Genomic DNA, 113,354 nt, shown 5'->3' with positions numbered 1-113,354 from the left:
TTGCTACTCACCGTGATTGGTTAGCGTCACTTATATTACTAATCACATATCACTTATTACTGTTTGTTATTTCCCTTTATGGGAGTCCCCATTATTATTATCTCCCCTGTACTCATTTTACTCTAAGGAGAATTGCGCCGCTTGAAGGGACATTCAAGCACGCTCCATTGTTCTCGACCCACGGTCATATGTAAACAATCATCTGGGTCGCTGACCACCGCCCAATTCAACCCCCCCCCCCCTTTTCTTTCTCTATCCACCCGTGTTGTTTATTTGAGATTATTACTTCCCCTTCTATGTACATTCTTATATTATTATTTCCCCTTTTATGTACATTTCTATATTGCTACTATCTGCCATCTATTTTCCAAATCCCATTTGTCATCATCTCCCCTTTATGCTCTAAAGCAATTTTACCAATCTGACGAATGCACCTCAATCGAGGGCATCGATAAGATGTATGAGAGACATGTCCTAACTTGTCTTTATTTATCCGCAGCCTCCCTCAGGTGTCTGCCTATTTATCCGATTACTATTGCCTAGTTATTGGATCAACGATCTATTTACCTGCAGTTGTGCTTAGTGCTATTCAGCGCTGCACTTGCCTATTTATTCATTGGATCAACGATCTATTTACCTGCATCTGTGCTGAGCGCTACTCAGCACTGCACTTGTCTACTGAGATCTACTCAACTCTACTACTTGGCGCTATCGGCATTGCCCGCCTATTCGACAGCCCACCTGTCAAGCTATTAGGTGCGACGTCCCCATAGACCAGATCTGTGTGAGACGTCATAGCTACGCCAACCCTCTGCAACTCACTGGACATATCCTGTCAACTACGCTGCCCACGGCAGATCAGCTCTGCCCGCAGTAACCTTGTGCCCACGGTATCCGGCCACCCGCCATACTGTGCCCACTACAGATACTAGAACTTGGGACTGAGACTCCACAAGAACTATATCGCCGGCGTCCCTCTATCCGCTAGAGCGCCACCTCCAGCTGCAGAACCTCAAGCCAGGACACAGCCAGCTGCGACATCAACAGGACAACCAGCTAAGTCAGAGGACAAAGTGACATACTCTCTTATTATGTGCAAGAGTGATGATTAAACATAGAATATACTAGAGATAGATGCAAACCCTCCCCCTTTTTATTATTATATGTATATTCATGTAAATAAATTTCCTTTATTTTAACTTTTGTATCTATCTTTCATTGCTTTGTCTCGTTGCGTGTCTGCTCCCGATTCATATGCTGATAAGTGGGGGTGTGATAGCATTAAAAATAATCATCCCCTAGACATAAAACGTGCCAAACACACATCACATTTCCCCACCTGTCACATTTTGGCGAGCCCGTCCGTGGATTTAACCCATAGTAAAGCAGGCACGAACAGGCAGCAATAACTAAAGTCCATATCAATTTTTTTCTAAGAATATTTATAAGTATCATCACTTCGCATTTTCAAGAGTGTCACTTCTGTCATATTTTATATTTTATTATTATTGCATTTCATGTGTAATATTTTCTTGCAGGAACTTTGTGATTAACATAGGCAGACACCACATTCCTTTTGCACTCTTCCCTATAATTTCCAAGTAATTGCTTTCAGCAGCTCCTTCCTCGTCTCCACCTCTTACTCTACTTCTGCTTTATCCCCCTCATTACTCACCCCTCATCATTATGGCCAGCGGCACACGCTCGAAAGCGGACTCTGACATGAAGCAGAAAATGGCTGAATTGAAGGAGTTTGCGGCCACCTTATTTGACGATGAGGCAGAACGGAAAGAATTTGTGAGAGCACGATTTGAGGCGTTTGAAAGAGAAGAAGAAAAAAGAAAGGAAGACGAAAAGGAAGAAAGAAGATTAGCAAGGGAGCATGAACTAGCGATGAAGGATAAGGATAATGATATAGCTATTGCTAAAGAAAGAGAAAGAAAGGAAGCTGAAATAGCTATAGCTAAGGAAAGAGAAGTCACGGAGCGAGAAAGAGAGCAACAAATTACAGCGAGGGAAAAGATAGCCGCGGACAAAGAGAACGAGGCCGCCCGCCAGGCTTCTTCCGAGTCCCGCCCGGCTAGCCCAGCATCCTTTCAAAGTTCCTTGAACGGTCTACCCCACATGCCAATGGAGCACTTCGACGACAAGACGGAGAACATCGAAGTTTATCTTGTCCGTTTTGAGGAAGTAGCACGCTTTTACAGTCTGCCAGAGGAAAAATGGTGCTTCCGGCTATCCCAATGCCTCCGAGGCAAAGCCTACGAAGTTTACTCCAAACTTCCCTCCGGCCGGCGAGAGGACTACCCAGCCCTCAAACAGGCGCTACTCGTCCAGTTCGAGTTGACCGCCGAGGCCTACCACAAAAAGTTCAGAGGGTCCCGCCTCGAACGCAGAGAGACCTACGGTAACCTCTGCGAAAGGCTGGACAAGTACCTTATCAGGTGGCACGCTCTCAGCCAATTGCCAGAGACTTTTGATGGCCTAGCATGCCTCGTACTCTCTGAGCAGCTGTTGGAATGCATGTCCCCAGAGGTCAGAGTTTATGTCAAGGAGCAACAAGCAACAGCTCCCGCTGACATAGCTTCCGCCGCTGACCGGTACTTGAACGCTCGTAAGGACTTAAAAGGTAAAGCAACCGCGACTGACCAGCAAACAGACCAACCAACTTCTCCTGCTCCGTCAAACCTTCCTCCTAAAACTCCCCAGCACAACCAGGCACCAGGCCGGCAATCGGCCCCTCATAGCCACAATAACCGCCCCAACCACCAGTCTCGCTATAACCAGGCCAACTACTCTCAGCGTGACTCACGTCATGGCGCGCGTGACAGTAGACCCACTCCACACCGGCAGCAGCAGGCCCCACGGACCCTATCAATGGTGGCGCCAGTCCCTCAACCCTCTGTGATTGACCCATTTGACCAACCAGAGGAGGACACATACGTCGTCTCCACGATGGCCGTGGTTCCTCAACCCACGGCCATTGATCTCGGCCAACCAGAACTCCCACCAGTGCTACCTCACCCCATCTCTTCTCCTCCGGGAGTAGAGAACATTCTGGCCAACGGTGTCGAGGTGTTGGGCCTATACGACTCAGGCTGTTCGTTCGGCGCGGTTATCAATAAGACGCTGATTGACCCATCGGATCTCACTGGTGGAACAGTGACAATCCAGTCCATAGACCGCGGCACTCCCCCGCAGGTTCTACCTGTCGCGAGGGTACACGTAGAGTGTAGGTACGTACATGGCACCATTGACGCCGCCGTCATGGACGCGCCAGTGTACGACTTCATTCTAGGCTCCAAATATGTCCCTCTTGGAGTAGTCAACAAGCCGTACTTCTCTCTGCCCGTCGGTAGATCGACGAAGCAGAGAGGTGGCCGCAACCAGCAGGTTGGAAGCCCTGGTCGCCACACTGACACGCCTAGTCCCGACTCATCAGCGAAGCTCAAACCACACTGCCCTGGCATTGACACTGCTAGGAAGTCACGGGTTAAGTCGTACACCCGCGCTCGTGAGGGTCCACTTGACCCAGGCTACTCAGCCAAAATTAAGCAACATTCCTCTGACATTGACAGTGTCAGAATGCCCCGAGGTAAGATGAACCCTTGCTCTCGTGGACTCACTCCTCTTTGTGGCTTCTCAGCCACCAGTCCGAATCAACCTCCCCCTGGCATTGATAGTGTCAGGAAGTCACGAGGTAAGCCGAACCCTCGCGCTCGTGAAAACACTCCTCTTCATGGCTCCTCAGCCACCATTTTAACTCAACCTCCCCCTGGCATTGATAGTGTCAGGAAGTCACGAGGTAAGCCGAACCATCGCGCTCGTGAAGACTCTTCTTACCCTGGCTCCTCAGCCACCATTCAATATCAACCTTCCCCTGGCATTAACCGTGTCAGGAAGCCACGATGTAAGCAAGAGTATCGCACTCGTGGGGACGTTCTCAGGCAGAACTCCACATTCTTTATCAGGCCACTCTTCCCTGACATTGATCGTGTCAGACGAAACCGAGGTAAGCTGACTACCTACTCTCGTGAAGAAGCGCCTCACAGCGGCTTCGGAGGTAAGCCCCAACGAGCACACGTGCCTTGGGCACCCCGCCTAAGCCCCAATCACGCTCCCCAATCCGCCCCAGGAAGGAATTATCACTCATCCAGTCGCCCAATCTACTCTCCCAAGCAACCCCATTTGTTTCACCCAGGTGACTCCGTACTCAGGGACAGGAAGTAGACCACGGACAGACTTGGACAGACTCTCCTCCTGGCATGGCTACCCCTTTATTTTTCCAGATTTTTTTTTTCTAATGCTGTGATAACAACTGATCTTAAAGTTAGAGTGACATCAGTCTGCTCGCACTTTATGGATCTTTCTGCGATAGATCCATCTTGGCGGCGGCGTATGTGACAAGTCAAAAACTCGCTGTCAGAGTCACTCTAAATTATCACAGCATTAATTATTATTTTCCTTATTTATTTATTTTATTTTAATTATTTCTCCATCCTACCCCTAAATTATTCACCCGCCACACCTTTTCCTCTCTACCAGGCTAGACTTAGTCCACCACCTTGGAGATAGCTAAGGCGCGTCCTTTCATTTATCTGCCCTTGATCGGGGAAAGGTAGACACACAATCTCTTTTGTTTTCCCGCCGGATGTCTGAAGGACGATCGCGGTTGACCCCACCTTGGTTTGAATGCAAGCTAATCCTTCTCCCCCCCCTTCTCTCACGTCTCTCTTTGATCTAAGAGATGACCCTGGTCAACACACCGCGTGATACTCCAAGGTGCGGCTCAAGTCTACTTCACCCACGTGTAAGATAATGCTAAGCCTAGGACATTTCCGGTGTCCGCCCACACTTTTCAGGCATATATATATAGTAAACCAACTCAAATCACACTCTTTCATTCTCATACGAGCTGAGCTATCGAGTCTGGACTACTATATCACTTATTCTTTCTCCTAGAGGAATACCTGGTGGTAAGCCGAACTTAATCACAAGTTCCATCTTAATTACTCTGTGTATATTTCCTTTGGATTTTATCATGTGTATTTTGCTTAGTTCATTTATATTTAATTAGTGCATTGTGTATTTCTCACTGGCGTAAGTGAGAAAACATAAACATGTCCTATGTATTTAATTATGGACTGCATTAATCTATTAATGCTACGTTGCTCAATTGATCGTTGATGCAACCATGTATACATTTGTACATCTTATTTTATTTCCTGTATCTCGGTTAAACGCCTTGATAATTTTACTAGCGCACTGATACTGCGTCTAGTGAAGAAATATGAATTATCCCCCCCCCCTTTCTTTGTGCATATATTTGTGCACTCTTATCATGGATAATGTAAGTAGATTACTGTATACTTATATTTTATATCATGACTTTTGTGGCTAAATGTTCAAACCATCTGGACTAGAATTTATTAACAATTCTTACCAGATGTATTTAGCTCTTTAACTATTATTAATCTAACTCTGATATATTAGCGCTCAGCACGAGCCTTTATTATATTATCATTGATTAACTCCTTGGCAGGGAGTTATCAAAGCATTTCTGTAAACATGTCTTATTACTGAGTATGTATTTACTTATGCTCTATGTTTACTTATGTGAGAGCACGGGCGAGTATCACACGTTGATCTCCCCTTCTCCTTTCATCTCATTTATCTTAGTGATGTATGTACTTGCTACTCACCGTGATTGGTTAGCGTCACTTATATTACTAATCACATATCACTTATTACTGTTTGTTATTTCCCTTTATGGGAGTCCCCATTATTATTATCTCCCCTGTACTCATTTTACTCTAAGGAGAATTGCGCCGCTTGAAGGGACATTCAAGCACGCTCCATTGTTCTCGACCCACGGTCATATGTAAACAATCATCTGGGTCGCTGACCACCGCCCAATTCAACCCCCCCCTTTTCTTTCTCTATCCACCCGTGTTGTTTATTTGAGATTATTACTTCCCCTTCTATGTACATTCTTATATTATTATTTCCCCTTTTATGTACATTTCTATATTGCTACTATCTGCCATCTATTTTCCAAATCCCATTTGTCATCATCTCCCCTTTATGCTCTAAAGCAATTTTACCAATCTGACGAATGCACCTCAATCGAGGGCATCGATAAGATGTATGAGAGACATGTCCTAACTTGTCTTTATTTATCCGCAGCCTCCCTCAGGTGTCTGCCTATTTATCCGATTACTATTGCCTAGTTATTGGATCAACGATCTATTTACCTGCAGTTGTGCTTAGTGCTATTCAGCGCTGCACTTGCCTATTTATTCATTGGATCAACGATCTATTTACCTGCATCTGTGCTGAGCGCTACTCAGCACTGCACTTGTCTACTGAGATCTACTCAACTCTACTACTTGGCGCTATCGGCATTGCCCGCCTATTCGACAGCCCACCTGTCAAGCTATTAGGTGCGACGTCCCCATAGACCAGATCTGTGTGAGACGTCATAGCTACGCCAACCCTCTGCAACTCACTGGACATATCCTGTCAACTACGCTGCCCACGGCAGATCAGCTCTGCCCGCAGTAACCTTGTGCCCACGGTATCCGGCCACCCGCCATACTGTGCCCACTACAGATACTAGAACTTGGGACTGAGACTCCACAAGAACTATATCGCCGGCGTCCCTCTATCCGCTAGAGCGCCACCTCCAGCTGCAGAACCTCAAGCCAGGACACAGCCAGCTGCGACATCAACAGGACAACCAGCTAAGTCAGAGGACAAAGTGACATACTCTCTTATTATGTGCAAGAGTGATGATTAAACATAGAATATACTAGAGATAGATGCAAACCCTCCCCCTTTTTATTATTATATGTATATTCATGTAAATAAATTTCCTTTATTTTAACTTTTGTATCTATCTTTCATTGCTTTGTCTCGTTGCGTGTCTGCTCCCGATTCATATGCTGATAAGTGGGGGTGTGATAGCATTAAAAATAATCATCCCCTAGACATAAAAACGTGCCAAACACACGTCACATTTCCCCACCTGTCACAGCTACATTGCAGAATTCTCCCATAATTGTTTGCCATCTAGTGTATCTTGATAGATTCTCTACTCTAATAATGTTATCATTAGTTAAGAGGTTTGTAGTAGGACTTGTATCTTGTGCAGCAGATAGTTCACAAATTTCACCCTTTTTTGCTGCCCATTCTATAATTTCTTCTTTACTTAAATCATTTACACCATTAACATTACCAATTATTAAATCTTGTGCTGGTGTGTCTAAAATAATAACATCTACTTCTCCAGTTATCCATGGGGTATCTAGGTGTATTCTGGCTGTATCACAAATATCAAATTTCTTTTGATTGGCATATGTAAGTTTGATCTTTTCTGGCAGTTTTTGATCTGGTTTTACTAGTTTTGAATTTATTAATATGGCACTGCTTCCTGTATCTCTCAGGGCTTCTACTTTAATTCCATTTACGTATGAGGGGTATAGGTTCAATTTTGGCTTATTGTAATGCATGTAGGCTGTTAATTCTTCTCTATTGTCATGACTATTATTATTTCTGTGTAGATGGTTATTAGACTGATTGTTGTATGTGTCCCTTCTAGATTGCCTGTTGTTTCTGTTATAGCTATTGTGTTGGTAACTGTTTGCAAAATTTCTTCTTTCATTGGGACTTGCACTCTGGTGTAGTCTATATGGTCTATTATTGTAATTATTGTTGTTTTGTTTGTAGCTGTTTGGGTTGTAGAAATTGGTGTAACTTCTGTATCTGTAATTGTTATTGTAGTTTATAGGAGCTTTGCATTGGTTTTTCACGTGACCTTTTCTCCCACAATTGAAACAAGTCTTGGTGTTGGACCATTGAAATTTGTCATTGTTGTTGTTGTTGAATGTTGTTGCTGTGGCTACTAGTTGGTGTAGGTCTCTTTTGTCAATCGTGTGTCCAGGGTGACTGTCTTTAAATAAATTTAGGTTTGTTATCAGTTCAGTCTCTGTCTTAATCTTCTTTTCTTTAAGGAAAGTAAATACTAAGTCTGTCACGTTGTTGAGGACATTGTCAATAAGTAGCATGTCTAGGATTTGTGTCGGGTCTTTGATGTCACATTTTGCTAGCTCTAACCATTTTATCATGTTAGTCCTCATGTCGAATATTATTCTGTTGAAGTCCCCATCTTTTTTTAATTTAGTGTCCCTGAATAGCTTACGATAGAAATCTGAGTTTTTTCCAAAGTGTTCTAATAATCTAGTCTTTACTGCTGCATAGTCTTTCTTTTGGTCTACAGTTAGAGTGGAAATGATGTTGAGGGGTTCTCCGGACAAATTTGCTAGTAGGTGTTTGGCCATGTCCTCATTGTTAAGATTATAGGTTGAGGCTATATGCTCAAATTGGACTAAATAGTTTTCAAGTGTTTCATCTTTTGAATTATATTTGTGGAATTTGGAGATGAATGGCTTTGTTGTAGACTGTTGGGTATTAATGCTGGGATTTGTTTTGGCAGCTTCTAGTTCTAGTTCTTTTTGTCTAGTTTCTAGTTCTTTTAATGTTTTCTGATGAGCTCTTTCAGCAGCTCTTTCTTCCCTGTCTTTTTCCTCCCTTTCTTTCTTTTCTATTTTGGCTAGCTCTTTTTCTATGAATTCCCTCTTTTTATCCCCCTCTAGTTCCATGACTTTCACTAGCTCTAGAATTTTGTCATAGGAAGACATGTTTAATGCTTTGTGTAGTTAATTAAGTGAGAAAAGAAAAAAAATGTACTGTGTTATACTTGTCAATACAATGTGTGTCAATTATCTTACATGTGTATATTGTACAACAATAAAAAATTCAATCTATGGTTACAATATAATGAAAGAATGTAGTGATAATTGTGAAACAAATGTATAGATCTAGATCAAAATTTACTCAGTTACTCAATTATAGACTATTCAAATTCAATAGTCATAAATTTCAACATATATTATACATGTGTGCTGTTGTGCCAAAGTAAAATAGTAGAAAAATGTAAATTAATAAAAGAAAGAAAAATATATGTACAGTATAAGTAAAGAGACAAACACAGAAACAATATAGAGAACAACACAGTCTGCTTTTAAAGAAATTAATAAAAAGTAGAAATGTGACAAGAGAAATACAGATATATGGATACAGCACTTTTAAACAAACAACAATATAGATACAGATTAAGTACACTGACAGAAATACAAACAAGACTCAACAGCTAAATAAATAATTTCCCACTATATTCTATGACCTCCGTACCAACAAGGAGAGCCTCAAACGCATTGGGCCTTATAGAGGTTAAAGAACAAATAGGATAGACCCTAATAGATCCTATTGTTATGATAGTTCATAAGATAGTCCCTCTCCAGCCACCCTTAAAAAAAAAACTTTTAGAAAAATGAAAATGGTTACTCACTAGTGACTATCTTCAATAGTCAACAATACTTAATTGGATACTTTAAATTCAACAATACTTAGTTGGATGCTTTAAATTATATCAATGTATAACAAATATATTCAATAATTGATCAAAACTTACAGGGGCTTTCTAGTGTAGTCTGATGTAGATAAGCTCGATACTCTTAGTGTAGATCCATAGTCCAGTTATAATCGAATCATAGAATAAATCAGTGAAATAAGGTAATATATCCAATAGTCCAGTCACAAATATATAATATATATCCAATAACGAGCTCAATAATCCAAACAGAATTAATTATACTGGTAGCTAGTGATCCAATAACGGTTTAGTACAAATAGTATGGGCAACGATGACTAAGATGACAAATAGTATATGTATATATAATCCAAAGTACTTGATCTTTTAGAAGATAATCCAAATAGTATATGTATATATAATCCAAAGTACTTGCTCTTTTAGAGGATAATCCAATAGTCTATGACTGACTTAATTAGCAATATAAGACAGGAGAAGTTTTTCACAGAAGATGTTATGGAGAGGATTCTCTTCAGAAGATGTTGTGGAGAAGATTCTCTTCAGTTAGGACGATATGGTGGTATCACGTGCCCCAGTGTACCACAATTTGTTACTGGAACAGTGAACAAATGATTAGGTGAGTCTCAAACGACGTACACCACGATGAATCGTCGACTTGAATGACGTCGGAATTGATTGGTACAGACAGGTAGCTGTACTCCGGCTTCGGCTTTTCTTCAGTACTTGTTTTCACCCATATTGCGGCTCATCAGGCATGACTGTATTCAGTTTCATACATACTAATTAAATCGACTCTTATGTGTATGATGATGTTAAGGTAGTGGATCTCTGAGAGTTGAGATGAATGGGCCTTGACCTGTTTTGTTGACTGTTGTTTATCATCAATCTGCATCAGATCTTGGTTTCTGGTTGTTTCAACTTCCCGATCTAAGATAGCATATTAAGATCTAGGAATCGCTCTGAGATCATGTTGTAGCAAGGCCACCTGAGTTGATTTCTTATTGAAGAAAAGTTTATTAGCCCTCTAAGTTCGTTAAATTGTTTTCGCCGCCATGGTGAAAGAAAAAATAGTCCTTGTACTTCTACGCCAGATGGAATGTAGACAATCGACGATTTACTTGTTAAAGAGTGTAGGTTCGTTCTGTCTTTAAGACATACTGGCCACCAAATGTCAAATGTCACCTATGTTGTAGGTCCATACTGCATACTGGCCACCAAATGTCGCTACTTGGTTTTGGCTGTAGGCGTAGCGGCGTGGGTGCGTCCGTGTGTTGTAGGTACCTCTTCTGGTACGGCTATAGTACTCCTCTTAACGATGTACTTTATTAGGCGCACTAGATTTGCAAGTGCGCAACATTACTAGTATACTAAGGTCTCCAACGACAACATTTAGAATTACTGATGAACACACTGGTAGCAGACGTAACGTTTATTATGTATAGGATAAATCACAGAAAATACTGGCGACTTCAGCCGTCACAAAATATACACCAATAAATACTGGCTACTCGTGCCATGTGGAATAAGTAATCACATCAATGGAATGTTCAAAATATAAGTCCGAAGAAAACTCTCAAGTTAACATTAAATCAAATTCATTAAGGTACATATTACAGACAGAGAAAATCGTACATCCACTCTCTGCTGGAGTTCTTCACTAACTAACTTTTGACCCTTATTTTAGAGTCCTTTAACTTATTCACTTAACCTCGTGCTTGCCCGCACGGAATATTACAATAGGTGACTGAGTATCACTTCATGTCACAGAGGTTCTAAAACTGGACTGTGACAAATGGCACTAGGGAAGAAGGAGCACTTGTACACATTTTTTCTAGCGTATGGAAACATTTTGCGCACCATTGAGTAGGTGTGAACCTAAAAGCACTGTTTCAGACTTCACCATGTTTGTCAAAAGAGAAAACATGATCACAGAGCTCACTGATCTGCTGTAAAAAAATGGCCTTTGACTCTTTGTTGATGGACTGGTAAGTCTTTGAGGAAGGCTCACCAGACGTCGGTCTTGTCCGTAAGGAATGGGTCTAAAATGTAAAAATGTTCAGCTTTCAATCTGATGTTCTAATCTTCTTATCTTTTCGTATCTAATTTTAGAACTAGATCTAGGCCTACGTCCTACGCGCATCCATGTGTTAATTTAGTCATGCATGTTTATTAGAGACTTTAACTCTGCCAAGTCATCGGTTTTCTTGTCTAATTCAGGCAACCCGTACTGTCTGGGAATTTGTCCTAGCATATGAAATAAGATAGATCTATGTGCCCCCATCTTTAAGTATTTTATTTGGTTGTTCTTTTGAATTTCAAAAAGGAGGACACGTTGTTTTTTTTTTGTTATTGACAACATTCTTCATTGCTGTTGAAAAGAAACGTATAACTCAGAGCTCCTCCTAGACTATAGATTATATTTTCGCATTTCAGGGCATAAGACTAATACCGAAAATTGTTTTCGCCGATTAACACGTTTGGTGGACAAGAGCGACTTTTTATTGACTCAGGAGCATTCTTCTTACAAAGTAGACCTACAAATCGAATAGAATGTCGCACATATTTGTGCGAATGTTGAACTACTACTAAAGGTGACCTTATCTAAGACTTACAGGGGAGACTATCCGAGCGTTGATTTGTTCCCATTGCTTTTTGGTTTCCTCTCCTTTTTTTTATTACAATACCTCTATTTAAGTCCCTCCTTCATGGAGGAACATGGGTGGGAGGGCGGATGCTGATCTCAAATAAGGCTCTAAAGATTTTCCTAGAAATTTAATAGTTGATGTATATACCTGAGAAAAGAATTACTAGCTCGTTGGTCACACTGGAAAACTCTAGTTTGACCTTTATAATTTAAAAAATAAGTAAATGTAAATTTGGCTTTACTAGACTTAGAACAGAGTACATTTAAGGTTGCTTCAATTTTATTGAAAGACTATCCAAGCTTTACAAATATTTTTTAACGTAAATCTAATATAGATTACATCTAGATTCTAAAACCAGAAGTAGATCTAGATTTAGACTAGATCTTAAGAGTTCAAAATCAGAAGACTAAGTCTAGTAGGCCTACCTATTAGATCTACAAGTCCATATTATGATGGCTGCCTGGTCGTGCGGTTTGCACCCTGGACTGTCGTTCAGATTCATCGATGGTCCCGGGTTCAAACCCTGCCCGCTCCCATCCCCCGTCGTCCAGCGGGAGGTTTGGACTAGGAAGTAATTATCTTTAACTCTGAAGGAACATCCGAAACATATAAAACATTTTACAAACAAACATTAATAAACTAGTGGACCCGTGGGGTAGCATACGCCGGAAGTATTTATGTAGGCAGCGTATTGTCCAGCAGAGTGTATGACTGTGCTTCTATGAGTAAGAACAATGGACAGGGCGTCGCCATAGTTATCCCAATGTTCGCAAACAAAGCTTACAGCTGTCTTGCGAAGTTTGAGAGCAACAGTCTCGTCGATGACGTTTTCCCAGAAATATGTGACTGAAAGAAATAAACAGTTACCTGATGCAGGCATTTTGATTACATTGAAAGACCTGTTGACTCCATGAAATATATGTGAAGCAGTGGCCATGGTTAGGAAACGAAGGGCAATACGAAGGGGCAAAATCGAAACAAAGCTACAGAAAAAACATGCAACTATTTAAATGACACCAGATAGTGACGTGTGTAAAAAATACACACATAAATGTAGTCAAATATAGAAATATAGAAAAAGAAAGATTACTTGTTCTCCTCCCCCTTTTTTTTTATTTTCTGAGCCGTGATCTCTGTCGCCGCGAAGGTTACGTGGGATAACTATAGTTCGACTTGCAGAAATAAAAGAGTTATCTTTCCATGAATTTTTCATCGAGGATTAGAGAGTCGGCGTGCGTGCGTGGTGTCCCGCATGGTTGGGCGAGAAGAGAATATATATATATATAGATATTCGCCAAAGTACATGTAATAATTTCTGCCGGTTGAATCGGTAAATACATACGTTCATGCATCTGGCGGTGTCAAAATCACGGGTTCGACACCCGATTTGAACAAATATTTTTAAAAACTTTTAATTTAAATATTTTATTAAATTTTAAGTTGTATAAAAAAAAGTATTGTCTTATAAAATGTTTTTCTTGTTGCACTCCACATTGTATTCTAGTGTTGTTATAGTTCAACTTCATCCTTTGAATACATTATAGCCTGTGAATTCTGGTATCTGTTACATTGTTTTGGAACGGCTCTTTCTATCTCTTTTTTACACCTTGCGCTAATCTGCTCTTTTTCTCTCTTTTTTCTCTTTCTCTAACCCCCTCTCTCTCTCTTTCTCTCTCTCCTCTCTCTCCTCTCTCTCCCTTTGCTCCTCTTCTCATTCTCTCTCCTCTCCTCCCCCCTTTCTTTTTTTTCCTTCTAAAAATAGGTTTCCGACATAGACTTGTATGTTCTCCCAGCACTTTATATGGCTATTCATTCCTATTGAAAAAATGAATATAAATAGATAATCCATTTGCAACAAAACTTATGAATTAAACGAAATTTCAATATTTTTATCTTCTTTTCTTTTTCCTCCAGAGATTTCAAACAATACAAATTGTGTTGAGGTAAAAATAGTAGCAGGCATTAAGGTCAGAATGGAAAGTTCTGCAGACAATCAAGGGCCGACCTTAACTCTGCTACACAATGACTTGACTCGCTTGGAGTTCATCTCGCAGAAAAATCGGCACAGAAAAGGCGCCAACACGAAAAGGTTTTCAGCCAGGCCATCATCGGTCCCAAAAGTATTTCCAGAGCACGACTTGTCGAGTGTAACTCGAAGTCAGTTTGTCACCTCATCAGCAAAGAGCATGACTCAGTGTACTTTGAATAACAACAAAAAGGAGCCCCGATGGCTGCTGAGACATCCAAGTCCCACGCGAAGATTACGAGGTGCACCGAAACGACCAACGGACATACCATGCACAGTAAAATCATGCAATAACAGCGCTTCTGAAGCTTTTATAGATACTAAAATGGCTTGCCGGTTAATTCGATCAAAACACGTGTTGCCCGGAAAGGAGTTAACAGACAGAGTAAATCCAGAAGCCGAGGGAAAAAACGGAGTTCTAAGCTTAAAGATTGATCACTCGTGGAAGTCTGTCGATAAGAAATCGAGCGTAGATGAGCCAATCGGAAATGCTAAATGCGAATTATTTCACCAACTTTTGTCAGAGAGTGTCTCTAGTAATTCTATTCCGACACTGCCAAAGCTTTCGGGAGACTTACCAGAGTCAACTATGCAGGCAATCCATAAAGATCTCAACCAAAGCTCTAAAAAGAATCTAGCCAGCGGCAGGTGGCACAACTGGATGAAAACAAAATATGAACCTAGTTTCGACTTGGCAAAGGACAGAAAAGCAGCACCGCTGTTAGGACCAAGCGGCCTCAATGGGAGTAGCTGCTCTTCTGAAAGTGACAGTAGTAGGCCTAGTTCTAGTTTAAGAGCAGGCGAACTGTACAGCTCGTGTTTTCCCTTGTTGGTCAAAAATTATTCCCAATCAAAAGTCCATCGACGTTTCCCAATGCAAAAAGCGATCTATAAAAACGTACCTACCACTAAAGGCATTACATCGCAGAGGGACGACACATCTGGGAAATCGCCCGAATGTTCTGAAAAGGACGACGCCTCGTACTGCTCCGGCAGGTGTTGCTGTGATACGTTCAACTGTTCCAACTCCTGCGAGGCGGTGCACAAGTCCAGTCTAAATCTTGACAGCAGAAGCTTGAAAACGGATGCTTTACAGCAATGTGGCGTCACCGAGTCTGAAGACATGCCGTTTTCCTCTCGGAAACTGCATCGAGGTCCAAAAGCGTCAAAAGATTCACGAAAGCTTCAGAAACGTCACATGGCTAGCAAAGTCACAAGCAAACTCACAACTAGTAGGACTGTTTGTTTGGAGCAGCAGGTAATTTTTTTTAATTTTTTTTTGGATTCGGCATATTTTAAGACACAGAAGATAAGTTGAATCTTTTAATATTTTGAGTTGCTTCTTAGGAAACGCTGTGACTGGTTTTATGTCCGTCTGATATATTTGCATTCCAAAAGCTAAATGTTTGGTTGAAAATCTGATCTCATCATAGTCTGTATCCTGTTCAAATAGCAAGTTCCAATAGTTCTGATCTGAACTTTTCTATTGCTGTTCATTAAATAGGGAAAAAGCTTTTACCCCTACACCCCCACACCCCCCCTCTCTCTCTGTTGTAGGCCTATATATAGGCTACGATTGTCTTCCCACCAATCTATGGATCTATTTATCTAGCTAAATATAGTAGCATATGCGGATGAACATTATTTCTATCCTGTGTGATCAATGAAATGTCATGCATGGCCGTAGTGACAAGTTTTACTTTATCTCAATTATTTACTCTTCTAACCCACATCTCTGGCAACTGCGTTTCATAGGTATCCTGCCCATCTCAAGACCTCTGGGAGCAGATGACGTAAAGCGTGGTGCTGAGTGGCCTCCCAGACGAGGGGTCTTGAGTGCACATTTCGGTGAAATGGGGTTTTGAACTTAGGGATCTTAGGACGCCCCTGAGTCTACCCAACTCAACTAAGTGCCTAAGTGCCTAGCATATCTAACATGGCGGTTGGTCGTCATGACACTCTCGTTCAGCGTCGGCTATAGAAACAAATGAGCCTTTTAAAAAAACTCAACTCCAGTTGACGAACAAAGGTCTCAAAGTGGAGCATGACAAAAGTAAAAGCGAGAGAGAGAGAGAGAGAGAGAGAGAGAGGACAATATCGTTATTTTGATATTAATCTTAAAAATTATTGTATTCTTAATGTGAGGAATTATTTCAATTTCTTATAGATCTAGTTTTAGCGCTGGCTGCCTTGTCGTGGGGTTTGCGCACTGGACCGTCGTTTGGATTTATCGATGGTCCCAGGTTCAAAACCTGCCCCTCCCATTCCCCGTCGTCCTGCGTGAGGTTTGGATAAGGAAGATAAAATTCCACTCTGAAGGAACATCCGAAACGTGTCAAAGATTTTGATTGGACTGTAGTTATTATATATTTGTTACAAAGCTTATATCAACTCACTCTGTCTGTCTGTCTGGTAAAAAGTTTGTACACATTATTCCCCCGACACCTAATCTCAGATCACGCTAAAATTTTGCACAATCAAGAATCAATAAAAAAAAAAAAAAAAAAGTTAATTGACTATTATTAATTATTTTGTTTTGTATCTCGAACAAGGGAAAGAAATTGTACTTGACTGAGGTGGTATAAGCGGAATTAGTCTTCTTCATAGGTCGCCGCTTTAAAATAAGTTTGAAGGAAACAATAGATAACTTAAGAATCTTCTAGTTTCATACATACCTCAGTAGCAGAGTGGTTAGAATGTCGGCTTGAGGAGGCTTGAGTCATACGTTCAAATTCATGTCATTCCCTTTTTAAATGAATGGTTTAAAAAAACAATTACGATCACATCCACCTAGATATCCCTTTCTTCCCTCCCCATCCCCCATTTCCCCAACTGGACCAAATAAGTGATAGGATCATAGAGTATTGAGAAAGCTAAAAGCATGAAATAACGCTAAACAAAAATTATTGGTAACAATATTTCTAATTGCACAAATTTATTGTGATTGGTCTTGATCTATTACAAACTTAATTATATGACTGATACAAACTAAACGATACCACTACACTTCGTATAAGCTTTGTATTTTTTAAAAAAGTATTTAGCTAAGGGAAAGGGGGGTATCTGCTTAAACGTTGCAGTGATCGTGATCGCTTTTTAAATGAAATAATTAATTATCAATAGTTCATTTTTGTATTGATCCTTGTTTTGTCAGATACAAAAAAGAAATGTGCAAAATTTTAACTTGATCCGAGATTGGGTGTGGGAGAAATGATTTTTACATGCTTTTTACCAGACATACAGACTGAGTTGATTTAAACTTTGTACTACTAATTTACCTTTGAATCAGTTCATTTAACGTGTTTTATTCTTTTTTAGGATATCGTCAACTGCAGCAACGTATGGAAAAGTATTATAAAGAGTAGAGATTGGAAGAAATCTGAGGTCAAGAGTCAATGCATGGTGGGAGCGGAAAGGAACGAGAACTCAAGCACCATGACTTTCGAATCCGAAAAGAAAAGACAGTCTGAAGACATTGAGATAGAACCACCAACAGAAGCTGATGTTCAAAGCAAAGAAGACTCACAGCCCGATGAAAGGGAACGAAAAATGGGCGGAAAATCGACCTCAGCTCTGTCCACATTAGGTTTCGAGTCGAACGTTAATCAGTTCAAAGACTTGGGTAGCAAGACTCTAAAACGAAACAGAAGAACTTTTAGATCTGTGAGGAATTACATGCAAAGGTATCCACCGGAAAGGGACGAGATATTCTTTCCTTTTTACCGCATGCTCCCGCAATGTACAGAGACCCCTGCGGCTGGAGGATCTTGGCAAACCTCGCTAGACAGCTCTAGTGACCTCCATAAAGAAGGAATTGAGAAAGAAGACGTTCCATCGTGTAACGGTATGGTTGAGGCAGCAGACGACGGCAATCTTAAAAAAAAAAGAGTTCGCGAGATAGGTGACCAATAAAACACTTTAAATGAACTAAATGTTCACTTAGTACCTCGGTAGTCTTCTATGTTATGGGTGTGCAGAGTACATTAGTACTATTGCATAATTAGACCAAAGATTGCCGAACTCTGCTAACTAGTAATTTAAGATTGTTCATCAAGTTGAAAAAGGAGCATTAAATGACTTCTCTTTTTTAACAAGTCTTGCCATCTAGAGATTAAAAGCTCTCTCTCTCTCTCTCTCTCTCCGTTTTTCTTTTTGGGTGTAATATTCAATTGCTTTGAACAAATTGCCACAACCTACGAGTGTCTCCCGCCTTTAAAAAAAAAACACACGCGTTTTTTAAATCTCCATTTTCAAAAACAAATATGTGTTCAATGCTTTCTAACAAACGGACTACAGGAACTGTGGAGTGGAGTTTATAAATGCCCTTGCAAAAACGTGTGGACGACGCAATGGTTAGCCGAATCAAAAATATGTCACTAATCTACCCGAGTCCATTAATTAACGCTGTCTTAGATCAGCTGATTTCTATGTTTCTATGTCGTCTCTATTACTAAAAATGGCCAATGCTTATATTTTGTCTTGGTACTAAAAATTTCAATGCTTATATTTTGTCTTGCTACTGAAAATCTCTATGCTTATATTTTGTCTCTGTTACTAAAAAGTTTCAAGGTTTCTATTTCCTGTTTCTTTCGACTGCATAGCTCTTTCCTTTTTATTTCTTGACAATTAGAGGACAAGAAAGAACAGGCTGAGGACACACATCAAAGAAGACACACCAATGATACAACAGACAACAACGCAGACACTTCCATGAACATCGCGGAACATGGCAGAACCACGTGTGGCAAGAACTCTTGCGACGAAAGCCAGTCTGAATTCTTCCCAACTCGAAGGTCTTCAGACGATGAGGACGTGGACTCCAACAGTAGGGAGATGACAGAACAACACAGTACGTCCTCCCGAGTTCAGAGGACTAACCATGACCTTGCACAAGAAGAGGTTCCAGATTCAGTGAGGTGGACTTGCAGAGTTAAAGGATATGAAATCATTCGCCATCTTGTGCGTGGATCCCCGAATAGTTTCAGCAAACTGTTTCTTGCTAGCAATACATACAATCCGTCGTATTCTCTGGTAAGTATCTAAGAAATTTACCTCAATTTCTTATTGCATTTTGTTACACAAGTACAAATTAATTCATTCCACTGACATCAAATATTCCAATTATATTTTACAAATTGAGACCACTCGTCTTTTTATTTAATGACGACAACCTATATTTTAATTTCTATAAACATATATATATCCGATCATTCTTTGAGATATGTTTATACTACTTTATACATCACAGTTTCGAAGGATCGAGTATTTATAACATATCTTTCCGATCATTCCTTTGGTGAATTCGTTACAGGTGGAGATCATATCATACAAACAACCTTTTACTAATATCTTGACAAGTTTTTATTGCAACGACGCCACAACACTTCAAAGACATAGAATGAGAGAAAGATCATTGGCAATAACACTACACAAAAATCTAGTAAGTTTTGAAATGTATCATAAGGCTACGTTAGGAGAGCCACGTTTGTTGGCCCTTATAGTATGCGAACACTCATCTTTGTAGACATTAGCTTAGAAATTCAATTACAAAGCTCATTGAATAAATAGACATATTTCATAGAGTCCTCCACTTAAAATTCGCTGTCGGAAGAGAGATATTGAAGGACTATATAGATTTACTTTACCAGTCAACACAATTTAGTATAATAATGAGATTGTCTTTAACTATGTACTATGCGAATAGATATGTTTATTAGGATACTTTTTTTTGTCCTGGCAATGTCTGAAGTTTCTTCCCACCTTGTGTCCACTGTTCTGAGGTACTCCATGAAAGTGTGCAACAATGTATACGGGATGTTCCTGTTTGCGCTTTCCTCGTATTGACCTCCGTGTCATCGCAACACTTGGTATGCGTAGTTCATTTTGTCAGAAAACATGCCCCGCAAACCTCACGCGACCCTCTGTCACAACATCACAAAGTGGTCGACTCCCAGTTTGGCATAGGATTTCCTTATTTGAGACCAAATCTCTCTAAGTGACTCCTAAAATCCGTTTATAGTCTAAGGCATTTTTGTTGAACCATTTAGTCTTTTCTCACTTTTGGCAGATGACTTCCATGTCTCACATGCATATGTTGCTGTTGAGATGTCGATTGTGTCAAGTATTGAACCAAAAAAATTATTTGACTGTCCTCTTTGTCCAGGTGACGTTACTACACAGGTTCTGCACAGAGCACATGGTGTATCAGGTCACCGAGCACATCCCCTGGCCGACATTGACACACCTGATTAGCACATCGTTCACCGGCTGGGTTGGCGCTCTAAGAAAAGGTCTTTCGGAGAACACGCGCAGGAGTATCTTTAAACAGATCTGCCACGGCATTGAACACCTCCATCTTCTAGGTATCGTTCATGGGTAAGTAGTTCAACTGCGCTCGTGTGGGGGGGGGGCACAACATTCCTGGCATTATGTTCAGCATAATACAGATAAAACACCGTAATATTAGACATGATGAAACATCACAGACTTTGGACATGATGAAACATCATGGACTTTAAACTTGATGAACCATCATAGGCATTAGACATAATGAAACATCATATATATTAGATATATATTAGATATGATGAAACATCATAGACATTAGATATGATGAGACATCATAGACATCAGACATGATGAAACATCATAGGCATTAGACATGATGAAACATCATAGGCATTAGACATGATGAAACATCATAGGCATTAGACATGATGAAACATCATAAACATTAAACATGGAACATCATAGACATAGATAGATAGATAGATAGATAGATAGATAGATAGATAGATAGATAGATAGATAGATAGATAGATAGATAGATAGATAGATAGATAGATAGATAGATAGATAGATAGATAGACAGACAGACAGACAGACAGACGGATGGACGGACGGACGGACGGACAGACAGACAGACAGACAGACAGATAGATATATAGATAGATAGATAGATAGATAGATAGATAGATAGATAGATAGATAGATAGATAGATAGATAGATAGATATGTAACAGTGGTTAGAAATTATTTACTTTAAAAAACATGACAAAACAATTAGTAAAGAATGAAATCAAGCAAAGCAATTAGGTGGCTGGCTGCCTGGTCGTGTAGTGTATGCCGCTATTTCACGTCGTCATGCTGGAGGTTCATTTCTTCAAACCTAAAGGAACATCTGTGACGTGTAAAACAAAAACAAAAGAAGACATTTGATGGAATCTGTTAATGTCTATTTTTGATACAGAAAAAAAAAGATGGCGTATCGGGTCAGTACGCAAATAGTGTCACGTCATAAACTCATACGCCTTCTTCTATCCAGCTTTTTTGCTGCTGAGCTGTGAACGTACTGTGCCAAGGAAAAATAGTGTGTTGTTCTTTTCAGTTGTTCAGCACTGCCGTACAGGATGTGACTCAGAAAATCCGTGACCTTTTTCTAAGCCATCAAAGGTCATCGTGTCAACAAGCTTACAATTTGAGATCCAAATAGGCTTGAAACGTAGCACGGAATTCAAAACGTAACCCCGACACTGTTAGTACTTCAAAGTGACAACTAAATAGCAGGAACACATTGTTCAAATAATCACTTTAACATTTACCATAAACCTTCTTTTACAAACAATTGATTTACAGACAGTATAGTTAACAATCAAAAAAAAAAAAAAACATAGGGCGCCCAAAAGACAATTTTACTTTGATATATGTTCAATTGATCTAGAGTCTATATCTAGAGAAATACGTTGTCAGTTTTTGGGCTCTATCCAACAGGGGTTTGAATTGTAACAACGTTCTTGTGTCAGACAAACTGGAAGTCAAATTGACAGGTAATAAGTTTCTGTTTTTTAGCTTTTAGTTTATTTACAGAAAATCCCATTAATTTATTATACTAATAAAAGAGTGATTCAGTAGAGCGCTACACTTGCAAGGTGAGTGTAAGCCAAATTACGAGTTTTAAGAGCTTCTTCAGTTCATCCTGTTACGTTCGTTTGTGAGTATAATTTCACAAGATAGCTTGACAAACAATGAACCTTACAGAGCGATAGTTGTAGTTATTTGCGGGTGATCTTATTCAGTCATTGACAGGAAAAGATTTCTAACATTTATTTCATTGTCAGCTCATGCCTGACAGTCAGAATGTAGATTGCAGTTAATGTCTGACCGTCCTGCTGTCAAAATGTATTTAATCATTTATATCCGACTGTCCTGATGTCAAGATGAATTTAACAATTTGTATCTCGGCGTATGTATTTTATAATTTATTTCTGACTGACCAGATGTTAGGGTGTATTTTATTATTAGTAGCTAGGAAGATGTTTTTTATAATTCATATCTGACTAGTCTGATGTCACAATGTACTTTATAGTTAATGTCTTGTTGGCCTGATGATAATGTACTTCATCGCTAAAATCTGCCAGGTCGTGATGATAATGTACTTTACAGCTAAAATCTGCCAGGTCGTGATGATAATGTACTTTACAGCTAAAATCTGCCAGGTCGTGATGATAATGTACTTTACAGCTAAAATCTGCCAGGTCGTGATGATAATGTATTATGCTGGCTTGATTGATTTCTGGGTATACATTGTTATTTTAACTTGATCGTTTTGAATACATTTTAAAGTACAAGATCACTCCAGATATTATGAATCTATTAGATATTTTAAAATTTAAAGTAGGGTGTGCGTCTGTTTTTCCATGAGCGGCTGTCAGGGACCAAGATTACAATCAAGACTAGTTAGCTTTCTATCTCGACTTTGAGCATCTACACTCTAGAATGCACGTGAACATTTTGTTTGGTAAAATACTTTTCAGACTATGGCCCTGCCTGCCAACGTTTAGCATTAACCTATGACCCCTTGAGAAACCGCATGCTGTCAAGAGGCAACCCGTATGACAGCTATACTCCCCCGGAGATGATGTCGGTGACCGGTTCCTGGACAAGGAGCTGCGACGTCTGGTGCATGTGAGTGTGTCGCTATGAAAAGATTTAGGTCAAACCTTGTTGAATTCTAATTAGTATTCTTATTACTGTTATTTATTTGTTGGTCCGTTAGTTTTAAAGACTGTGTAACGTAATGTAAATGTTCACACGAAACGTTCACCACAGTACTCTACTCTTTGTTTACGTATTGATTTTTAAGATCTGGTATACATTCTTAGAGCAGTGAAATTCAGTTAGAGAGAAAAACAAAAGCAAGAGAAAGCAGTATGAAGAAATGTAGTGACAATGTAATGGAACTAAAGAAAAAATGTAAGAAAAAGAAAAGAGGAAGATTGGGAGATAATTTTGTTCAAAGCTCTTGTCATACTTCACTGGGGGCTTACTAAATAACAAAAGAAATTTGTGTTACAAGGAAAAGAGCTTAAAGAAATGTGATTCTACGGTGCTGAAAAATGAAAACAAATTCTACAGAGGATCTATTACTAGATTTAAATTTATCGCCTAATATATTAAATTAACAAACTCATAAGAAAAACCTAATGAAACTCTGGGTGCTCTTCTAGAGCGAGGCCTGTGGCGGTCGCCGCATTGACCACCACCAAACGGCGCTTCTGCTTATCTGACGCTACCATTTACATAAAAGAAAAATTAATTGTAAAAACTTCAAAATACTAAATCAAAATGATAAATATTGTGAATTCTTAAAAATAAAGCTACATTTATCTGCTTGTGTGTGTGTGTGTGACCAATAATTTAACCCATTGTGTACGGTATTATCAGAGGCATCGCACTTCTAGAAATGACGTTAGGTGAGATACCTCCTTCCCTCATCAGAACAATCCGGCTGAAAGGAAACGCCAAGAAAATAGACAAAGTGAATCTGGAGAACTGTGGTTATCGTAAGTTAGTTTACAAATCTAGTCTTTTGAGTTTTGAAAGTGAATCTGGAGAACTGTGGTTATCGTAAGTTAGTTTACAAATCTAGTCTTTTGAGTTTTGAAAGTGAATCTGGAGAACTGTGGTTATCGTAAGTTAGTTTACAAATCTAGTCTTTTGAGTTTTGAAAGTGAATCTGGAGAACTGTGGTTATCGTAAGTTAGTTTACAAATCTAGTCTTTTGAGTTTTGAAAGTGAATCTGGAGAACTGTGGTTATCGTAAGTTAGTTTACAAATGTTTAATGTTTAATGTTTTACATGTTTCGGATGTTCCTTCAGAGTTGAAGATAATTACTTCCTAGTCCAAACCTCCCGCAGGACGACGGGGGATGGGAGCGGGCAGGGTTTGAACCCTGGACCATCGATAAATCCGAACGACAGTCCAGCGCGCAAACTGCACGACCAGGCTTTTGAGTTTTGAAAGTGAATCTGGAAAATTATGGCTATCTATCGTGAGTTAGTCTGGAAATCTAGTATTTTTTTATTTACATTTATGCAAAATATTTTTGTTACTGACGGTCGTTGACTTGTAGCATCAAACTGCTGGTTAACAACTAAATCACTGTAGACGTATTAGATCTTAACTAATAAAACTTGAAATAACTTGAATAACTTCTTTTGTGAACAAAACTCAATAGAACTCTGATTAGAATATAGACAAAATCAAGTTGATATGAGATCAAATAAATGTACACACACACACTCACTCCATAACAGTTACGATATACACACAGGACACACAGTTAATGAGGAGAACTAGGACGGTACTTATAAGCAGCAAATGAACAATCGTGCTTTGAAAACACTTTCGCTTTAAAAGTTGATCAAAGTCAGTTTTTTTAGCTCCCATTTAGGTTCTTAAATGACTAAAATACAGTGAGACATAGAAAAAACCATATGAAGAAATGTGATAGCTATATAGTGGAACCGAAAGCAAAACGTAAGAGATGAAAAGAGAAAGAGCGCGAGAGACTTTGAAACAAACAACCTAATAATGTCAAGAACGTCAGACCGAGCGGTCACTGTTGACAACTATACAGTGAAAACGAGAAGAACATAAAGATAATAGTTTAAAAAAAAACTTGTACGAAATGTAATTGTATTAATTAATTAGGATGAGTCATGTAATTAAATTTGTAATGTAATAGACCTAGACCAGTGGTCTTCAACCTTTTTTGGCCTACCGCCCCCTTTTCGTATTTTTTCGTTTGAAAAATTCGCCAGCGCCCCCCCCCCCTTCTAAGAAAAACACTTATAAAGAAGCTTGAGAAGGCAAATTTGAACAAAACGTCATTTATTTATTAATTTGTATGCTGTCAATAACACTTATCCCGCATGGGAGACGACCGCATGCCAAAGGCAGACTTCTGTGGCGAGCTTAGAGGAGGACGGGGTAACAAAGGTGCCTCCCGTAAGCGCTATAAAGATTCACTAAGGCGCCATTTCGTCCTCACTGGCTTAGAGGAAATTACCTTGCTGCATTCTCTGGCAGCAGATGGCCTCTGAGAGAGACAGTTGGAGAGCTCTCACAAAAGCTGCTGTACAACATTTGCAAATCAAAGAAAAGCCATTTTTAAAGACAGGCGCAAAATACGGAAAGAAAACTGAAATAGGCCGCCAGCGGACAATGGCTTTGTCTGAACAAATTTCGGGAAAATATGCATGTCGCAACTAGGTTTGTGTAGTTATGTGAAACACTGCACTCAGTCTTAATCTTCGGAATCGAAGACATTGCCATTATTATCATTATACTAAAAATTATGTAAAATAATTTGCTGTGATAACACAAAAAATATATCTCATTGTCATGAATTTCTTTCAAATCCCAAGAATAGTGCCCTTTTAAAGTATTGAATATTAGGGCCTAATGTTTTTAGGTTTAATTGTTAATTTAATTTTATTTTTAATATAAACTTTATTATTGCTGAATTCACTACAAAATGAAATTAAGCTAATGGGAACCTTGTGCCTCCTGCAGTCTGATAATATTAGAAATTTCAAGCTTTAAATTAATCAAAGCAAGGCGAAGGTCTTCTCTAGTGGTTACATCCAGTCTATTTCTTTGCTTATTCATTTAGTTTGTTACGCACTAAATCTATATTAACCATGTATGTTATGGAAAAGCTAAAAATAATTCCATTTTCAACCAGTTTTGGAATTTTACTGAAACATTTAAGTGCAGCCACATCTCTGTTGTGCCTCCTGTGTTAACATTCTTTTTACTGAAGACATAATTTTGTAAATCTATTTTTTTTTTTACCTGCAAACTGAATTTGAACATCAGTAACAGATGTTTAATGATTGTCATTTATATTTAATTTATTTATTTACATCCTAGAAGCGAAGCGTAGTTTCTTCATAGCGCATTGTTATGTGAATTGCATAGATATCGGTGTCCTTGGGCAGTAATGCGTTAGATGCCTAGCATGGAAAACTTTTTTTTTAGCCTGCTTTAAGTCATCGCCAACTGTTGAATCTTCCTGTTTTATCAAAAAAAAATTAAAAAATTCAAAAAGTGTATTTAAGAACTTAACAAAACGAGCATTCCTTTAAAAATACAGCGAACTTCAGTTTACAAGTTTAACATCTTTCTCATCATTTGTTTCACAAAACCGTTGAAAGATGCGCTTATTTTCGGTACGGGTTTGTATTTTATTTAGATTCCAATAGAAAACAAATTGTGGGCTTAACTTTTCTAAAGATGTTACCTGTGTATCATAACTCACAAGGTGAATAGTGAATAGATCTGTTCTCCAACGTTGTTTCTGTTCTTAAATTAGAAGCAAGCTAACTCTAATTTGACTATATTTATAGCGCCCCCGTTGAAAACCACTGATCTAGACCAACAATAATTAATCTGTGCGATTAGAAATATTTTTACCAATTATTTTTGTTGAGCCCTATTTCATGCTTTTAGCTTTCTTAACACCTTATGATCCTATCACTTGGTCTGGACCAGTTGGGAAAATGGAGGAAAGGGGGGGGGGAAGAAAGGGACATTTGGGAGAATTTGATCCTAATAGCTTTTAAAAGCATTTATATAAAAAAAATGGGGGGGGGGGGCGGGAAACGACCTGAATTCGAACACATAGCTCAAGCCGACATAATAACCACTCAGCTAGTGAAGTGCTTATGAAAATAGAAGATTGTATAGTTATCTGTTTTGTTTTTTTTTTGTTTTCAAACTTACTTAAAGGCGGCGACCTATAAAGGGGACTAATTCAGCTTATACCACCAATTCAGTCAAATACTATTTCTTTCCCATGTTCGTGATATGAAAAAAAAATTAATTAATAATAGCTAATGAGCTGATTGTTTTTTTTTTTTCATTATTCTTGTTTTGTCAGGGAAAACAAATAATTGTGAAAAAGTTCAGCTTAATCCGATATTTGGTGTCAGAGAAATAACGTGTACAAAATGTTTAGTAGACAGACAGACAGGCAGTGTGAGTTGATAGAAGCTTTTTAAAACAAAATACTTTTCGCTACAAGTGAGGAACATAAAAATTTGACTCTACTTTCTTTGCATATCTATACTTCCGTATTTTGTACAAAAAGCCTGTTATTTATGAATTCGAGTCTATGTTTGAAAATGTCCAATATAAATGTTTTGGCTCTTATTCTTTCCCTTTAGAACTAAGTTTGTTGATCGACAAAATCCTACAGTCCAGACCCTCTCAACGGCCTCACGTCTCAGCACTGACCAATCATGCCTGGCTATCTGATGGCACAGAGTTAGCTCTAGTGGTTAATCTTGACGCTAAGAAAGTGACTAAGCGTACGGATGGCTCAACATTCCCCTTGGTGAGTGATCTTAGTTTTTACAAAGCTTATATCAACTCTGTCCTGATCCTAGTTTTTACAAAGCTTATTTCAACTCTGTCCTGATCCTAGTTTTTACAAAGCTTATATCAACTCTGTCCTGATCCTAGTTTTTACAAAGCTTATATCAACTTTGTTTTGATCCTAGTTTTTACAAAGCTTATATCAACTCTGTCCTGATCCTAGTTTTTTACAAAGCTTATATCAACTCTGTTTTGATCCTAGTTTTTACAAAGCTTATATCAACTCTGTCCTGATCCTAGTTTTTACAAAGCTTATATCAACTCTGTCCTGATCCTAGTTTTTACAAAGCTTATATCAACTTTGTTTTGATCCTAGTTTTTACAAAGCTTATATCAACTCTGTTTTGATCCTAGTTTTTACAAAGCTTATATCAACTCTGTCCTGATCCTAGTTTTTACAAAGCTTATATCAACTTTGTCCTGATCCTAGTTTTTACAAAGCTTATATCAACTCTGTCCTGATCCTAGTTTTTACAAAGCTTATATCAACTCTGTCCTGATCCTAGTTTTTACAAAGCTTATATCAACTTTGTTTTGATCCTAGTTTTTACAAAGCTTATATCAACTCTGTTTTGATCCTAGTTTTTACAAAGCTTATATCAACTCTGTCCTGATCCTAGTTTTTACAAAGCTTATATCAACTCTGTCCTGATCCTAGTTTTTACAAAGCTTATATCAACTTTGTTTTGATCCTAGTTTTTACAAAGCTTATATCAACTCTGTTTTGATCCTAGTTTTTACAAAGCTTATATCAACTCTGTCCTGATCCTAGTTTTTACAAAGCTTATATCAACTTTGTCCTGATCCTAGTTTTTACAAAGCTTATATCAACTCTGTTTTGATCCTAGTTTTTACAAAGCTTATATCAACTTTGTCCTGATCCTAGTTTCTACAAAGCTTATATCAACTTTGTCCTGATCCTAGTTTTTACAAAGCTTATATCAACTCTGTCCTGATCCTAGTTTTTACAAAGCTTATATCAACTTTGTCCTGATCCTAGTTTTTACAAAGCTTATATCAACTCTGTTTTGATCCTAGTTTTTACAAAGCTTATATCAACTCTGTCCTGATCCTAGTTTTTACAAAGCTTATATCAACTTTGTCCTGATCCTAGTTTTTACAAAGCTTATATCAACTTTGTCCTGATCCTAGTTTTTACAAAGCTTATATCAACTTTGTCCTGATCCTAGTTTCTACAAAGCTTATATCAACATTGTCCTGATCCTAGTTTTTACAAAGCTTATATCAACTTTGTCCTGATCCTAGTTTTTACAAAGCTTATATCAACTTTGTCCTGATCCTAGTTTCTACAAAGCTTATATCAACTTTGTCCTGATCCTAGTTTTTACAAAGCTTATATCAACTTTGTCCTGATCCTAGTTTCTACAAAGCTTATATCAACTTTGTCCTGATCCTAGTTTTTACAAAGATTATATCAACTTTGTCCTGATCCTAGTTTTTACAAAGATTATATCAACTTTGTCCTGATCCTAGTTTCTACAAAGCTTATATCAACTTTGTCCTGATCCTAGTTTTTACAAAGATTATATCAACTCTGTCATGCACTTGGAGATGTGGACGTCAATAAAGAAGGTTCAAGAAACTGAACCGTGGCTCAGCTGAGAAGGATCATACAGAGATCATAACACCAATATAGAAATCCTTTCCTGCACGGGCACACGCCTCTAAGTGAAATGGTGGTCGAATGTCCTCTGATATTAGACGAAACGAAATAGATTTGCCAAAGTCAGTTGAAACCTGAGGTCGAAAAGAGGGAAGCGAAAACAGGGTCGTCCACGTTTAACATGGCACCAGCAGAGAAAGTTGTGGAAGTCGCCAATGACATGACCGATCTTTGTGGAGAAGCTTTACGTTTAATGCACTGAACGGCGCAAAAGGAACTAAGTCTAAGCTAAATTAAAATTTTCCCCGACTTATAATTATGTAAATAGAGACAGATGCCAGGAAAAGAAGACAAAAGTCGACACTCTGGCTAGCCAAAAGGAGGGACTCCTACTGTAAAGAAACGAAAGCTGAGCTGGTTTGGTCATATTGTAAGACATGGCTCACCTTCAAAGGTCATCCTTCAAGATAAAGGGAAGTAGCACGAAGAAAGTGTCGTCCAAAGAAAAGCTGGCTAGAAAACCTAAAATTATGGGCCGGCTTCTCTATTGATATCCTACTAAGGACAATTGCTGACAGAGAAAAATGGAGGGATGTGGTTACGCGAACTTTCACAACACCCCCAAGACCAAAGTCAAAGGACAGACGATGATGATGACGGTGAAATAGAGACATTACTTTGTTACAAAAAGAAAATAATGTAAATCTTCATTACGCATTTTGTTTTATTCTTCACAACATCATTGAATAATAAAGTTTACATATAAAATATGTTAGATGTTTAACTACAAGTATTTATTCTTTTACAGCCGAAGCGATTGCAGAATCGATCAATACCGACATCAGAGGCTTTTTATGACAGCTCAGACTCGGAGAGCAAAACCCCAGTCCTTGAAAATCCAGTCAACTGTGAAGATTATTATGATGTCTTGAGCTTAACATGTGCTGAGAAAAGCTGTGTGTGCAACGAATGTGGCTGGACAATGGATGTAAACCCCTGCGGCTCCGCGCACAGCGGTTCGTGCATTCATTCGGAATCCAACACAAGTTTTGAGCATGGAGATAAAACAAGCTCTGAATCTTTGGGATCAGGTGAGGACCCGAATTATCGGGTTGCCTCTGAAGGAAAGGCTGTCACAGGGTTTTTATCAACCTTGGTGGCTAGTTTAGACAGTTCGTCGAGTAGCAACATTGAAAGTAGAAGTCTTACTAAAGTTCTGAAACCCAGCGATAAACCTTGGTTAAGAAGAGGTCTGGTTACTGGAATTCCTCCGCAACCAAGTCACTCGAAAAAAGTCCAGCTGTCCTCTTGTTCTCCTTTTCCGACCCATCGCCAGAAATCTCCGAGGACAAATTCTTCGAAGTCCGAACGCTTCTGCAATGATTCCAACTGGACAAAAATATTTCAAAGCTATTTAGACTCCGGGGACCACAAATCCAATTCTTTCAATTACCCCAATGATGACACGCCTATGACAGCATCCACCGACTGCAACGACGGGTTTGTTTTGGAAGGAGACGACGAGGCTTTGGAAGAGATTGAGAATCTGATTCAACAGGAAGAAAGAATGTTTTGGGGTAGAGAGTTTGGAAAGATATCCCAAGAGGCTGCTTAACGCCACTAGTAACATAACAAGCTTAGGATTCTAATAAGCTATTTACATGAGACTAACAATAAGAATAGACGCAGTGATTTTAGAGGATATATTCCATAAAGATAAAGAAGTTAATCATTTCCAAAGGCAACATAACATATGACAAATGACTATATAAGAGAAAGTATGATAGAGTGATAACGTTTAATAAAACAAACTACAATGATGAGACACAAAACAAAGTGTAAATTTATCTTTCAGTCAGTCTCTCTCTCTCTCTCTCTCTCTCTATCTATCTATCTATCTATCTATCAATCAATCTATCTATCTATCTATCTATCTATCCATCTATCTATCTATCCATCTATCCATCTATCTATCTATCCATCTATCTATCTATCTATCCATCTATCTATCTATCTATCTATCTATCTATCTATCTATCTATCTATCTATCTATCTATCTATCTATCTATCTATCTATCTATCTATCTATCTATCTATCCATCTATCTATCCATCTATCTATCTATCTATCTATCTATCTATCTATCTATCTATCTATCTATCTATCCATCTATCTATCTATCTATCTATCTATCTATCTATCTATCTATCTATCTATCTATCTATCTATCGTCTTTTGTTTGACCTTCCGTCTCTCTGTCTATTGATTGATCAATCCAATTTTTCTGCCAAAATGTGTCGCTATATTCTTTTCAGTTAATATTGGGTCTTCTCGTAAGAACGTAGTATCTATGAATTTAAAATAAGCAAAAGAAAAAAAAGATGACTTTAAAAAAATATTCGAAGGGAAAGAGCCTCTGATTACTTGCCATTTATATGAAAATGGCAGAGTTTAGCTCCCTTTCTGTCATATAAAACAAAATTAATTAATTAGTAATAATTGATAGATTAATTGGTTAATTTTTGGATTGATTCCCGTATTATCATCGACTAGGAATAAATTAGACAACATTTCAAGTTGATCCGAGACAGACAAAATGAGTTGATATAAGCTTTGTAATAAGATCAAATGTACTCAGATGACAAGAGTTTAACCACAACATACACTAGGACAACACTACAATCCAATCCTAGAATTTAATCAGACAATTTGAAACGCACAAGTAGAAGTGCTTGTTTCTACACGACTTCAGGCCATTTGAGTATTTATCATTTAGTAGTACATTTACAAGTTCTCAGCTACCTAATGATGTATTCTTCATTGGTTTTCTTTTGTTGTTGTTTTTTTGGGATGGTCTCCTAAGAGGAAAAGCCGCTATTAGTTTTGTGTAGTTTCTCTGTCGGTATGTTCGTTTCTCCGCCTCGTTTAGATTGCAAAAACGAGAAATGACAAAAAATCCGATATTATATTTTAGACCTTGCAAAGTTCTGATGCCTGTGTTTTTTTTTCCTCCCTGAAAGAGAAGTTTTTAATTTTTAAAAACTAAATACGCAAGCATTTTTTAAAAATTGAAACTACACAATTTTTTTTACAAACTATTCACTATTAATAGTTGAAACAGAAGAAGCAAGAGAGAAGCAATAGAGGCTATATTGCTCTGTACATTTTTACAACATTACTTCTATAATTTATATCTGTTGTAAAATATAAAAAATATTTTGTATTAATATTACTAAATTTTCTGCTATACAAGCTACTGATAATTTAAATATATTGTTTATTTTTATTTTACAAGAAAAAGAATGCATTTAGTAGGTATAATAATAATAATAAGGCTTGGCTTCGAGTACGAAGATTAATAAAGAATACAGTATTTCCCATGGCTACGCAGGCCTGACTGCGACCTACATACTTCGCCACACCCAGTACAGACATGATCATTGGTGGTTAATTTAGATTTTCTTTTCGCCGTCTACCTCTGTCCTCGGCAGTGGATTTGATAAGGTTTAATATGGTATATTACTAGTATTACAGACATAATCATTGGTGGTTAATTTAGATTTTCTTTTCGCCGTCTACCTCTGTCCTCGGCAGTGGATTTGATAAGGTTTAATATGGTATATTACTAGTAGATACCACCTGTGTATATTGATAGATCCATTAGACACTTAATCATTAGATGTAGTGCGGAATCTTGGAGTTTTCTTCGACTCAACACTATCTTTCCACCCACACATAAGTCAGCTCTGCAAAGGTCTTAATCTGCAGCTGCGCAGATTAGGCCAGATCCGACCATATTTAACAACGGAGTCAACAAAAACGCTAGCTGTGGCATTTATACTCTCCCGCCTTGACTACTGCAACGCCGTGCTAGCAGGTATACCTGATGACAAAATAGCCAAGCTGCAACGTATACAGAACAACGCCGCTCGAATAGTCCTTAAAAAAACTAGACAAGATTCTAATACTATGTTCTTGCGCACGCTCCATTGGCTTCCCGTGAAAGCGAGAATCGATTACAAGGTCGCCACACTTTGCCATCAGTGTATATATAACGAGATGCCCTTGTACCTTGGCGAACTGATTACTCCATATGTCCCCCAGAGAGCCCTGCGCTCAATGGACTCAACGCTTTTAGTAGTGCCACGTTTCTCCCTCAAAAGCTACGGTCTGCAGGCTTTTTCAGTTCACGGACCAAAGGTTTGGAACTCACTCTCCATTGATCTCAGACAGACAACATGCTACACCACTTTTAAGAAGAACATTAAGACCTATCTGTTTAAAACTTTTTTAGATTAACTGTCATTTTAGCTGTCGTGTTTGTGTTTGTAATGTTATTACAGCGCCTTGAGCCTACATTTTGTTTGTTAACAGCGCTTTATAAATAAAATTATTATTAAATTATTATTAATAGATAGGCTTTTCACAAAACAATCAGTATACTTATCATTTAATATCATCTATTAGTCTAGGCTCACAATGAACCATATCTTAATAACAATCAACTGATTCAATAGATATGAGTATTACCAATGAAATAAGAATAATAACACTAATATGTCTCCGAACCCTGTGATATCATGTCGTCATTCAGCCTAACATTATCATTTACAATAATACCGGCAACACTCTCGACATGCACACGTGTCTTCTGTTAGTATTTTGGTGGAGATGGGGCTGTGGTTGTTGATTGTCTGTAGCTTATAGCCTTTGTTATTTGCCCGAGTGAACCACTTCTGGGGCCCATTCTGAGTTTGTGTGTCCACATAAACTATCTTTGTAACCTTTTTTTTTATATATAATCTAATTAAGATATTTATGTTTGAAACGTCTCATACCGAGATCAGATAATAAAAAACGTATTATAAATTTGACATGTCGGAGCAGCTACGTATGGATACAAGTAGATATACATAACTTGTCCATTGTTTCTTGAACAGGTTAATGCAACGAGAACATCAGACGATTTAAAATGTGCATAATGCGTACACAAAACCTCTCGTGGCTCTCTATATATAAGTCCATTCATCAATCTTTCTGTCTTAGTCTATTTGTGAGCAATCATGTGAGTCTATTTGCAAAAAAGAACAACACACACACTAAACCTCTCTTGGTTCTTTTTATTTAAGTCCATTCATCAATCTGTCTTAGTCTATTCACTTGTGAGCTGATGTGGCCATCATGTGAGTCAATTTGCAAAAAACAACACACACACTAAACCTCTCTTGGTTCTTTTAATTTAAGATAAAGTCACACACACTAAACCTCTCTTGGTTCTTTTAATTTAAGATAAAGTCACACACACTAAACCTCTCTTAAAGTCCATTCATCAATCTGTCTTAGTCTATCACTTGTGAGCTGATGTGGCCATCATGTGAGTCTATTTGCAAAAAACAATCTATTTGCAAAAAACAATACACACACTAAACCTCTCTTGGTTCTTAATATTTAAGATAAAGTCCATTCATCAATCTGTCATAGTCTATTCATTTGTGAGCTGATGTGAGTCTATTTGCGAACAAACAACGCATCGAACCCAGCAGGTGCTGCAAAGTTGAGCAAAGTCATGTGCATACGAAGTGGACAAGATATGTCGGCTTCATGGGATGCAAATAGCATACAATGTCACTAGGCAACTATGTGTACATATTACAGAGTCGCACATGCTTTGATCAGTGCCAGATCTGGATTGGGCACCAAAACCAAAATATTTATTTGCATTATAAAATGACTGCTTTCTAGCCCTAACTTTGTATGAGGATATGTCATGCGACAACATAAAGGATCCGAAATTATATCACAGTGACCAATTAAATACTTTAATCGCATTTTACACAAATAGTAAGTGGTTAAGTCCTTTTAGCGCTGGCTAAACACTGTGTCAAGTGTCCTTTTCAGACCTTGCGATCTCTAGGGCAGATGATGTATTGTAAAGGTCATCTGTTTCTGTGGCCCACGGTTAACAAGGGTGTCATGTGGCCCACGGTTAACAAGGGTGTCATGTGGCCCACGGTTAACAAGGGTGTCATGTGGCCCACGGTTAACGAGGATGTCATGTGGCCCACGGTTAACAAGGGTGTCATGTGGCCCACGGTTAACGAGGATGTCATGTGGCCCACGGTTAACAAGGGTGTCATGTGGCCCACGGTTAACGAGGATGTCGCAACGACCAACCGCCTATACTATTCCCCCAACTAATGTCAAGTACCCATTTGCCTTAAAGGTCCCAAAATTAAATATCCCAGTATTCATCAGGATTCGGAAGTCAAGCGCTTTACCACTCAGCCACCGCGCCTCCAAAATACTGAGTAGGGGGAGGGATTAAAACTCATACAAGTGATCTCTGCTAATAGCTGGCCTCTTGCCGAATGTCACTTGCTTGGCCGAGAAGATTCGTAAGTGTAGCCCGGCCGTAGGCTATATATGCCATTTCAATACGCTCACGGGCTTTCTCGCCTTTAAAGCTGTATCAGTAGGCTTTATCATTTTTATAAAACTTAGTGTAACCATGGGCGCCCGCAGGATTCTGGGCAGCCTAATTCTATCCATTTTTTGTACCACTAGATCAATCACAATCTAATTAACAACTGAACAAATAGTGCTTCCACTGTTGACTGAAGTACAGTTGTAGTAGACTAGCCTAGGCTTATCAGGAATCGATGGCTTACCATGTACATGCACCCCCTGTAGTCTGATAAACCAAATTTTAGCCAGTTTTTAGACCATCAAAAATCAATTAACTTCTGCTAGGAAGCAACTTGACATGTAGTGCTTCCACTGACATAAAGATAAGCTACTATTGTAATCAACTAGAATAGGCTACTCTCTTTAGTACATGCACGGCCATGCGCAATTTATTATAGGCTTGCAATTCAATATTCTTTAGTATGTTAGTCGTGACAATTTGTTTTCACTTGCACACTATTAGAGTTATCATTATACTTAGTAAAGGTCTAGAATATTTTTTTGTTTGTTTTGGAGGACAAATCCTTGCCAGCTGTCTTTCGATTTGATATATGGGAAAGTTTCTTTAAACAAGATTAAGGAGTGCAGTTATCTTGGTAAATGTAAATGTAAATGTGGGAAGCGTGGTCGAGAGGCCAAGTGCGCTTGAACTTGGCTTGGCTACCTAGAGGGGGCTCGAGGTTCGACACCTGACTCGGGCAGAGACTCGGGCATAGTTGTGTTTACTGAGCGCCTAAAGGCAGCACTGCACCAAAACTGCCAGATACCCCCTTCCCCCCACCGGTCCACAAATGAGATTGGACCAAAAGCGATCTGAGCATGCTATAAGCATGAAAGTAGCGCTATATAAAAGCTATAATAATAATAATTTACGTCTTGCGGAGTTGCGGTCATTGTTAGCGCTTAAGGAAATAGCGTCCACCAGTTTACGATTGAAGAGATATAAGAAAGTTTTTCCAATGCCATCTGAGTCAAAACGTTGATTTGTATCGACGGAGCACTCGCAGCAGCAAGAATCAACTGCGTTTTCTTGGTAGTTCGGTAATTAAAATGCAGATATTTCTGGCACTGAATTGATGTGTTTGAGAGTTGGATTTGTTGATCGTGATTGTATTCGAGAAGAATTCATTGGTTTTGTCCCTTGTTAAGAGAGTCGCAGTGCCTGTATCATTGTCAGCGAATACATTATGCACAGGTTAAACATGGACAAACTACCCGGCCAATGCTACGATGGCTGCCCCCGTGATGGGTAGCATTCAGAACTGTGTTTAGGCTAGGATTTGTGAAAAATTTTGAAAAGCTGACCTTGTCCATTGTGTGTCCCACAGACTTAATCTTGTTATCATTGATCTGAATGACGTTTCAGATATATGTAATGCTGTGGGTGTCATCAAGAAGATTATCTATTTCTTCCGTAACAGTCCCAAGCAAGAGCGTTGGTGCTAAATTTACCTCTTTTGTGTGAGACACTATGGACAGAGAAATAAGAATTCATTCGGGCTTTAAGTCACAACTTTGAGAAGATCTTTGACTGTTTGGTGTATTTTTAAAATAACGATTGTAAGTGAAACCAGACAATCTGCATATGTGTAATCAGTGCCTGCTTCTCGCGTGTTTCTGATTTGTCATTTAATTGTCGTCAATTATTCACCCGTTCTTGAACCAGTTTCCGCAATGTAGCAGTCTGTCCATCTTAGCACAAGCGGCCGCTCAACAGCACATCAGCAGTCACATTAATGACATAATCAAAAACCAACTTGACCATGCTGAGGAACAATTCAAGGAAGGCATCTTGTGTAATGCGACACAGCTGGCAGACAAACTTGGTAATGAGTTGGTGCTGCCGTGACTCTGCAGTCGACAGATCTTGATTCGATAGTTTCTTCATTAACATCTCGCTTTTCAAGCAATAATATTGCTCAGTTCAACCTGTTTTGTCTACATCCTAAAACGATTCAAGAATTGTAACGTACAGAACAATATCAGCACTGCCACATACGCGTTCATCGCCGGCTTGTCCATCGCGACAAGAAGCAATTCAGTAGTCAAGTTATTGACAGTTTTGGCAGCGTTTGCATTTTTTGTTTGATTGACCGTTGGGATGCACGGACCTTGTATTATTTGCCGCTTCATTACGTTCCAATTATTTTTATGTTGTTAATTTAGTGGTCTCTAACCAACTTAAACGACCAGAAACATTTTGCACAGAAATCCACTTGAGTTGTTAAGTTTATGTAATTAAATAGAAAAAAAAAGAACTGCCATGCTGTGACTTTGACGTGCACAGACTGAAGTCCACTTTTTGACTCTTCGTTGGGCTAAATCGCGTTTTCCTCAAGCTGTGGTATGGGTCTTGGGCAGTAGCTCCACTCGCCATCCAAAGACCGTTTCTGCCCATATAAGCTATGTTTGGGCTGCTATATATAAAAAATAAACTAACGGATATGTGTTTCTACCTCTACAAGCAGTCCCTAACGACCAAAGAAGGCAAATCGGTTTGAGTAAAAATGTCCTGTAAACTTTAACTGTAACACTTAATACAAAAAAAGTAATAGATACTAATAATGACGCAAAAATAAGTAAAATAGGCATAGTGAACTCTCTAACACTTGTATTAGTTGAATTGTTAGACATCTGACGTCATTGAAATTGTTGATTTTTTTAGACGACGTCGTAGGAAATAACGAATTTATACCGGAAGTCTATTGTAAATTGTAACTGTTTGCGATAACTTTTATTTACTGTAACATTTTTTGGACTTCGTATATTTTAAATATTTTATAATCCTTTCAAGTAGTGTTAATTTTTTTTATGGAAATGAATGGTAAGTTTTTCTTTTAAGCTACAATAATGAGTCTAGATTAGTTTTAAAAAAAATTCTTTGCTCAATACTAGATCTAGATCTAGAGTCTGTTTTCTAGACTCTTAGACCCTATCCTTAGATCTAATCTAGAAGAATAAGATCTAGATCTATAGATCTTTTACATCTAACTCTACTAGATCTAGTCTATCTTTAGCCAATTTTAGAGTAATCCTAAAATGTTTAAATTAGGCAACTAAACTAGCTTGCAAATCTATTGATCATATTAAATCTAGATTAGATGTTGATCTAAGTAATTATATTAGGCTTATTTAGACAAAGTTTTTCGATATAGATCTAGATCTATATTCTGACCTACAAAATAGAGTGTAAACTTCATTAATGTTGGCCCTATACATATTAGATCTTGATCTATCAATTCTAGATATCTACTTTGTAATTTAAATTACAGTTACTGAAACTATGGAAGAAACTCGAGAGTGTGTGCCGATGAAGAAAGACATGAAACCACAGGATGACCAATGGAATGAAAGTAAGCATGACGGCGGATCAATAAAGGTGGATATGGGCACCACCATAGAAAATGGTATGTTTACATTTTGTCAACAAATTTCTTATTAGATCTAGATCTGTTCTTCTAAACTAGATCTCGGCCAACGTACACTTAGGGACCACCAAAAAAGTGATGCTATAATTTATGCCTAGGAATAGTAAGCTGACAATCGCACTAGAAATAGATCTTTAAAATGTATTAAAGCCAAGGTGGGGACAGGGAGAGAAAAACAGGACAGAAGAAGGGACCTTGACATGCTAGAAAGTTTTTTGAAACAAACTTCAGTAAGCGTGAGGCAAAGTGAGCCAGTCAATGGAGGGGTGGTGGACTGTATACTAAATGCCTTAAAGATGAGTCTTCGTCATTAGTTAACAAAAAGACGACTCAGAAGATCTACAAAAATTTTGAAATTCATACTCTCTAAATCACAACAACTGGAGTAGCCACAGTTTCCTAGTTTCTTAGTGTTTCTACATAGCAAGTTTCTGTTTTAACTGTAATCATCTCACTACTGAAACATCACACCCAGGCCGAGATCCAGTCATGTTATATCCACAACTTGGAAGTAGCATCTACGATTTTCGGACTCGAAGTTGGAAGTACTAGTTCCAGTAACAAAATTAAAGTGTTATTTTTAAAAGAACTAGATCTATTGGTTGTCAACATCAGAAACAGCATTTCATTTTGATTAAATACAATAGTACGATGGTAAAATCAAACGAAATTTTCTCTAAAGGTTTTAAAAAAAATTGTGATCAGATTTGACCAAAGTTTCAAAATGAGGCTTCTACTTGTCAGACGTTCCTTGAAACAAACATTGCTTCCGAGCCCAAACGGCATAACATTACCAAAGACAGAGTGTATATTGCACGGCTAAGTGACGAAGCAACCTTTTTTAGTCTGATCTATTTTATTTTTTTTGCGCATATAGTTTTCTTTTTTTTTAAACAAAAAAAAATGTACATTAAATTCATTGTAATAATAATAATAATAATAATAATTTACAATTTGGAATTTTGTAAAAGTGACCTTATGGTTTCAGAAAACTCCTTGATAAACAAATCGGACTCAACCGTGAAGTCGAACGTGAGTTCGAGCAACAAAGATGAGGAAGTCGGTGATGGTGGAGACAGCAATTCCAACAACAGCAACGCTAACAACAACAACCTTGAGGCGGCCTTACGGAACAATCTGTTGAGGCAGACGGAAAGCCAGGAAAAGTCGAACTCCTCCGAAATTCAAAAATCCAAACCGGAAACGTCTCCATCGGCTTCAACATCCGGTTCAACTTTGACCCCGGAAAGTGCCAACAACGATGAAGTCACATTTCTCGACCCGCGACAAAATCAAGTGTTTCAAGTTCTGACTGGAGTCCAGCAGTTAAGGAAGAGTGGCCAGTTTGCAGACCTGACAGTGAAAGTTAAAGATGTAGAGTTTAAGTAAGTTGAGCAACTTTCACTTAAGATAACTCAAATTAGCACATGTCTCTAGACTTTACGTTGGATATCTCTTTACCGCTTGTTATCTATTGCTCTTATTGTACATACCAATACACCATCAGTGATGTGTCAAGTAGATCCCTCCATGCTTTCTGTTTTCTGACATTCTGCGTGTCTCCTATTCCTGGTCTTGAAAAGGCCACACCATCTCCTTTTACTTAAGTACATACAAACAAGGACTGTTTCTTCTCTCCAAACGATTTCTTGCCTGCACATCCTTCAGATTCAAAGAGCAACGAAAGAGTGCAGTCAGATCTAGTAGAGACTTATCAAAGGAAATGTTCAGATGTATCAGACTAATCTAGTAGAGACTTATCAAAGGAAATGTTCAGATGTATCAGACTAATCTAGTAGAGACTTATCAAAGGAAATGTTCAGATGTATCAGACTAATCTAGTACAGACTTATCAAAGGAAATGTTCAGATGTATCAGACTAATCTAGTAGAGACTTATCAAAGGAAATGTTCAGATGTATCAGACTAATCTAGTTAGAGACTTATCAAAGGAAATGTTCAGATGTATCAGACTAATCTAGTACAGACTTATCAAAGGAAATGTTCAGATGTATCAGACTAATCTAGTAGAGACTTATCAAAGGAAATGTTTAGATGTATCAGACTAATCTAGTAGAGACTTATCAAAGGAAATGTTCAGATGTATCAGACTAATCTAGTAGAGACTTATCAAAGGAAATGTTCAGATGAATCAGACTAATCTAGTAGAGACTTATCAAAGGAAATGTTCAGATGTATCAGACGAATGCGTCATCGTTTTCATCTGTCTTTCTTAGACTTTTTTATTAACCTAATGTATAACGTATAACCTAATGTGTGACGTATAACCTAATGTATAACGTATAACCTAATGTATGACGTATAACCTAATGTATAACGTATAACCTAATGTATAACGTATAACCTAATCTATGACGTATAACCTAATGTATAACGTATAACCTAATGTATAACGTATAACCTAATGTATGACGTATAACCTAATGTATAACATATAACCTAATGTATAACGTATAACCTAATGTATAGGTGTCATCGTTTTGTTTTGGCTACGAACTCGCCATTCCTGAAAGCTATGATAGAGGAGTACTCTCAGACAGCCAAGTTAGAGGATGACCAAAGTTCTCTGAGTATTGAGCACAGTGATGGGGGTGATGGTATCATGAACAGAGTAGCTCTTTCTCCAGTTGCTAGCAGCTCAATGAACCAAACCGACAGAAGAATTGAAGGTGGCGTGAAAGACTTGATCGTTCTGAAAGGAATACAAGCAGATATCTTCTCAAAGGTAGGACCAATAATTAACTATACACCGCTTTTCATTTATTAGTGATAGTGAAATCGTGGAATTTTAAATTTATTTAATGTTGAATAAAACTATTTGAGGTTTTATCAATTGTATTTTTTTATACTTCTGTGTGACTTTAATAAAAATTAAAGAAGAATGGCAAATATCTTAAAAATTATTTATTTTTTTGGAACTGGTTCCGTGGTCACGAGCTCTGATCTACCATAAGACAATCTGTTTAGCTCGTAGTGTCACCCAAAAAGTGACCTAAATGTCATTCGCAATGCGTTCTCATGTTCAATATATTAAATTATAATATTAATTAGAAATTCTTTTTTATTAATTGCTTTGTAAAAAATATTATTCTTTGCAAGATTTTAGACTTCATGTACTGCGTTTTTGATGACGTCATCAATGAAGACAACGCCCTGGAGTTACTTCTGGCAGCCGACACGTTTCAACTAGGTTTCCTCAAGCGGACCTGCGCAGGTTTCATTACTGACACTCTTTCGACTAAGAACGTGTTTGACGTCGTTGCCTTGTGCGATGCTGGATACGCTAGCTTGTTTGAACCGAAAGTATTGAGACGAAGTCACCAGGTACAAACCAATGGATTGATTTTTGTTTTCTCTTTTGCATTGAAAAGTTTGCTTGCTTGAGACTGAACTGTGTGAACAATCTTTCTATGCAACAACAAACATTTGTGGAACATTTCTTATCAATATTTTGTCACCGACAGGGTTAAAATACAACCACACACATATATACACTTGTACACACCTATACACACTTGTACACACCTATACACACATGTACACACCTATACACACTTGCACACACCTATACACACCTATACACACATGTACACACCTATACACACTTGTACACACCTAAACGAAAGCGAAACTAAAGACGAAACCTTCAACAGGAACACACACACACACACAAAAAGCATGAGAAAGTAAACTTTAAAAGTGAGGCTTAGACCTACAATGTGTCTAATGAAACAAATTACGGGCTGTAAAACTACTAGATCACAATTGCGTGGAGCGACCTTTTGCTTTACTTCATCTCTCGCGTAACACTAGAATGCTTGTACACTTTCATGTCGGCTATTTTGTGAGATGAATGCCTCTCATTGAACCAATGGGAGAGTCTATTTCTTTCTTTTGTGTCAACTGTGAGCTGATCAGCCATAGATGCTCTTTCATCGTTGAATTGTTTCCCACATTTTTTTCAGTTTATTATTAAGGCAAAGACGGAGGATATGTTCCTTAAGAGGACTCGTCCTCCTTTTGTCGGACGTCTTGTAACTCTATGTTTTCCTTTTTTTTTACAAAGCTTATATTAAATCACTCTGTCTTTCTGATAAAAATGGTAGTACACATTTCTCCCACACCCATTCTCGGATCAAGTTGAAACTTTGCGCTATTGCCCATTAGCATAGACAAGACACGAACTTATAACAAAATTAAAGAATTAGTTAATTAATCACTGGTAATTAATTATTTTCTTTTATCCCAAGAAGGAATTTAATTCTTCAGTATTCACAGATATGGCTAAATATGTTGGCTTTGAACCTCTTAGATAATTATTTCTTTATTTCTCCCACACCCATTCTCAATCAAGATGAAACGCTAAACAATTATTTATTGTACCTGAAAAAAAAAAGCATGAATCAATTACAAAATTAACTGATTAGTCGATTAATTATTGTTAATTAATTTGTTTGTTTGATATCGAAAAAGAGACTAACTTCTACATTATTGAAATATATAGTTGTTAGTGCGGAATTCTTCCCCTTAGATAATCTTTGTTTTTTCTAAGAAATTCTTTACATTTTCCTGTTTTAATGTCTCGTTTACATCTTTACATTTTCTTGTTTTAATGTCTCGTTTACATCTTTACATTTTCTTGTTCTTTTGTCACGTTTACATCTTTACATTTTCTTGTTTTAATGTCACGTTTACATCTTTACATTTTCTTGTTTTAATGTCTCGTTTACATCTTTACATTTTCTTGTTTTAATGTCTTGTTTAGATCTTTACATTTTCTTGTTTTAATGTCACGTTTACATCTTTACATTTTCTTGTTTTAATGTCTCTTTAAATCTTTACATTTTCTTGTTTTAATGTCTCTTTAAATCTTTACATTTTCTTGTTTTAATGTCTCGTTTACATCTTTACATTTTCTTGTTTTAATGTCTCGTTTACATCTTTACATTTTCTTGTTTTAATGTCTCGTTTACATCTTTACATTTTCTTGTTTTAATGTCACGTTTACATCTTTACATTTTCTTGTTTTAATGTCTCGTTTACATCTTTACATTTTCTTGTTTTAATGTCACGTTTACATCTTTGTAAGCATCTCGCGACTGTTAAGTACAAGACATTTATGTTCGTTCATTAGAAGTGCTTCCAATAGCAGATTTTGTTACGATTTGCAAAGATAAGTAGTTGAATGAATATTATTATACTATAGAATTTGTCTTTACTTAATCTTATCTGTTGTATATCAATCTAATGCGTCATCGTAATCGGTATGTGACGTTTAGGCGCCGCCTTTTTGACGACGCCGTTTTGGCCCCGCCGTTTTGGAGACTGGACGTTTTGGCGCGAGATATCATTTGACGATAATTTAATAAGCACTTAGCTTTTTTTTTATGAACCCTTGAATTCCAGCGACTTAGGTAAATAACCATGGTGTCTAAGTATACTTACAATATTTGGAGAAATATGGTACATGTATAGGATGTATTCTATGTGTACTTATTATGAGCAAGTGTTTGGTATGTATGGAGCTGGAGATACCTTACAGTCATTAAATAAACCAATGTTAATGTCAACAAATAATTGCATCAATTTTTAGTCTATCATCGTTTCATTTTGTTTTTAATTTTAAAGTAATATCTTAAAAAATAAAAGTGTGACTTAATAAACACACATACACAAGCCAAAATGTTTATTAAAGAAAATGATGTGAAAAACAAACACACATTTACATTTAGTACGTGAAAAATATGTCTTAATACAAACACTCATGCAAAACATAGATATGAATAATTCTTGTAAAAGAAATAATACAATAAACGTACATAATGTATTTCGCGCCAAAGCGTCCCGTCGCCAAAACGGCTCGCACCTAAACGTCCTGCTTCGATCGTAATGATGGTCTCATGGTTGATTCCGGACAGTAACCAGAGCGCTCTCTGAAAGTAGCAGCGATTCAAGTCATTAATGTCCAAGAAATCATCAAGAAAAGACTGTAGAGAAAAGACGTCAGTGCGCATGTCATTATGTTTTCATTCCGGTATTGGTTTCCACTTACCAGGTGATCAGAGAACATTTCGCTCAGCTGAGTGGCACTGAAGAGTTCCTAACACTAAGCAGACATCACATGATACCCTTGATAGCTGACAGTATGCTGCACGCGCAAGAGGAGATCGAAGTCATCCAGGCTCTCCTCAGGTTTGTTTCTAATGAACGTATAAACTTCTGCTGGATGATGGATCACACATACTTGTCTGTTTGTGACATTAATTACTTTTAATTATGTAGATATCAATTAGTTTTGAAATACAAAAATACATTTAAGGATATTTACAATTTAGTGTGTATAGAAAATAAATTATCCGGGCATAGGCAAGCTTTTCAACATATTTTATGTTACGAAACTAGTGATGAAATTCATCATGAAATGAGTTCTTTTTTTTTTTTTTTAATTTTGTTTGAGAAATCTCGAGCGCTCCTCCAGAAAGAAAGACTATTAATGTCTTCATCCAAATTGTGCCGGTGTGCCTAAACTCAAACTCAAACTAGGCAGATATCCGAAGTGTTTTTATATTTTTCATCTTCGTTCTCATTTTTTATGTTGGAGGGTTCAGACCAGTAATCCTATATCTGAGATGAACTGCACAGTGGTTTCCAGATCAGGCAGTTCTCAATATTGGATAGTTATTCTTCTATAGCAGGGTTTTGGGGCCAAACTCTTGTTCAGGTCTCTAATATTGCTTTAAGAATAGATTTAATGCATTGATTAATGATTTGCATTTTTTAAAAAAATGTCTTTATTCATGTTTTAGTCCTAACAAGTATTATGATGAAAGTATTCGTACTTTACTCGTGTCCACTGTAGATGGGTCAGATTTCGGCCAGAAGAGAGGTCCGCTGATTTAACTCTCATGCTGCAACATATTCGCTTCCCTCTAATGACGTCATGTGAGCTGGATAAACTTCGGGAAATCCCGATGCTACGAGAAAACTCGTTGGCCATGGCACTGGTGGAAGAGTCCCGAGCTTATGAGTACGTGGATTGTTTCGTATCTTATTGTTGTTATTTGTTGTTGTTGTTGTTCTTATTGTTGTTGTTTTTTTGTAATATTCTGCTAATTATAACGAACATTAATTCTTCGCAACTTATATTGATGCCTAAATGACATTCACAAAATAAAACAATATAGTAATTGCATTTAAAAGCTTATAAACAGCATGTGAAGAAACTAACTGTGGACACTCTAGGTGAGCTCTCTTGTTTTATTTATCCAGACTTCTCGACTGCACAGACCGGCTCGCCTGGCCTCGGCACAACTGTATCTCTAGGTGTCTCTTCCCCACACGAGACTTCATCATCTGGACCGCTGACCGAGACAAGGGACTTCACTTCTACTCCATCATTGATGGCATCCACCATAAGGTGACCACCTTTGGAGATCTGAGCTCCTCCATTGCTGGTGGTTTTACATTTGACAGCACTTCCTCCGTGTGTTGCTATGGTGACCATATATACTTTACAGGTAAATAATTCGATTGGCATGTAAGTTTAACACAATCAAACATTGACATACGCAATTAAAGTTTGGCAAAAATGGATTTGTTTGTGTCTTTAGGTGGAGAGTTTAATACTGACATGACTTGGAGTGTCAACAGTTCTACTGGTGAGGTGAAAGTGCTTGCTAAAATGCCAAGAGGTCGAAAGTTCCACAGTATGATCGCTGCTAGAGGCTGCATTTACTGTCTAGGTGGACAAGACAAACGGGGATATTCAGGTGCATGTTTGTTGTCAAATTAGATCCAATTCAACTTTACAAACATTAAAAATACATTAGTTTGATTAGCTCTTTGTTATTGACACATTAGTTTGATTAGCTCTTTGTTATTGACACTTTCTTCGGAAATAACGCCTAGCCTATTTGTTTCTCCCTGAGTATTCTCTACATTTACTTGAGGCTGTTTTCTATTGGTCTCTAATACAAGTACTCTGGTAGTAGTCCTTTACACTCACCTTCATCTGTTCCTTAGACGGTACCATACAAGATCCTTTTTCTCTTCTTTGCCAAGAATACAGTCTCAATCTTTGATAGGTCTGTCCACTCATTGATGTTGTCTAACCATTGCTTCTTGTTCTTTACACTCAAAGCTCTTTTTAATCGAAATTAGTCTTGGCTTCCAAACCTAGGGTCCTGGGTTCGAATCTCATTGAAAACTTGGATTTTGAATTACGGGATATTTTTTTTATTGCGCCCCTGAGCCCACCCATCTGACTTTAGTTGGGGGAAGTAAAGGTGCTTTGTCGTTGTGCTGACCACATAACACCCTGCTCGTTAACCGTTGGCCAAAGAAACAGATGACTTTAACATTATCTTACCTAAAGATCGCAAGGTCTGAAAGGGATAAAAGAAAAAACAGTCTTTCAATTATAATTGGATCTACTTTTTTTGTGACGGTATGCACCGGTACGGCGTACCGGCACCTTTTTGAAAAAAAAAATACTTTTCTTGTATTTCAACGTATCTATATATATAATTATCTTCTTCCCTCAAGAGTTTGAACGAGAAGCAAGTAAAGGAAAGATCACTCTCTTATTTCTGCGGATAGTCCACGAGAAAACAAGAGGGGGCGGGGGAGAACACGTGGGTATTCACACGTCGCTACGCATGGCTGCGCGCTGGACACTGTCAAACCCTGCCCGCTCCCATCCCCCTTCGTTTTGCGGGAGGTTTAGAGTAAAAAGTAAATTATCTTCAACTCTGAAGGAATATCCGAAACATTTTACAAACAAACATTTTACAAATACTAAATAGCAGGGTCGGACTTAACCATTGTAGAGCCCTATGCGAAACAGATTTCGCGGGGGCCAAGGTTGGGTAGGGAAGCGGATAATAAGTAAAAATTAAGAGTTTGTATTAGAAAATAAATTCGACTTTGCATTTTTTTTCATTCTTTACTACGTACAGAATTACTTTACAAGCCTTGCGTGTAGCGAAGTCATACAGTATATCATAAAAATTATATTTCCTACATAGCAATAGCAAGAATTACCACATGTTTCAATCTATCTACGAGAATTGTTGATCTCAAGTAATTCTTCATTAGTTTGAGGCGCGAGAAGCTTCTTTCACTAGATTCCACAATTGCGGGTATTGCATAATGCCGTTTTTTTTTTATCGCTCGTAGGATTGATGTTTTCCATATTGAATGACACCACAAAATGACAATTTTCTAGATTTCAGGAGATTTGTATGAGTTTTCAAAAGATTTTAATAATTTCCGGATATTTCCAGAACTTTTTCGTATATTTTGCAATTTCAGGAGATTTCCAGGACCTCATTTAAATCGACAGGAGGCCGCGGGAAATCTGTTATAAGTTATAAAATGGTTAAATTTAATAATGTATGCACCTAAAATTTGCGCGGGTGCTATCAAAATGCGGGGCCCACTGCGGTGGCATAGGTTGCAGTGGCCTAATGTCGGCCCTGCAAAAATAGCGGTGTATGCTACGCCGCCGGTCGACTAGTAATATTAATTTTTAGTAGTTAAAAGTTAGGCAATCAACTACTGAGTACCGGCACCTAATCACTGAGTACCGGCACCTAATCACTGAGTAGCGACACCTATTTTTTTTTTAAAGCACTGTAGTATATATATATATATGGGCATTCGGGCAAATGTCCGGTGGGCCGGTACCCAAGTGGGCCGGTAGGGCCACCGAAAGGGACGCATGAATGCCAGTAAATTGTTTTGAGATTTATATTATTCTCTCAAAAGGCAACTTTTTGAGAGTCATGATTAAATAAAAATACGTTTTACACTATTCAAGTCTAGTACTAATCTAAAGCATGGATCCGTCTATAGTGGTTATAGTAGACTTCACTAAACGATAAACAAGGAAATTAAAGCATTTATTTTGTATAGAGATCGACGTTAGTATGTAACAAAGGGATCAACAACAACGTTCCAAGTCCTATAGAAGACATGTCCAGTCACATACGAATTTTTGTTTGTTTGCTGGAGTTGGCCCGCTACGAAGTCCTTCACAAATCACAATTATTATCATGAACAGTGTTGAAATGTGTTGATTGGAATCAAAATGCAAAAGAATCTAAAAAAGAAGAAAAAAGAAGGAGCTGAAAATAAGTAATAATAACTATTGAAGACTGGGATTTTTAATTTTCGAATCTTCGCGCGCCTCTGAGTCCACCCAGCTCTAATGGGTACCTGACATTAGTTGGGGAAAAGTAAAGGCGGTTGGTCGTTGTGTAAATATGACATCCTCGTTAACTGTATGCCACAGAAACGGATGGCCTTTACATCACCTGTCCTATAGACCACACGGTCTGAAAGAGGAACTTTTATTTGTATTGACTAGATCGTTGTTTTGTTTTTTTTTTCGTTACGTACCCTCAGTCCTAGAATGTGTTGATGCCTACATTATTGACAAAGACGTGTGGGTCAAGGTTGGTCATCTCTCAGTCCCTGCATACCACATGGCCGCAGTCACTAGCGGAGGAGCCATCTATCTGATTGGTGGCTTGGACCACGCCGGGCAGCCTCTACGTATTATCCAATGCTTTGTGGCCCTGAGATCTGGATTGTATTCTGCCTTCAAGGTGGACATTCCCAACATGCCCCCAAGTCTGCTGAGTGCACGTGCCATAACTTCCGGTCTTGACTCTATGGTGTACATTGTATGTGGACATGGCGAGGTAAGGAGAATTATTTTAATATATATAATAAAGTATTATTTATTTATTTATTTATTACATAGAAAAGGCAATGGTGGGGTAGCTTGCCTAAAATGTGCAGTGCAAATAGACATCTCCCCCCCCCTTTTTTTTTTCTTACAATTATGTGCTTCTTTTTGGTCTGTTATCTTCAATAAGCCCAAACAAATGTAACCAGAATGTGTGGTAGCCTTCTTCAAACATTGGTTTAATGTCCTCATTTGTGGGTACTTCAATAAGCCCAAACAAATGTAACCAGAATGTGTGGTAGCCTCCTTCAAACATTGGTTTAATGTCCTCATTTGTGGGTACTTCAATAAGCTGCTCCTGCATTAGTATGTATTCATCCGTGATTTAAATCTGAGTTTTCCACATACACAATGGTTCAATACCCAGTCGGAAATATGCAAATGAACAATGTTTTCAAATCTTTGGTTAAAATCATCAAAGAATAGTACGTAATAAACCTAGCATTGAGAGGCGAGTTGATTATCACTGGTCTTTAGCGAAGAAGTTATTTTAATTGGATAATTTTCATTTTCTCTGCGAACCCCATTCAATCGTCTCGCGGACCCCTGGGGCTCTGCGTGACTGCATTACACAGTTACACTCTTCTAAAACACCTCCTTTGAGATGAAAACAAAATTGTTCAACTTCTTATTACTTTATTTTGACCGCTACTCCTCGATAATATTGTTAGTAAATAAATGAGGGACTGTACACGAGTAGATAATCTCTTGTTAAATATGGGACTCTAGAATAATTTTAAATCTAGGTTTAAAACATGATTACATGTTTTTATGTATAGATTCTAAATAATCTTTTTCTAGAGATTGCTGACAAACTTCGGACGATGATAGAAAGATTAGAATTATGTTGAGGGATTTCAATAATTTTAAACCTTTAAACCTATTGTTTCATTGAATATGGAGTGATTTGATTACTGCTCATTATTTGACTAAACGTTACTAAAGGTTTCTGTTCATTTAGTGCAATCGCACGTGAATATGTTAATTGAGCAGTTATGCCTAAGATATAGCTTGAGGATATATTTTAAGACAAGCCAATATAGTTTGCTAGTTTAGGGGAAAAAAATATAAAAATTGTTTATTTTTTTTATGTGAAGGAAATTGATTACTTCAAAATATATATTTTACTCAAAGGGTACCTCAAGCTAATGAGATTCTGTGTCTTACAGGTCTACAGGTTTGAACCGGAGACACGTGACCTGGCCCTTCTCACCACGCTTGTCAACCTGAGCGAGAATCCCAGGGTTCGCTTTGGCCTGGCCCATATGGGGGGATGCCTGGTGGTCATAGGCGGGCACCAGCTGGGCCACTCCACCCGCGAGCCAGTGAGATCCGTGTGTTTGGACATCGCCTCCAAACTGGAGGTCCGCGACTACTCGCCCATGCTGCCAGGGGAAATTGTCAACACGTGCGTGGCTGCCAAACTCTGCACAAACATCCTCAAGTTGTTTAACGATTAGACGATGGGCAGATTAGGGTTAAAGAAGAACGAGCAGAGAGAGAGAGAGAAGAGAGAGAGAAGAGAGAGAGAAGAGAGAGAGAAGAGAGAGAGAGAAGAGAGAGAGAGAGAGAGAAGAGAGAGACATAGAGAGAGGGTGACAAGGTAGAGATGGAACTTGATGTTTTTCTTGAGACAGATGGTCAGCAATGATAATAAACAATGAAGTGTGTTGATCAAAGAAAGTTTAGACGATCCTAAACCATAAACAATATTGTTTCTGTCCCCGAGATTACATTTAGTTGAGCAGGAAGTATGAAATGATTATTTATGGAAACGAAACTGTCTAGTTGTCAAAGAGTTAACAAACAGTCCCATAGAAACAAATATTTTGAATCAAATGACAGAACTATAGTTTGGATGATCAATGAACTATTTATAAATGTTAGATATTCCTGCAAAGTAATTCCGTGTGTGAAACATAAAGAGTACACATGTTTGGAGATATTATTATAATTTTTATCATTCTATGCTGTTAATAGGTCTATATAACATTGTGCATAGCCCGTGAAAGACTTTGATATAGCTATAAAATAAAATATTTTCCATTTTTTAAATTAAATTATTTGACAATTAAGTAATCCATGAGTAAGGAAAAAAATGAAACTAGGCTGGTGTGTGTGTGTGTGCGTCATCTTAAAGGAGTGTTTTCAAGAGAACTTATGACTTGTATTTTGTCTTGACTGGCTTGTTTGAAAATAAATCTTGTATATTTTTATAACAATAATCCATGTGCAGGTTTATCCTGTGTATTTTTATGTTGAGCTTTTGAGTGTTTCAATTTATTCCTTGATAGAAGAATTTTAATTTTTTATACGTTCATTCACTTTGATATGTCAAGTTATTCACGTTTCTCCACAGATTTGTAAACCATCTTGGTTTTTTTTTTTTGTATCAAAGGTGGTCTTTTAGTGTTGTCTGAGCTCAATAAAGATTTGGTTCAGTTCATCTCTTGAGACTTGCTTCCTTTTTTTTTTTTAAACATCTCTACGTATTGTTTTAACTATAGGATCAAACTAAGATTAAAAAACTGATACCATCTAAGAAAGTAAAGTGATACTAAGTTCAGATGACAATAAACAATACAAAATGAACTTTAAAAAAAATTCGTTGAATTGAAGAGATGTATGATGTATAACAAACAAATGTTCACATTTGACTAGAGGAACACCATAACATTTAGAGACATTTCAGGACAGCAGACGACTATAAGTAGCAATAATACATAAACCTCTGAGCCATAACTTACACATACACCCAGCCTGACAGAATGCTCCCTTTCTCCTCTAGTACCATTAGAGCATGGAATAGGTTGATTAAATTGGGCAAGACAGCTAAAGACTTAGTAGTGAAAAAAAGCATTTTAATGAAGCATGGTGAACACTATTTTCCATATTTTTCTTAATACAAATTCACTGTTTTTGAGTGAATGCATTTTTTGTGACCCCCCCCCCCCCCCTGTAACATATTTCTAAAATCTCTAGAACTAATAGAGATAAATATGTCATATTTGGTACACATATTCAGAGATAAATACTACAGAGAATCAGCTAGTTGTCATGACTTTAGCTCAAGAAGTTTTTAATATACGATCTTTTGGGGAAAAAAATGTGGATGCATTTTACAGGAAAAAAAGCACCCTTTTTTAAAAAATCATAAAATGCACAATACTAAGGGAAAATGTATAAAATTTAACTAGCTCCTTCCAGCCACCTTTATACTTTAAGGTGTAAGTATTTTTAGCTTTGAAATTTATCTATTTTGAAAAATTTTAGAATTTTCCTATATGAACTAATTTTGTTTATTTTCAAGATGGCCGCCATTACCATGGCAACCCGGAAACATTAGACAACATTCAATATATATTTTTTATTATTGAGTTGTCATATGATATAATATAACAATAGTTATTAAGTTAAAGCAAAAATAAAAAAAATTAATTTCGCACTCCAGTAACCCCTTAACATGCATTACTAGATTGCCACAAAGATATGCGAAGAACGTCTGTATAAGATAATTTTAGCAGGAAAAAAAAAGTATGTGATAAATAAAAGCACAGTTTGGAGCATATAGGTTTTATAAACATTTTCTTGTTTGCTGCTATTGTTTTCAAAAGGCTCAATCTCTCATTCAAGACATCAGCGAAGAGACATTTCTCTTTGGTTAAAAGTCAGATGTACATAATGTTATGAGAATACATTCCACGTGTATAATATGCAACACTGTTTATTAAATGTAAAATATTGTTATAAACCCGGTGGTGGCACAGATGGGGGTAATGGTGTGAGTGGAGTCAGCCGACGCAAATCGCCCCAGGCCAGCGCTAGACGAGCGGTCAACCGTGACGAGTTACGACGGTCAGCCGAGTCGAGTGTCAACAGGACGGTTCGGGAAGGATCGCCGTCGTGAACAGAGCTAAGGGGCGTCACGAGAGATGTAGTCATGTGACGAAACTAGAAACGTCGAGCGATGTTCCGTCCGGTTCTAGAAGGCCAGTAGGGACCCTTTATAAAGAGCAGAGGTGTCCAGTCAAGACGGTTCAGAGCCCGGTTCACTACAGTCCGGTCGACTACATCACAGTTCAGCGGTAGGTTCTGTACGGAACATTACGACGGTTCAGTGCGGAGTACTGTCAAGTACAGTTGAGACGACTGGCGTCTTTATCTTGGTCTGATCGAGTCCGACACAACGAGCCTAGTGTGTGAAGTCAGTCCTGAACTGTTGAACCCAGTGCAAGCCCGGAACGAGACAGAGAGGCCAGGCGGTACGGTGTTATCGGAGAGATATTTGCACAGTGTACGCGTTGCCAATTGTGCAGTATTGGCTGTTATTTATTCAACTATTAAAGTGTTACGTTATTTTGGAGCCCTGAGTTGTCAAGTTCTTTACGTTGGTGGTGTATGGTGCTGTTTGCAGAGAGCCTGGATAGTGAGATTCGTAACAATATATTTGACTTATAGACATACTAAATACATCTTTATCTTTTAAAACAAAAGTAGCTTTTTAAACAAAAACCCTAAATTTATTGATACAAATATTTTTATAACAATTTTTTTTCTTACGAAAATATTCTGAAAATATACCAAGTCTATTAAGGCTATTTTTTTAAACTATAAATACTCAATATTATTTGTAAAAAAGGTGTATTATTTTTAAAAAATGGTTGAATAGCTAATTTGTATAATTAAATGGTTTGCCTTTATAAAATAATAAAAAGTAGCCGTTGCACCAAAACATTGTAGCATCTATACTATTATGATAATTGATTTACAATATTCTTGTCTAGTTTCTGCCATCTAAACGGCAAAGAAGAATGGACAGTCAGACCGGCGCCTTCGACAATCACGGAGGTCACGGAGGTCACAGTCAGACGGACAGATTGACAGACTACACACAACTAAAAGCGGCTTTTGCCCTTTTTTCAAAAGATCGCTAAAAATGAACAAAGTTTCAATGTACAAAAATGATTTAAAGGCAACCTGGTAACGCAAAAGTTAATTATTTTTTTTTACAATACTTCTATTAAACTCGTACCTCCGTGGAAACTAAAACCTAAGCCCTGGGCTCAAAACTGTAAAAACATGATCTCGAAAACGGCTATAACGATTTTCCTAGAAATTTGGCAGTTGATGTAGGGGTATACATCGTTGGTAAACGAATTACTAGCTCGTTGGACGCACAGGGAAAACTCTTAGTTTGACCGTTATAATTGAAATTTGGCTACATAACTAGAAAATATATTGAACGGACTATACCTCTTCGGGTATTTCCGCATGTATTGAAGAGTTTAATAAATTAATCATAGACTTATATCTACTATATCTAGACTGGACATGGAGACTTTTTAACACTACAAAAAATGTCCTGAAAAAAGTTGGATGAAGGCGTTGTTTTGTAAAGTAGTTCAAAGAAGTAAAGCTAGGTTTTTTTTCAACCCTAACCTATGTAAAATATAATTTAATTTTTAGATCTAGATCTAGTAATTGAACATCAAAAATAAAAAAGTATTCTCGTCTCATAATTATTATTTTGCAATTTTTAGATACATTACCTAGAAATGTCTAGGTAATCAATCTATTTAAATGTACATAAGATGATTTAAATCAACATGAATTATTTCCATCTAGGATTATTTATTTTCCATCTTTGTTTCATATATTTGCGTGAATATCCGAGAAATGATTTTGCATTATTTCTAAACCTTGAAAACTAAAGATCATTACTTTTCTAAAACTGAAAAAATTGATTGGGGCGACTCCCCCTAGAGCCTGAAAAAAGAGTTTACATACATTAAAATCTATATATAGATACGCCTGTGAATCGATCAATCGCGGATAAGAATTTATTTCCGGTTTCCAGTCTAGATCTAATTTATAAGTCTATGAAATTAATGTTCAGGAACATTATTTAACTATAAATTTTTTTAAATCTAACACTCTTTAGTTATTAATAGCAAAAAATCGTTCTATAAGTTGTATAGAAGAGGTATTGTCTTTTAAAAAAGTATTTTTTAAAATGTTTTTTTTCTTTTTAAAAGTATTTAATTTTTTTTTTCAGAGAGAAATCAGACGGCTCTGTGAATCTTTCTTGATCTGTACAACACGAAATAAATTGAAATGTAAAGTTTAGATTGAGATCGAAGACCGAACACGTCCAAAGGAACAATTGGACTTTCCTAAATTGTACCTTGTAACACTAATCCCAATGACCGTGTGCTAAAACACATTTCATGTTTCATTCTTGTTCGTTTTTGAAGTCATCATTTCCAGCAGTTTGCTTGAGACACATTTATTTAAATTCCACTCTTAGACATAAAACGTATTTAAAAACGAATGGGCAACTAACTAACGGTAATAAAGGAAACTGAATACCAGGATCAACTGCCATATATTGAGATATTGTTACAATTAGAGCTGAACTATGCTTTCTTTAGTTGGCAACAGTGACGTTCATTTTAGAGTCCTTGACATTGTCTAGTTTATTGTGTGTACTTATAGTATTTAATATATTCGATGTCAATGTATTCGATGTTTAATGTGTTCGATGTAAATATATTCAATATTTATATATTCGTTTAAAATGTTTTCAATGTTCAGATTCTGCTCTTGTAACGTTTGACAAAAGTAGTAAAAACAAAAGCCTTTCTAAAATTATAGAATAATATTTTGCAATATTCTTGTTAATAATTGGTGAGTACCATTTGGCTATTTTATTGGCTGATCACACCATATTTCTACTTGTTGAAGGTAAAGATCTGGATAGCGTCACTGAACTCTGATGATACCCAGACTTAAGGCTGTTGTTTGATAAGCCAGGACACAATGTTTTGATGTGGGCGTATCAATATTGAATCCAGGCATGAAGAGAAAATTCATGCAAAGTTTAGTTAGCATCATTGATTAGCGATATTCTTCCTTTCAAACAAGATATTGCATAATTAGTCTGTATAATTCGATTGTCTCCCTTTCAAACAAGTCATTGCGTAATTAGTCCTTATTCCTTACCCCCCACCTCCCCCCACCCCCACGCCATCCTGTTACTTCCTCATGAAAGAAAAAAAAATTGTCACGTCGGAGCTTTTAAGAAAAATCAACTTTGCATGTTTGTGTATAGTATTCTAGCACACGCACAACCTTCGATGTCATGCAAAACAATCCTACAGAGCACAGATCCAGGTGTAGAAAAATAAAGGAGGAAGACGGAGTTCAAATTAAATGTCCGTGAGGAGTGGATGGGGCTGTCTGGCATGACTCTGTGAGAGCAGCAGGTCGTCAAGACACCATTAAGGCCAACATGAGTTCACTAACGACACTTTTGTGGAGTTCGAGGGGAAAAATAAAAATAAACATTTCTATGGGACAGACATTGCAATATTTAATTCACATAAGAACAGGGGACTTAATCAACTTTTACCACCACATCTGTCAAGTACATTTTTTCCCTTGTTCAGTATCAAACAAAATAATTAATTACCAGTAGTTTATTAATTAATTTTTATTTATTTTTTTAAAATTGTTTCTTATTTTGTCAGGTGCATGAAATAATTGTACAAAATCTCAGCTTTATCCGAGATTGGGTGTGAGAGAAATAACGTGTACAAACCTTTTACCAGACAGACAAACCAGACAGACAGACAGACAGAGTGAGTTAATATAAGCATTGTAAAAATGTAATAATAATACTAACATTAATGTATCTCCATACCCTGTGGAATCATGTGTTCAGTTGGCCTAACAATACAAAAATATCTGAAACACACTCGACACTCCCACACGCCTCTTCCTTTTGTAATGTGGTTGTTGATAGCTTGCAGTTCAAAGCTTCTGATATTCATGCTGATAATATTGAACCCGGCCGATTTACCTGCAAGCGAGGACTTCTTCTGGGGCCGATTCTGAGTCTGTGTTTCCTATGTAGCCTTGTTGTTGTTTTTTGTATGCTTGTTTCCAAACTATCTTTGTCGCCTCGCCATTGTTTAGTTTAGTGAGCTTTGACTTGAGCATCATGGACCATGGTTCGTTTATCTATTGAGTTGTCCATCTTGTTCACATCGACATCTTTGTACTCTCTGACGTTGTTCTTTTTAGCTTCATTTAGATTATAGTATTGCGGGAAGCGTGGTCGAGAGGCTAAGTGCACTTGGCTACCTAGAAGGGGCTCGAGGTTCGACACCTGACACGGGCAGAGTGAGCGCCTAAAGGCAGCACGAAAACCAACTCCTAGATACCCCCCCCCCCAACCACTGGTCCAAAAATGAGATTGGACCAAACCGCTCTGAGCATGCTATAAGCATGAAAGTAGCGCTATATAAAAGCTATAAATATATATTATATTTATATTGCACCCACGTTTCTCCTTATCCCTTTCTCTTCTTTTTTCTATCTTACTGTACTGTATTGCTTTAAGAATGTAAACCGGATGTTATAAAAACAACTAAACAGATAAGTTAACTGGGATGACAATGTATTGTGAAATCACCCATTGGCTTGATGCATTGTGATTGTATAGCGTTCTGATCTGCTCCTATGTCAAGCAAATAGTAAGATGTATGTATGCAGGTCTGATTGTATGTATCAATGTATGTTGTTTATAAAAGTGAACAACATATGACGGTTCCTTTAGTTGCGTATTAAAAGTATTATTCGACATTGTGCATCAGCTTGGAGTATTGTTGGCCTTTCGCCTGTGTTTGGTTATTTGAATGATACGTCTAAAATCTACACAAGACACAGTGCGGAGGTGCCTAACAACAGGTGTAAGAATCTGGTAAAGAACACATGTGTTCAAGTTGAAGTAATATGAAAGGTGTTCTTGATTGTTGTTTTTTTCTCTTTTTGTGTGTGTGCCTTTTAGTTAGATCTAGTATTTGATTAAGTTATGCTTCTCTAATTTTTTTTTTACTTAACACTAAACAAATGAAAACACACAAACACAAACATTGAGGCTTGTAAACATAAATTCTTCTTAGATCATTTATTATCTTTCAGCAAATATCTTCATCATTTACAAGCACCGGACTAGTCAAATGAATGGATTGCTTATGAACTAGTAGCAAAACAAAATAATAATAAAAAAAAATAAAAAAATTGTATGGACAACGTAGACTATTTAAGACTATAAATAATTGACTTGCAAAACGTTTACAGCATAATAAGTAAAACATCTCTTAGACCTATTTTGAAAAAAAAAAGTTATTTGATTTCCATAAGAACAAAATATATATAAAGAAGTTTTACCCTGAAAATATATGCATGTGATGTTTAACCATATCTAAATACACTAGATCCGGTGTCTTGCATTTCAGGTCTCTGAGGTCCCTGGCTTCCGTGCTGCACGCGAATAGAGGCAGGCAGGTAGCCGAGAGGCTGCCACACCATCCTTCGTTTAACTCCGCCGAGAAGGTCGTCTCCGGACCTGCTCCGGAAGCCACTTCGTTTCTGTTCGTATACCGTCGACTCCAGCTGACGTAAGGACTGCGCGTGAGATTTTAGTACGTTCAATATTGTCTCCAGTGTGGCGTCCGTGGTCGCGTAGGTACGTTTTTCTTGGTCTGGATAGTCGTTCACATCTTCCTCGATGTCAAAAGTAGCCACGGCGAAAGACAGACACACAGCAAATAGGATGACGTTATAGGCAAGAAATGATGACGCCATTTTACGTTTTAAGTTCACGTTTACCTGAAGAGAAAAAAAAATAGTCATATTAAACATAAAATATTTTTATTACAAAGCTTATATTCACACATGATGTCTGTCTGGTACAAAATCTTGTACACATTATTTCTCCTCATTCCTATTCTAGGATCAAGTTGAAACTTTACATAATTTTTCATTGTCGATAAAAACACACGAATCAATCGAAAAAATAACCAATTATTTTATCAATTAGTTGTAATTAATTTTTTTTTATAGAGACAGTAATATGGAGAGATAAGCCATGTGTAGAGAATTCGGGCGTAAGGTAAAAATGTAAAACTACAAATAACAAAAAAAAACTCAATTTTTTAAATACTTGTACAACTCAGTGGCTAGCGTGTCGGCTTTCCATTATGGAAGCTTAATACCTCGAGTTCGAATTCAGAATCAGAAGCTTTAAAAAAAATGCTTTTGAAAAGGCAGGAGTGTCACCTTCTTCCAGATACCTCCTCACCCCCCCCCCCTTTTCAAACTTGTCCACAAAAAGTGATTGGATAATATCACACTGAGCCTGCTTCTATCATGAGCATTGCGCAAAACAAAAACAGTAGTTAAAATATCTCCACTCTTACGAATGTATTATTATTGGTCGAGATCTGTTAAAAATTAACTACATAATTGATTCAAAATAATGATGCGATTTAACTCAATATAGAATATAGGCTTTGTGTATCCAGAGTACACAAGTACTGATAAGCGAAGCATTTGAATAAACCTTATAATCATTTTTTTTGCACTTTTTAGTGTTCCTATTATGACCTTAACACTGTTACATCATTTTTGTTATAAAATTGTTTTGAGTTTAACTTCTTTGGGTGTAATTAAAAAAATTATTATCCAATTTTACAAAAATTCGACCGTGGATCAGGGATACCATAGACAAAATTAGATCTAGAGTTAAAAAATGTATCTTCAAAATTGAAGTTCATAGATTTTATACGCATAAATAATCTGTCTTTCGCAAATTCGTCAGAATATTTCTACGTCCATCCTTGTTCTAGATAGTTGGCAACAGTGACTTTTCAATGTAGTGTCCTTGACATTGTTTACTTTTTCTACTTCAAAATCTCTCTCGATCAGTGGCGTAGCTAGGTATATGGGGTCTTGACCTCCTTAGGGGCCCCCGCATTTTGAATTTGACATCATGACGAGATAATGGCGATAACATTCAATCTAAAAACAATTTCGAACACTCATTTGGGCCCCCCCCCCCAAATGTGGGTCTCCGGAGGTATTTTCAAATTTGGACTCCCCTTCCACATTCCAGCTACGCCACTGCTCTCAATCTTCCTTTCATTTCCTTTAAGTTTTTCTTTGGTTTCCATTTTATCGCCATCTCATTTCTTCAAATCTTTTTGTCTTCTTTTCTATCTTATTGAATTAGTTTTCTTTTTAAAAAAATGGAACGCTAACTTGATCTTAAAAATCAAAATGTAAATCCAAATAAAGAGCAGATCACTCTGATTAACTTTTAGCCTGAAAATCCCTACCTCTTTTAGAAAGGGTAAAAAATTGCGACCGATAAATTAAGACAAATTACAAATTAAGACTTATGACCAATTAAATCACATTGAAAAGATGAAGAACCATTGGGGACTAATAGCCTGCATCCTTTCAAACTGAGTTGGTATTGTTGTATAGAGGGATACAAATAAATGTTCTCAAATTACTTTCCTATTCAGTTTAGTCTCCATTATTGTGCAATGTTCTCAATATGAAATAATACTAATCTTAAAGCCCAAGATTCATGCGAGATCCAATGTATTGATGAAAAAGAATGTGTCCTGTAATACACCTTCACCGTGTCTCATTGCATTGTTAAAACTCCTACCTGACGTTGGTCGATGAGCAACTAATTAATGATTCATTGCTCCCTAGATATTCTCTCTGATAGTAAGCATTTTATTTTATGGTAAGCAATATTGTTCTCATAAACACGTATGGATAGCCGAGAGACATCGGTATTAGAGCACGATTACCACCAGATAGATAAACATAGGGACAGGCTTAGACGAGTGTGCTTAAGCAAAACATTTGTGTGTGGGGGTCTTATATATATTCCAAAAATACCTTTGACTGACTGATGGATCAAGAGATCTCTTAAACTATCAAACGGAGTGGTCTGAAATTTTGTGCACGGGTTCCATTTACCACATAAGGTACTCATTAAGACGCGTCTTTGACAGATTCACAACCTCAACACCGCTATTTTTGAAAAACCGAAAGCTTTGTATTTTTGTTTTCGTTATTTCCCCAAAAGGCCGCTATCTATGAACAAAGTATATTGTCTTTATTGTAGTCCACTTATTTTTTAGTTGGCTTACGTTATCTCACCTTCCATGTAGGTAGGTCTAAATAAAAAAAACAAAGCATAGCCTAATACAGGGCTGGGCAATATTTTTCTATCGAGAGCCGCATTAAAAAAATTTTGGAATGGAAGGCCGCATATTTATATTAATTTATTTATAGTTATTTGCCCACCCCTGGCCTAATGGCATCAAAAACATAGATTTAGAGTCTTTTTTATTTGAGAGAGAGAGAGAGAGAGAGAGAGATAGATAGAGAGAGAGAGAGAGAGAGAGCAAGGAATGATATTTTTGTAGCACTATCGTAGCACATTAAAAAGTGGTAAAAAATTACAATTAATAAAACCAAACTGATATATTCTTGCCACTTTACAACTGAGGACACACTGCCAAAATGAATGTATTGAGGGGAACAGGAAAAGAGAATTCGGAAAATACATTTGTTTCCTTCTAGTTATGAAACTGGTGGTCTAAAGACGTGTAATAATAACGTATATCTATTGCTACCTAACACCGTACATAGATTGCCATTGGATAATAACGTATATCTATTGCTACCTAACACCGTACATAGATTGCCATTGGATAATTAAAGGAGGCGAATAAAAAAAAAGCTTACCCTAGGGAAAGATCTTTACATTAACAGCTATCTTAGAAGGAGTTATTTCCCGTTTTCGATATCAAACAAAATAATTAATTACCAATAAGTAATTTACTCATTGGTTAATTTTTTTTATTGATTCATGTTTTCTTAGGTACAATAAATAATTGTTTAAAGTTTCAACTTGATCCGAGAATGCTGAATGATTTATTTCCTTTGCTGATATCAATAACCAGTAATTAAATGACTAATTGATTAATTTTTTTTTATATAGATTCGTGTATTGTCTTCGTCAAAGTTTAATTGTGCAAGTTTCAACTTGATCCGACTATTGGTATGGGAGAAGTAACCTTTTGAAACATTTTACCAGACAGACAGACAGTGAGTTGTGAAAAGGTGGAACTAACCAAAAATGATAGATCTAGAATTCAAAATTTGAAAAGTATGTGGTGAGGGGGTCTATCGATTGGAGGAAGGTAAAAAAAAAATTAAGGTTAGTCATTGTAATGAACAAGGGACGAAAAGTGTAAATACGTGTGTGTGTGTGTGTGTGTGTGTGTGAGGGCGGGGTAGTCAGGTCGTAAACTGACGTAAAGTGACCTGGACTATATATCTTCGATATTGAATTGAGAAGGCGAAGAAAAGTCAGAGATTGTACTGAGGACTAACTTTATTTTTTGTTGGTGAGGGCGGGGCGGGAGAGAGCGGGTTACACGAGATAAGTAAATGTTATATTAGAATTCAAGGATCAAAAACATGTGTGAGTGTGTGTTTCGGGGGATGGGGGGGACAGCAGGCGCTATTAAGAGGTTGCATGTCAAAAGTCTTTGTCCAAGAAATGACGATGCGCCGGTTTATTGCAAGTTAAAACAAAAGAAAGAATGGGATGATTCGCTCATAATTAACAATATAAAGCCTGGGAACAAATGAACGGACGTAGCCGATGTGTAAGGCTAGTATTTTATATTTGTGACTTTAAAAATGTAATATATTAAAGCCGCGTTAAATAGTCAAGTAAAAGATGGGTAGTCTAAACAAGAAATGGTCGGTCGTGATAAGATGCCTTGTAGAATTGTAAATAAGTGTGTAGATACATACATCCTGTGCTTTTTTAGTTGTTGTTTTTTTTTGTGACTGTACGCACCGGTACGGCGTACCGGCACCTATTTCAATGTGGGGAAAAAATATCACTTTTCTTGTATTTCAACGTTTATTATTAATTTATTAGTAGTTAAAAGTTAGGTAATCCATCACTGAGTACCGGCACCTATTTCCATATCACAGAAGCACTGCATACAGTTACTGATAATATAAAGTTTTAGGTCATATGATTTTAAAAAAAGATGCATCGTGGCTCCATGAATTCATCCGATATTTCATAACACTGACTTATGATTTAATGAATTCATCCGATATTTCATAACACATTTACTCATTACTAATTCTCCGACTTAGGTTGGACGAAGACAAAATTAAATTTAACCTGTTGTTACTTTCGTTTTTTCCAGTAGAATTAAGCACACTTCATGGTCGAAAGGGTAGCGTTTAATGTCCCCAAAACGATTTTTTATTAATAATTTAGTTCTAACACGTGTAAATAAAGGCGACATACTAATGTATAATAGCAAAAATACTTCTTTTTCGCTCTAATTTGAAAAGTTTAATTTTACACATTTCATCTTCCTAAAAAAAAGTAGTCTAGACACAGTCAGAATAAACAAAAGCAATTAAAAATATCAATTAGAACTTTTCCATAGACATAAAATAAAAAGACTGGAAAAAGGACATAATTTCATGTAACTTGAAAACAGGTATATCTGAAGCATGCGCATTTATAATTCTGGAAAGTCGCATGATCTTCAGTTTTGAAAATTAAAAACAAACTAAAACTATTTTATTTCTTTTTTTTTTTTTGAGGAAGCGGAATATTATTAGTATGAAGTGGTTAATATTTGAAGCATTATTTTATTATAACTATATCTAGATCTACGTGCATTCTATATCTAAAAGTAAAAAAAAAAATCTAATACATTTACATTTTCACAGTGAATATGAGCATGTTATCACGTTAGTTTCTGGAATTAGAGTGATTAATATTTGAATTATAAATAAGATGATTTTAACTCTTGAATTGTAACTTAGTTTTTAGATCCCATTTGTTAAACGGAATAGATAGTCCTAGAAGGATTACTGGGCACTGTGACAAGTCAAAAACTCGCTGTCAGAGTCACTCTAAATTATCACAGCATTAATCATTAATTTTCATTATTTATTTATTTTATTTTAATTATTTCCCCATCCTACCCCTAAATTATTCACCCGCCACACCTTTTCCGCTCCAGGCTAGACTTAGTTGGCCACATTGGAGATAGCTAAGGCGCGTCCTTTCATTTATCTTCCCTTGACCGGGGCAAAGATACACATAGACTCTTTGATCTTATCGCAGGATGTCTGACAGCCGCAGTGGACACCACCTTGTGTGGAATGCAAGTCACTCCCCCCCTCTCTCCTGTGTCTCTCTTTGATCTAGGAGACCACGAGGACAAACACGCTCATTGACCTCCCAATGTGCGAATCCCATCTCTTGTCGGACTTCACCCACGTGTAAGATAATTCTTAGCCTAGGACATTTCCTGTCTCCGCCCACATTTTCCAGGCATATATAAAGTAAATCAAACCCAGTCAGACTCTCCTTCATTCTCATTCTATCGCTGAGCAATCGAGTCTGGACTACTTCATTTATTCTCACTCCTAGAGGAATACCTGGTGGTAAGCCGAACTTAATCACAAGTTCCATCTTAATTACTCTGTGTATATTTCCATTGAATTATATCATGTGTATTTTGCCTATTTCATTTATATTTAATTAGTGCATTGTGTATTTCTCACTGGCGTAATTAGAGAACATAAACATGTCCTATCTATGTATTTATTTGTGTACTGCATTACCCTATTAATGCTACGTTGCTCAATTGATAGTTGATGCAACTATGTATATATTTGTACATCTTATTTTATTTCCTTTATCTCGGTTGACCACCTTGATAATTTTACTAGCGCACTAATACTGCGTCTAGAAAAGAGATATGAGTTATCTCCCCTGTATTGAATTATCTCCCCTGTAGTCATTTCACTCTAACGAGAGTTGCGCCGCTTGAAAAGACACCCTCTCCATTCAAGCGCTCTCCATTGTTCTCGATCGACGGTCATATGTAAATAAACCATCTGGGTCGCTGACCACCGCCCATTCCCCCCCCCTTCTTTCTCTATCCACCTGTGTTGTTTATTTGAGATTAGTATTCCCCTTCTATGTACATTTTTATATTATTACTTTCCCTTTTATGTACCTTTTTATATTGCTACTATCAGCAATCTATTTTTCCAAATCCCATTGTCATCATCTCCCCTTTTGTGCTCAAAAGCAATTTTACCAATCTGACGAATGCACCTCAGTCGAGGGCATCGATAAGATGCATGAGAGACATGTCCTAACTTGTCTTTATTTATCCGCAGCCTCCCTCAGGTGTCTGCCTTTGTGCTTAGTGCTATTCAGCACTGCCTTTGCCTACTGAGATCTACTCAACTCTATTACTTGGCGCTATCGGCATTGCCCGCCTATTCGACAGCCCACCTGCCGAGCTATTAGGTGCGACGTCCCTATAGATTCAGATCTGTGCGAGACGTCATAGCTACGCCAACCCTCTGCAACTCACTGGACATATCCTGTTCACTACGCTGCCCAGGCAGATCCGCTCTGCCCGCAGTACACGTGTGCCCACGGTAGCCGGCCACCCGCCCTACTGTGCCCACTACAGATATTAGATTTTGGGATTGAAACTCCACAAGAACTATATCACCGGCGTCCCTCTATCCGCTAGAGCGCCACCTCCAGCTGCAGAACCTCAAGCCAGAATCACAGCCAGCCACGACATCAACAGGACAACCAGCTAAGTCAGAGGACAAAGTGACATACTCTCTCATTAAATGCAAGAGTGATGATTAAATCTAGAATTATTTAGAGATAGATGCAAACCCTCCCCCTTTTTATTCTTATATGTATATTTATGTAAATAAATATTCTTTTATTTTAACTTTTGTATCTATCTTTCATTGCTTGTCTCGTTGCGTGCCTGCTCCCGATTCATATGCTGATAGGTTGGTGTGTGATAGCTTTAAAAATAATCATCCCCTAGACATTAAACGCGCCAAACACACGTCACATCTCCCCACCTGTCACAGGCACCAGTGGCGTCACTAGGGGGTGCGGGCCGCACCAGGTGACACCCACAAGGGGTTGACTCCCAAGTGAGAAAAATGCACTTTTCCAAAATTCATTTTTTTAAATAAAAATTGCTACATCGAATCTCACAGTTTAGTATCTACATGTCCCAAACCTTTTTCATTTCATTTATTTGACTTGGAATCTTCCTAGTAGGAGGAAAATGTTGCGTTGTAGACGCCAGGAGAAAGAGTTTCTAAAGCTCAGAAATTTAGAAAAACGCTTGGCGCCCGAGGCTTCGCCCGAACAACTCTATGTGAGCATAAGGCGCTCCTCCAAACATCTATTCTGACATTTGAGTGACGAACTTAACATTTCTTTTTTTTAAATGTTGAGAAACACATACACTTAAGCTCTCGCACGTCATTCGACACATAGGGCTGCAAGCTCTCTCCACAGAAGTCAGTCTAAGGCGACTTTCACAGACACTTCCCAGATGGTGCCCAAGAAATTCAGGACTTCTATAAAGGTGATAGACATGGACAGCCATGTTTTTGAGTTCCTCTTTTCGGCTTTCATGTTAAGGCTGCCTTGGTAAACGTGTTTTGTCTTGTCTAATGATATGTCTCACAAATGTCAATTGACGTTCAGTCGCCACTTCCCTTAGACTGCGAATGCCTGTGCGTGAACAGATTAACTCTTGGTTACATTATCTCGGTTTGTTATTCCTAGGACTTTCTCAGCCATCACTGCTCAGCCTCTTTTCAACCTTCCAAGTCTCGTAGCGTAGATGGCCGTTGGGATAATGATTGTATTGAGTAGGTGGATTTTGATCGTCAGGCTTATTGATTTGTTTGTTCCGATAGGACATACGCTTCTGCTTTCAAATCCGACATGCAACACCAAGATATGCATCTCTATCGCTTGAGAAAACACTGCCGCCTAAATAGGTGACACTTTTCTATTTGTTCAAGATCTCTATCGCTTGAGAAAACACTGCCGCCTAAATAGGTGAACTTTTCTATTTGTTCAAGATCTCTATCGCTTGAGAAAACACTGCCGCCTAAAGAGGTGAACTTTTCTATTTGTTCAAGATCTCTATCGCTTGAGAAAACACTGCCGCCTAAAGAGGTGAACTTTTCTATTTGTTCAAGATCTCTATCGCTTGAGAAAACACTGCCGCCTAAAGAGGTGAACTTTTCTATTTGTTCAAGATCTCTATCGCTTGAGAAAACACTGCCGCCTAAAGAGGTGACACTTTTCTATTTGTTCAAGATCTCTATCGCTTGAGAAAACACTGCCGCCTAAAGAGGTGACACTTTTCTATTTGTTCAAGATCTCTATCGCTTGAGAAAACACTGCCGCCTAAAGAGGTGACACTTTTCTATTTGTTCAAGATCTCTATCGCTTGAGAAAACACTGCCGCCTAAAGAGGTGACACTTTTCTATTTGTTCAAGATCTCTATCGCTTGAGAAAACACTGCCGCCTAAAGAGGTGACACTTTTCTATTTGTTCAAGATCTCTATCGCTTGAGAAAACACTGCCGCCTAAAGAGGTGACACTTTTCTATTTGTTCAAGATCTCTACGACCGGGGTATTAGGGTAACCTCCACCCAATATGCGTAACTTTGAGGGCGTCTTTACCCGTCATTTCGTGATAACAGAAACCCTAATCTCATATCCGTGTCGATGTTAAAGAATTCCACCGTCTGTTGTGACACAACCGAGTGATTTGTTTTAGACATGAATCTGGACAAATTGTAGCGATATGCCTTTTTTCCTTACTATTTTCTAGAGTGATTCCGATGGAAGCTAAAAACTTTTTTTGAATCTACAAAACTGATCAACATTCTTTGTGGCTATTCCAGGCATTGCTCCACGATGTTTTGCAGGACGTAAACCTGTTCAGTGTTTGATTTGCCTTTTCGGAAGCAGCTGAGAAACACTAGTATAATTTAAAACCTTTTCTGTAAGGTGCTCTTAGATATGTTCAACTCAATGTTTCTCTATTCAATAATTGTACATTTTTAAGTTATGTAAAAATCTTTGATAAAATGTAAAAAAAAAAAAAGACAATTTAAAATAGAAAAACATTTTCGTGTGTAACCAATCCATTAATCAGCTCACACTATTATTGTTCAACGTAAAGAAACAGAACAAACAATAACAGTTTTTTTGTTGGTTTTTTTTTTGGGGGGGGGGAGGAGTATTAGGCCTATTTTCTTGGGTTGGGGGGGGGGGACACACCGAACTTACCGTTTCAGGTGACACTGACCCTAGTGACGCCACTGCTGGGCACGACATGGCCTGAAATTATTTTACGTGCTTCGAATTTTCTTTCAGAATAAAACATGATTACATTCTACCCCCAACCTCCCGATGGACGGAGGGGGATGGCGGCGGGCGGGATTCAAATCCGGGAACATCGAGATGACAGTCCAGAGCGCATACAACACAATGTGTTTAATAAACACAACCAAGGAGAGGGTAGATAAGTGATACTAAAATTCACAAGTCGTTTTATTGGAAAATTGTGTGTGTGGGGGGAGAAACCAAAAAAAACAAAACAATATATATCTTGAGTACTTGGGCGTAGCTGATGTTTAATGCTACTGGCATATATATTTAAAACTTTTTCATTTTTTTTTTAGTCTCAGATATTTTATCGTTCTAAAAAAAGGTTCAAAAGAGTTTTGCATTTTCGTTGTTTGGAAATGGGCAACAGGGCGCGAGTTCCCACCTCTCCATCTACTGGAGTCTCATCCTACACTTCACAAAGTGAGTGCTACAAAACATCCTACACTGCACAAAGTGAGTGCTACAAAACATCCTACACTGCACAAAGTGAGTGCTACAAAAATCCTACACTTCACAAAGTGAGTGCTACAAAAATCCTACACTTCACAAAGTGAGTGCTACAAAACATCCTACATTTCACAAAGTGAGTGCTACAAAACATCCTACATTTCACAAAGTGAGTGCTACAAAACATCCTACACTGCACAAGGTGAGTGCTACAAAACATCCTATATTTCACAAGGTGAGTGCTACAAAACATCCTACACTTCACAAAGTGAGTGCTACAAAACATCCTACACTTCACAAAGTGAGTGCTACAAAACATCCTACACTTCACAAAGTGAGTGCTACAAAACATCCTACATTTCACAAAGTGAGTGCTACAAAACATCCTACACTGCACAAAGTGAGTGCTACAAAACATCCTACACTGCACAAAGTGGGTGCTACAAAACATCCTACATTTCACAAAGTGATGGCTAAAAAACATCCTACATTTCACAAAGTGACTGCTACAAAACATCCTACACTGCACAAAGTGAGTGCTACAAAACATCCTACACTTCACAAAGTGAGTGCTACAAAACATCCTACACTTCACAAGGTGAGTGCTACAAAACATCCTACACTTCACAAAGTGAGTGCTACAAAACATCCTACACTGCACAAAGTGAGTGCTACAAAACATCCTACACTTCACAAGGTGAGTGCTACAAAACATCCTACACTTCACAAAGTGAGTGCTACAAAACATCCTACACTGCACAAAGTGAGTGCTACAAAACATGAGCTCTCAAGCTTTCTAGTACATTCTGTTTCTGCTCCCCCCCCCCCCTTCTGTTAATCAACTCTTCACTTTTGTATTCCCTTGAGGACCGAACTTCCGGAACCTGTCATAGTTCATTTCTAGTGACCCTCATTAAATATGTTCATGAACAAAAGTAAGCCAAGTCTCTGGCATGCCACCGCGGGAGCTGTGTTTTACTCAAGTCACCAGGCAATGTCATTGATTCATTCGTGGGCTGCACAACTGTTTGATACAAGTAACAGACATATTCTAAGTGGACTACGCAAATATTTAATAGAGAGTCGCGCAACGTCTGAACAATTCCAGAAACCGATATTTTGTGTTGTAAGATCTCTCTCTTTTATCTACGGGTGCAAAAACATTTCTAGACAATAAACCTTTTTTTTTCTTTCTGTCATTTCATTCTGTCATTGAAGTGTAACTGAATAAAACAAGTCAACAATTTATTTTTTTAAATTTAAATAAAGCTTATATTAAGTGTAATTGCATCAATTATTTTCATCCAATCATTTCATAAATTTTTAATACATCTAGGCAAACAATAATAAATCTGTGCGATAGCGTGCTCAATGCGCTATGGTTCAACCACTTGTGTGAACTCGTTGGACCGGGGGGGGGGGGGGAGCGGTATATAGGAGAAGGTTTCCGTGCTGCTTTTTTTTTTTAGAAGCAATTTAAAAGAAAAGAAAACTAAGAGTTGTTCGACTTGAATTCGAACTCGAGGGTTTAAGTCTCCTCAAGCAGACACACTAGCCACTGAGCTAGCCAGGTACTTGAGACAATAGAAGATTTTATAGTTATCTGTTTTTAGTTTCACATTTTTAGATGACGTGCTAATTCTCTGCACACGGCTTATCTCCAATTAGCTAGTAATGTCTCTATACAAAACGAAATTTATTAATAAACCATTTTTTTTAAATTGATTCATGTTTTGTTAAGAACAATGAATAATTGTGCAAAGGTTTAACTTCATCGGAGAATGGGAAGTGGGAGAAATAACGTGTTCAAAATGTGTACCATAGACAGAGTGAGCTTTGTAAATAGAGTAGTCCTTCTCATCAAAGCGTTTTGTAGATAATAAATAGTTGTCACGGACGTTAACAGAGCCATAGCTCGCCAGAGGTCTATTTTTACAAAGCTTATATTAACTCACTCTGTCTGTCTGGTAAAAAAATGTGTACACGTTATTTTTCCGACACCAAATCTCGGATCAAGCTGAGATTTTGCACAATTATTTCTTATACCTGACAAAATAAAAATCAATCAAAACAATTAACCTATTAGTTTATTAACTATTGGTAATTATTTATTTTGTTTGGTATCTTGAACAAGGGAAAGAAATTGTACTTGACTGAAGTGGTGGTATAAGCTGAATTAGTCTCCTCTATAGGTATACGATATATGATAGTGGAACGCCACTTCTCAGTCTTTACTTACTTCCGGTTGCTTTAATTATTTTTCACTAATTACAATTGATTTAGATCTTTCAGCTCAACACTGCACTTTTAAGTACCACTAAAAATAGTATTAATTGTTTCAGTTCAACCTTGCACTTTTAGGTACCACTAAAAATAGTATTGTTTCAGTTCAACCTTGTACTTTTAGGTACCACTAAAAATAGTATTGTTTCAGTTCAACCTTGTACTTTTAGGTACCACTAAAAATAGTATTGTTTCAGTTCAACCTTGTACTTTTAGGTACCACTAAAAATAGTATTGTTTCAGTTCAACCTTGTACTTTTAGGTACCACTAAAAATAGTATTGTTTCAGTTCAACCTTGAATAGTATTGTTTCAGTTCAACCTTGAATAGTATTGTTTCAGTTCAAACTTGCACTTTTAGGCACCACTAAAAATAGTATTAATTGTTTCAGTTCAACCTTGCACTTTTAGGTACCACTAAAAATAGTATTAATTGTTTCAGTTCAACCTTGCACTTTTACCGCCATTAAAAACGGCACTAATTGTTTCAGTTTAACACTGCACTTTTTGGTACCACTAAAAATAGTATTGTTTCAGTTAACCTTGCACTTTTAGGTACCACTAAAATAGCACTAATTGTTTCAGTTCGTATATTTCGAACTGTATATGAGCAGAGGAAAGAAAACTCAAAATAAGAATCGTAATGACGGCCATCCACGGAACAATTACTTGAGTTGACTGGCCCGAGTCTTTGACGACGACTCAATCAGACACTTTATTGATTTGAATATTGATTCATTCCTACTCTGTTCGTGTTCAAAGTTACTGATATAAAAAAAACATCGGCTTTTTAAAAAAAACTAATTATTATTTTAAGGAAAAAAAATGCAAAAAATAACTAATAATACTAATTGAAAAGGTAACATAATATTCGAATAAAAAATAATAATTTGTAAAACGTGTGTAGTCTGATGGGAAAGTACTAATATAAATCAAGAAAAACATAAAAAATACTTTTAAAAAAATAAATATGAAGCGTACTTGCATCAATTAGTTTGGATCAGTCATGTAATTAAATTTGTAAGAGATCTAGACTAACAATAATTGTGCGATTACAAATATGTTTACCAATTGTGTTTGTTTAGCGCAATTTCATGCTTTTAGCTTTCTCAATGCGCAATGACTCTATCACTTATCTGGACCAGTTTGGAAACGGAGGTGAGAAGGGGGGGGTGAAAGGTGTATTTGAGTTAATGTTACTGTGATCGCTTTTAAAATGCATAAAATATCTCATTAGATAAAGATTGGTGATGCTTTGAATATCTACCAACTCCTATTATTTAATTTTGAATAATAACCTCTGGTTTAGAAGTCATTCGCTCTTCTCTAAAGTTATTATCGATATTTTACGATTTTAAGCCTTAAATAGTGCAGAAAAATTACTTTATTTATTAATTTACTCTATCTGTCTGTCTGCTAAAAAGTTTGGTCACGTTATTTCTCCCACACCCAATATCACAGCGGTTCTCAACCTTTTAGGCTCGGCGACCCCTTTTTATCATCCCCCACTCTGCCGCGACCCCCCCCCCCCCCCCCCCGCACACACACACAGCAATAGAAGAGTAGACAATAACAATCCATTTTTTTCGATGGTCTAATGCGACCCCTGGCAAATCGTCAATCGACCCCCAAAGGGGTCGCGATCCACAGGCTGAGAACACCTGCAATATCAGATCAAGCTGAAATGTCGCAAAATTATTTCTTTTACCTGACAGCATAAGAATCAATCTAAAAAATATTAACTATTTGTTAATTAACAATTGGGGATTATTTATTTTGTTTGGTATCGAATAAGGGAATAAAATTGTTCTTGACTGATAAGGTGGTATAAAGAATTAGTTCCCTTTATACTTTATAGAGAGAAAAGTTTGAAAATAACAATAGAAAACAATAAAAACTTCTATTTTCGTAAGCACTTTCTGGGCATAATGGTTAACGCAGCATGGTGTGCATGAATAAAGGTGCGAATTGGTGTAATGAATGGAAGGGATGTAAAAAAGAGGAAGCCGGGAGAAAGTGACAGGAAGAGAGATGAAATGCTGATGTTGACATACATTGTTATAGTATTAAAGTATTTGCTAGAATACAACCTGAGAGTGTCTTAGTAGTTTGAAAGAAGGCTGAGAAAGCTTTAGCCCTTGAGTTGGAATTCAGGTCGTTAACCTTTTTTGTATAAATGCATAAATAAATAGAAAAATCTTTAATAAAAGATACTCCCTTTTTCGTCCCTCCCTCTCAACTCGTTGGGCTGGGGGAGGGGGGTATATGAGAGAAGGTTTCCATGCTGCCTTTTATTTAGATCAATTTAAAAAAAAAGAAAAAAAAAACCAAGAAATGTTGGACTTGAATTCGAACTCGAGGGATCAAGTCTCCTCAAACAGACACACTAGCCACTGAGCTAGCCAAGTACTTAAGACAATAGAAGATTTTATAGTTATCTGTTGTTAGTTTCAAATTTTTGGCCCAGACAAGTGATAGGATCATAGCGTATTGAGAAAGCTAAAAGAGTGAAATTGCTCTAAACAAAACCAATGGTAGAAATTTTCTTACATATTGCTAAATGTATTATTGCTAGTCTAGATCTATTCCGAATTTAATTAAATTTCTGATCCAAAACTAGTAGATACGACTACGCATAATAAAAACTTTCTTTAAAAAAAGTATTTTTTGTTTTCCTCTTTTTGACCTCCCTGTTAAGGCTGTCTTAGAGGAACGTGTTTTGTCTTCTCTAAGGATATGCCCCTGAATTTCATGCGACTTTCGGTCACGTGGTCTCGTTATGCTATTCCTCGGCTCTCAGTCATTGCTGCTAAGTTACGTTTACCCACTTTTCAACCTGTATGGATGACTTCCATGTCTCGCAAGCTTGAGTCGCCGTTGGGACAAGGACGGCAATGAAAAGGTGTATCTTTATGTCCAAGCAAAGTGATTTCTTCGTCCACATAGGCCGTAGTAATTGGAAGGCGGCTCCTGCTTTCAATATCCGGCATGCTCCAAGGGCTGGTAATGACACTGCCTAAATAAGTGAACTTTTCTATTTGTTCAAACTCTTAATAAAGTTAAATATTGTTTCACAAAGCTTATAGCCTATCAAATCACTCTGGTAAAAAGTTTATACAAGTCATTTCTCCCACATCCATTCTCGGATGAAGTTGAAACTTCCGCAATTATTCATTGGCGTAGACCAGTGTTTCCCAAGCCACTGGCGGATCCAGGGGGGGGGGCGGTAGGGGGCGATCGCCCCCCCACTCGGCCGACCCCCCCCAGGGGGGGGGCGGACGAATATTAGTATAGAAAACACAGAATTTGTATACGAATTTATTACTTATGTTATTAATATATACTAATTATTTCTATTTCAGCATATTTTTAGATTATTTCGCCCCCCCCTTTCTAGTATTTTGGCCGATTTGGTAGGGTCGGGTGGGGGCGATGGCATCAATCCGCCCCCCCCCACCATAAACTTTCGAGTGGGGGGGGGCGGTCCTATTTATTTGTAGAAATCACAGCTTGCTAACAGAATCAATTAAATATCTATATGATTAAAACTTGTTATTGGTATTTTAACCGGTCTTAATGCAAAATGCAATCATTAGCAGAAATTATAAAAAGGAGCGAGGACTAATCGTTTTCATTCTACCGCCCTTCCCCTTTACAGACAGAGTTTGTGTAATTTCACATGAACTTATTATAACTATTTTAAGAAAGACTTTGCTTTGGAAAAGTTATAATTCAAACGAAATTTTTCAATATAACAGTCACGGTTGAGATGAGTTCAAAAGCCAGATAATCTTTTCCTAGTCGACTTTTTCCAACCTTTACACTATCTCATATTTTTCTAGTTAAATTAATTTAGGACTATAACTCACAATTTATGCTTGAATTTTATTGAATATTATTTATCGAATATTTTTTTTTCGGCGGCGATCCTCAAAGCCTTAATCTAAATATGTGGGGTATCTTATCTTTTCAAAGAACAAATAGCTTGTATTTGCAATGTATTAAGTGACTATAAATTCATATTAGAATATTTTTCCACATTTTTCCTTTATAATAGAATGAATAATGAGCTGTAGGTCAGGAGAATGCGTTACTGCAGTGAAGAATGCCAGAAAACGCTTTTAGCATCGAGGCTTCGCCCCGAATCTCACTTATGAATAATGAGCTGTAGATATCAGGAGAATGCGTATCTGCATTGAAAAATTCAAGAAAACGCTTTAAGCGTCGGGGCTTCGCCCCGAACCCCACTGATAAATAATGAGCTGTAGATATCAGGAGAATGGGTTTCTTCAGTAAAAAATGCAAGAAAACGCTTTTGGCGTCGTCGAATCCCACTAATAAGTAATGAGCTGTAGATATCAGGAGAATGGGTTTCTTCAGTGAAAAATGCAAGAAAACGCTTTTGGCGTCGGGGCTTCGCCACGAACACCACTGATAAATAATGAGCTGTACATGTCAGGAGAATGCGTTTCTGCAGTGAAAAATGCAAGAAAACGCTTTTCGCTGTCGGGGCTTCGCCCCGAACCCCACTGAGGAAGCTTGCAAGAGAAAGGCCTCAACATGACTGTTTTTTTTCTGTTTTTTTTTTCGCCGAAGATTGAGAAACAGTTTTATTTTATTCTCATATATCGAATATATATATATATATATATGCTGTACGCACGTTTATGCATGGGGTTAGGGTTTACTGGGCCTTAGGGTTAGGGTTTACTGGGCCTTAGGGTTAGGGTTTACTGGGCCTTAGGGTTAGGGTTTGGAAAAAAATCGCCCCCCCCCCACTCTAAAGTTCTGGATCCGCCAGTGTCCCAAGCCGTGTTCCACGGAACCTTAGTGTTTCGATAGGCCTGAATAGGTATTCCACAAACTACTGGAATAATCAACTAGTAGGCCACCATGTGAATTAATGTCTATAAGTAATAAGCAAAATACTTGAAATGTGCGAAGTGTTCCATTCAGAAAAAGGTTTGGGAAACACTGGCGTAGACGATACATGAATAAGAAAAACCAATTAGTCAATTAATTACTGGTAATTAATTATTTTATTTGATACCAACATGGAAAATTAATCATTCAGTATTCACAAATATGGCTAAATATGTAAGATGATTGTACACGCTATTTTTCCCACGCCCGTTCTCGGATCAAGTTGAAACTTTAAACAATTATTTATTGTACATAAAAACACGAAACAATAAAAGAATAATTACCTATTAGTTAATTAATTATTAGTAATTAATTATTTTGCTTGATATTGAATAAGAAAGTAAATTATACATTTTTATATTCCAGTGTATAGTTCGGTTAGGAGTGTGGAGTTATTCCCCGTAGATTTTTTTTCTTTTAAAGGATTTTTATATTTTGCTTGTTTAATCGATTGCTACTAACACAATAGGCCTAAAACTATTAACCAAGACATGCCTTGTTAGCCAGTGCTAACAGAAGTGCCAACTTAACTTAATTAGTATGCTAATTACAATGGGAAAAAAATCAGATTCGTCCTAGATAATCTAGAACATATATATTGTTTTAGAGTCTACCAGTGTCTAGTTATATATCATTATCCGGGATCTAGATTCTTACCACAATTGGTGTCTGTGTCGCCTAGAAGTCGACTAACCGGGGTAACTACCCTAATTTAGTCCTAAATGCGATAAATTTTAAAATATTTGGGATGATAGTGACTATGACTATAATAATACTAAGGCTTATCTTCAAGTCCGAAGTCCCAGATGCGACCTATTTATTTTGCCACATGTAGTGCAGACATAACCGTGGTCCGCCTGTGGACTATTAATTTTAAATTCTCTTTTTGCCGTCTACATCTGCCCTCGGCAGTCCTGTGTTGTCTAGCCTCTAGCCTCGGCAGTCCTGTGTTGTCTAGCCTCTAGCCTCGGCAGTACTGTGTTGTATAGCCTCTAGCCTCGGCAGTACTGTGTTGTCTAGCCTCTAGCCTCGGCAGTACTGTGTTGTGTAGCCTCTAGCCTCGGCAGTACTGTGTTGTCTAGCCTCTAGCCTCGGCAGTCCTGTGTTGTCTAGCCTCTAGCCTCGGCAGTACTGTGTTGTCTAGCCTCTAGCCTCGGCAGTACTGTGTTGTCTAGCCTCTAGCCTCGGCAGTCCTGTGTTGTCTAGCCTCTAGCCTCGGCAGTCCTGTGTTGTCTAGCCTCTAGCCTCGGCAGTACTGTGTTGTCTAGCCTCTAGCCTCGGCAGTCCTGTGTTGTCTAGCCTCTAGTCTCGGCAGTTCTGTGTTGTCTAGCCTCTAGCCTCGGCAGTCCTGTGTTGTCTAGCCTCGGCAGTCCTGTGTTGTCTAGCCTCGGCAGTCCTGTGTTGTCTAGCCTCTAGCCTCGGCAGTCCTGTGTTGTCTAGCCTCTAGCCTCGGCAGTCCTGTGTTGTCTAGCCTCTAGCCTCGGCAGTCCTGTGTTGTCTAGCCTCTAGCCTCGGCAGTCATGTGTTGTCTAGCCTCTAGCCTCGGCAGTACTGTGTTGTCTAGCCTCTAGCCTCGGCAGTCCTGTGTTGTCTAGCCTCTAGCCTCGGCAGTCCTGTGTTGTCTAGCCTCTAGCCTCGGCAGTCCTGTGTTCTCTAGCCTCGGCAGTCCTGTGTTCTCTAGCCTCGGCAGTACTGTGTTGTCTAGCCTCTAGCCTCGGCAGTACTGTGTTGTGTAGCCTCTAGCCTCGGCAGTACTGTGTTGTATAGCCTCTAGCCTCGGCAGTACTGTGTTGTATAGCCTGTAGCCTGCGCTGAGTAGTTTTAAAGTGTTCTAAATAAATATGACTATACACACTTATGTGTTACATCATCGGTTTGTCTGCTACTATGTGACAACATTGTGCTACTAGCTCAAAGAACGTATTGTTGGATTTAGTCTAGTAGCACAAAGAACACTGACACTTATCAACTACATCGATTGTGGACATTGTCTGTTGACTCCGTTGTCATTTCCCCACTTTTACCCTATCATGTATTGCAGTTGTTCTGTCTCCTGCCCTACAAGCGAAAGAATTAAATATTTGATTTTCAAAATGTCGCAAAACCTCTCGTACATATTTAAATAACATAGCTAAACAATGTAAATACTTGTACATCAGAGACATCAAATACTTCGCTATTGATAGTTACAAAACACTCGGATATTACGTAACGCCAAAAAATCAGCTTTTTACCCCCGCTCCCTTTTTCCCCCTCCTTGTAACAAATCGTAACAAAACTCCCCTTCCCACCCCCCACCCCCAGAGTAGCATTAAAAGAAAATTCGACTCTTACAAAAGACTTATTTTTAATTATCATTTTTCAAAATTACATTTTCCATAGTATTGGTTAAATGGTTAAAGAACAAATTAAAGAAAATTAAGCATTTTTGAGGCTCATGAAGTAGTTTGGACATTTCTTTACCTCTGTTGTTGCTTTTAGCGGTGACAAGGTGTGCGTGTATTCTTCATTTACACATTTTAACAATTTATAATTTATTCAGTATTTTTTTTTTTTTTAGTGTTTGAAATATTTTTTTACCGTTGCAACAACCGCGTTAAAAAAATAAATAAAACTCACATTTTATATTTCTTGAAATTTTAGCTAAAAGCAAATGCAGATTGAAATAATTACGGAAAAAAAGTTTCGATTGTATTGAAAAATCTGGTCTATTTGTAGGCAGGTTTTCTTTGACATTTTTCAGCGTTTGAACTCAGAAGCAGAAAGCAAATACAAAAAAATAAAAAAATAAAAACTGAACATGACTAGGCAGTTCTTCTGGACTAAAGTTAATTTTAAAAAACATCTAAGTGTTTTTAACTTCAGTCAACACCAACTGCCAACTCTTATAAATACCACAGAAAACCAAGAAATAACGTTTTCTAAGTCCTGCCAAGCTGTTGATTTTACTGAACAGAAATCTGAACTAATATTTTTTTAGACATTCTGTAATCGTGTTGTAGCATTGCGTAACAAATGGAAAACTTGACTCTCGGACTAGAATCTAGGGATTTGTTTTATATTGAAATTACTCTCGGACTAGAATCTAGGGATTTGTTTTCTAGTGCTCCCGACTAGTTTGTTCTATTATTAACTTCCAAATCATGACTGAAACTGGTACATTTGATTTTTTTAAATTCTTGAGTTTTGATTAGGTCTTTGACATTTTGTTTCGCTTCTATCTTAACATCTTCAAACGTACAAAGCATTGGGGGGAAAAAGATAATAATTCGTATGTTTCTAGTTATGAAACGACTTATGTTCCATATGTTGCGAAATGATTGTGTATTGATTGATGGGGGTATAGATAACTGCCTGATCTTGCGGTATGTGCGCTGGACTGCTGTTTGGTCGTCTTGATGGTCCTGGGTTCATACCCTGCCCGCTGCCATCCCTTTCGTCTTACGGGAGGTTCAGACTAGGAAGTAGATTATCTCCAACTCAGAAGAAACATGTTAGACATTCTATAACAAAACTATTTAATTTGTAAAATCATTGAGAATGAGGATCAAACCATTAAATATCGTTTTGTGAATACAATCAAATTTTAATTACTGATGATTAAAATGAGTTACACTAACTTCCCAGAGTTACATTGACTTCCCAGATTTACATTTGGGTATCAGAGTTACACTGACTTCCCCAATTTAGATTGACTTCCCAGTGTTACACTGACTTTGTAAGTTTCACTGACTTCCAGAGTTACATAGACCTTTCTAGAACTACACTGAATTCCCAGAGTTACTTTGAGTTCCCACACAATAAATTCCTATTCGCAATAACTTCTAATAAATGAATTATATGTCATAAGTTAGTAAATGATATTTCCACGCCATATAGGTACTTTTATAATCTTAATAACAACTAAGAAGTTGTCATCTGATAGTCTTTCGCATAATTCCAATACAAACTTTGGAACACTCCAAAGAACATTCATAGAACTATATATAAATACATATCATTGCTATAGTACTATTCATTAGTCAAAGGCTTCTCAACAGTCACAAGCTGAAGAAAGAAGTCCTAAGAGGGCAAGAATTTAACTGGGTGGAACTTTGTAGATTAATGAAAGACAGCAGATGGCTGAGACATAGGTGCGAGATTAAGAAAGTTTCAACAGTGGTGCCCAACAGGTGTCAAATGAGTCTGAACGGATAGAAGATTTGTTTTAAAGTCAAAGGCTAATTATAATCTTCGTTATTTTAACCATCCGACATTCTGCTGTTGATTGATTTTTTTTTTTATTCTTTTTAAAGTTTAAATTAAAAGCTGTCTATTTAGAAGTACGTATGCTCTACAGATCAGGTGATAATAAGCTAATCTGACACTTGTACTGTCTGACTTAACATTTTAGAACACAGGAAATGTTCCATTGTTTAGACTCTCGCCCTTCTTACTGTTGCTATTTCTTTTCAGTACGTGAAAGAAAAAAAAAACAACCACCATTCTTCTGTTTCAATTATTCAATCACTGAAATTGTCTGACCATTTCATTCTGTGTTGGAGTAATGTCCCTTCTGTCAATCCTGCCCACGCCGATCTGTCCATCCAATTCATTTGTTCCGAGAGCTTAGCGTGCTCTGACGTTTGTTTCGGTTACTCAAGGCAGTCCCAGGTGAATAGAGGTCGAGAGCGGAAAGTTGATAAGATATGATTCTGTCCTCGAAATAAGCCCATGAAATATGACCGTCTTAAAATAATGCAAGAGCGGCTCACGGAGGAGCGTCCCAGGAGGGTGTCTAACCAAATCCTACTATATGTATTGTGGTACGACCACTGTAATGCGGTATAGTCGAGTCAAATGTATTCACATGTGCTTTTTATCGCCTGCATTGTGATTGTATTGTAGGGATGTTAGCTGAGTCTAATCGATTTTAATAAAGACAATGCAATGCTTAATTGCAAGCGTCTTATTGACCCATACGACGTGAAACGATTGTATAAATGAACAGACAATGTATTCTCAGTGCCGGGGTGAACTCAAGTGTCCTGTATCAGTTACGTAACGTTGTCTCTTTAAAGATGTCTGCCCAACTCACTTCCGTAACAATCATGTAGCTATCTGCTATACAGTTCCATTGTTACGTCCATTGTTACGTCATCATTCGTCGCGTTCATTCAAGATTTTCAAACATGGCGGTGAACTAAGCAAAGGAAATGTTGATTAACTTCATACACTTGATAACCTTGATACACTTGATAAACTTGATAAACTTGATACACTTGATAAACTTGATACACTTGATACACTTGATAAACTTGATAAACTTGATAAACTTGATAAACTTGATAAACTTGATACACTTGATAAACTTGATAAAATTGATACACTTGATGAACTTGAGACACTTGATACACTTGATAAACTTGATAAACTTGATAAACTTGATAAACTTGATAAACTTGATACACTTGATAAGCTTGATACACTTGATAAACTTGATACACTTGATAAACTTGATAAACTTGATACACTTGATAAACTTGATACACTTGATAAACTTGATAAACTTGATTTCTTAAATGTCTATGATAAATTAATTTGCACTTATTAGCACTGCATAATGAAATTTTCTAAGCCAGTGATAACCAATCTAATTCGACCTGCGGGCCATTTTCATTTCCAACTCTCATGTCTACATGAAAGAAAAGGTACAAAAAAAGAGATGAAATTGACCTGAAATTATTTTATTATTTTATTACAAATTCGTGGATCTAATACTAGCATTACTTAATAGGATAATTGAAGCTTATCTTATTTTTCACGCGTTTCCGGATGGAGGACAATCGCATCCCGAAAATCATTCTGTACGGGCAACTTGCGTCTAGTTCGAGAAAAACTGGTCGCCCCCATTTCCGTTACGTTGATGTGATAAAACGGGATTTAAAATCAGTCAACATTGATACTGACCATTGGGAAGACATGGCCCTAGACCGCACTAGTTGGAGAGATACGGTGACCAAGAAAGCTATGGACAGCGAGAAAACATGGGCCTCAGCTCTTGAAGAAAAGCGTGACATACGGAAAATGGCCGGCTCCTCTACCACCAAAGCGAAAGCCACCTTGCCTGCAGTATATGTGTACGGGAGTGTCTCTCCAAAATAGTGCTCCACAGTCATATGAAAAAGTGTTCGAGATGACCCCTAGTCGTTCTACGACTGAAGGAGCGGCCACTACATCTTATTTTCACGCGTCAGAAAATGGCTTAATTTCTCTACTTAAAATATTAGCAACATTGTAGCTTTACAACCGCCTCATTCTTTTGTCCCTTTTCGGTAAATATTTTCATCAAGCCTCTAGGCTTAGTTTAACAATCTTTTATTCGCGGATCAAACCAAGAATGCCGTGAAATGTGTTTTATGTCTGCTGTTTATTTGTTATTCTTTTTTTAAAAACATCCACACATTCTTTACAAATCAAATATGTTTGGCTTAATATCTATGAAAAAGTAAAATGCGTTCACTCTTGCTGTTAGAGTCTACATTCAGAGTCCCATTTCATAAACACACAAAATGTTAATGGTCATGGCACTAATCCACCAGAGAAAAATGTGAGAGCCCTAACTTAGGTAAAGAAACATATTTTAACCTTTCTTTTTTTTTTGGAGGAGGGATTTTCTACGCTATGCGCCGACTTTTCGGCGGGCCGGATCGAAACACGTCTCGGGACGGATATGGCCCGCGGGCCGTATTTTGGGCATCACTGTTCTAAGCGCTTTTGTTTATATAACAAAATCATTTCAATGAAGCCTTAGACCGTAGTTCTATGATTTAACTTTTACTCTGTGACTTAAAAACGTATTTCAATATAAATGAGCAGCTAACAAGCGGTATAAGGGAAATTTGTTTTGAAGATCAAATGCTCCGTATTGAGATATTTTCTAAATTGTAGCTCAGTTCTATTTTTTATTTAGTTGGCAACAAGGAGGTTTGATTTAGTGTCCTTGACATTGTTTAGTTTATCGTCAAAATCCCCAATAAACTGTATTTAGCAATGCATCGCGTGATTCTACTTGAGTTGTATGACCCATTCTCTTTATGTTTTTAACATCTACGTACAAGAAACTACTTACGCGATATCCGCGGAGTAATGAGAAACATTTCCTTATATTGAGAAGTCCATAGACTGTACGGTAAATACACTAGCGAGGCCCTTGGTTTAATACTTTTCTTTGCATCAGTACGTTCATAGTCATCCTTATTTCTTAGGTATAGAAAGCCAGTAGCCGTTAGCATTTCAACTTATGGGCATAACTATTGTGACGCTACAACAAACTAGGTAGCTTAACACACTGGCTTCGCCCGCAGATGTTTGCCTTTAATTATCCAATATACTGTTTGAAAACTCCAATTTTCCCAAATCCAATTCTTTAAAAATTCAAACATAAACCCACTTCTCATACTTCCTACCAAATAATAAAGCAAAAAAAAAAGGTGCAAAATGAAAGCCAACTTGTTAATACTCTCCGACACATTCTCTTGACTTGTGTGTGTGTGTATATTTGTGTGTGGCGGAGAGCGAAAATATACTTCCAATGGTACTAGAGGATTTGCGGGTTTTCGCGCATTGCCATGGTTCGATTTAGCAGATCTATCCAAACTGTTTTAAGTGAACACCTAACAGGTAAGAGGGTATTCTAGAGAGATATAGGTCAGTGACTGATATCCGGCATTAAATCTATTTATAAATCTAGCACTGTGTAAAATGAACATGTAAGATAAATGGTTCACTTCACTAAAGGATTCCTTAGACGAGTAAAAAGTTCATGACCAACTACAGTAGCAAAGTTCATCAATAATATTAAAGCTTGTACAAACCTAATCTACTAATAGTTGATATCAATTATATTAAAAGTATTAATGATTTACTTGTAGTTTTAAAATAGTATCTCTGTATTGGCCGATTTTAGAAACCTGCCGTGATAAATTTTATTTTACTGGTAAATGATCTATTTTAAATTTAGAAATTATACCTAGATTTGTCTTTCTTGTTACAGTCACAGTCAATCCTAATAAGGCATAGGAAGCAATAGTCTGTGACGTCATAGTCTAATTGTCTGACTTTTCTTTGTATGTATAAAAAAAAGAACAACTTTTTTTTCATAACTTATTATGATATTTAAACATCTTCTGATTAAAACAAGAAAAATATAAAAAATACTTTTTATAAAAAGATAATACCCCTTTGTGTAACATATGTTCTCTCTCTCTAAAATTAATGAATGTTAAAAAGAAATAGGATTTGTTTTACCATTAGATCTAGACTTAGAAGATACACAAAATGTTCCTGGACATTAATTTATTATAAACTCTTCAGTCAGAAAAGCCTTGCATTCGGAAATATCCGAAAGCGATAGTAATTTCAAGAAAGCGATAGTTCTTACAAAACGACAATATAGACCTAAATCTAGATCTCAAGCCAAATTTAAATTTATTTCATTTTTTAGTTGAAAAAAATATAACGGTCAAGCTAGAGTTTTCCCCGTGTGGCCAACAAGCTAGTAATTCTTTTCTCAGCGATGTACATCATCGGTTAAAGTTTCTAGAAAAGTCATTAGAGCCATTTTTGAAATTATTATATATGATTTTATTATATTTTGATCACATGACCAAAGTCCTAAGGTGGTGTAAAGTAATGCTCGAGCTGCTTTCTTGTATGAGAGTAGGTCAATTATATGTACACCCGTATGTGAATAAAGAGAGCCGATTCTCAATAGTCAATTTAATATTCAGACATTTTATAACAGAATTTGTTATAAGCAATGTGTTATTACTTATATATTTGCAACAAAAAAAATTTACTTACTTGTAGTAGATCAAATATTTTTAACTTTGTTCTTGGATTCAAATATTTTGAATTGAGTTTCTTTTGATGTTTACAGTAGCATAAGACTTTATTGCATTCAGTTTTGGGGGAAATAAATCCTTTGACTAAATATCTTCCATTAAATAGTGTAGTCCTCAACTTTTCGGTTGATCATTTTACCTCGTGCCGTGTGAATGCTGTCTCGCAGTCGACCAGCGCGCCTTTTTATCTCTTGGTTTTTATTTCCTGTTGGGATGGGTGGGCAGGTGGGCGACATGGACTCTGGGACACTGGGACACTCGTCTGCTCGCTGTTTGATCTGTATACCACGTGATTGCCCCCCTCCTCCCCCACAACCGTTGTCACACGTGCGCGCAATATCATTTTTTTTTTATCCATTAATAGATTCCAGCAAAGCGATCATTTTTTAGCGTCCCCCGAAATGGGAAATACGCTATTAGTTTTGTGTGGAATGTCTGTCCGTCCGTCTGTCCGTCGTCCCGTTTAGATCTCGTAAACTAGAAAAGATAGTGAAAATCCAACATCATAATATTTTAGACCATTCAAAGTCCTGATGCAACGGCTACTTTTTTCTTTTCTGAAAGCGAAAAATCTAATTTTTCAAATGGCTTATGCAAGCATTTTTTTTCATAAAAATATACCACTTTTACAACTATTGACTATTAATAGTAGTAGGGGAGATGACTATTTACCATATATGTGGCAAAGTTATGCAAACGGTTTTAGATTTATGTCAAAAATTATTTTTTTTCTACATTTGAATTGCTAAGTTAAGTAAGTTCTGCTATACGTAGTACTACATTTACCCAAAAACATGTTTACTTTTTTTTTAAGAGAAAAAATCTATTTAGTATGCATATAAGTTGGACATAATTTAAAACAACAATTAATAAATAGTTTTTCATATTATCTCGTGAACGGCAGAACGGCTAGACTGCAATAGGACACTGAACTAAAGACATTTTTTTATTTTTTTTTACGGAAATATTTTTTTTCTTGAAGAATAAGAGATTGTCCCTTCACAAAACAATTAGAGCAATTATATATTCATTATAAGACATTAGTTAGGCCAGGTTAACATCTAACATCACATTCACTTTCACCTACCCTTTGGTCTGATAAACCACTGGGGCACTACACAAGATTTTAAACCTTCTTTCTCCATTCTTCTATGTCATTTGTCTTTGATAGACATTCTGATGTTCTTTCTGAAAATATTAAAACCTGCCTTTTTACCTGCCTGGTAAATCGGAGGCCGATTTTGAGTTTGTGTTTCAACACAAACTGTCTTTGTAACCTTGTTTTTTTTTATTTTTATTTTCTTGTTAAATGTCCTACTTAGAAGAAAAAACAACGTCATTTTTTCTTGAATAATATTCAAACCTAAATTTAGAGTAAGTAGTATACATCAAACAGAAAACCATAATTTACAAATAGAAAAACAAAAGCTGATGAAATACTCAGAAAAACACATTTCTTATTCCATACATGAGAAAGAAATTGTACAAGTGCTCCTTCTTCCTAGTGCCATTGGAAAATGGAATGGGTTGCCTGAAGCAGCCAGGAAAACCAACGACTTAGCAGAGCTTAAGTCATTAATTAACATGCATGAACAGATTGACACATGAAACGCTTAGGACGTAATTATCTTATTTTTTGAATAACATCTGTAATATATAAGAAAAGATTAAGTTACAATGAAATTACTACATTTTGTTTAGTTTCTTAAAAAGTAATTGACCAGCTTTCCCCCTCTCCAACTGTTTCGATGTCACAACCCTCAGTTTGAGAAACAATCACATAGAACATGATAAACTGATGAACACGCTTTTTTTTTCTCTGACAAAGGAAACAAAATCTATGCAGTGTATCGTGTCACTAAAGCTCCTACACAATATACCTAGAAAGTTTTTGGTAGGTCTATTTAGTGCACTAAGTGACTAACCATAGGGTTGGGCAGAGAAGAATGTAAATGTTAATTGGAAGCATTCTAATTGCATGAACGTTTTCTCGGAGGTTCTCGCGAATCTATTTGAGTCCGAACATTGATGTAAAGTGTAGGGGGGACGGGCAACACTGGACATTCACAACCCGTATACTACAACGACATCTCTCAATTATACGTAGCAAACATAAGACAAAACAGGTTCCAGATTCAGACAGCGCAGACGCATGCACCTCAAACAAATCCACAACAACATTATTCAGACTTAGGGCAGAAAGAATTTTAGGACAGTGAAGAAAGAAAAAAAAGACCGACGATAGACACAAGTGATGACCACACAGACAGACAAATAAATGACAGACAGATAGTAGACAGATAGACAATGAAAAGACAGTCAGATAGAAGACATACAGACGATATACAGACAGATAGATAGACAAACAGATAGACGATGGACAGACAAACAGATTGAAGACATACAGACGATGAACAGACAGATAGAAGACATACAGATGAACGACTGACAGAGACAGACAGATAGAAGACATACAGACAATGAACAGACAGATAGATAGACAGACAGATATATAGAAGACATACAGACGATGGACAGATAGACAGATAGAAGACATACAGACGATTGACAGACAGACAGATAGAAAACATACAAACGATGAACAGACAGATAGAAGACATACAGACGAACTACTGACAGAGACAGACAGATAGAAGACATACAGACGATAAGCTGACAGACAGATAGACAGACAGACAGATAGAAGACATACAGACGATGGACAGACAGATAGACAGACAGATAGAAGACATACAGACGAAGGACTGACAGACATATAGACAGATAGAAGACATACAGACGATGATTAGACAGACAGATAGACATAGATAGAAAACACGCAGACGATGGACAGACAGACAGACGATTGATAGACAGACAGATAGACAGACAGTTAGAAGACATACAGACAATGGACAGACAAATAGAATACATACAGACGATTGACAAACAGACATATTGACAGACATATAGAAGACTTACAGAAGATTGATAGACAAACAGATAAATACAGACCATGGACTGACAGACAGAAGACCTACAGACGATAGACAGACATACAGACGATGGACTGGCAGACAGATAGAAAGACAGACAGACCGAACACTAGGCTCACAATCACTAGGTCCCTACTACTGAACAATTCTAGCACGCACTCCAAGACACGAGAATACGCAATGGACGTAAATAACTTCTCTTTTGAAGGACCGTCTGTGATTCATAAGATTTAGAAGAAGACAAACATACTAGACAGACTACCGACAGAAAGACAGTAATCAGAAAGAAAATGAAGATTGATAATGGACAGACCATAGACTTATATATTATATTTTGACTGGAAACCGGAAACAAACTCTTACCCGCGATTGATCAATTTACAGATTTTTATATACGTAACTCTTTTTCAAGCTCTAAGGGAAGTCGCAAAAAACTCCCAACAATCAAATTTTTCTGTCTTATAAAAATAATGATCATTAGTTTTCAAAGTTTATGAATAATGCAAAATCATTTCTCGGATATTCACGCAAATATATGAAACAAAGCCATTTCCTGTTCGTTTCCATTGAGATAATGTTTCAAAAATCCTAGATCTAGATCGAAATAATTCATGTTGATTTTAATCATTTTATGTAAATTTAAATGGATTGATAACCTAGATCTTTATATATTATGTATCAAAAATGCAAAATAATAATTATGAGACAAGAGTACTCTTATTTTTGATGTTCAATTACTAGATCTAGATCTAAAAATAAAAATAAATGTTACATAGGTTACGGTTGAAAAAAAAAACACTTTCCTTTTTATAACTAATTTACAAAACGCCATGTTTCAACTTTTACAAAAAAAAATCACGACTTTTTTTTGGTAGTTTTAAAAGATCTTCATGTCCAGTCTAGACACAATGTCTATGGTTGTAAGCTTCCCGATCATTTCATCCCCGGTCATTTCATCCCCGGTCATCTCATCCCCGGTCACTTTATCCCCGGTCATTTCATCCTCGGTCACTTCATCCCCTGGTCATTTCATCCCCTGGTCATTTATTAAAAAAAACCTTCTGAGTTTTGAGGTTAAAAACCGCCTTTTCAAGATTATTCAAAAGCAAAATACAGTTACCAGTTTGTTTAAAAAACAAGCGATTTTTTAGTTTACCCCCTCCCACCAGACAGAAGGTTACCTTTTTGATATAAAATGTAAAGCAAACTACAGTCACCACATTCCATGAGCCTAGCCAAGAGAGGTTTCAACTTTCTACCAATTGTTGTGCTCCGTTAATAAAGTGCCGTGAATAGCAGATTTGGTTTTTGAACTAAATTTTTTAAATAGGTTTAAGCACTGTAGATTACTCAGAATTTCCACTGAATATGCATTTTTTTGTTTTAAATACCAGGAATAGAGCTTGGGGTTGGGGGGGGGTAGCTCACAACGCTCCCCCAGACCCACTATCTGGCAGGAGAAGAGCGTGATATCTATAGTCTTTAAACTAATTCCAAGAAGAACTAATTCTATGGTACAATAAACGTCTTCCAATAGAATAAAAGATCGGAATGTAATAAAGATTAATTAGATACACACACACACACATAGACACTGCAACAGGATGAAGATCAACTGGAGGAAAAGAAGAAAGTGGCGTTTGCGGAGTCCAATGTGCATGGCGATGCAACCACGACATCACTGCAGCCAGGTGAAGACCAACTGGCGGAAGAGAAGAAAGCGACTTTTGTTGAGTGCAACATGGATGGCAATGTGACCACGACGTCAACGGAGCCAGGTGAAGGCCAACTGGAGGAGAAGAAGAAAAGGGAATTTTACGGATTTTTTTTTTCTTGAGGCTTTGAATAAGAGAATGACCCTTGACAAAACAATAAGATCATTTATATAATCATTATTGAAATCATTTAGGCCAGGTTCAAATTCAACTTCACCTTAATTTCACCTATCCCTTGGTCTGCTGGACCGCTGGGGCACCACACAACATCCGTCAACCTCCTTTCTCCATTCTTCTCTGTCATTTGTCTTTGATTGAAATTTATTCTGATGTTCTTTCTGAAAATATTAAAACATGCCTGGGTGTACTACTTCGGGGGCCGATTTTGAGTTTCTGTGTCCACACAAACTGTCTTTGTAACCTTGTTTTACATAGAAAAGTTTTCATTTCACGACATTTTTTTGTACATTTTACATAAAATATTTTACAACACTTTTTATTTACAGCATTTTTTAAATTTTAAACCTTTCACGTTTACGGATGGCTACCTGGTCGTGCGGTTTGCGCGCTGGACTGTCGTTCGGATTTATCGACGGTCGAGGGTTCAAACCCTGCCCGCTCCCATCTCCCGTCGTCCTGCGGGAGGTTTGGACTAGGAAGTAAACTATCTTCAACTCTGAAGGAACATCCGAAATATGTAAAACATTTTACAAACATTTTTACGTTTATACCGGAGAGAGAGCGCGAAGGGGGGGGGGGGAGTTAAAAATATTGTAATAACTTAAGTGAGGCAACTCAACGAGACATAGACGTTTATTTACACGGAGACATGACAAACACAAAGGACATCTGCCCTGAGTACAGCATCTTCATATCGGCTCTAGACTTGGTCGAAAATCATTCTTCTTTCTAATGTAAACATCCTTCCTAGTCTGGTTTCTAGAAGTGCGCACCTTCTGCACTATCTTGAACGGCGGCGGTGCGCATGGCAGAGTTATAACAATCCTATACTCTTAAGCGAGCAATTCTTGTATGTATGTATATCTATATTATAAAGTAGAATGTAAGGTGTATGTATGTATGTTACTTATAGACATCAAAACCGCTTGACCAATCTTGATAAAACTAGGCAGGAATGTTCCTTGGGTACTAACTTAGACCGTAGTGTATGTATTGTAGCCCTAAAACAAACTTAAGACCCTCAAAAAAAAAATAAAGTTGTCCGACTCTATTACAGCTATAGTTTTTTATGGATCTAGGCCATGGTTAACAATGTTGACATGAGAAAAGATCGAAAGGATTTAGACCTAGATCTAATTTTAAGAAACACACTTTGCGCAGATAGTTTTTTACTTTGACACATGAAAATACAAAAGAAGATCCATTGATTTCATTATATAATAAAATTAACCTTCAATTTTATGTTTCAAAGACATTTTTTACATAAATTAGTTCCTGATATCTGTGACTACAGATTTCCTGGCGAACATTCTTTCATTAGACAATACTGTACTTATTACATTATTATTTCGTTTAATTGTTTACAAAACACTCTCAGTGACTATATCGACAGTAATGCGCAAATAAAGACCCGCGGGTCGCGGGTAACATATGTCTAGTATATTTATATATATATATATATATATATATATATAAATTTTATTTCGAAAACGGCTCTAACGATTTTCTTTAAAATTTCACGGTATGTGCATAATAAGGAGAAAAAAATTCTCAACTCATTGGCCACATTGGGAAAACTCGAGATCGACCGTTATATCGGTTTGAAAATGCCTCATTATCGAAAAATTAAGTTTGGCTAGAATGTTTTATGAATGAAAATTTTCCATGACGTAAACGGGAAAAACGCTGCTTACGTCACTAGGCTTACCGCAGTACACTAAAATATTTCTTTGCAAACAAGAACAAGTTTTAAATAATCAATAGACCTTATTAAACATTTGCGCACCATCTTACTGTAGATTGATTTATTATAGAACTATGAAAGAAAAGTAATGAAATAAATGTGCCGATGTATGATTAGTTATTGTGTTTTAAGTGCTTAATAAGTTGTTTACACTTTAATTGTGTAGAGCGGTGTAGATACCTTTTACTTTGTTGTTTATTTTGCTGCTGACCTCCAGCTGTCTCGTTCTGAGGTTGCATGCAACCATGTGCTCTCTTCTATGTCATCTAAGTCAAGTTTGCGCCATAAGCTGGTGTTTTAAGCGTCTCGGTGTTACGTCGCCCACTTTTTAGCTCACCAAAAAAGACTGCCTTTGGCATGCGTTCGTCTGAGATTCGTCTCCCATACAGGATACTGCTCTGTCCAGCGTAACTTTCGGACTTAAAGAATTCCCTCTATACAAAGGCCGCGGATACACATTTGAGACCAAAAGAAAATTTGCTGCCGTGGACAGACGCAGACGCTAAAAGAAAATCTTAATCGAGCACCGCGGACAATGGTTATGCTTGCCTTGGATGTGGCAAGACATGTAGGTCACAGCTGCAATCCTCATTAATTTTCGGACTCTAAGACAAGCCTTATTATTATTATTATTTTGCTGGTGAATTATTACCATGTGTTCATGCTTCGGTGTCTACTGTCCTGTACCAAAACAAAGGAAATGGTCATAACACAGCTTCTCTACGCCTTACTAGCTCACACTAAACATGATATCTAGCGAGCGGTCAACGAGTTTGCTTACGCTGCAGCCTCTTTTGATTTAACTATAAACCTCGGTAAAAAGCTTGGAGTTAGGGCGTGTTGACGGAAAGCCCAGGAGAGATCTGAATGGAGGGATGTGTAAAAGCAGGTCATAGCACCACTGGGATGGATGGATGGCAAAAGCCGTTATGAACTTCTTATAGTCCGACAGTCAGGCTGTGCAGGGCAGGTATCCCGTATGGGTAACGAGCATATTATTCGGCGTAACAGAGATGCCCTACGGAAACGTTTCTTTAAAAAACTAATGCAATGATTTAAGTCTAATAAGAAAAAATGAGCCATTTTACTTTGTCACTAAGTGCATGTTTTACCCTATAACGTAGAGAAGTTACACTGCAAAGACTTCTTCCAAGCCAATAATAGTAAGCCTACAATAGTTTTACGCAAAAGATGGATTGCAAAACTTTAAGACGGACTTGAGCTGTAGTTTGTCTAGACTGTAGGAGGACTTAAAAGACTTTAAATTTAATCGACATGTTCAATTAGGCCTACAATTAGAACTAACAGAACACTAAAACAACTCTTCAGATTAGTAGTCTTTATCCGATCGTTCATTTTCGTAAATACAAGAATATTCCCAAAATGACTTCGGGTATATAACCTTCCGAAATTATTTAACCGAGCGAGGTTCGGCCACCTGGTACAAAAATATTCTCAAAATGACTTCGGGTATATATCCTTCCATAACAAATTATTCATTCGAGCGAGGCTCGGTCACCTGATAATATTTTATAATTAGACTAGCCGTACCCACCGCTCACAGGCTCAATTTCATGAATTGGTCGTACACTTTTTAGCACGATGTGACCCGTGACACGACTGTCAAAAATGTATTTGGTTCTCAAAAAAAAAAAGATTAAACATCACTGAATTAAAATGTTCAGTTTTCGGTTATAGTTAAACATTGTTCATAGCGATACAAATGAAATGACCTTCTCAATTTAAAATTCTTCTTCTGATATCGACGATTTTGTTTTATTTTCGCCTGCGGTATCGTCTTTAGTATTTTCACAAAATATTGCAATATAAATGAACTTCTAGAAATACATTTTTTTATTTGAAATATATGAAATATTTACAACTTTTTATGAGTAGGATTCGTGAGTTTTAAGTCCGGCACTGGTAAGAGTCTGGGAATGTGATCTCTACTGTAACGGAGATGAAGCTATTTATGGTGTGATACCTAGTCAAAGAATAATAACAGTTTGACTAGTAAACAAAAATATCGGTCAATTTAAGAGATTATCAGTCACAATGTTGATCTTTCCACAATGTTGATATTTCCACATTGTTGATCTTTCCACAATGTTGATATTTCCAAAACTTCGTGTAAGGTCCTGGCATACTAATGAGATCAACGACGTATCAATGACTGAGTTCATTATTTGTATTTCTTGTTGATATACAGAGTACCTTAGTGTCTTAGTCTTGTGTCTTAGTCTTGTGTCTTAGTCTTGTGTCTTAGTCTTGTGTCTTAGTCTTGTGTCTTAGTCTTGTGTCTTAGTCTTGTGTCTTAGTCTTGTATCTTAGTCTTGTGTCTTAGTCTTGTGTCTTAGTCTTGTATCTTAGTCTTGTGTCTTAGTCTTGTGTCTTAGTCTTGTGTCTTAGTCTTGTGTCTTAGTCTTGTGTCTTAGTCTTGTGTCTTAGTCTTGTGTCTTAGTCTTGTATCTTACAACGTGCAACAAGCAGATGCTTTTTATGGCATGTTCTTGGCCTTACGTTCACAAACTATTATCTATTTCATTGGCCAGACCTCACAATATCTATACTATAAAGTATAAAGTAAGGCGTATGTATGTATGTATGTATGTATGTATGTATGTATGTATGTATGTATGTATGTATGTATGTATGTATGTATGTATGAATGTATGTGCCGAATAGAAATCAAAACAGTTTGACCATTCTTGATAAAACTTGGCATATATGTTCCTTGGGTACTAACTAAGACCGTAGTGTATGTATTGTAGCCCTAAAACAAACTTAAGATCCTCAAAAAAAAAATAAAGTTGTCCGACTCTATTAAAGCTATAGTATCTAGGCCATGGTTAACAATGTTGACATGAGAAAAGATCGAAAGGATTTAGACCTAGATCTAATTTTAAGAAACACACTTTGCGCAGATAGTTTTTTACTTTGACACATGAAAATACAAAAGAAGATCCATTGATTTCATTATATAATAAAATTAACTTTCAACTTTGTGTTTCAAAAGCATTTTCTACATAAATTAGTTCCTAATATCTGTGACTACAGATTTCCTGGCGAACATTCTTTCATTAGACAATACCCATAGACATAAATAAATATAGACTGGCCGATAAAAGAGTTTTATGAAACGAAAATTTGTTACTTGTAATTTTGCGTACTTTATTATACAGCAGTGTAGTTTTGTTTAATCTCTAAGACTGAAGATCATGCAACTTTTCAGAATTTGGAAATCCGACAACAATAGATATACATGTTTTCAAGTTACATACAGTTATTTCCTTTTTCCAGTCTATATTTTTTTTTATGTCTATGACAATACCGTAATAAATCGCGTACTAAAAATTAATTCGTTTAATTGTTTACTTTATAATCCCATCCCTAGATCTAAAACTCTAATTCAACTCTAAGATGATAAAACTTCTCTTCGCACAGATAGTTTTATACTTTAACACATGAACATACTGTTGTAACCCCGCTCCCGCACTACACTAATGGTGCGCATCTGAGCACTACTGAACACGACTAGTGAAAGACATATAGAGACAGGAAGAAGGACTGTTGTGAGCCGGCTAAAAGTCATGGGAGTCTGAACAGTCTGGTGCTGAGTGCTGTCCTGTGTGATACTAGGAAACTGTGTGGGAGACCTGGAGCGACACTGGGAAGTGTGTCGGTGGTCTGTTCTGTGTTCTGGTATGAAGTAGGACTCTTAGAACTTAAGACATATTACTCCCTGTGACTTTATAGCAGATGTCCAAGTCTAACTAGTAACTATTACTATTTGTTGATGCTTATACTAGTTATCATAAATAAATACATCGTTTACTGTTGCCGACCTGTCTTTCGTTGAGTGCCTGCCTTAGAGAGTTACAACAATACTAATTATAGTCCATTCATTTCATATTTTGATCAAATAAACATTCAAATTTGGTTTTCTAAAGCATTTTTAAGAGACTACATTCGTTTTCGAAAGCTGCGAAGCCGAGTTGAGATAGGCCTAAATCTATATTCATTCATGAATCGCGTACTAAAATTTATTTCGTTTAATTGTTCCCTTTATAATCCCATTCATTTAACAAATCTATCGCTCTTTTCGTTTTTAAAAGATATGAATGTATCGGCTTCGGGTAAACCCATTTTCGCAAAACTAATTTTATTTTCGTAGCGAAAGAGAATAAACTTGAAAGGATCATTAGCTAAGTTTAACATACATCTAAATCCAATCCACTAGATTAGTAAACACAAACTTAGACCCGCAGGCCTGCGGGTAATGTCAGGCTAGTACATCTATATTATAAAGTAGAAAGTAAGGCGTATGTATGTATGTATGTATGTATGTATGTATGTATGTATGTATGTATGTATGTATGTATGTATGTATGTATGTGCCGAATAGAAATCAAAACAGTTTGACCAATCTTGATAAAACTTGGCATATATGTTCCTTGGGTACTAACTTAGACCGTAGTGTATGTATTGTAGCCCTAAAACAAACTTAGGACCCTCAAAAAGAAAGTTGACCAACTCTATGAAAGCATTATATTTTCATCCATCCAGGCCATGTTTACATGAGAAAAGATCGAAAGGATCTAGATCTAATTTTGAGAACTACACTTTGCGCAGACAGTCTTTTTTTATTTTTACACATGAAAATATCGCGTGCTTCTAAATATTGATCTATATACAAGCCAATATTTTCATTAAAAAAAATGATTCAGGTCAATTAGCTTTTTTAGCTCCATTCATAATATTTTGTATTCATGAATTCATGCATTCGCTTTACTTATAACATTATTATTTTCTTTAATTGTTTCTAATGCACTATAGGTGACTATATCAGCAATACGCAAGTGAAGACCCGCGGGCAGCGGGTAATATCTGTGTAGTATATATATATATATATATATATATATATATATATATATATATATATATAAACAGTTTAAAACTACATTATAACTTTGTTCTAGATTCACATAATCAAAAAGCAAAGATTATCTGCCCAGAAGTCACACCTCAGGTCTTAACAATTTGTCAATTTGAATCTGGCCTTTTCTTTCTCCGTCGTTTTCTAAAAATAAGGCTTGTCTTGAGAGACAATGGATGCATATAGACTTAAGGCCACGTTCTTGTGCCTTAGTAAAAGAGCTCTTTAGGAACCTACAGCAAGGCATCGGATTTTTGAAATGAGAGTATTCATCTTCTAGATAACAGTGCCGAATTTAGTACGTAGAAGGACCTGGTTAAGATTTTGGTAAGGCACATAACCTCTTCAAAGCTAAATATAAATATACTTCATAATATTGTACTAAATCTAATGAAGACAACTCAACGAGGGCAGGTGTTTATTTAAAGGACATCACAAATACATAATAACAAGGTCTGCCTTAATCACAGTTTCTTCATAAGCCCTAAACTTGGGCTGGACTCTCTGGTTTCTCTATATTGTAAGATTTCCTTTTCAAGCCTAGTTCCTAACAGTGCGCAACTTAGATAGCATCTACTGCACTTTGAATGGCGGAGATAAAGGCAGATTTATAATATTGCTCCTTTACTTACGAGTGTTCATCCCAACACTATCTGGAGCAATGGAGATTTGTCAGTTAGGCGGAGGTCGACCGAACGAAAGGAACACATTCCTGATGAAGTCAACTCTGCTATTCTTTACGTGCGACGTTTTCTTCTTCTTCAGCCAGCCAGTCTTCCCTTTGAGCGACGTTGTAGACGTCGATTTTGTTCTTAATGACTGCTGTCTCTGATGCCAGCCACCCCAACACGTTGAAAGGTAATGGCAGCTACTTTTGTAGTTTCCAGGGGCATTGTTCTGAGAAACCGCTTCAACAGACCTTTTCGATGAACGTCTTCTAAGGGATTTGTAGTCTCACTGGAAGTCAGACACGACTTTTCTGGTATGTCCTATGCCACGCCATTTGCATGAATTTCCTCTGCAACAGATTGCACGAATCTTCACATTCGCAGGTATCTCCTCTGCTACACATTCGCAGGTATCTCCTCTGCTACACATTCGCAGGTATCTCCTCTGCTACACATTCGCAGGTATCTCCTCAGCTACACATTCGCAGGTATCTCAGTAAAGGTTAGGCCCTGGACGGCTGCAGTCTTGACTGTCATAAACACGGCTCTGCTTCGTTAAAAACTCTTTTTTTTTTCAACTTTACATTTGCTCTCGACTAGACTTTGTTTAGCTGTACAGAGTTTACTTCAGTATGTTTTTAGATTTCTTATATTACTATCCAACGCGCCCACGCCTTAGCTAATGATCGTTAGGGGGGAGGGACAGGGATTTATTGATTGACGGCGATAGTTTTATTTATATTCTGTTGCCCTTGACATTAGTGAACTGAAGAAAATCTATATTTACAAGCTAGTGATAATAGGATTTAGTTTTTATTAAAATATGTCAAGATGCTTTTAAATAGCTCAAAATATTTTCTTGGCCAGATAAATTTAGCGGTAACAACATAGATATTGAGCTCATTTTACAATTCTTTTTTCAATGTTCAGGTGTAATTTTTTAGCAAATTCTAACGATATGTAAGCAAATTCTAGCAGTATTCTAACAAAGTGTAGCATTCTAAGCAAATTTGCCTAATTGTAAACCTAAACACAGAACATGCCTATATTATTTCTATTTGTATTTTACACGTTATCGTAGGAGGCTCCGGTGGATCTGACGTGTTGTTTTCAGAATCAAAACTAAATGACAACAACATTGACTTCGAATTATAAGAACATCATTATCAATATAGAATATCTCGTAGAACAAGAACTATACGGAGAATTGCCTGATCTTGAAACCACTTACATGAAATAGGGGGTATCATCGTCATTTTTTTTCTGGTCTTCCCATGCAGTCATGTGTTTCTTCACAATTCAAGCAACAATTACAGGGTCTTAATCTTCATTTTCGTCCTAGCAATGGATCACGTTGTCAAAGGCTTCCTTTCAAAGTTTATATCAACACACTCTGTCTGTACGCCTGATAAAAAGCTGTACAGGTTATTTCTCCGACAGCCTATCTCGGATCAAGTTGAAATTTTGCACACTTATTTCTTTTACCTGAAAACACAAGAATCAATTTTTTTTAAAAAATTAACCAATTAGTTAATTAAATATTAGTCATTAATTATTTTGTTTGATATCTCCAATAAGGGAAAGAAAGTGTACTTGACTGAGTTGGTGATAGAAGTTTAATCAATCCGCTTTATAGGTCATCACTTTAAAGTAAGTTTGAAACAAATAATAGATAACTATGCAATCTTCTTTTTTCATGGACTCCTCGCTAGCCGAGTGGTTAGAATGTTGGCTTGAGGAGGCTTGAGTCATGATTCCGAATTCAGGTCGTTCCATCTTTTTTTTTATAAATGCTTTTAAGAACGATTAGGTAAATTTCATCCAGATATCCCTTCCTTTCTTCCCCTCCAGCTCATTTTCCTACCTGTTCCAGATAAGTGATTATAGCATAGCGTATTAAGAAAGCTAAAAAAACATGAAATAGAGCTAAGCAAAAGCAATATGTAAAAATATTATTAATCGCACAGATCTATTATTGTTAGTTTAGATCTATTACAAACTTAATTACATGACTGATCCAAACTAACTGATACAATGACACTTCATTTTTTAAAAGGATTTTTTTTTTCTTGTTTTCATATTCGCTGTCAAGTTTTTGGTCCAAATAAGAGTATATTACATGCTCTTTCGGTACTTAAGAATTCGGTCCAAATAAGTGACTGGTCCGATAAACCGGTGATCCAATAAACCAGATTTGATTATAACTAGAGTCTTGTACATTCTAGTGCTCAAAGTGATATAGTTCAGTGAACTTATAGTAAATCCTTCAGTTCATTGTCTACTTTATGGCTGTGGTTAATCGGCATTTAAACAATTCTATCGTCAAGACAGAAATAGAGTTATGAAGGCAGATAAAAATCGGGCTGTTAATGACGCTGAAGAAATTGTGAAGTGAACAAAAAAAAAAAGAACCTTATTTTCAAGCTTACTGAACGAAGACGTGAAGTTGAAAGTGAACAACAGAAGTGCTTTAAATAGAACAGTTCATTTCATAGAGTTTGAACACTACACATACAAACGTATGAACAAACACTGGACTAAGCTCCCACGTACACATCGTCAGCTCTCCATTAATTCACTCCATTACTCTCAATCACTTCATTCATTCATAAATTCTTTCTTGGTGATTACAAAGTCAATGACAGACCCGCTTTAAGACGCCCATCATTCATACCATCAACTTGCAGTTTCAACCACGTGATCAAAACAAGTTGACTACTAAAGATGAACATATGTTGAACAATTTATGTAGTAAGTTCAAAACATAACATAGTACATTGATAAATATTGGGGAGAGGGGGAGCGGAAGTAATTTTTGTGTGCAGAGAAATGACACAATCTGTGTTAGTTTTGCTAAAGGTGAAGATCTAGTTGCAAGTGTTGTATACAATCTAGCTCCTCGCTTCTGATGCCGTTGGTTAAGTCATTGGCAGCGCATGCCGTAAGCTGATTACATCTTGTCATTTTCTGCCATTAAATGAGCCAGCATGTTTGTTTCCGATAGAACTCGATGTTAGTTTCAAATACATTAAATGACAATTGTGGAATAACCATTTGGTTTTCTGTTTCAGTTTGTACAAGTTCAACAACTAAAAATAATAGTTCTTTTTAAAGACGTGAATTAAGACTAGATTCACACAACACAAATTTTTTATAAAACATTATCCGCCTAAGATATATGTTTATAAGCGACTCTATCAACAAGGAAGGTGATTTTTTAAAACATTAATAATGTAATAGTATTAATAATATTTAACTACATAATTAAACATTAAATAAGGTCATGCACATTCTATTGAATTCTCTGTCACAACGCAAGAAACTCATTAATTGAATTTTTTTTTTGTTATACATTATACGAAGATCTAGATCTATATTTACAGAGCAGATTGTTGATTTTTTGTTCTTTACGTTATCTGATCTTGTATTGTAACTAAGGCTGTCATCTCTTTTTAATAACAATTGTTCACTTCCACTAAAACACTTTTGTTCTTCACCTCTAGTAGAAGTCTGACACGTTGTAAGAATTGAGTTGTCTTGTGTGGTCATATGTCTGCCACATCAGGTCAATTAGTTCAAATCTTGACCAAAAAAAACACCCTTCTGTTACAATTGAATTATGTTACAGTAATTATTGTTATAAACCTTTGTGGTGGCACAAATGGAGGTAGTGGTGTGAGTGTAGTCAGCCGACGCAAATCGCCCCAGGCCAGCGCTATACGAGCGGTCAACCGTGACGAGTTACGACGGTCCGACCAGACGAGTGTCAACATGATGGTTCGGGAAGGATCGACGTCGTGAACAGAGCTCAGGGAAAAAAAAAAAAAAAAAAAAACCGCTAATTCTGTCGGGGCTTCGCCCCGAACCCCACTTAAAAGGTCTTTTTATGAGCTAAACATAAAGGCATTGTAGTTTAGTTCTAAGTCTCCTTTTTATAAGCTAAACATAAAGACATTGTAGTTTAGATATATGTCTCCTTTCTATGAGCTAAACATAAAGGCTTTATAGTTTAGATCTAAGTCTCCTTTTTATGAGCTAAAAATAAAGGCATTGTAGTGTAGATCTATGACTCTTTTTTATGAGCTAAACATAAAGGCATTGTAGTTTAGATCTAAGTCTCCTTTCTATGAGCTAAACATAAAGGCATTTTAGTTTAGATCTAAGTCTCCTTTCTATGAGCTAAACATAAAGGCATTTTAGTTTAGATCTAAGTCTCCTTTCTATGAGCTAAACATAAAGGCATTATAGTTTAGATCTAAGTCTCCTATTTATGAGCTAAACATAAAGGCATTTTAGTTACGATCTAAGTCTCCTTTCTATGAGCTAAACATAAAGGCATTGTCCCTATCAAAGGACACGGAACTGAGAGTAAATGGACAAATCTCATCACATTAGTTAATAGACAGGATTCCTTTGTCTTCAACGACGGAGCCAGAAATATCTCCAGCGTTGATTTCCTCTGACCAAATGTCACTTTCACAAAAGGCAGAACTTTAAAACTGTTGGTAGACGAGAAGACGACGTCTTTTTTCAATTTTGTATTTATTGTCATTTTACTTTGGCCAATTGCGTCCGTCGGGATTCTTTTCTTCAGAGGAGAACTGAGCCATTGAAAGGGGAAAGACGAATACATTATTTTTATTAGTCCCTTCAAGACGTGAAATGTTTGGAAAGCGTGACACCGGAAATTCCCGTAAAACAGAAAACAACAGGTTTGAAAAGAATCTATTGATTCCTACACATCGAAGGTGTGAGGTGATTTTTTAAAAAAATATTTTATTAAAAATGTCAACGCGTTCAATTAAGAAAAAAATTAACTATATAAGCAATCAACATTAACTCTCAGTGTCTAGAAAATGTATCACATAATTAACAAGGTCACCTAATAATATGTAAATCAGACGGTGTAACTGTCGCGCTAACTGCTAACCATTAAAAGTTACCATATAGCTTTAAAATATAACGTTTGGTATTGAAGACAAAAGGAATGGATGTAAAATTTCTCAATACACTGACATAGGCATGATTGTTACACTGGACTCTTGACTAGAATGTAATAGTGCAGTTAAAGATTTGAATGGTTGGTTGTATGCATCACAGACTAATTAAAAATAAAAACTAACGAAGATAAAAAAAATTAACAAACAACAATACCAATCAAGTGTAAACAAAAATATCTAAATTATGGGATATCTTGAAAATACTAATGACATTACGTTGGAAATGATAATCACATATGGCAATGAAGGCCTTAATAAAAAAAAATAATTCTGATTTATCAGAAAATCTCCTTCTGTGTGATGGTGTTGACAATGAAATATGCATGTCTTCTGTACATTGACCAATCTCATCACATTAGTACAAAAATAGCTTCCTTAGCAACCGCGATGACGGAGACACAAGATGTTTGCTAATACTCTAATAGACACAAAATATTCCTTATGCTGGGACGAATTCGTTCTCTCTCTCTATCTCTCTCTCACACACACACACACTATTCTCTCTCTCTCTCTCTCTCTCTCTCTCCATTACCGCATGGAACAGGTCACTTGAATCAGCCAGGGAAACCAATGACTTAGCAAAGTTTAGGTTCCTTATTAGCACGCTAGTCTAGCTTATTAAAACGCTTACGTCAATAGAGCAGACACTTTTTGTCAACTTTAAAAGATTTCAGTGTTAAACTTTAGGTTTTTAAATTATACTTTTTTTTGTCTCCGCTGAGTATATATATAGGCCTATAGTCTTAAGGGGGAAAAAGATATACAGAGTGAGAGAGAGAGAGGGAGAGAGAGAAAAGTGGAACTTTCTAACGTAGTTACTGAAGAAACAGGCGAAACAGGTTTTCTCTAGTTATAATGGTTTTTTTTTTCATCTATAAAAATACAAATCATTGTAGCCAAATTATATTTAAAAAAATCGCTGACCGCTTTCATTCTATACAATTATACCATTGCTATATAGGGGACACAATTTATGTTCATATCTCCAAAGATAACATTTGTCCGCTATTTGGTCCATCTCTTGATATCGACAACAGTAAGATAAAAATTCATTTCATGACTAAAGAAAAGTCTTGAGTCCTGACGATCCATGTGATCAAAGGATACAAAGTATGTTTCTATATTGAGCATTCTCTGAGAGAAGAAGAACTGCATTTAATTCTAAAGTTTTCATTTTGCTGGCTTGAATGTTTTCACGCAGACATAATAATATTGTAAGTCACATCTGGTTAGTGTCAGAGACACAGTCGGTCAGAAAAAAAAATATATGAGAATAAAGTTAATCATAGTATCACTTTAAAAGTCACAAATAACTTTTGACACGTGACCTACATCAGGACGATACACTAGTAATGGATTGTTGGTCTGGACCGTGGACGTTATTTGTGTGCATTGACATACGTAGACCTAATTAGAATTTGCAACTCACGTAAATCTCTGACAGTTTCGTATCGCTAACGTTCTTATTCTTCTTCTTCTTGTTCTTCTTGGAACTGTCAGGTAGAGTTGAGCCTTCAGCTCTTGGAACTCTAAGCCAGCAAAAGTGAACAGAGCTCCCTCTCACTGGCATGAAAGAGAACAGTGTACTCTGTTCTGTCTGACGGGTGGGTCAGACTCGTGGCAAGAGGCTGCGTACACTAAGACCCCCGCCATTTTCCTTTAATATACCATGCTAACCGTGCGGGACACGCCATTTATGTAACGGCCCCTTGAGGAACAGCGCCTGGATTGTGACAAAGTTGTGGGAGCTTTTTTACAACTCCGCACAGTGCAATGAGGATGCTCTCGCATCCCTTTAGGCACCCCCACTGGAGTCTTGTTAGCGTTCTTGTAAAATTGGCTGAAATTTGAGGGCTGATAGCGCTATTAGCTTTATACGTATTAGCTTCATTTGAATGCAATATTAGTTTTCGTTGTTCTTTCAGTTGTATACATTAAATCTATTGGTACCATAGCTAATAGATAGGCAAGACCCAACCTAACAGGGTTAAATAATCTGTTGGGACAGAATTCAAGTATAAAATAATAAATATATCGGTGCTGCGATAATGTAAATCAATACTTAAAATAAACACGCAAAATATAAAAAAAAACTATTAAAAAACAAGGTTACAAAGACAGTTTGTGTGGAAACACAAACTCAAAATCGGCCCCCGAAGTGGTCCACCTAGCTAGAGTCTTCACCAGGATTCGAACACGGGACTTCCGGTTCCAAGTGCTTTACCCCTCAGCCACAGCATCTCCATATATTCATTTAGCGTACACTTATATTTTTTAAAATAATAATTATTAACCTTATCCATACATTCAAAATTAATAACATGTTACATATAGTAAAGAGAAACTAAAAAAGATTTATTCTTCTAACAAAATTAGATAAATAGGAAACACGAAAAAAAATATTCTAGAACTAGATATAGAGTCTTGATATAGAATCTACTATATCTAGAATAGAACTCGTATGAATTTACACGTTTAATCTTATAATTACTAGACCTAGGCCAATGTTATGATCATGAATTGTAGACCTTTTGTTACCGAGTAATGGTGTACTATGCTGTTCGTATCCGATTCATTTCGTAATGTGATATTATTGTTTACATAATAAATAAATCTGCACCCCTAACCTGTCAGAAGATAAGTTATTGCCTTAATAATTAAAATTTTGTTCAAATAATCAATACATTTATAATATATATATATATATATATATATATATATATATATATATATATATATATATATATAATATAAATATATCTAGATCTGGGCTCTATTAAGTCTTATTTAGACTGTCAATTGTAGGCCCCTATAATGAGAGGAAGTGCGCGCAATAAAAGTAGTTCGTTATTTTTGAAACTTATGACTAAAACGAAGTTCGTATCAAAATTCTTTTTTAAAAGCAACATTTGAATCAGTATTCTATTCAATGAGTTAAATAATAAATGGAAAATATATTTTATAATGATCCATTGACACTTTTACCATTATGACCTTAGATGCAAATTTTTTGTACCAATGCGCGAATCTATGAATGGAGCTTGAGTTATTAATGAAGAAGTCCATGACCTTTTTTAAAAAAAAGTTACCTCCCCTGAAGTTTTTCATTGAAAAGGGGTGCAATTTTTTGAAAAATCTGCTTGAATATATCATTTTAAAAATTAGATGGTTCACTTTCGGAAAAGAAAAAAGTAGCCGTTGCACCAGAACTTTGAATGATCTAAAATATCATGATGTCTGATTTTCATTTTCTCTTCTAGTTTCTGAGATCTAAACGGGACGGACAGACGAACAGACAGGCCAAAACAAAACTAATAGCGTCTTTTTCCCTTTCGGGGCCGCTAAAAAAGACAATTCCTCCTTTATAAAGCTGTTTTTGTAAGGGTTATTACTTTCCTCTAAATAAGTAATGAATGATAGATTTTTTGTACCCCGCCCATTCTTGCCCCCCTTCCTGTTGTTTCCATCTCCTACTAGAAAGAAGAGCTGGGGTAGTAACTTCAAATTTATGTAACACCTCTTCTGGTGTTAATTAAAGTGTCTGCTGTGTAATAACTAAATCTACTTCTCTACACTTGATTTGTTGTCTACTCATGAGTACTATAACTAGAATAGCACAACTACATGGAAATTCATAAGAATAACTCCCAGCTCAGCAGACGTGGCACGTTTTAGACATAAAATAAAATGTACAACCCAGCCTTAAAGGCACAATGAATACTATTTCACAGGATATTAATCCAAATCATGAAAATACTGAATTATTACATAGGCTCCGAATCTTCTACTTATATGAACATTCAATATACGTCCATCCATTCCAAGGTCTACGGTCCGCTCAACTGATGTCTGGCCATGTGGTCAGCTCACAAAAACGAGACTTGCATGAGATTTTAATTTCTCGTGAAAAACGAAAACCAAGTGTTCTCAAAGAACTTGTACTAGGTCATGTCACAGTAGCTATCAAACAATGCTGTGACCAAGGTTTCCCTTAAACGAATTTCTGTCCTGACCGTTTCACAGAATTATGATAATAAAAGGTATAGTTTTGTTGGTAAATAAGTAGTGTTGGGAAGAAAAAAGCCACTACGGTTTAGCCTAACACCACATTCAAACAAAGGATTTAGTTCTAAGACGCAATTAAATAAACTGCATTTCATTGAGAAATGTAAAACACAATTGGCTCTTTATTATATTTTTACCTTTACCTTTATCTATCCTTTAGTCTGCTGGACCGTTGAGGCACCACAAAAGATTTGTCGACTGTCTTTCTCCATTCCTCTCTGTCTTTTGCTTTAGAACCTCTTTCAATGGCAGACCTGTCCATTCTTTTACGTTGTCTTCCTATCGCTTTCTCTGTCTGCCACTTCTTCTTTTTCCTGGTACTGTTTCCTGAAGGAAGGTCTTTGTGAGCCCCAAAGATCTTGTAATATGGCCATAGATTTTTAGCTTGCGTTGTTTTTTTTTACGATAGTTAGCAGATCAACATGGGGTCCAATCGCTGCAGTAAGCCTGTCTCTAATCTCTTGGTTTGTGATGCGGTCTTTAGATATCTTTATTATAGCGATATAATCATTGGGTGTGTGTGGGAGGGGGTAGGGCGGTTGAGACGTTAGAGACTGATGTAATAGAATGTTTCAAAACGAGACAATGTTACAGCAAAGTGACAAAATCAACCTATATGTGGACACAATTTAATTTTTGTTCGGCATTACCTTTCTTGTCATTAAGTTTGAAATGTCAAGATACTCGATAGGAAGGCTGCATTGCTCTGGCCTTCATCTAATGAAGCAAATGGAACTTAACACTAATTAAGTGGTGTGTGTTTCCAGACAGATAATTTTTGTAAAGAATGTATGACTTTTCAGATTTTTACATAGGCGCTCATGGTAGAAAGTAGAAATGAATGTAGCTTCGAAGGGGGCTGTATGGTCGAAAAGGGTATGGGAATGGGGTATGTATGGTCGAAATGGGTGTTGGAATGGGATCTGTATGGTCGAAATGGGTGTTGGAATGGGGTCTGTATGGTCGAAATGGATGTTGGAAGCGGGGCTGTATGGTCGAAATGGGTGTTGGAAGCGGGGCTGTATGGTCGAAATGGGTGTTGGAATGGGGTCTGTATGGTCGAAATGGGTGTTGGAAGCGGGGCTGTATGGTCGAAATGGGTGTTGGAAGCGGGGCTGTATGGTCGAAATGGGTGTTGGAAGCGGGGCTGTATGGTCGAAATGGGTGTTGGAAGCGGGGCTGTATGGTCGAAATGGGTGTTGGAAGCGGGTCTGTATGGTCGAAATGGGTGTTGGAATGGGGTCTGTATGGTCGAAATGGGTGTTGGAAGCGGGGCTGTATGGTCGAAATGGGTGTTGGAAGCGGGGCTATATGGTCGAAATGGGTGTTGGAATGGGGTCTGTATGGTCGAAATGGGTGTTGGAAGCGGGTCTGTATGGTCGAAATGGGTGTTGGAAGCGGGGCTGTATGGTCGAAATGGGTGTTGGAAGCGGGGCTGTATGGTCGAAATGGGTGTTGGAATGGGGTCTGTATGGTCGAAATGGGTGTTGGAATGGGGTCTGTATGGTCGAAATGGGTGTTGGAAGCGGGTCTGTATGGTCGAAATGGGTGTTGGAAGCGGGGCTATATGGTCGAAATGGGTGTTGGAAGCGGGGCTATATGGTCGAAATGGGTGTTGGAAGCGGGGCTATATGGTCGAAATGGGTGTTGGAATGGGATCTGTATGGTCGAAATGGGTGTTGGAATGGGGTCTGTATGGTCGAAATGGGTGTTGGAAGCGGGGCTATATGGTCGAAATGGGTGTTGGAAGCGGGGCTGTATGGTCGAAATGGGTGTTGGAAGCGGGGCTATATGGTCGAAATGGGTGTTGGAATGGGGTCTGTATGGTCGAAATGGGTGTTGGAAGCGGGGCTGTATGGTCGAAATGGGTGTTGGAATGGGATCTGTATGGTCGAAATGGGTGTTGGAATGGGGTCTGTATGGTCGAAATGGGTGTTGGAAGCGGGGCTGTATGGTCGAAATGGGTGTTGGAAGCGGGGCTGTATGGTCGAAATGGGTGTTGGAAGCGGGGCTGTATGGTCGAAATGGGTGTTGGAATGGGGTCTGTATGGTCGAAATGGGTGTTGGAATGGGATCTGTATGGTCGAAATGGGTGTTGGAATGGGGTCTGTATGGTCGAAATGGGTGTTGGAATGGGGTCTGTATGGTCGAAATGGGTGTTGGAAGCGGGGCTGTATGGTCGAAATGGGTGTTGGAAGCGGGTCTGTATGGTCGAAATGGGTGTTGGAAGCGGGGCTATATGGTCGAAATGGGTGTTGGAAGCGGGGCTATATGGTCGAAATGGGTGTTGGAAGCGGGGCTATATGGTCGAAATGGGTGTTGGAAGCGGGGCTATATGGTCGAAATGGGTGTTGGAATGGGGTCTGTATGGTCGAAATGGGTGTTGGAAGCGGGGCTGTATGGTCGAAATGGGTGTTGGAAGCGGGGCTATATGGTCGAAATGGGTGTTGGAAGCGGGGCTGTATGGTCGAAATGGGTGTTGGAATGGGGTCTGTATGGTCGAAATGGGTGTTGGAATGGGGTCTGTATGGTCGAAATGGGTGTTGGAATGGGGTCTGTATGGTCGAAATGGGTGTTGGAAGCGGGGCTGTATGGTCGAAATGGGTGTTGGAAGCGGGGCTATATGGTCGAAATGGGTGTTGGAAGCGGGGCTGTATGGTCGAAATGGGTGTTGGAAGCGGGTCTGTATGGTCGAAATGGGTGTTGGAAGCGGGTCTGTATGGTCGAAATGGGTGTTGGAAGCGGGGCTATATGGTCGAAATGGGTGTTGGAAGCGGGGCTATATGGTCGAAATGGGTGTTGGAAGCGGGGCTATATGGTCGAAATGGGTGTTGGAAGCGGGGCTATATGGTCGAAATGGGTTTGGGAAGGGGGGGGGGGCTGTATCGTCGAAATGGGTGTTGGATGGGGGGATGTCCCATTACTCATTCACCTTTACCTATGTTTCTGCGCCGAAGCCTTTTTAATTTCTACTAGTATTAACACACATGCTCACCATAGCCAAAAATTAATTTGAATAATATATTTTGAAAACTTTTCATTAACCTATCTAGCTGAAATGTCGCACCTAATCTCCGGCTGCATGACAACACATTATTTTTGAATATTTCAAAAAGATGACTTCAATTAAACCCGTAGATAATGCACAGGCTCTCATTTACTTTGAAGCCCAAACCTCAAAACAACCGCCGCAGCTTCACTTGAACACGTTGTTGCCATGGTTACTTCTCCAGACTGGGATGCAAGAGGAAGTGATTGACGAAATGAACAAGAATGACTGCATAGCGGCGGTCAAGAGCTTCAAAGAGATTCAAACGTTGTTCTACAAAGAAACGATGACATTGACTGCAGCAGACGATATCGTGTCTTTTAATTGAAGAGTAGTTTCCGGATAAACAAGGAGACTAGCATAAAAACTGAATCAACCAAATAGATGAAGAACTGAAGGAACGATCTTTATGGGTGTTAAATGCAAGTAGCCTATATTGGCCCTATATAGATGCAGATTTTACACACACACACACAGAAACACACACGTGTACACATCTAATAGCACGGATTATAAACGTGACATTTAAAGTGACATATTTGTAGAAAAAGAAGACATCGACAGTTAGCGTAGGGAATTAACAGAAGCAACATCTTTTAGTGACAGATGTGTGTATGGAATGTTTATATGCAATAATTCATAGCTCTTCAATCGTATGTCTACTGGTACGGACTCAAGTTTATGCACAGGAATGCACCTGTCCTGAACAATTATACTCAAACATGTTCTGATCATTCGTCCATTCGTCGAACAAGTGATAATCCAACATCCAGCAAACAAACATACCACAGTGGCATATGACAATATATACAGAAAGAGAATGTTTGAGGGGTGGGGGTGGGGGCTAAGAAAACTATGTTTGAGAGATTTGTATATTTCTGTGTGTGAGAGTAGTTCGTAAGAAAACTCCATATGTGTCTGAGAAAACTCTCACGAACATTCAGACAAAGTGTACTATGCGTGTCTTTCTCATTTATGTCTAGCAAACAAGAAAAAGGGCTTGGTTAAAATCAATTTTAAATTCCTGCCTTGTTTTAAGTTTCAACTCTGCAAAGTTTGTACAACAAAAGAAAATCGATTAGGTTTAAAACTAGGTCTATAGTCTTAAGAACTACAAAATCTAATCCTAGACTTTAATTACAGGCAAGATATATGAGAATGCAATGGGTCATCCTATTTAGACGTCCACAAAGAAACTGACGGAAATAAGGCAGTTATTCTAATTAAGATCTATTGAAGAAAGGGTTTTTCTTAAAAGAATGTTTATGTTGTACTTGTGTATGTGTGCTTTATTAATGAATAGTCCGTTATTTAAAGCTACTGTCTAGGTCAGATGATGTTAATGTCATCTGTTTCTTTGGCTAACGAGCAAGATGTCATGTAGCCAGCACAACGACCAACCGCCTTTACTTTCATCAACTAAAGTCGTGAACCCATTAGAGTAGATCGACTCTGGTGCGCCCTAAAAATGCCGAAATTCAAAATACCAGTCTTCACAGGGATTCAAACCCAGGACCCCAGGATTGGAAGCCAAGCGCTTAAACCAACTGTAGCAAGAAATGCTTAACACAAAAATCTCCAAAGTAGTTTTACCTACGTCGCTGCTTGAGAAAAAATGTTGACAGAAGTGAAATGAGATAGGCCTAGGTCTAGAGCTTGATTAACTCTCGTGAAAATGGAATATTGGCATCCAACAAACAAAATAGAACATTAGATTCCATCAAGTTCCATTCTAACATCTAAAAGTTTAAATAAGGAAAAAGAATGAAAAGGAAATCGCCTATGAAAAGAATTTTAAAAAAAAATCAAGTTCAACCCTAGGCCTAGTTAACCCTGCTCTAGAATCAGGTAGGGACAAGGTCATGACCTAGAACACATTAACGAAAAATGTCGATAGTAGACTTATGTTCAGCGCTTCTCAGCTCATATACATTCGTAACCTTTAAGTAAAATGTTCAGTGCTAAAAATCCGCAAGCATCCGTCGACGCACGTTTAAAATAATTTCTATTCTTCATGCATGTGTCGTTTAAAAGAAAGTTTTATTTTATGTTTATTTCTGGTAGTGGCACAAAAACGAACTGCAGTAAGCAATAGGACATGTTTGTGTTTGAGATATTCCTTTTTAAAGAACTTCCCAGAAAGATTCTTAGTTGAAGTCTAGGGCCATATTTGAAACAAAAATGTTTTTTTCAATGCTGAAAAATTTGCTTATCCACAATAAAAAACAAAAAAAGCTTTCAAGCTGATTTTAGAATACGTCAAACTGAAACTAGTCCCCCACTACTTTCTTGTGATAGGAGGAATTATCGAGTTGAAAATCAAGGAGTTCCCGTTCTATTCTTACATTTGTTTGAGATGCAAATTACTGAAACCAAAAGTTACTAAACCTAAAGAATTAAAAATATGAAGTTAATGTTTAAACTGCTACTAAGCATGGTGCAGCTGAGATACTAAGTCTGGTGCAGCTGAGATACTAAGTCTGGTGCAGCTGAGATACTAAGTCTGGTGCAGCTGAGATACTAAGTCTGGTGAAGCTGAGATACTAAGTCTGGTGCAGATGAGATACTAAGTCTGGTGAAGCTGAGATACTAAGTCTGGTGAAGCTGAGATACGGTCTGGTGCAGCTGAGATACCAAGTCTGGTGAAGCTGAGATACCAAGTCTGGTGAAGCTGAGATACTAAGTCTGGTGCAGCTGAGATACTGTCTGGTGCAGCTGAGATACTAAGTCAGGTGAAGCTGAGATACTAAGTCTGGTGCAGCTGAGATACTAAGTCTGGTGAAGCTGAGATACTGTCTGGTGAAGCTGAGATACCAAGTCTGGTGCAGCTGAGATACTAAGTCTGGTGAAGCTGAGATACTAAGTCTGGTGCAGCTGATATACTAAGTCTGGTGAAGCTGAGATACTGTCTGGTGAAGCTGAGATACCAAGTCTGGTGCAGCTGAGATACTAAGTCTGGTGAAGCTGAGATACTAAGTCTGGTGCAGCTGAGATACTTCAACACCTAAAATTAAATAAAGTGCCTTACAAATTTATTTTTTTTCCCATTGAAAAATTGGCCACCAACAATGTTGACCTAACTTTTGATGATGGTGTGAAAATGTTATTAGACAGACACTTCAAGGATTTAGATTTAGAGAATTCCGATTT

The 113,354-nt window shown here is 37.4% G+C and overlaps 2 protein-coding genes and 1 long non-coding RNA gene across 3 annotated transcripts; 2 read left to right on the top strand and 1 right to left on the bottom strand.

Annotated features, from left to right (window-relative positions):
• Positions 1-11,302: 11,302 nt before the first annotated feature.
• LOC106079455 (uncharacterized) lies at positions 11,303-31,298 on the top strand. The gene is made up of 11 exons (XM_056040684.1): positions 11,303-11,436; positions 14,011-15,380; positions 17,441-17,966; positions 18,753-19,153; positions 19,434-19,562; positions 20,286-20,497; positions 21,893-21,948; positions 22,936-23,086; positions 23,846-23,964; positions 27,635-27,804; positions 30,278-31,298. Exons 2-11 carry the CDS (start codon positions 14,070-14,072, stop codon positions 31,082-31,084), a joined length of 3,882 nt encoding a protein of 1,293 aa, XP_055896659.1. The 5' UTR covers positions 11,303-11,436; positions 14,011-14,069; the 3' UTR covers positions 31,085-31,298.
• A 7,302-nt stretch (positions 31,299-38,600) lies between these two features.
• On the top strand, positions 38,601-51,661 carry LOC106054533 (kelch-like protein 21). Its single transcript, XM_013210426.2, has 11 exons — positions 38,601-38,759; positions 39,208-39,342; positions 40,352-40,748; positions 41,853-42,108; positions 42,483-42,707; positions 45,439-45,575; positions 46,243-46,410; positions 46,653-46,900; positions 46,994-47,152; positions 49,791-50,089; positions 51,306-51,661. Exons 1-11 carry the CDS (start codon positions 38,747-38,749, stop codon positions 51,594-51,596), a joined length of 2,328 nt encoding a protein of 775 aa, XP_013065880.2. The 5' UTR covers positions 38,601-38,746; the 3' UTR covers positions 51,597-51,661.
• Positions 51,662-59,088: 7,427 nt separating this feature from the next.
• Positions 59,089-86,115, bottom strand: LOC106054534 (uncharacterized). Its single transcript, XR_001215431.2, has 2 exons — positions 85,811-86,115; positions 59,089-59,811 (listed from the first exon to the last, which is right to left on the bottom strand). It is a non-coding gene; the product is annotated as an uncharacterized LOC106054534 (long non-coding RNA).
• Between the last annotated feature and the right edge of the window lie 27,239 nt (positions 86,116-113,354).

The sequence above is a fragment of the Biomphalaria glabrata genome, chromosome 9 (genome assembly GCF_947242115.1).
Source record: "Biomphalaria glabrata chromosome 9, xgBioGlab47.1, whole genome shotgun sequence".
Lineage (NCBI taxonomy): Eukaryota > Metazoa > Mollusca > Gastropoda > Planorbidae > Biomphalaria > Biomphalaria glabrata.
The sequence above is the reverse complement of the archived record's forward strand: the minus strand, read 5'-3'. Positions and strand labels throughout refer to the sequence as shown.

Excerpts from the sequence above, each read along its gene's own strand:
- LOC106079455 (XM_056040684.1), top strand. The coding sequence starts at position 14,070 with ATGGAAAGTTCTGCAGACAATCAAGGGCCGACCTTAACTCTGCTACAC. Across the intron at positions 23,087-23,845 it reads AGCTGCGACGTCTGGTGCAT|AGGCATCGCACTTCTAGAAA; the intron begins GTGAGTGTGTCG and ends CGGTATTATCAG. Across the intron at positions 27,805-30,277 it reads ATGGCTCAACATTCCCCTTG|CCGAAGCGATTGCAGAATCG; the intron begins GTGAGTGATCTT and ends ATTCTTTTACAG.
- LOC106054533 (XM_013210426.2), top strand. Across the intron at positions 42,109-42,482 it reads AAGCAGATATCTTCTCAAAG|ATTTTAGACTTCATGTACTG; the intron begins GTAGGACCAATA and ends ATTCTTTGCAAG. Across the intron at positions 45,576-46,242 it reads GTCATCCAGGCTCTCCTCAG|ATGGGTCAGATTTCGGCCAG; the intron begins GTTTGTTTCTAA and ends TGTCCACTGTAG.